General features: G+C 34.1%; 8 protein-coding genes, 1 long non-coding RNA gene and 3 pseudogenes across 13 annotated transcripts in view; 5 read left to right on the forward strand and 7 right to left on the reverse strand.

The window, feature by feature from the left end:
• Positions 1-15,182: 15,182 nt before the first annotated feature.
• Positions 15,183-16,601, reverse strand: LOC147404333 (putative acetyltransferase At3g50280; annotated as a pseudogene).
• A 19,740-nt stretch (positions 16,602-36,341) lies between these two features.
• Positions 36,342-39,693, forward strand: LOC147404334 (uncharacterized). Its single transcript, XR_015177734.1, has 3 exons — positions 36,342-38,420; positions 38,653-38,840; positions 38,939-39,693. It is a non-coding gene; the product is annotated as an uncharacterized LOC147404334 (long non-coding RNA).
• A 2,912-nt stretch (positions 39,694-42,605) lies between these two features.
• LOC147404335 (disease resistance protein RPM1-like) lies at positions 42,606-46,545 on the forward strand. The gene is made up of 3 exons (XM_086437840.1): positions 42,606-45,708; positions 45,898-46,099; positions 46,231-46,545. Exon 1 carries the CDS (start codon positions 42,859-42,861, stop codon positions 45,703-45,705), a length of 2,847 nt encoding a protein of 948 aa, XP_086293966.1. The 5' UTR covers positions 42,606-42,858; the 3' UTR covers positions 45,706-45,708; positions 45,898-46,099; positions 46,231-46,545.
• A 1,800-nt stretch (positions 46,546-48,345) lies between these two features.
• LOC147404336 (putative disease resistance RPP13-like protein 3) lies at positions 48,346-52,145 on the forward strand. Of its 2 annotated transcripts, none has more exons than XM_086440253.1 (2): positions 48,346-51,732; positions 51,858-52,145. In XM_086440253.1, the coding sequence occupies exon 1, from the start codon at positions 48,468-48,470 to the stop codon at positions 51,312-51,314; it is 2,847 nt and encodes a 948-aa protein (XP_086296379.1). In that variant the 5' UTR covers positions 48,346-48,467; the 3' UTR covers positions 51,315-51,732; positions 51,858-52,145. The 2 variants fall into 2 exon arrangements, with proteins under 2 accessions (XP_086296379.1, XP_086296380.1); XM_086440254.1 differs by lacking the exon at positions 51,858-52,145 and having other exon boundaries at positions 48,346-50,147; positions 50,674-50,890.
• Positions 52,146-55,541: 3,396 nt separating this feature from the next.
• Positions 55,542-56,889, reverse strand: LOC147404337 (glucuronoxylan 4-O-methyltransferase 1 pseudogene; annotated as a pseudogene).
• A 5,251-nt stretch (positions 56,890-62,140) lies between these two features.
• On the reverse strand, positions 62,141-77,933 carry LOC147404338 (MADS-box transcription factor 33-like). The gene is made up of 7 exons (XM_086437728.1): positions 77,645-77,933; positions 77,472-77,553; positions 74,587-74,648; positions 72,450-72,549; positions 72,091-72,132; positions 63,165-63,206; positions 62,141-62,423 (listed from the first exon to the last, which is right to left on the reverse strand). The coding sequence occupies exons 1-7, from the start codon at positions 77,824-77,826 to the stop codon at positions 62,328-62,330; spliced, it is 606 nt and encodes a 201-aa protein (XP_086293854.1). The 5' UTR covers positions 77,827-77,933; the 3' UTR covers positions 62,141-62,327.
• An 8,925-nt stretch (positions 77,934-86,858) lies between these two features.
• LOC147404339 (uncharacterized) lies at positions 86,859-93,862 on the forward strand. 2 transcript variants are annotated; one of them, XM_086440256.1, is made up of 3 exons: positions 86,859-87,012; positions 92,360-92,646; positions 93,532-93,862. In XM_086440256.1, exons 1-2 carry the CDS (start codon positions 86,937-86,939, stop codon positions 92,602-92,604), a joined length of 321 nt encoding a protein of 106 aa, XP_086296382.1. In that variant the 5' UTR covers positions 86,859-86,936; the 3' UTR covers positions 92,605-92,646; positions 93,532-93,862. The 2 variants fall into 2 exon arrangements, with proteins under 2 accessions (XP_086296382.1, XP_086296381.1); XM_086440255.1 differs by having other exon boundaries at positions 93,545-93,862.
• Positions 93,863-94,086: 224 nt separating this feature from the next.
• On the reverse strand, positions 94,087-95,361 carry LOC147404340 (protein PELOTA 1 pseudogene; annotated as a pseudogene).
• An 8,819-nt stretch (positions 95,362-104,180) lies between these two features.
• LOC147404341 (putative methylesterase 14, chloroplastic) lies at positions 104,181-109,580 on the forward strand. The gene is given in 6 exon segments (XM_086440257.1): positions 104,181-104,869; positions 106,376-106,589; positions 106,592-106,614; positions 106,827-106,970; positions 108,004-108,141; positions 108,834-109,580. Coding segments are annotated over 6 exon segments (1,056 nt in total). The 5' UTR covers positions 104,181-104,605; the 3' UTR covers positions 109,107-109,580.
• Positions 109,581-114,366: 4,786 nt separating this feature from the next.
• On the reverse strand, positions 114,367-127,403 carry LOC147404342 (regulator of nonsense transcripts UPF3-like). Of its 3 annotated transcripts, XM_086440262.1 has the most exons (13): positions 126,961-127,403; positions 126,478-126,584; positions 125,717-125,812; positions 125,493-125,591; positions 125,235-125,314; positions 123,722-123,835; positions 122,208-122,355; positions 117,664-117,737; positions 117,177-117,462; positions 116,742-117,062; positions 116,533-116,657; positions 116,372-116,424; positions 114,367-115,264 (listed from the first exon to the last, which is right to left on the reverse strand). In XM_086440262.1, exons 1-12 carry the CDS (start codon positions 127,098-127,100, stop codon positions 116,386-116,388), a joined length of 1,629 nt encoding a protein of 542 aa, XP_086296388.1. In that variant the 5' UTR covers positions 127,101-127,403; the 3' UTR covers positions 114,367-115,264; positions 116,372-116,385. The 3 variants fall into 3 exon arrangements, with proteins under 3 accessions (XP_086296388.1, XP_086296387.1, XP_086296386.1); XM_086440261.1 differs by having other exon boundaries at positions 114,367-115,160; positions 116,742-117,462; positions 126,961-127,402; XM_086440260.1 differs by having other exon boundaries at positions 116,742-117,462; positions 126,961-127,401.
• Positions 127,404-134,060: 6,657 nt separating this feature from the next.
• Positions 134,061-136,357, reverse strand: LOC147404343 (Rieske (2Fe-2S) domain-containing protein). Its single transcript, XM_086440263.1, has 3 exons — positions 135,808-136,357; positions 134,522-134,779; positions 134,061-134,412 (listed from the first exon to the last, which is right to left on the reverse strand). Exons 1-3 carry the CDS (start codon positions 136,243-136,245, stop codon positions 134,224-134,226), a joined length of 885 nt encoding a protein of 294 aa, XP_086296389.1. The 5' UTR covers positions 136,246-136,357; the 3' UTR covers positions 134,061-134,223.
• A 5,179-nt stretch (positions 136,358-141,536) lies between these two features.
• Positions 141,537-144,179, reverse strand: part of LOC147404344 (Nuclear transport factor 2 (NTF2) family protein) — a 13,129-nt gene continuing 10,486 nt past the window's right edge. The window contains exons 4-5 of the mRNA XM_086440264.1: positions 142,926-142,977; positions 141,537-141,762 (exon numbers count right to left, since the gene is read on the reverse strand). Coding sequence (XP_086296390.1) covers positions 141,697-141,762; positions 142,926-142,977 — 118 coding nt within the window. The 3' untranslated portion in view covers positions 141,537-141,696. The remainder of the gene's footprint in view (positions 141,763-142,925; positions 142,978-144,179) is intronic.

A 144,179-nucleotide genomic window follows, 5' to 3' on the forward strand; every position in this document is an offset into this window, starting at 1 on the left:
GTATTTCAGATGTTAATTAAGATTTAAAACTAAAGAAAAAAAATATCCACGAGATCGAGATCTACTTAGTCACCGAAATATTTTGTCGAATCATAAAAAAAAATTAGTTAGAAAAATCATTTTAATGTTGTAGGGATGCGTAAAATCCAACTACGAGGTAGAAACTTATAATTTCAAATTTGTAGTATAGTTTTCAATGAAATCTATTTTATTTTAATTTTGATAGTTAATTTCAATTTTATTACAATTTAAATTCAAAATTCATGCATTGAATTGTAGAATATATTTTTTATTATATTTTCTCTGATATCTTAATATTATAAAAAAAATAAATGAATTTGGGTAAATGTAATTAGAAAATAAATTTGTTTAATAAATTGATTTTTATAGTAATTTTTGTAAAGTGTTCATTTTAAAAACTGTTAAAACATCCAGTTTAGAAAGAATACTTTCATTTAGTGATAATTTATTAAAAATAATGAAATGTTTAAGTTTAAACTTGAAATTGAGAATGAAAATCTCGATTATTTAGAATTGAGAATGAGATTCTCGGTTGTATTTTGAGTACTTTGAAATGTAGCATGTGATGCAATTAGGATGGTAACCATGGGACAGTATACTTACATGTTTATTACTTTCGATATATTGTTGCATATGTATAATTCTATAATACAATAGGACATAGAAAAAAGTAAGAAACCAAGTACGTCTTGAAGGACAATATATAGAAATAAACAAAAGACATCCAACATCTAACAAAAGACCTATTATCGGGGCAAGCAGATCGTAGTAACAACAAACAGATGGTTCCTTAAGACATGATCTCTGAATTAAGGTCTGGCTCATAGTACAACTTTGGCTTCGGCTCTCAATACGACTTCTCCTCAACGAACTCCTCCACTAAAAAGGTGTCCTATATGGGAAAATCTGAAAGGTGAAAAAAATGGTATGAGCGACAAAAGTCGTCCAACACATATCGACTAACTCTAAGTTAGTCACCTAAGGGTGAGAAAATAATATAGTTTCTAAGTTTTGTATATTTCAAATACTGTGTGTGACATAAATTTTATTTATGAAAACCATGATGCATAAATCGAGAATTATATCTATATAAAGCATTGCAATGATAATCAATTGATTATAGTTCAGTTATAGTTATATAATGACATAATAAATATGCATATAACATTATATTATAATACATGAGGTAAGGGGTGTCTCTAGTGGGTCCAAGCTTGCGACTAATCTTCCGATCAAATCAGACTTGCCTAGTCGTGCAGAGTTCTACTATGTATCGATGTAGAATGGAACCGAGATCCCATTAATTTATTAATAAGGGATTCTGACATCATTGGCTTTTTAACATGGACCAGGCGTCTTTACCTATCCTGATTTTTCGGTCTGATGTGGTAACTGTTGGCTCTCATGGAGAACGTAGGGTTGTTCGCAATATGTCATCTTTTTCAATCCATGTTGCCGTTTGACAATAGGGTTAATATCTCAATTAAACCTAATGACAGTCAACCATTCGATGACTACAATCTAGGATGGATCCATGTCTAAATTTTGTGTGAATCTTGCGTCTAATGCTTATTAAGCGTACGTGCAATCTCAAATCCTTCTAGCAATTAACCTCAACCTCTTTACAATCAAAATTAAGGTTTATCAAAAAAAAATATAACCAATACTTCCCAAACTTCATTGGGAGTGACTATTTCTAAGGCGTCTCATACTATCAGTGAACAACTCAAATCCATCGACATCTTAGGTAATTTCCCATTTCCGAAAGAGCCAAGGAATTACATACAAGGTAGTTTTACAGTCCTTTTTCGACTCACCAATTATACTAAAATAATATATGTTTTATTTGCAAGAAATCCAGAAGAAATTGGCGAGATGTTAAATCATCAGTATAATAATTATTTTTATTTCGATTTGTTAAAAAGAAAAAACAAAACATTACAACTCTTTTCAAGGATACCTAAAAATTGTCTGTCAATTTTAATGTCGTGTTTTATCTTGATGTACTCATTGAATAACTTACCCATGATCATATACAATGTATTATCCATATCCAAAATTGATTATTCACCATATCACTCTTAAACTATACCACCGGGTATCCATGCGACGGGTATACATCACAACAGTCATCTATACATAGTTAGTAAATGCACATATTTATATCATAGATAACTTTGAAAGTTGAAGAAGTTTCTTTGTTTCCAAAATAGAAACATTTGATAAGAAAATGAGATATTTTTAAGTTATTAAATATGGTATCTCATAGTAAACATAAGAGATTTTTAAGTTATAAATTATAAATTTCTTATGGTAAATAGGAAATATTACTATGATTTACAAAATAGAACCTTTCATGGGTGAGATGAGATGATTCTAGATTATAAATCAATGTTATAAAATAAAACTTTTCTTTATAAAAATGAGGTATTTGTATGATATAAAACAAAAATATTTGAAAGCTTTCTAGGTAATAAAACACAAGTATTTCATGGTAAAATGATGTATATTTATATAGAAAATAGAATATTGGGAACTTTGTAGATAATAAAACATACACACTTCATATTAACATTTCATGTTAACAATGATGTACTTCCATATTATAAAATAGAAATATTACATGACTGACATAAGAATTTTCTATGTTATAAAATATAAATATTACATAACAATTATGAGAGGTAGGTTATAAGATTTCTAGTGATGTTATTTCTTCAAATAGTTATGTTCCTAGTGTCTAACAAGTTGGTGAAAACAATCCATAATTTAAAAGTATATAAAGATGAAACTTTCTTATCTAATGATTTATATCAAATAACCAAGTCATGCATAATTAAGCCAAGAAAATCATTCTACATATGACAAGTGAAATATAAAACACACTATCTTTCCCTCCTATGTCAAATAAGTTGAATGAAATAGATTTGAAAACTATTAGTTTTAAAATTAGCAATACAAGTATTTTAGAAACATGTCGGGTGGCCTACTTAAGGTGAGAAGATACATAAACTTCTCAAACTGCAAGCACAACTCGCAAAAACTCCATTCCTCGGTTTCGATTTCGTTACCTTGAGTTATTTTTGGACTAAAATACAAAAAACCTTCATTAAGTATGAATATCTATAGTTCATATTCTAGGTAAAGTTTTTTTTTATACTAATAGATCTTACCTAAGGTTGATTCTCTTAGAAAGTTGATGTTATAGTTTCTAAGTAAAAGGAGAACCTAATAAACAAGAATGATGTAGGAATAATAATTAGATAAAATAAATGAAAAACATAGAAGAATATGTAGTAGTGAGAAATCACTTACCTTAATAAATATTAAATGAAGACTTCTTTTCAGAAATTAAATTGGGTGACATAAGAAGGTTGTTGATTTTTCTTCAAGACTCCTTTAGAATTTCGTAATGGTGTTGAGAGAAGAGCTTTAGAAGAGTCATATATACTCGACTTGAGTTATGAATATTTGTAGAGATAATTGAGGGGGATAAGAAGTCTCAAGAGATGTTTAGGCAATGGGGAATGCATGAAGGAGTAGAGACATGGAGATTTACCTAATTTTTATATAATAGAGAAAACTATGAGTTGATGTGGAAATATAGAGCCATATAGACTAAGTAAATGGGGTCAAGTTATAAGAAGTGATTGCACAAAATCACATAGATTGGGTTGAGATTTAATCATGGGGGGAGATAAACTAACTAGGGTCAAGTTAGTTAACTATGATTAGTTAGAATTTTATCTTAATTAATAGGTGGTTGGGTTGGTTAATGTTTAAAGCAATCATAGTCAAGTTAAGTTCTAATTAGGAGTAATGCACGGGGGTTAACTAAACACTTGTCTCTTAGCTAAAGACACGGTGTTTTTGAGTGAAAATTTGATATGATAGCTATGGTGAGGTGGATAACAATGAGAGGGTCAAATTTTTTTTAAGTGACAAGTGTAGACACCCGAATTTGAGCGGGCCCTCGACGCAAAATACCTCCAAAAATCGAAAAATTGGAATGGGCCCCAAAGCCCAAACCTACAATAACCCAATCCATTTTCAACTAATAAATGTCCGAGGCCACTCACGTGGCCCCTGGACCCGCACACCTCACCACTCTCCTACATCCTTAAATTCAACCCAATACTATTCTACCTAAACCCAATCCATCATAAACCCAATCCATCCCAAAATCCAATCCATCATAAACCCAATCCATCATAAACCCAATCCAACCTAAGCCCAACTCATAACCTAAGCCCAATTCAATACCCAAACCCAATCCAACCTATCAATCTCATCAAACCAATCACCAACTTAATACAAAAAATGACACATGTCATCACACCCTTCCACCTCCCTTATCTAATCAACCAACTCCATCACTTCCCTCCAAAAATCAACTCAACCCATAACCCTACCCTAACCTAACCTATTCCCCATCCTCTCATCATCAACCACCAACATCATAACCCATACCCTACATACCCTAACCTATTCCCCATTCTCTAACACTATCAACCACCCACATCACAACCCATATCTATCCATCACTTTCCCTTAAAACACTCCCACAAAATCACCTCAACCCATACCTCCCACCATTACCCCCATACCCTTCTCTCTAATCAACCAACTACCATCACCAATCAACCAATCTCTTCATCTCTCCATTTGCCACATGTCATCATCCCTTCAATCCTCTCAAAATCAAACCAATCACTACCCATCCCCCCCAAATCAAACACCTTACCTCTTCAACCATCTCAACACTCCTTCTCCAAACAACTCTCTTACACCCCCCATTCCTCCCATCAACCATCACTCATCTCACCCCACCAAACACTCTACCCAAATGGATTTGGGTAAGATCCAAACTATTTGGGTTAAAACACAACTCATTTCCCTCATTACAAAACTACCCTTATTTTCCTCTCAAATTTCATACTCTTCTTCTTTCAAACCCATGCCATTATCCTTTATTCTAATTCCCCACCCTATTATACCCTTAAAATAACCTCCCAACCTCTATAAAAATCCCTCCATTCTCCCCTCACCACAACTAATGAAAATTTGACAAAAAAACTCTAAAAAATCACAACTCTCCTCAACTCTCGACTCTTACTCTACTCTCAACACCCAACTCTCAACTCATCTCACAACTCTCAACTCTCAACCTTCTCTCAAACAAATCAAGCAAAGGAAAAGAAGTCAAGGAAAGTCAAAGGAAGTCAAGGAAGGTCAAGGTGGGTTTGACAAAAGGAACACCCCCCTCAACTCCCCTCATCTACTCTCCCCTTCTTTACACATTCGCATACACCACCATTATTTAAATCACCAAAAGGCCCCTTCTTCAATAAGGATGCCCTCAATGATTTGGATCAATATCGAAAGCCCCTCACACTTGAGGGCATACATCGAATATTTTCGATTTTCTTTTCTTTTCTTTTTTACTTTGGAATACCGAATCCGAGGTTACCACCTATGGTGGATGGAGTAGGGTGCCTAACACCTTCCCTACTCCATAAATGGACCCCCTTACCTTGAATCAAAGGTTGGATCAAGCATGCTCTATCCATACGAGAGTCATAAAAAAAATGTCAAAATGACATGTTCTTTTAAAGAAATACAACTTCGGGTGACCATTCACACCCATCTCCGAAAATGAATGGTGGCGACTCCAAAACACCCCAAAGTGGAGGGATGTTTCAAAAACGTTGAAAATCCCATGTCCATAACAAGTGTAATTGAATGCATGGTAGGTGGGTTGGACACATGACAACCAGGTCTTACATGTAAAACCATGTGTAATAATTTACAACAATGATGTTGCTGATGTAAACAGTCAGTTTGAGGTGATTAGGGATATATTTTTCTATTGTATGTTACAACATGTAACATACAAGGTTACCCCTGATGGATGAGATTTCGGGTTGCTCTTCCGGACTTATTTTGAGTCTGATTTTGATTATCTTATAGTCAATTCTAATCTAATCGATGAGATAAATGAATGATATAGTTCAATCTCATTGATGATGCTCTGATCAATGATCTTTTTACAAGTAGTTATACGAATATCGAGGCATTGCCTCGAGGTCAATTTATGCGATCTTATAATCTATCTTGCTTGATTTCTCTATATCTTTCTATTGGTCATACCCGATCATATATGATTTTTGTTGTTATTATATGTATCTCGAGGTAATTCCTTGAGATTCATTTCAACTTCAATTTAGGTGATCTTATAATCCTTCCTAAGTAGTTTTATTTGTTTTTTTTTTAAAGGGATAATCATTGGTGTTATTTGTTCTCTTGATTAATTATTTGGTTAACCTTTAATCCGTATCTAATCCTAGTGTGTATCTTGAAGAATTATTGAAAGACATAGTTATGATTGTATAATTATTTCTTTTGAGACTAATAGTTGTATAACCAATTAAGTAACATGAAATAGTTAAATTACAAGTTTTTTCTTCGCTTGTCTCAATCGACGGGTCTCAACATGTTTTTCAAAAAAATTCTTGATAACTAAAATAAAAAATATGAAGTGATCTGACCTATCTAGATACATGTTGTTTGGGGTTATCACAGTCACTGATTCACATACACCTATCACGCATATTTTTTAATAATTTAAGTTTGAATCCAATAGATCTATGCCCATGATGCAGAAAATCTGATGGTTAGACATTACCAATCAAATTGTTTTTTAGTAAGCAAGTCCAACTAAGCTGATTTAATTTAAATATATAACTCTCCGGGTTTTGATGAACAAGAATGGCATTTGTTACATGTCTATTAAATTCATCCACAATGGTATTTTTCTTAGTTTTTACAATAAGAACTGTGTCGTGCATACACTCCTTTGGGCCCATTGCTCACCTAACTACAATTATAATTAATTCAACAAGTACTTGAAATGGATCTAAACCCATGTGGAGGAAATTTTTTCTTGAATTGAATGGGTAGAAATTATCAATCAAATTTATATTTTTTGGACAGAACCTATTAGATCGGTTTTGGATATACCATTTCTTAATCAAATAAAGCCTTGTTCCAAAATTATACTATATAGTTTGTTAAATATTTGAAGTTCATTTGTATTCTGTATGTATAATCAAATTTAATTGAACTAACTAATGAGTCAATTGGCCTTGTTAACTCGAAATGAGCTCAGTCGGAAATAAATTGCTAGACATGGCCTATCCTTAGTTGAACCACTATGGGACTATTTAGTTCAAGCGTTTGAGTAGAAAAGTCACCTCTTTTTTTTTTTTTTTTTCTGAGCAGGGTAATTCTGAGTCTAGTAGGTTGACTATGGTCCATTGGGCTTTGTTCAACCCAAGAGATAACCTTATCTATCATAACTAATCCATGAGTGTCACGTCTCATCTAACACCATGTCACGTGATACCATTTAAGCAACCACATTGTCGTGGAGAGATATATAAAGATTCGAAGTCAGAACATGAGGAGCATATTTAGTCCCTCCTTACCATCTCAGCTAACCCTTGGTAGGCGAAAAGTCACCTCTTCACATACCTACCCACCACTTGCATTTATGCATGATTTAACCTCAAATCTGATGGATCTAAGTCCATAATGCGGAAAATCAAAATAGTTAGAAATTACTGATCAAACTGCTTCATAGTTAGGTGCTGTTTGTTAAACTGAAAAAAATAAGTGCTGAAACTTATAAGCGCTGAATTTAAGTGTTGAAAAAGTTGTTTATTTAGATGCTGAATCATGTTTGTTACACATTGCTGAAATTGATAAATTGTCTTTGTTACCCTTACAATCATATTATACATTGTTTGCATGTTTCAAATGCTTATTTATTATCAAACACAATAAAATATATTATTTCTTATAAAATTAAAATATAATTTATTTTTAAATAATAAATAATACTCAAATCTTCAATTTATAAATAATAATTTCTATTTATAAAAGCCCACAAATTTCAAATTAAAAATAATAATGTCATACAAATCACCAAAATTTGAAATCAACTTTAAAAGAACTTAATTTTGGATGAATAATTTTCGATGAAAATGAAGGATGTGTAATTATAAAAGCACCCTATGAATTAATAAGGGCAACCCACACTATAGCCATTTTTTGTTTTGTTTTATATGGATTAAAGTTTTTGGAATGAGCAAATTTTTAGTGAGGATGGTTTATATGGTTTACAGATCATCCTCACCAAAAATCAGTTTATTTTGAAACTTCTAACTCGTTAAAAATAGTTATAAAAAAAAAAGGGACAATTTACGGTTCTTGAACTTGTTTTGATAGGGTTAGAAGTTTCAAGATGTGCTGATTTTTTGTGAGGATAATCTCCTCGTTGTAGAGATCATCATCACCAAAAATCAACTAATTCCAAAACTTTTAACCCATATAAGACAAAATAATTTAACTATGGTGTGGGTTTATTAATTTGTGGGGTGTTTATATACTTATCCATGGGATATAAGAGGTAATATCCTTTTAAGAATAAGAGCATACTTGTCCATGTTAAAAAAAACAAAATGCATACTTGTCCGTGTTGAAAAAATCAAAGTGCTTACCGCTTCAGCACTTTTTTTCAGCATCAAAATAGTGCTAAATTTTTTTCACTTATTTTAGCAATAAGCACGAGTAAACAAACGCGCTATTTTGACAAAAGTGCTGAATTTAAATTTTTTCAGCAATAAACGCTGAAAAATAGCGCAAACAAACACCGCCTTAGTCAGTTCAACTGAATGTCTCATGAGTCAATAAGACGCGTATTGACTAGTCAATAGGTGTGGCTAATTAAGCAAAAAACATAGGTCTAAATATCTTATCGTTTTTTTTATAAAACATCACTAATTTTGTTAACAGAAAATCCTGGTTCTAAACATCTCACTAGTCAATAGGCTTCCTAAGTTAAACAGACTAAAAGATTGAGACACAATTATTTCATGATAATTTAGATAATATCCCTTCAAGTCTTGATGAATATTTAAACTGCCCCTTATGTTCTCAAACTGAAGAGATACCCCTTAACCTGGATCTTTTCTGAGAGATTACTGTAAAATAATCTAAATGTCATCTTCTTAAATTTCTCAGAAATCAAAAAAGAAAATCACTTATTTGTCTTTAAAAAAAAAAAAACATTCTATAAAATAATGGTATTTAGGCCATCATTCTTCTTCTTGTTTTTTTAGATCGGATACTAGGCCACTTTCTAATGAGATTAGTAACTCGGTGCTTGTGGTCTGTAGTATCATCACTCGTGGACTTTACTACCCTAAAAACGGGCATTAAGAACGGCTAATCATGTCTAAAACGGCTTCACAACCGTCTCTTATCGTGGTATGGTTAATGATTTGAAACGAGTGAAAGTTGTTTCAAATTTTGGGATTTGGAACAGTTGAAAAATCGTTCCAAATACATTGCTGTAAAACGGCTAACAACCGTCTCATATGTATCTAGAAAATATTTATGGTTCAGGAACGGTTTTAAACAGTTCCTGTTTTGAAATTCTGAAAATAGAAAAAATTAAGAGAGAAAGTTAATTGAATGTGAAATGGAATCATCTCTATTGCCACAGTACGTGCAAACAAAAAAAGTGTATATCTCTAAGAAGTGGTCCCAAAGTCTTTATTAAAACAGAGATGCTCTTGTTATTGAGGTATGAAAGGAATTGCTCAAACACATCAGCTCTACTCTTTCTACCAATCTTAAGAGGGATGCTTGTCCACCAAGCTGGCATGAAACGGATAAGAATAAGAGTCTTTTATATCCATAAATAACTATAAAAAATAAGCCAATTTAGGCTATAAGTTCCCGTACATTGAAAAGGAAAGTAAGAAAGAAGATTTCATTTAATATGAAAGAAACAATAATCCAATTCAGGTAGAAATGAGATTTGAATGATCTAACTCTGGAGTACATGCAATTCTTTAGGACTGCTTAACTCAGGTGACTCAGTGGATTTGCCCACCTTTGTATTAACAACTTTATTCTATGCACTCGAAAATATAAGATCCAGGATTATTTCTCCTTGCACAATATGGAGGAAAAAATTAAGGTAGTATTTTAACTTTCCATTTTAATTAAATTTGTTATCAAGATTTTGATCGAGTCAAAAAACCTATTTTACTGAGTCAATTAATGGTTTAATGGCTAAATATTTGTCCATAATAAGGGTCTCACATGACCCAGTTATTAATTTTAAATAATTACTAATTTGTATGGAGGTAAAAGTGACAATTGTAATCTAATTATGATTATGGTTACTTTTTTTTTTTTTTTTTTTTGAGGGGGGATTATGGTTTTTCTATTTAAAGGGGACTAAGGCCATCGAAGGGAGGAGAGGAAGGAAGAGGAAAAAAAGGGGGAGAAATCATGAAACAAGAAGACTTATAGTAGATCGGTTCGTCGAGCCCTTTGATATAGGTATAACATGCTGAATCACGTAAAAAATCATATGTGTTCATTCTTTTTTATGCTTTTTCATTATTTGTATGATTTGTTTTGGTGCGATTTTGATAGAATTGTAGGTTTCAAGGTTTAACACAAAAAAGACATCTACAATTGACACTGTCTGTGAGATCGAATCAGGAACACTAAAGAAAATCACAATGATAAGATTGAATCAACTAACTTCTAGGGCTATCCCCAAAATCAACCCATCACACATTTGGGGGTGAATCGTTGATTATCATTTCAGATTTTATCATCGCAAGAAGATCAACAAAATCGGATCAATGAGTTAAGATTGCACATTCGGATCAATCAAGAATAACTCGAACCCTCAGTGTGGAATCTTCACACCAATTGCAAAGAAGTTCTACAGATCATGGAGATCGTCGAATACAAGAAGATACAATTTATTTTTAGGTTCGAGGTTCGTTTCCGTATTAATGGCAATGACAATGTAAGGGGTCAAAACAAATACAATATGTACAAAGGTTAACGTAAGGCTAATGATACTACCAAGGCTATTCTAAAATAACCTTGTGAAATGTATGACTTACAAAAAGGTAAAAAGTTTTAAAAAAAAAAAAAAACAATGCAACTAAGAGTAATGATATTGTCAGGGATCTCTTTTGATAAGACCAAATTAATTAATGGTATGACTAAGCTCATGTATATGAAGCCTACCAACAAATTTAGGGAAAATGATCGAAAATGCTTGTTTATTGAAAATATGTACCTAAAGATCCTTTCACAAAGAATATAGTCTCCCAACGATCCATTACAATATTATTTTACATAATCCTTGAACTACCCTTTTGACAACACCGTTAAAACTCGAAAAATGCTAAAATGACACAAAGCATTTACTGCAATTCTCACAAGTCTGACATGGGATGTGCACATGACCATAAATGTGTTTACTTGTGATATGAGTAAAAACTATCTATGGTTATGTATGCATGTCCACGTCAGAATTGTGAGAATCACAGTAAATCCTGTGTCACCCCAGCACGACTCTTAAAACTCTACAAACTGTGTGTTGATGCCCTTCCATGTTGGAGTGATTATTTGAGGTACCCATATATTTTAAAATTAATTAAAAATCCTTTGCTTATAGATTAAAGAAAAATGATCTCAAGGCAAAAGAGCCTGTAGTTTTTATTCCCAAAACTATTCATCTTACCTTCTTATGATGCAACGATGATAATGATGGGATGATCATCATCATCCAATCGATTTGGAATGTGTAGGTAGACCGATGAAAGGTCTAAAATAGTTAGACCACATCAAATCGTATCAACTTGAAAATCCAAAGTGGACTCAAATTAGTCAAATTGAATTATTTTAACATTTAAAATATATATTTTCTCTACAAAAAATATTATAGATAACCAAATAATAACTAGATCGAAATTTTGACCTTACTAAGTGCATTTTCGAGTTGACTCCGCAAGTTGATTCCACTGAGTTTGGGCCCAAATCACTACAAATTCTAATCACGTCGACTTGAAAAACCAAGTTCTACAGATCACTATCAACTCAATTGGATTTTGTAATGATTCGGCACCAAACTTAGTGGAATCAAAGTTCCGAGTTAACTTAGTTGAGTAAACTAAAAAAATGTACCAAGTAACTTCAAAAACTTAACTGAGTTATTTAGTTATATAAAATAATTTTTGTGGAGAATACAAAATATTTTTTATTTATTATAATTTTTTTAAAATTTTCATAATATTAATATAATTTTATTCAAAGTTTTCAAGTTATTTATATTTAATGGAGATTTGAGTCAAGTTTTATAACAAAAATAGTTAATAGATTTAATATACATTTAATAGATTCTAAATATTTTAGATCTTACATCGGTCTACGCACAAAAAATCAGTCCGATCAATCATCTATGAGAGTTAGATGACAAGTTTCGAGAAGAAAAAACAATGAATTTTGGTTCATTTATATAATTATTATTTAGTTTGTAATAGAAAAGACTAGGGTCAAGGGGCATGTCATCAATTTTATAAAAATACGATTTTCTTATAAGTTTAAATTGTAGTTGTAAAGATAGTTAAGGTATTTTAATTAAAAAATACTGTAAGAGGGTCTTTTTAGACTAACACGTTATGAATTATGTCCTTTATGAGTCTGAATTTTTTTTATCAAGGGACTTTTTAGTACACATTTTCAAGTAATAGGCCTTTACAGTAATTGTCCCATAAGTTTATCAGCCATGGTATTGCCAGGTCCACTCTACTATGGACACGATCTCATGTGAACAAATTTATGTAAGGCATCCATATTACCAGGTCCACTCTGATACAAATAAGATTTTGTGTGTCTCCCACGCTACTTCTTTGGGACTGCTTAATTCGGGTGACTCAGTTGATTCGCTGACCTTTGTATTAAAAATTTTATTTTATAGACTCGGAATTATTCGTTTCGAGATTATTGTTCCTTGCATGATGTGGAGGAATAATTAAGGTACTATTTTAACTTTCCATTCTAATTAAATTTGTTACTCAAGATTTTGATCGAGTCAAGCAACCTACCATACTGCGTCAATTAATGGTTCGGGGGGCTGAATCCATGCCCGTAATAAGGGTCACACATGACCCAATTGTTACTTGAATTAATACGGCATAAAAGTGACTTGGGGGCTAAGTACATGTCTGACTCAACTGAGACTAGTTTATTATGGGTTTGACCAAGTAAAACGATATAAATTGGGGGCTTAATGAAGTCTAAATAGGCAAATTAAATAGAAAATTGCCAATTCAATAAAAAATCTCTTACTACACTATAAAGTATATTTTTTTATTATCAAAAACTTGATTGAGTCATAAGATTCCACCGAATCAAGTTTATTGTTCACGATTTTGATTAAGTAATGTACCTTACCGAGTTAGTTAAATTGCTTGGGCATTTAATCACGCTGATCCAATTTGTTAGTTGAGTCAACTTTACAAATAAGGTTGGGGCTAATCTCGTGCCCAATTCAACCGAGTCTTGGAATCTGTTGAATGAAGAGGTTTGGTTCATTACTCAATTTCTAATCCATTGTGGTATATTCGAGGGAGGGGGGCTTAATTTTAAACTTGATGTATAAGTTAGAATTATTAATTATACTTGGGAGGCTCAATTTAAGCTTGAATTGTGATGTATAATTGTTAATTTCTATTTAAGGGCTTGGTCCAAGTATAGTTAGGGACTTGAGCTCGAGATTACATAAGAAAATATTTTCAATAGATTTTAATAAAAAATATATATATTTTTATTTAAATTTTCAATAAAGTATAAAGAATGTACTTGGTTTCTTTTTAATTTTATAAGGAAATATGATGAAATTCTATGATTCTATCTTATTAAAAGGATTTTCAATAAATCATGTTGACTTCTACTTGATCAAGTTTTTAGGTCGGTTCAACAATTTGAACCTTTCTCTCGAGGGTGAGTAGGAAAAAAGGCAAAGGAAAGAGTCAAACCGATTCGATGAACCAAATTTCACTCATCAATTCAATGAATCGAAAAGAAAAATGAAGGTTTGTTTAACAAATCGAGTTATATTTTTCAGTTCAATAAATCGAAAAGGCAAAGGTTAAGGTCTGTTCAACGAGCTGATCCTTTCTCTCATGGGGGAGAAAGAAAAAAATGTTAAAGGTTTCAACTCGGTTATTCTATTATTTATTTAAGTCTTGGATCATTTTGGGATCTAAGTTCGATTTGAGATTTTGGTCGGTTTGATTATTATTTATCTAAGTCTTGTTTCGCTCTGAGATTCAAACCTGACCTAAGACGTTAATTGATTCTTCTTTCATTTGTCAAAGTCTTGACTCTTTTAAGGAGCCAACGGCTAACTTGCAGAATAATTGATTTTATTATTGAAGCATCTACTTGTATGGGAGTTCAACCAAATGGAAGATCAGATTTGCACTAAATAGGAATGAAGATAAGTTTAAGAGCTCAGAAACCATACTAGTTTATAGATCAAATATGGTGCTCACTTAGGTCAGAAGGATTTTTTGAAGGCGAATATCGATATTTCAATTTCCACTATCGAGAGGAGGCTACTGTGAATGGATAAAAATTGACTTTCATCTAAACCATGGGGTAAAAGTGATGATTTTTCTATTTAAAGGGGCTAAGACCACTGTAAGGAGGAGAAAAAAAGCAAATGATAAAGAGGGGAGAACTCGTGTAATAAGGAGATTTATAGTAAATCGACACCCCAAGCCCGTGGATATGGACACAACATAACAAGTTATACGTGTTCTCTCTTTTCTATGTTTTTCCATTATTTGTATGATTTGTTTTGATGTGATCTTGATAAAATTGTAGATTTTGAGATTTATTATAAAAAAACACTGCTACACCCAATTAAGGGACATCATCATCAATTTTAAAATATATGAGTATTTTAAATATTCATCAAATTGAATTTGTGGGGGCACATGTTAAATGATTTTGTTCACCATTACGTGGTAAGACCGAGATTTCTTTAATTGTTTGGATCTTGGTAGTTATGGTTTTTTAATAAGAAAACATATGAAAAGATGTTGCTCGACAAATATTAAATAACCAAAACAATGCCATGTGACATTAACTGCGGTGCCAGATGGCTTGCTGGATCTTTGAAAATGAGGGCTGATTTTTGGGGAGGATGATCTTCTAATTAAATATTAAATAATCAAAACAATGCCATGTGACATTAAATGCGGTGCCAGATGGCTTGCTGGATCTTTGAAAATGACTGCATAACCAAAAACAAATGAAAATCACACAACTACTCAGAAGTTTGAACCAAAAACAAATTATTCTAAACATATCTCCTTACAGTAATACTCCTTCCATGAATTTATTAAAATTACTACTGCTACACACAACAATTGCATTATTGCATGCTAGGTCATACTTAGCTAAAATGTTGTGGGAGGAACTTTGGTGACAAATTCCATGAACTCTAGATCATCTCCTAAACCACTCAATGTCTCCTGTTTGAGGCTAGCTTCCACTTCTATACTCCCTTTGACCGCCCCGGGAAAAACTGTAAACTTCCCATCAGATTTGGTCCCAGCCCCACATCGGACCGCTACTGGTACTCCCCAACCGAAATCATTTCCATACACATTGAACCTCGGCGAGCTTCCTGTCACCAAGTTACAACCTTCACCATCACTATTGATGTTGTAGAAAACAGGCTTCTTCATCCAATTCTCTAGAAACCCACATGCTTCTGAATCAGTTTGAGAAACTATTGCTTGGTTCAATAGCTCTGCCACCCACCCGAGACCACCTTCAAGTAGCTGTCTAGCTGTAGCTTTTACTGTCTTTATCTGAATTACATTTCCAAAGTTCCAGAAGGAGCTGCTGTCCCCTGGTGGTTCATGGAGCACCCAATGAAGATACCGTCGATTAATTCTGTTATCTGAATTGCGAGTAGTGGTTGTGAGAGACCATCATGATTGGTGATTTCATTGAGAGGGAAAAAAGAATGGACGATAGGGGGGACGTCGAGTGGGTCGAGGATGTTGGACACAGTTATGTTTGCTTCAGCATGTATGAATTGTGCTCCTGCATTGTTGCAGTTGATGAAGAATGACGTCGAGGAAGGATCATCATTATCGTGTATTGTAAAAGATAAACGGCCTGCAAGGGGGATGAAGTGATTGAGAACACGTGAAAGAGAGGATTTTAGGAGGTCGATAATAGGTTGTATGGGTGGTGTGGGTTTGATGAAGAGAAGGCCCTTTTGATTGTATTGGAGTGGGAGCAAGGCTAGGTCCCATGGAGTCAATTCGCATCGTTGCAACAATTCTAATGGAGTTTGAGTTGACGATGGTCGAACCAAGCATGTCGAGATGTAGTGAACCTCTACTTCACTCATTGCTTCTCCTTCTTCTCTACATTTTCACACCCCCTCCCCCTTCTACCCCTTTTATAAGCAAGCGGCCGGGTTAGTAATTAGTAGGTGAAGATAGAAGCATGGTTTTAAATCTCGTCCAAGAACGAGACGAATAGACCAGGTGTCTCACATGTGCAAAATCTCGCGAGACAAACGAGATGATAGATATTTTGAAAATCTTGGTCGAATCTATAAAACTTGTTTGAGTCGACCGAGATTTTGCATATTTAAATTAATTTTTTTAAATGTAAGTTCTTGCTATCTAAATAAAATATAATTTTATTATTAAACATGTTCCAATCTACCTTATTTTATAACAAAATTATAATTATTTTCAAATAAATATATATATTATGAATAAATAATTATAATCCGAATTACATGGTTTATCTCATCTGAGATGAGTTGACTTGACCGAAACAACTCGGTCTCATCCATGAATGAGATGAGACGTCAAACCCAGTTTTGAAACCATGGGTGCTAGTAGGTTTTGAACCACATTGTGGTATAAGCACTCATGGACTTTAACCAACCTAGCAAGGTGGCACCTTCGGTCTCTTTGCCGCCTAATTCACTCTTTTCTTCCACAATTAAAATCAAACAGGAAAACTCTAGCTAGGGCTTCTGGGGATGTCATAGGGTGCCCAAATTGACCAATTACCCCACATAGTGTGCCCAACAGTAGTAAGGTGGCAGCTCTATTGTATAGTAGTCATGCTAATCTTAATTATTATTCATCAAACAACCATTGACTTTGTTTAGATGAAAGTTATTAACACCTCATCTACTTCACTATCAAGTTATATCTACATGTACACATGCACTTAGCCTTGCCTGGCGGCCTTCATATATTTTTTGAACACCAAATTATTTGAAATAATACTTGAACTCTTAGTAGGTACCCAGGATCATGGATCGAGTTTTATTTGGGTAAAACACTTAGTTGGACCAAATTACATACTTACTTTTAGTTTATCTTGATATAAACCAGGTCAATATTCTCTTTTAATAAAAAGTGTTCTACGTAGATTGATAAAAAATTTTGACAATTTATTTATAGTGAGATCCTACAAATGATCCATTTACGAAAATAGATAAATTTTCTAGAGATTCCGGCTTCAAGAATGTAATCTTCATTTAAAGATAATGGGAGATTTTGGTGGTTGGGAGAGAGTTGATTCAGCAAGAAGGCCGGGTTTAGGCAATATGGTATTTGTTGAAAAATTGTGGCTACAATGAAGTTCTATAGAGGGCCGCAAGAACAAATCTTGACTGAGAACCAAAAACTCAATTGAGTTTTGCATTTTCTACTCTTTCTGAATGGTAAATCATTTAATTTTTTTTATTCCAAGGAAGAATCTGCTCTCTAACCTCAAAAACAACTTCAATGTGATGTGTTTGTAGATAGTCCTAACTTTTTTCTGCTCTTATTCAAGATATGGAAGGAATTAACTGATCACATATTTGGGGAATGCTCAAAATTGGTTAAATATTCAGTTTTAGGAGTTCAATTGCAGCGCGGATAACTTACATCACATGCAATTCCAAAATCAATTAATTCTAGTCACTTAATTGATTCTGGGAAGTCAAAATAGGGTGTATCCCAAAGTAATATGTAATTGCATTATGCCATGATTCGTTTTTACTTTTATAACAAAATAAAGTAGAACTCAATTTAAATCCGAAAAATTAGGAGAGCAATAGTTAATCAGCTAGTTTAATGTCTCGGGATGCATGACGATTGATCTAGTTGTTACTTCTATTTTTAAGAGAGCAAGACATGCTCACCTTAACACCAAAGAGTTGGGGAGATGGCTGAGACCATGGCTCAAGAAGTGGAGGTCCTGAGTTCGAATTGCTAAATTTTTTTTTTTGGAACTGGGGTATTCGGGCCTCTTAGAGCACCCCGATTAATCCTCAGGGCACGTGCAATCCCTTATCCTAGTTACCCTTGGATTAGTTAGATGCTCTAAGAGGCTCGAATACCTCGATTATGGAAGAAAAAAAAAAGACTTGCTCACCTTAAGCGGATTGAATCAACAATGTTGACCAAATTTTTTTAAATGGTTAAAACATTAAACATGTATAAGAGTTATAAATACTAATCCATGGGATTATGGCTGGTAGTGGGTCAAATAATATCTGCTTATTCAACTCATCCCACCCGAGTTATTCGGGTATGGGTAATATTTATTGTAAGAACAAAAAATATTTGATCCTAGGGATTAGATAAAGGCAATATTTCGACCCGATCCAAACCCAATTATCCAAGCTATTCAAACATACAATGGGTCCAACCCATCTCCATTTGGTTCGGCTAAATGGGATCCGACCCATTCACCCTTGCTTATGAGGTGGTTCGGCCTCCATAAGAGCCGACCCCTTCAACCTTCCAACCATAAGGAGGTTTGATCTCTAAAGAGTCGACCCCTTCACTCCTGCAACTTTTCAACCATCAGGTGGTTTGGCCATCTTAGGAGCCGACCCCTTCAACCTTTTATCCACAAGGTGGTTCAACCTCCCTTCGGAGTTAATTTGTTCACTTATTATCATAAGGTAGTTCGGCCTCCCTTAGGAGTCAACTCCTTCATTCATTAATATAACACGGTTCAGCCTCTTGAAGGAGCCAACCCCTTCATTCATTAATATAACACGGTTCAGCTTCCTGAAGGAGCCAACCCCATATTAATTATCCACCCTTTAATATAATATATTCATAAGGATCAATCCCTTTAGAGAGTCAATCTCTTTATCAAATATTATTACTTACACTCTAACTTAGAACTATCCAAATAGTGTTAGAGGAAAAAATTATAATATTGTCAGAATAAACCTCAAGTACATAACACAATTGAGTCAACTCGAGAAACTGAATAACCATCGAGTTGAATTGACTATAGAGTAGAAGCCATTTCTCTTATCAGCTACGAAAGTCAAGAGAACGAAGCTTTAAGGCCATTATGGGCTTAGAGAATGGTGCTTTAAAGTTATTATGAGACAGGTGAGTGGGTTTTTTAAGTTCATAATGACATCATAGATCATTAATGATAGATATCATGGGAAAATGTTACATTATCTAAGTTAACAAGTCAATTTTATAAATAGGGAGACTTCTCCCACTTCAAATGAGTCACAACACTTTATAACTCTCTATCTCTAAACTTCGTCTCTTTGCTCTGTATTTTCTATCAAGCACTAACTTAATCATCGGAAGACTTTTGGCCAGCACCATACCGATGTCTTTTCAAGTGAGACCTATGGAGAAAACGATTGTAAAAACAAAGTTCAACTGGAGAAGAAGATCGGAAAAAAAAAATGAAAAGTCAACACAAAAATCAAGGATCAAAACATCATTAGTAATACAAATCTCGAGCAATGGGAGATTTGAAAAAAAATCTCTTACATTTATTTTATCCGATTAAGAATTCAGTTAAATTTATTCGTAATTATTTTATTCGAATTTTTTAGGATCAGATGATATGGATATGTGTCGCATCCGATTTGAATATCCATTTATCCGAATTTAATACAATAAATTCACAAAATATATGTATAACCCAAAATTAAGATTCTTTCACCATCTTCATGATGGGGTATATATATTTGACTTATATATCCATTTGAAATTGGGGTACAAGTTGGATATGGGTATACTTAAAAAAATTGGATAAATAGTTGGATATGGATATCCTTAGTAAAAGTGGAGGGTAAAAAATCGGATAGGCATAAGTATATATAGAGTTGGATGAGGATACAAATATATGCTTCATCTGACCCACACCCCACCCATTCCAGCCCTAAGTGGGATGTCCAACTCTTGTGAGTCCAACTTAATTTAGGTTTAGTTTCTAATTAGAAAATTGAGTAACTTAAATAAAGTTCTAGTTGAAATGTATAGCACTTTTCTCTATATATTTGTATGGACAGCTGGGGGAGAAGGTTGATGCCCTTTTCTATTTTATCACAATTTGAGAAATTGGGAGATTTATCTTGTGTAGAATGGCTACATAGCAAAATCTTGACACCAAGTTGAGAAGTGAATCGATCTTTGTAGCAATAAATACATTAATATGCTCCTTTAATTGAGCATCAACCAGATTGACAAGTCAAATCAACAATGAGGTAAAATGTCAAAAAGTTAAGTTAGGTTTATAGATTTGTGTTTATATTTGAAATAATTTTTATGTACAAACAAGTTCAATTGAATTATGTGATATCTATTGGTGTTTCAAAAAAATTAGACTAAAAATTATGTAAAACATAGAATTTCCTCCTAGCACCTAGACCATAAAACCAGATAGTGAATCAAGTCTTACCCATACCCCCACCCAACCAAAACCTAATGGGCATAACCAAAAAAACATTCCCAAATTGGGAAGAGTGATCCGATCTGATCCAAGGCTGCCACACAACTCAAGAGCATACCCATAATCAATTTGGTCCATGCCCAAATAAAGATTGTACCTATAGATCACATGCGGAAAGTCTCATCTTTTTTTAAAGAGGTTCTATTGCCACAGTTACTTTTGCTAATCATTCTTAGGTTTGCATGAGAGATAAATTTATGAAAGAATTGTCACCTTTAATTAATAGGATGGGGGTGTTATAGAAAGGACTTTTGGTTAGCAAGAAGTAGCACTCTCTTATCTAACATTAGATGGACTTGAGTATTGGATGATTTTTGGCAAGTACCACACCAATGCCCTAGTTTTGTAGGAGGAAGAAGTCACCATTAAAGCTACAATTCGAGGTGTAAGGAGTCTATCTAGAAAAAGACCTTTACAAGTGATATTTGGAAAATAAGGGAGAAGAGGAAAGATAACAAACTTAGAGGGGTATCATTGAAAAAGTGAGAGAAAATAAGATACAATATATAAAGTTGAAAGGGTATCCCTAGAAAAGAGAGATGAGAGAAAATGCACTAAAGTTGTAAGGGTATTCTTGAAAAAGAAGGGGAGAGAGAAGAAGAAATAAAAGTGAAAGTTGTCATTGAGATGCGCATGAGATTGAATCTGAACCTTTCTTTGTGAGGGGATAAACATTGGGAAGACAATTGTTGTGTTTTATTACATAGACTAGAGTTTGCCCTTGCCTAGGGCACAAGCTTTCTACTTTGGGGTTATAGAAGAAAAATAATAACGTTAGAGAGGTGTTATTGGAAAGGGGGGAGAAGAGAAAATACAATAAAGTCGCCAGGGGGGGGGAGGTTTATTATAAGAAAGAGAGGTAGAAGAGGAAATATAATAAAGTTGGAAGGGCATTCTTTAAAACAAAGAGAAGAGGAAAAACAACAGACTAGCTCCACACCTCCCATTACTAATTGCATGTCATCACTTAAATTTTTTTTCATTGCACTCAATTTGTATGATTGCACTCCTAAAGAAAAAAAAAATGTTGAAATTTCTTTTTTTACTTCTTTAACCATTTTAATTCACAATAAATATTTTTGAAAAAGGACTTAGACCATTTTTTTTGTCAGGTTCCTAAGGGGTCAAGATAAATTTTCAAAAAATAAAATCATTTTAACTCAATTAATTTTAGACACAAGATTTTAATGGTCATGGATTCTTGTTATATCCATCTCCATTACAAATGAGTAAGAGAAGAATGGGTAAAGAGTGCAGCTCACATGACATTGTGAGTCTAAGTACACTCCACATTAAAATCAAATCACATGCACTCATCAATTTTTAAAAGAAAGTTTTGAAAAAAACATCTTGCAATTGGTGCCAAAAAGAACACAAAGAGAATCGATAAAATGAACAAGCATGTTATCCGAATGAAGTGCTACTTGTATGTTATGAGATTAAAATAAAATAAAAACTAAAGTATATTTTTTAAGAACGGACTGCAACCTAGTCACTACTGGTTGTTAATAAAACAGGGACAATCAAACCAAGAACTGAATTGAAACAAAAACACAAATCACACAAAGAAACATAAAGATAGATCTATGGTACCTCTCAAATACCTCATAATCCACTGCACAACCTTCCAATGCTTCTTGCTTGGATTATTCATAAATCTACTCACAAATCCCATTGCTTGTGCAATGTATGGTCTGGTAAAGACCATGGCATACATAAGGCTACTAATTGCTGAAGCATATGGTATTTTTGACATGTATTCCCGTTCCTCATCTGTAGTCGCTTCTTGTCATCTTGAAAGCACAAAATGACTTGGTAGAGGAGTACTTACTACTTTAGCATGATCTATATTGAACCTCTTCAATACTCTTTCAATGTACTGTGCCTAAGACAACCACAATTTTTGTTCTTCTTATCTCTATTGATCTGCATATCAAGGATTTTTTTTGATAAATCCAAATCTTCATAGAAAATTCTTTCGAAAGTTGTTCTTTCAGCCTTGTTATTTCAGTCATATTTGATCTTGCAACAAGCATATCATCAACATACAAGAAAAGGATGATATAGGAGTCATCCAACTTCTTTAAATAACAATAATGATCAACATTACACATTGTATACCCATTACTAGATATAACATTTTCAAACATAATATACCACTATTATCTAGGTACCTATTTCAACTCATACAAACTCTTCCTCAGCTTACATAACAAATTTTCTTTTCTGGGTGCCTTATATTCCTGTGGTTGCTTCATGTAAATATCTTTATTCAAGTCACTATGAAGAGAAGTTATCTTCACATCTAGTTTCTTTAGATGTAAGTTTTATGCACAACAATATTCAAAATAGATCTAATGGTACATAACTTTACAATAAGAAAGAAAATCTAAGTATAATCGATACTTGCCTTTTATTGAAATCCTTTCACAACTAATCTAAACTTGTATCTTTTGGTTCCATTATGCTCTTTCTAAATCTTGTAAACCCACTTGTTATGCAAAGCCTTCATGTCCTTGGTTAGCTCAACCAAATTCCAACTTTGGTTTGTAGATAATAACTCCATCTCATCCTCCATTGCATGTTTCCATTGAACCTTTATTTCAACCTGTATAGCTCCATCACAACACTCTAGTTTACTAATGTCTGTCAAAAATAAATAACGTAAAGAAAAAAAATATCGACTTGGAGTCTTTCCTTGTGTAACTCTGGTAGATCTTTGAAGTTCAAGTACAAGAACTTGAGTAAGAGGATCTTGAGTTTCCTCACGTCTATTTTTATCTACCAACCTAAAGACATCCCTAGATGGTGCATCATCAAACTCAACATACACATCATCCTTGGAATTTGTAAGAGCATCTTTTCCTTCTACTTTCTTTATATACATTATATTTTCTTTAAATATGACATCCTTACTTCTAAAGATTTTTTAATCTTTTAAATTTCAAAATTGATAATCAAATTCATTAATGTCATGCCCAATCAAAACAAACTTGATCTAATTTGCTCCTTTCATTAGAGTCAATGTGAACATAAGAGCTGCAACCAAAAATTTTTAAATGAGATAAATTTACCTATTTTCCTGCCCAAACTTCTTTTGCCAGACCAAAGTTCAAAAGAACTGAAGGCCCTCTATTGATCAGGTATGCAATAGTGATCACGACATATGCCCAAAATGACTTAGGGAACTCAATATGTATCCTCATACTCCTGGCACGTTCTATAATGGTTCAGTTCATGTGTTTTGCATTACCTTTCTGTTGAGGCTTCTTAAGAATATGTTTTTGTTTTCATATCCCAATGTGTGTACACCAGTCTTCAAACTCATCACTGCAATACTCTCCACCAATAATTGACACCAAACACATCAATTTCAACCCAGTATCATTATCAACCAAGGCTTTCTACTTCTTGAACACACCAAATACATCAAACTTCTGTTTCAAAAAATAAATCTAAAACTTTTTTGTGCTATCATCAATGAAGGCAACAAAGTAACGAGAACCACAAAAAGAAAAAAAACTTTGGTTGGTCCCCACACATCAATGTGAACTAATTCCAATTTCTTTGATTTTGGAGTCCCTCCAATTTTTGAGAAACTCATTTTTTTTTTTTTTTTTCTAAAGATGTAGTCTTCAAAAAAGTCTAAATTCATTTCCTTTAGCCTAGATAATTTACCTTTGGAGTAAATTCATCCCTTTCTCACCCATTTGTCAAAGCCTATGAAGCCAAGTATTAACATCCATACTAGTAGAAGACATTGTTGTAGAACTTTAGGTCCTAGATGTAACATAAGGAGTCCCCTCTTTCTTGCCACGGGCTACCACCATAAACCTTTTGGTCATATTCCATGAATCAACTAAGAAAGTCATGAGTATCCCCAACTCTGTAAGTTGTCATACTAAAATTAAATTCCTCTTCAACTGTGAAACATGTCTCACGTTTTTCAACAGTAAAGACGTCTCACTCGACAGATTTAACTACATATCACCCTTACCAACAATACTGCAAGGCTTATTGTCTCTAAGATATGCTCTTTCAAAATCACCTTATACGTAATTTTGTAGAATATCTCTATGGAAAGTATCATGGAATGATGCTCCAGAATCTACTACCCATGTGTCATCATGTGTGGTAACATATAAGATCAAAGCATTGGAATCACTACCATCAGAAAGGTTAACAAATTATTTATCTCTGCATGTTTATTTGCAGTTTTGCAGTCCTTTTTGAAGTAGCCCTTCTTCTTATAATTCCAACAACTATTTTATTTTGTTTGTGGTGTTATGGACTTGCCCATTTCCGAACTTAATCGACTTTTACCTTGGTTTCCAATGATGGAGTTTCTTCATCTTTCCTCAATACTCAATGCGTTCCGTAAAGTATCAGCTTATCCCGAGGATTTTCTATCAGGTTCCTTGTTAAGATGATGCCAACAACATCATTAGACTTTAAGTTACCGGAATCAAAAGAATTGCTTACAACCATTACCAGAATAACCCAACTATCTGGTAATCCAAATAAAGTAAAAGGGTCATGATTTCATCTTCAAAGATAATCTTAACAGATTCCAACTATGTTGTGATTGTACTGAATTCGTTTAGATGCTCAACCAAATTGCCACCATCGACCATCTTCATGTTGAACAACCTTTTGATAAAGAAAACTTTATTTAAGGTGGAGGGTTTTTCGTATATCTTTGACAAAGCGACCATCAGGTTTCTTTTAGTCTTCTCCTTTAAGATATTGATAGCCACAAACGAAGCGAGAAATAATCAAATGGTACCCAAGACTTTCTGTTGAGAATCTGTCAGTCTTCATCTGTCATGTTAGTTGATTTCTTCATTTTTTTCTCTTAGAGGATTATAAAGATCCTTCTAATAAACAACATCCTTGATTTACATCTTCCACAGTTTGAAGTTCAAACCATTTAACTTCTTGATTCTTATTTTCTCTTTGGCCATTGCTCTCACTCAAATTAAATTTAGCTCTAATACTAGTTGTTAAGAAAATAGGGACAATCAAACAAATAACCGAATCGAAACAAAAATGTAAATCACACAAAGAAACAAAAAGATTTTACGTGGTTCCCTCAAGATTGAGGTACGTCCACGGATCACATCGACTCTACTATGAAGAGAAAACTTGCAATTACATATTACACCTTTTCACAAAAAACGAGAAATATAAATATCTCAGAAAACCTAACTGTGATTTACATAATTATAGTGAAATTACAAAAATACTCTTGGGAATGAGGTCCAAGATAAATACCCAAGCTCAACCGACATGAAGGCGTTGCTTGATTTATTAGTACATCATTGTTACCAGCACTATCAGGCTCCACCAATCACAACAGTGTGCAACTAGCTAGTCCCTAAAATTAAAAATGTCATTGAGATTAGTATGGATATTTATGTGGAGATAGAGGAAGTCGGTCCAATATAAATTTTTTCTTTTTTTCTTTATATGTGAGTGAGAGGGGAGGGGAGGGGAGGGGAGGGGTGTTAAGGGTAATGTAGTCATTTCGAAAGATACAGTTGTTAAGTGTACTGTACAAAGGTAGCTCACCTTTATCAGTCTATGTGCAACTTTATCATGTCCTCTCATCATAAAAGGACAATGTTGGGCGTATACCAAATTTAAGCACTATTTATATATTCTCTCCTGAAATTGAAATAATTCTTTTCAAACCTTATATTTTTATGGGTTTTGTTAACGTGTGCCACGAGGGCACAAGTTAAAGTGCAATAAATACACTTTGGAAATTGAATTTTGTACCAAGAATGCCCTTAAATTTATTTTTACCTAAATACCCTCACATTCCAATTTCGCAAGTGTATTTATTGCACTATAATATGTGCCTTAGCACATTTTAACAAAATCCTAATTTTAATTTCAGTGCAAATTTCATCTTTACAAAATTATTTACTTTTAAATAATAAGAATGCACATCATTTACATGAATTTGGGTATAAAAATAGAAAATATAATTATATTATGCAATTGTATTGGACACAAAATATCAACACCAATAAAATATTATTTTTAATGGTCATTAAAGTAATTTTTTAAGATAAAAGTGCCCCTCATTGTTAAGATTCACTTGTTATGCAAAAAACACTTAAGAGGATAATTAAGGGAAATTATCTCTATACGCCACCAATCTCTAAAGACCGTTCAATTTCTCTAGGCACCTCAAATATTTAACTATTTTGTTAAGAGCACTCCATCTTTTTTGATTGTATCAAAATCGGACATCTGACATGCTTGAATTTATATCAAAAGTGAACCCATGTCAAAAGTGCACATATGACACATATCATATCTCATTCTAATCCATTGTGTAAAGAAGAAAGATGCGAAGAAAAAGAAGAAAAAAAAATAGAGAGGGAGAAGGAGAGAGATCAGATGAGGAGGAGAAGAAGAAAAACAAAATAGAGAGAGAGAGAGAGAGAGAGAGAGAGAGAGGGAGAGAGGAGAGAGAGAAGGAAAGGAAAAAAAATTGAAAGGAAGAGGGAGATCGAATGAGGAGGAGAAAAAAAATGAAAGGAAGAGGGAGATTAGAGAAGAAGAAAAAAGAAAGAGTGGGAAGTAGTGTTTTTTTATTAGAATGATGCTCCAAAATTTATTACCTATGTCATCGTGTGTGGAAATATATAAGATCAAAGCATCAGAATCACTACCATCAGAAAGGTTAACAAATGTTTTACTTCCTTTGTTTTTGATCTCTATGGGTTTCTTTACATCTTTGTAGTTCTTTTTGAAATGGCCCTTCTTCTCGTAATTCTAGCAACCATCTCATTTTGTCTATGGTATTATGGATTTGCCCATTTTCAAACTTGATCAGCCTTTACCTTGGTTTCCCATGTTAGACTTCCTTCATCTTTCCTCAACACTCAATGCATTCCCTGAAGTATCAACTGATGTCGAGGATTTTCTACTAGGTTCCTAGTTTAAAATAAAGGCAACAACATCGTCAAACTTCAAGTTATCAGAAATCGGAAGAATTGCTTATAACTATTACCAAACTATCCCAACTATTTGGTAATCTAGATAAAGTAGAAGGGCCCTGATTTCATCTTCAAAGATAATACCAACAAATTTCAATTGTGTTGTGACTGTATTGAATATGTTCAAATGCTCAGCTAAGCTACCACCGTCGACTATCTTCATGTTGAACAACCTTTTGATAAAGAAAACTTTATTTAAGGTGGAGGGTTTTTCGTATATCTTTGACAAAGTGACCATCAGATCTCTTTTAGTCTTCTCCTTAAAGATATTGAAAGTCACAAACGAAGCAAGAGATTATCAAATGGTACCCAGGACTTTTTGTTGAGAATCTCTCAGTCTTCATCTATCATGTTCATCAATTACTTCATTTTTTTCTCTTAGAGGATGACAAAGATTCTTCTAATAAACAACACCCTCAATTTGCATCTTCCACAGTCCGAAGTTCGAACCATTTAATTTCTCGATTCTTACTTTCTCTTTGGCCATTGCTCCCACTAGACATAAATTTAGTTCTAGTACCACTTGTTAAGAAAACAAGAACAATCAAACCAATAACTGAATCGAAACAAAATGCAAATCACGCAAAGAAATAAAAAAAATTTACGTGGTTCCCTTAAGATTGAGGTATGTCCACGGATCACTAATAAAGTCCCACAAAGTCATTTTTGGGATCGTAATTACTCAAGGATTACCAGTACTTGATTGCTATTCTTCCCCAAATAAAAACAAATTATATAAAATTGCCAAATTATTGAAAGTTAAGAAAATTTCTATTGATTGCCGGTAAAAAGACTAAATTTGGAGACAAATAAAAATGGAAATAATTTTCATTACAATACTCGAGTCAAAATGGATCATCCACCAAAATCTCGGAGCAAAAATTCGCCACGTCACCCCGTCGCAGTGACCTTGTGGTGCACTGCGATAATCCTGGGAAGATTAGTTTCGAGATTCGTATTGAAACTTCTAGACCCTTTGGTTGTTGTAATGATAGATCTATCTCGGATCAACTAGAGCAAATTTGACCTGAAACCTGAAAGAAATTCTATAAATAGAAGAGTTGTCTCAAGGAAAGTGGGCCCTCTCCCTTCTTCCTAATTTTGCTCTGTATTTTCTATTTTGTGAGAGAGAGAGAGAGTTTTTTTAGAGTGAGAACTGAAATAACCCTTTATTTTCTTTTCTTCTTTATTTCTTCTTGTAACCTTAGTCTAGTTCTTAATTTATTTTCAAGCTATGTAATCAAAGAGCTTCAAGCAGATTTTTGGAATCAAAGAGCAACAAGAAACCTTCATTGTCTTCTCTACTTTGCTTTTTTTATTTTATCTTGTTGCTATTTATTCCTCGCGATGATCAGCTAGATTCTCCATAGAAATGTCAATGTAGCTGGAGCAAGTTTATCTTAATATTGTTGAATCAATTCTATTGTCCATGTTTTAATTGTGCTTTTGTGAAGACTCTTAAATTTGGGATTATTCGATTTATATCTATTGTTCTAACTTTGATGATTCATATTTAGATAAGATCAAGCTTAATAATACTCAGTGACAAGTTAGACAATTAAACCTGATAATCTCATCCTATTTAAGGATTCACATACTTTTGAATCACATCTATAATTTATAGATTTACCTTCTGATCCACGAGCAATGATTTGTTGCGTGGATTGAGATAACTATAGAACCGTCTAGATATTAAGATAACTTGCAATGGTGGATTTAATCTCTCTAACCTTTACTTTGTATTTTATTTCTTGTTTTAATTTCATTCGTTCTTAGCTATAATCTCTCCAAACTCTGTTTTAAATTGGTTATTAAAATTTGCATCGATTTTAAGTCAATAGAAGTTTCGAATTAATCGTTGTCCTTGTAGATTGAATTTTGCTCTTAAAAAATTTATTATTACTTGTTTATTTTTATATTTGCAATCGAACAATCACATCGATTCTACTAGGAAGAGAAAACTTGCAATTACATATTACACTTTTTCACCAAAAACGAGAAATATAAATATCGTGGGAAACCTAACTATGGTTTACATAATTATAGTGAAATTACAAAAATACTCTTAAGAATGAAGTCCAAGATAAATACCCAAGCTCAACCGACATGAAAACGTGGCTTGATTTACAATACGTCATTGTTACCAGTACTATCAAGTTCCACACACCACAACAGTGTGCAACTAGTTAGTCCCTGAAATTAAAAATGTCGTTGAAATTGGTATGGATATTTATGTGGAGATAAATGAAGCGGGTCCCATATAAATTTTTGATTATTTATATGTGAAAGGGGGGGGGGGGGGGGGGGGGGATTGGGGTTTTGTTTAAGGGTAGTGTAGTCAATTCGAAAGAGACAATCGTTAGGCTTTGCCTTTGTCAATGGCTGTCCATCTTTACTATGTCCCCTCATCATAAAGCAAGGACAATGTTGTGCGGATCCCAAATCTAAGCACTATTTTTACATATTCTCTGCAAAAATTGTAATAATTCTCTTCACCTTATATTTTTAATGGTCTTGTTAACGTGTGCCCTTAGGGCACTTGTTCAAGTGCAATAAATACACTTTGGAAATTGAATTTCATAACAAAAATGCCCATACATTTATATTTACCAAAATACCCTCACATTTCAATTTCCAAAGTGTATGTTGTGCACTTTAATGTGTGCCCTAAGGGCACATGTTAACAAAATCGTATTTTTAATTTCATTACAAATTTCATCTTTACAAAATTATTTACTTTTAAATGATAAGAATGCACATTATTTACATGAATTTGGGTATAAAAATACAAAAGATAATAATATTATGCAATGGTATTGGACACAAAATATCAATACCACTAAAATAATATTTTTAATGGCCATTAAAGTATTTTTGAAGATAAAAGTGCCCCTCATTGTTAAGATTCACTTGTTTTGCAGAAAAAACGTAAGAGGATGACTAAGGGAAATTTGTAATTACCCTTTCAACGAATTTTGAGATTTAAAGAAACGTGTTTATTTGAGAATATTGGAAGTAATCTTATGTTTTAAAATTAATGACATGCCCCTTGACCATGGTAATATCTTATATAACAACGAAAAAAGAAGATCTAAATATAAAAAATCATTGTTTTCTCTTCCAAAAACCTGTGATTTTTAACTCACATAGATGATGATGATGGTGGAGGTGTGTATGGTTATCATCAACATCATACTAATTAGATCTATGTATATTAGATTTATTAAACAATATAAATAATTAAAACATTATTTTAAAATTTAATTTAAATATTCATCGAATTGATTCAACTAAAAAATTAGTAAGTCTACTTAAATAAGTCAAATAAAATTATATTAAATTTATAAATATATTTTAATAAATATTTTGTTTTTCACAAAAATATTAATAATCAAATAAATTGGCGAAGTTTTTATTTGACTTGATATAATTTTTTTTACATTAAACCACTTTGTAAAGTTTTTAAAAGGATATTTCAAGTATTTTTCTTAAAAAAAATCCTCATAATATCTTTAGTAGTTGAATATTTGATTCAATGGGACTTAAATGGTCCATATTCTTTTCTTGGGGACTAATAGGTACATATTCTCAATAAAGAGTCCTTCACAGTCATCGTCCCAAAACAGTTTGAAGCAGGCTATTGGCCAATTTACAAACAATTATTTCGTTTCAATCAATCACATTTTCGAAGACAAGATATAACCTATGCCACATGGCATGGGTTTAATATAATCTTGAGATAATAAATCCTAACATTGAGATTTGCATTGATTGGTATTATATAAACGGTCCAAATGGGAGGAATATTTTACCCCTCTACAAGGTCTTATAAGTAATTTCTTGTAATTAGCTATGCTAGTTATAAAGATAGTGTTAATAGCAAAGTTTTAGATGCTTTAAATCTTATATAAGAATATGAACTACGCTAAATACTAGGGGTGCAACTTGGTCCGATTCAAACCGACAATCGAACAAAACCAATACTTTTGGGTGGTTTGTTTTGGAATAAGTTGCGGTTCAATTCCGAATTACGAAAATGGAGAGTCAATCAATTTGGTTCGATTCTCAAATCGAACTTGTATAAAACCGAATCAAATTCCATTGGAACCAAACCAACCCAAAGCGAATTAAAGTCGGTTTGGTTTGGTTCGGTTCGGTTCTACAGATTGCCAATAGTCTATAAATTGTAAGTAACATTTTTTAATAAAAAAACAAACATAAAATTGACCTCAAACTGTTCTAAACCGAACTAAATACCACGGTTTTTCTTGAAAAATTCTTGTATCTATTTTAGAAAAGAATATAACTTGGGGGCATTTTTAGGGGGAAAAAACTCATTTTTATTATTCTATTTATATATTAATTCATATGTAGGAAATATATATCTTTACACAATGGGTGTTTGGTTTTAAGGGTATATTTTAAAGCCTGATATTTTATGTCGCCCCCCACAGATGCCAACTTGACTCAACTGAGTCATCTCATCTTGAATAAATCAAATCATTTTAAGTTATTTATTAATATACCTCTAATGAAGAATGACTTATGAGAAAACACATGAGACCAACCGTTTAGATACGAAATCCTACAATTGACATTATGCGTATCTTGATAACATAAATCTAGGAGATACTTATCTTCAAGATAAATCTCAAACATGGGATTTTGTGTTTAAACAGTTGGGATCATGTATTTTTTTGATGAGTCAAAGGATCATGACTCATATTTTGTTTAAATATATGTATATACATTTTGTCTTTTGTCTGTTTTTTTTTTCTTTTGATGACAAGAGTGAAAGATCTGAAGGCTCGACTAGCATGAACAAGGAAAATAGCCTTAGAGCACCATATCTCACTCAAATCCCTCTGGTACATGTAATACGCCACAAACCACACATACCGAGTAAGCCAGGATAAATACCTGGGGATAGCAAAGAAAGGGGTTTAAACACAAAACCATTCCCTTTTTGGAAGGAGACCTTGATCACTACGACTCAGCACTTGTTGGTTCTTATATATCTATATATATATATATATATATATATATATATATATATATATATATATATATATATATATATATATATATATATATATATATATATATAGGGAGCGGTTCAACAGCCCCTTATGGTGCCCCATATGGTGCCACGCATTTTTTGTAAATTACTTTTGATGGAGTTACAAGTTTTGGAATAGGCTGATTTTTTGTGAGGATGATCTCTACAGTGAAGAGATCATCCTCACAAAAAATCAGCTCATTTTGAAACTTCTAACCCTAGTTTACAAGTTGAAGAATCATGGACCGTTCAATTTTTGTAAATCACTTTTGACGGGGTTAGAAGTGTTGGAATGAGCTGATTTTTGGTGAGAATGATCTCCTCATCATAGAGATCATCCTCACAAAAAATCAACTCATTCCAAAGCTTGTAACCCATGTTTTGAAAAATGCGTGCCACCATATGGGGCACCATAATGGGGCTGCTGAACTGCTCCCATATATATATATATATATAGGGAAATGTTCAGCACCCTAAGTTTTACCACACACTTTAACAAACGTTTTTTGTCCTACATGGGTTAGAAGTTTTGGAATGAGCTGATTTTTGGTGAGGATGATCTCTATGATTAGAAGATCATCCTCCCCAAAAATCAGCCCATTCCGAAATGTTTAGCCCCATGTTTACACGTTGAAAAATCGTGGACCGTCATTTTTTGTAAATCAATTTTGATGGGGTTAGAAGTTTTGGAATGAGCTGATTTTTGGTGAGGATGATCTCCTCACCATAGAGATCATCCTCACCAAAAATCAGCTCATTCCGAAACTTCTAACCCATGTAAGACAAAACGCGTTTGTTAAAGTGTGTGGTAAAACTAAGGGTGGCGAACGGGACCCATATATATATATAGGGAAATGTTCAGCACCCTAAGTTTTACCACACACTTTAACAAACGTTTTTTGTCCTACATGGGTTAGAAGTTTTGGAATGAGCTGATTTTTGGTGAGGATGATCTCTATGATTAGAAGATCATCCTCCCCAAAAATCAGCCCATTCCGAAATGTTTAACCCCATGTTTACACGTTGAAAAATCGTGGACCGTCCATTTTTTGTAAATCAATTTTGATGGGGTTAGAAGTTTTGGAATGAGCTGATTTTTGGTGAGGATGATCTCCTCACCATAGAGATCATCCTCACCAAAAATCAGCTCATTCCGAAACTTCTAACCCATGTAAGACAAAACGCGTTTGTTAAAGTGTGTGGTAAAACTAAGGGTGGCGAACGGGACCCATATATATATATTTATGTATGTGTGTGTATTATGACTTGGGTTTAAAACCCGTTATCATGTACTAGTTATTGATCATTAATCTCATTTTCCTAGTATAAAATACTATTTTAGAAAAATTAAATAATCTTTTATTAAAAAATTAATTATTTTACATAAAAAACAAAACAAAAAACCAGTTGACTCGTTCAAAATTTTGTTAATTTGGCCAATATTTTTAAAATATCGAACAAGCCATCCCGAATCTTGAACGATTCAATGTGACGGATGATTTACATTGTCTACTATCTTGTTGAATAGTCTCACGAACTGGGATGACTTACCCGGAAAAAAAAAAAAAAAGATAATTACATGCCAACACCCATAGAATTGATATCGTTTTAAAAAGTGTCTGAGGCTTATGGTTTGCCCAACTCATCTTAGTATCGTTCATGAGCAAGATGTCATAAATGAGATGTGCCTTTTTCTTCTTCTCATTATTTTGGTCCACAAATTTGAAGAAAAAAATAGTCTAGTCTAAGATATCATTCAAGTAATCTCGATATTGTTCATGGCAGATAGGATACCAAATTGAGGTTTAAATCATTGAGAAGTATCATTTGAAACAAATGCCAAGGCAATTACTATTTTATTATTTTTTCTAAAAAGTTTTACAATAGAGATATGTAGTTGATAAAGGTAGTTTTGTCATTGGGAGAGGGGTACTTGTTGGGTATGCCATAAAAGTGGATTATGCCTTTGTAAAAACTAGGTAATCACCTAAATGTGCAAGTTAATTGTATCCTCGCATCATGGAACATGGACAATGTTAATGCGAGCAATTTGGTCACTTAATATCAGTATTAGGTATTCCTTTACAAAGGTTATCATTAGGAGTGATAATGATTTATGACCTGTTGAGTCTTGTCAATCATGATGATCAAAGAAAATTGGATAAAAAGTAGGCATAATGACATGTAAATGATCATCCAAGAGAGGGTCTTAAGGGTCGATTGTCTTGAATTGAGTTTCAACAAACTTGGGTTTAGGAGGATAATTACTCATAATTCTAAAAAAATTTCTTTAAGCAACAAAAAAGATCTAAGTCCCTTGAATTTGATCAAATTACATTGAATCCTTAAAGGATGACCTTGAATCATGCACGAGAGAATGACCTCAATGGTTAATTCTCTTAAATTTGTTCTAAACAAATTAAGGATAGGATGGTAATTTCCTTTCAGGAGAACCAATGATCAATGATTCTTACACAATTACCTAAAATACCAAGGAGAAAAGATTAGTCATGAATTAATGCAAGGATAGAAAGGTAAATTTACCTTGTGCTCTCTTAAAAAAATGGTGGATTAACAAGAGTTTAGGTGCAAAATTCCCTTAAAACAAATCTGAAGCATTCATGAGAGAAAATCAAATCTCAACTGTCCAACTGATTGGTCCTTTCCCCAGGCAAGACCAAGCTAAAAATGTAAAAGGCTTTGGGTTACCAAAGGAACATAACCTGGGCTAGTTTTGGGCCTAAAAATGGGCAAGAAGAATTGGTCACCCACTAGGGTAGCCACACTTGGTCAAATTAAAGGTCTTTGGGATGAGCCATGCTTTGTGGGATTTTAAGAGCTCTCAGGCTTGGTTCGGACAAATTAGGGTATCTACACTACGAATATAGAAAATTCATAACGCTAATGCATCAAATCAGACTAATGTTTCAAATTAAATGAGAAGGTCACTTGGACACCCCTACCTTTCCAAACTATATGATACATCCAAGGGACTCTAAGCATTAATTTCTTTTTTTCCAAAATCTTATTTCTAAGATCTTGTGTCTTTATATATCAGTATAATATATCCTCATCTATGTAGTAAAGGAGAACAAATCTTGGGAAATTTTGTTCACAGATCATCTTCAAATTTCATCTATGTCCTTGTTACTTTTTTATTTTTTCCTTCAATGTGTCATCTCATCTCAACGTCTTTGCATGTTTTCAAACTAATTACATGCCCCCCTTCATGTTTTTTGTCTTTTGGGACACCTCCTAATTATATTCTCAAACAGATAACAAGCCCTTTGACCAGTCTTCTCTTGAAGATTACCCGAAAAGGACCTCAATGCCATATGGTCATCGTCAGGGGTGTCAATGAGCTGGTTCCGGTCCGGTTCCTAAGGAACTTAGGACCATAACCATTAATATTAGTCCGGTTCCAGTTCTTGTCAATTCTGGGTTCGGTTCCAAAATAAATAGAACTGGAACCGGAACCACCAAAAATCACGGGTACCCAAGAATCAAATGTGAAAAAAAGTATTTCAAATCATTATAATAAAAAATTTCCTTCCAAGAAAACTGAAAATGGCTGTAGAAGCTAGATTAAGAGAATTAATCTAGATTCCTTCCAAGAAAACTGGCTCTAGTTTGTGAGATTTGTGCTCTGTTTGAATCTAGATTCCTTCCAAGAAAACTGAAAATGGCTGTAGAAGCTTTAGTGAAGTCTGTTATCTCCAAATTGAAAGACTTGGCAATTGAAGAAGCTGTGGCAGAATGGCGAATCCAATGAGGAGGAATCGGCAACGACATTAAGTTCATCTGTGATGAACTTTCTACGATGAAGGCGGTCATAAGAGATGCAGAGAAGAGAAGAGTGAGAGAAGGGATGGTGAATCAGTAGGTGGCACAAGTGAGAGATGAAGCTTACAAAATTGAAGATGTTCTCGAGGAGTACCAATTTATGATGGAAAGTTCTCTCATCGACCTGGGAGAATCAACTGGTTGTCTAGATATCAAGTTTTGCATTACTTATGTGCTTACTTTCTTCAAGCAGATGGGAACTCGTCATCTATTTCATTCTCATATTGAAATTATCAGGAAGGAGGTTGATGATATCTCTATGAGAAGGCTACGATATGACTTTTGACAACTAGGCACTAGCCCAAGCGTCGAAGACGAAGACGATTATCACAGTGTGTCTAATCCTTTCGTTGAAGAAGATGATATCGTAGGAATTGACAGAGATGTGAACAAGTTACAAGAGTGGCTCCTAAAGAAAGAAAAGGCCAATCCACGAACAATAGTTTCAGTGGTTGGTATGGGAGGATCCAGAAAGACCACTATCATCAAGGAAGTTTATAAGGGCATATTGGGAAGGGAATTTGAATATAAGGCTTGGGTATGTGTGTCCCAAGACTTCCAAGTAAAGGTGATACTGAAACGCATCCTCCAAGAATTTCATGAAAATAGAAAGGAGGTGATTCCTAGTGACGTGGAGACGATGGCATCAAATAAGTTGTGCAAAACCATATACAACTATTTACAAAGTAAAAGGTATGTCCTCGTCCTTGATGATATTTGGGATGTTAATGCTTGGGAGGGAGTTAAATATGCGTTACCATGTGAAACTGGGGGAAAGGTAATAATCACAAGTTGCTTATTAGGTGTAGCTTCTCCGATAGGAGAGACTTGCTATGTTCACCAAGTCAAGCCATTACCCCATGAATTGGCTTGGAGTTTCTTTTGTAAAAGAGCATGCAAGAATGGATCTTGCTTGGATTGTTGTCCACATCATTTGAAGAAAATCGGAAAGGAAATGGTGAAAAGGTGTGGCGGATTGCCACTGGCAATTGACGTAATTGGTGGTCTCATGTTGAAGAAAGGCACAAATGAACTAGAATGGAATGATGTACTTGAAAATCTTGATTGGGAACTAAGTAATAATCAAGATCTTGAAAGGTTAAGTCGGGTCTTATTAACAAGTTACAATTATTTACCTCATGGTCTAATATATTGTTTCTTGTATTGTGGAATGTTTCCGGAAGATTATCAAATCAAGACTTCAAGATTGATTCGTCATCCTGTGTGGGGAAGGGCACTTACCACAATGGACATGCTCTTTGAAATTCCTACAGAAATGTGAATTATGTTATAACAAATTAACGAAAGACCCAGTTAGCAGCCTAGCACATCTACCCAATTTGGAGGTACTTACGCTTGATAAGGCTTACCTGGGTAGGCAGATTGTTTGGGGTGGCACTAGCAGCAATGAGCGACAATTAAATTTTCCAAAACTAAATTTTTTTTGGTATATGGAATCTGTATGAGCTGGAGGAGTTGAGTGAGATAGAGGTGGGGACGATGCCATGCTTACAAACACTTTTATATATGATTGCCCAAAGTTGAAGAAGCTTCCCCGTGGTTTTCAACATCTCAAATCCCTTCATGAATGGAGAATATTCAACATGTCGGAAGATTTCATCAAGAGGTTGCGCAACCATCATGAAGGTGAAATAGTAGAAGGAGAAGGAGAGGACCATTGGATGATCCAACACATTCCTATTGTATTAAATGTGCATTGGTCCAATGGAAAATTGCTCTCTCTAGAAAAAATGAAATTAATTGAAATCAAAAAATGACTGGTAAGTTTCTCTCTTCTCTATACTGGTAAAATAATTTATTAATATCTGAAGCTTTCGTTTTTGTTTTCCTTTCGAAGTGGCATTGCCTGTATACAGATCATTTGCTTGCTTTAAATCACCTTTATTTTTTTTTTACATCAATTATAGATATCACCTATTGCGGATTAAAAAAAATGAAGATTAATTTTGTTTTGTGCCTTTAATTAGTTTTTGTTGTAAATATTTTGTTTAGAAGCTTTCATGTGAAGATGCACTAAGGTCTGCAAAGCAAAGCAGTAAGTGAGAATGAGATCATAAACATGCTTCTGAGGATCTATCATAGCTTTCTCAAGGTGACAAGAGGAAAGAGGACATTAGATTGTCTAGAAATGTTTAGATGGATCATAAGAAGTCTGAGTGCTTAAACATAGTCTTGATCAGGTTGGTACCTTAAATTGTTGTTGAATTTTTTTAAGTATGATGTAATTGTGATCTCAAATGCTTTCCTTGTTTCTGTCTTTTTTCCTCCTAATCTACAGGGTGTTGGTGTCTCATATTCTGCAATCACTAAGGGATGCTACAACATATGTTTCATTTAGCCGTCTAGGGGAATACAATTGCCTTATTTATTTTCGAGATCTTTGTATAAGTGTGTGTAAAACAGAACCTTATGTTATACAAACTGATAATGAGTGTACAAAGTTCCATGGAGCCTTCTAGTAATTCTTGACTTATAACATGTATAGTTGACTCCATATGTAACTCTTTGGTGTGATGATACAATGTATAGTGGTGTTTTATTAGTTTTTATTTATGGGTAGATCCCACATTTGATAGATTAATTTGTTGAGCTATTCCAGAAAACTTACATGTGAAGGCAGATTGGTTGGGATGACACTGGTAGTGAGGGATGGTTAAGTTTTCCTAAACTTAAATACATAGATCATATGCCTCAGCTGAAGGAGTTTGTGTGCAAAAACAAATTTTGACGCTCATTTTCATACATATGTGACTTGAAAAGACCATTTAAAATCATCATATAACTATTAAGTTATATTTTAAAATCATGTTTATTTATTGTTCATCGTGTTGTGTATGTGAACACTCTTGTGAAATTCACTTAGTAATTTGACCAAACACCTATTGGGTATTTAACCAAACACTTTATATGCTATACCTTCCAAGACTTTGTTTAATAATGACAATAAAGGGTAACCCAACTAATAGTAGCAAATGTAAAGAAGATAAACAACCACAAAAAAAAAAAAGAGTAAGAACACAATACTCACAACATGAGATTTTATGTCGTTCACCCAAAGATTATGTCCACGGAGGTATGAGCGTTAGAGCTTGATTTTACTATGAAGAAAACGGACAAATCGATACAAGGACTCCCTTTATCACTTAGATTTACCTTCTTCCAGATCTCAATCTTTCCAAAACTCCCAACCTCTCCTCTCTTGGGTTTCTTTTTTTTTCTACTCTCTTCTTTAGAAGAGACTTAAAGACTTCTAAAAACAAAAGAACAAAATTCTTTTTAGAAGCATGACATAAGTGGTCACTTATATAAGTTACAAGCCCAACCCAAATTATCTTGGATCAACCCAAGAATACACACACTTGAACCGGGCCTAATTGATTTTTGAGCCATACTTCAACACATCGAACATTATACATAACATGCATAACTTGACCGAGTTTTCTATCTGATTGGGGAAGTTTCTCATGGCACTTTTCAATTGGAAACTGACACCTTCAACTGTTAGTAATTGACAGTCTAACATGGTTGGTACATCGCCATTCAACTTTATTTTTGAGTCATATTTCAGTTAAGATCTATCTTAATAAATTAAGCAATGAAATTGCATTTGGTGTTCCTCTTTTTCTGATATTTTGTTCTTCACTTAAATTACATGGTGTTGGTGTTCAGATTCTCTTTCTATGTGAATTTATGGTGGATAATTTGAGCTACTTTTCAGAAGCTTTTTTCTACACATTTTTCTTCTGTAATTTCAAGATTATTGTATAAATGTATGTTGGCTTATAACAGGATTTTTATTACACAAACTCATAATGTGGGAGCATCTCTATTATTTTAGAATTATAGCATACGTAGTCATCATCTCCTTTTGTAACTATTTCATTTGGAGGTACTGTGCATTAGTGCTTGATTTAATTTGTTTTTGGTTATGGAGATTTTCCATTTCTAGTTTGTACAATTTTTCATAAGAACTATGATTAGGCAATGGTTTTTTTATTCTGTTCAATTTTAATTTAAGATTTTTTTCCATTTCATAAGAAATCCAAGATTAGATTTATGTTATGAAAATGACATTAATGAAGAGGGCGTTATGATTATTTGTGACATTAGATCTATTTTCACATAAGAAAATCCTCTCTTTTGTTAGGAACTGTTAAAAAACGAAAAAGCAAAGATAAGAGAAATCAACCAAACACAAGTATATATGTGGTTCGGCTGTGTGCCTATGTCAAGTATATATGTGGTTCGGCTGTGTGCCTATGTCCATGGATCAGAACAAGAACAATCACTATTTTCTCTCAAGTTTTACAGGCCTAGAGATCTCTATTTATAAAGCCGGGAGTTGCAAAAACGCATTTATCTCCCCAATACAGAAACCCTCGAAAAATAGAAAACCTTTAAATTATTTCTCTTGTTTTGTCCTAGTTAATTCAAGGATATATCATTAGAAAGAAGACAATGATCTTCATCCCTCTTGTTTTTCTCAAGGCGCATGTTTATAAGGTCTTAACAATTTAGTGGAAGACCTAACATAGAGATACTGCAGCTAGGTATTTAGGTTTACTTGATTGGGATGCCATTATCAATGGGAGAAGACTAAGATCAAGAGATTCTGTAGGCACATCAAAATTTTCTTATAACACACCAATCCTTTGAAATTAGGTGGCTGTTTATAGGGAATTTTCCCAAAACGTGTGCAACTTATGTCCAAATTCCAGTTTTGGTACATTTTTCATTTTTATTCCCAAAACATGCATTTTGAGTGAATTCGTCACTTTTATAATCAGTGAATTTGCTGATATATCTATGAATTCGTAGGTATTAAAAGTGACGAACTCATGTGTTCGTAGGTTATAAATATGACGAATTCATGTTTTGGGAATTAAAAGGAACAGCGTACCAAACTCGGAATTTCGTCATATTCAGCACATGAAATGGAGATTTGCCAGTTTATATGTAGATTTTTGTGTTATAAGTAAAAGTTGGTGTATTAATAGAAGTTCTCTTAAGATTTCCAATCCTTCGCACAATTCTCTTCTTTTTCTACTTGAAGTGGAATTACTTCTATAAATATCAATTGGTGTTCTGTAAATCATCATTTTTTTGTTGATAATAAATATCAGCTATCTTAGATAAGAGAAGAGAGATTAATTTTATGAGTTGTGCTGGAGTAACATTGAAATTGACGACGTTTAGGACATTGGTGTGCACAGAACCATAGAAGCTTCTCACTTGTATCTCGATGAACAGCATCTATGGTTCTCTAGACACATCCATGTCAGCAATGTCTGAAACGATGTCAATTTCAATGCTACTTCAGCACTTTCCTAATTTTATTTAGAGTTGTGTTGGAGTAACATTGAAATTTACATCGATTCTAACATTCTTATGAGGTGAACGAGTGAAAAGCGTCTATGGTTATGTGTGCACCATCCCATCAGAATGTACAATCGATGCACATTTTTATGTTACTTCGGCATTATCATTTTATTTATGCTCTTAATTAGTTTTTGAGTAAAGCGGGTAAACCTCATCTTGCATAAGATTTTAATTATGAACTTAAATAAGCGCCATTAGTTAAGTTTGAAAACTCTTTTTTTCTAAAAAATCAAAAAGTTTTCCAAAACTACTCGCGAAAAACAACAATTATGTCTCTAAAAGAAAATACCCTCTGTTGAAAATGGATCTTTAGTCACTTAAAAAAAAAAATAATAATTCTTATTCTATCAACTCATAAACATTTTATCATTTGGAATAGTTTTGTAGTATATGGAATTTACCACTAAAATCATTACTTAAGCTATTCAAATTAACAACATTACCAAATTAATTTATTGCAAGTTTGCAAAAACTTGAAAGAAATTTATTTGTGAGCAAATTTTTAAAAATGAGGTCACTTGATTAGGAAACTTCAACAAGAAGAAGATAGTAATTAGATTAATTTTATAGAACAATTAGAATCACTCGGTGATGAGGCATATGTTTTTGTACCATTGAGAGATTAGGAATGAAGTAGGATTGAAGTAAGAATATATACTTATATCTTTTTCTTTTCTTTAATGAGGGTTTGTCCTTTGAAGGTTACTTTGCTGTGAAAACATGAAAGAATAAAGAATAAGAGATTGAAGAACATTAATGTATTGTAGCTGAGATTTGAGTTCTGTTTGAATCAATTCTTACATCCAAAAGAGAATTGAAATGGCAGAAGTTTTAGTATCATCTGTTACCTCTAAAATAACAGATTTGGTTATTGAAAAAATTGTCAAAGAATTCCTCCTCCAACGTGGAATTGGTGACGACATTAAGTTCATCCGTGATGAACTTTCGACCATGAAGGCCTTCCTTAAAGATGCAGAGAAGAGAAGAGTGAGAGAAGAAATGGTGAATCAGTGGGTGGTACAAGTGCAAAATGAAGCTTACAAAGTTGAAGATGTTCTTGAGGAATTCCTATTTCGAACGAAAAGTCCTCCAGAGTACTCGAGAAGACTAGCAGCTAGTAATTGTCTACATGTCAACTTCTGTAATTTCTCTATACATCGGTTCTTCAAGCAAATAGGAGCTCGCCGTCAATTTCATTCTCAGATTGAAATCATCAGGAAAGAGATCAATGATATTTCTAGAAGAAGCTTGCAATACAACCTTCGAGGAGAACAGGGAACTAATTCAAGCCTCGAAGAAGATGAAGAAACAAGAGGAGGAGATCACGGTGTGTCTGATCCTTTCGTTGAAGAAGATGATATCGTTGGGATTGATAAAGATGTGAAGAAGTTACGGAAATGGCTGCTACAGAAAGAAGAGGCGCATAAGCGATCAATAGTTTCAGTGGTTGGTATGGGTGGATCTGGAAAGACGACACTCGTGAAGAAAGTTTACAAGAGTGTATTGGGAGGGGAATTTGAATGTAATGCTTGGGTATCTGTGTCCCAAGATTTCCAGATAAAGGTGTTGCTGAAACGAATGATCCGAGAATATCATGAAAGTAGGAAGGAGGCAATTCCAAGTGACATGGAGACAATGGCACTGGACAAGTTGCGTGGAACAATGTACAGCTATTTGCAAACAAAGAGGTATGTCCTTGTCTTTGATGATATTTGGAATCTTAATGCTTGGGAAGGAGTAAAACATGCATTACCATGTGAAAGTGGCGGTAGGGTCATCTTCACGACCCGCATATCGGATGTAGCTTCTCCAATAGGAGAGATTTGCTATGTTCTCCAAGTTAAGCCATTATCCCATGAATTGGCTTGGAGTCTCTTTTGTAGAAAGGCATTTAAGAATGGTCATCTTTCGGGTTGTTGTCCGACGCACTTGAAAAACATTGGGGAGGAAATGGTTAAAAGGTGTGGTGGTTTGCCTCTTGCACTTGCTGTCATTGGTGGTCTAATGTCAAAAAAAGAAATGAATGAATTAGAATGGAATGACATACTTGAAAATCTCGATTGGGAACTGAGTAATAATCACGATCTTGAAAGGCTTAGTCGAGTGTTGTTAACAAGCTATAATAATTTACCTCATAATCTAAAATATTGTTTCTTGTATTGTGGAATGTTTCCGGAAGATTATCGAATTAAGACATCAAGATTGATCCGTTTATGGGTGGCCGAAGGTTTTATAGAGGATCATCCTCGGAAAACACCAGAGGAGGTTGCACATGGATACCTTGTTCAGCTCATTGGAAGGAACATGTTGCAAGCTGATAACAAGACTTTAAATATTGGTCTAGTAGCTTGTAGAATACACGACCTCATGCGTGACATTGCCATTCATGTAATTAAAAAGGAAGAATTTGGTGAAGTTTTCACAAAACAAAGTGATTCCAGAACTGTCGAGGGGCAACGTCGCGTAACAATTCTGAACAGTTCAGAAAACTTTCCATCGAACTCATTTGGTGTAAGAACCCGCTTCTTTCTAACATTTTCTATTGACAAGTTTTTGTCAATGACTCGGCTTCAAATGGTAATGAAGAGCATCAAATGGTTGCGGGTGTTGGATTTATCAGGATCAAACATCAAACATTTGCCAAGCAATGTGGTTCAGTTGATTCACTTGCGCTATTTAAGTGTGAGGGGAACACAGGTGAATGAATTACCAGCTTCATTACATAAGCTACAAAACTTACAGACTTTAGATGCTCGTGAAACAAAGGTGGAAAGCTCGCTAATGTATCCACAATTACGGCATCTTCTCTTTAGTTATAGGGGAAATGTTCATTTACGATTGTCCACATTAGGAAGCAGCTCAAGTAACTTGCAAACACTAGGTTGGGTGAACATCGATGAAAGCTCAATAAGTCAACTTTGTCACTTAACCCAGCTCCGGAAATTACTTGTCAAAGGAGTAGAAGAAGAACATTGCTTAAAGCTTTGTGCTGCCGTTGAGAAGATGCATCACCTTCGCACTTTGTCAATATGCAAAGAATATGGTAATGAGCAAATCCTTGATTTGGAAACCAATATGTCAGCAACTCCCCTCCATCTTGAGAAATTAAATTTAGAAGGGGCTATGAAGGAAGGACACCTACCGCAGTGGACATGTTCTCTAAAATGCCTAAGGAAATGTCTATTAGTAGGTAACAATTTAATGGAAGACCCAGTTAGCACCCTGGCACATCTACCCAATTTGGAGGTACTTATGCTAGGGAATGCGTACTTGGGAAGGCAAATTGGTTGGGGTGGCATTAGCAGCAATGAGGGACGATTAAATTTTCCAAAACTAAATTTTTTTGGTATAGATTCCTTGCTTGAGCTGGAGGAGTTGAGTGAGATAGAGGAGGGGATGATGCCATGCTTGCAATCACTTTGTATAATCAATTGCCCAAAGTTGAAAAAGCTTCCCAATGGCTTTCAACATCTCAAGTCCCTTCTTGAATTGAGAGTACAAGACATGCCTGAAGACTTCGTCAAATGGTTGCGCCACCATCGTGAAGGTGAAATAGTAGAAGGAGAAGGAGAGGACCGTTGGATGATCCAACACATTCCTTTGGTTTTAAATGTGCACTTTTCCGATGGAAAATTGGTCCTTCAGGATGCATTAATCCAAAATTGACTGGTAAGCTTCTCTAAAGTTTTTCTTTTTAATTGGTATTGCCTTTATAAATAGTAATTCCTAAGCTTTAATTCTCTCTTTTATTACCAATTATAAATATTAGCAATTCAGATAAAGAAAATAAGAGATTAAAATTCTATTTGTTCTGGCCTTAATTAAATAGTTTTTTTGTGGTAAATATTTTGTTGGAAGCTTTTCAAGAGAAGAAACTCTAGCTAAAGTTTGCAAAGCAAAGTAGTTAGTGAGAAATGAGAATGAGCTCATAAAGATGCTTCTGAGGATCTATCATAGCTTGCAAAAGGTGATAAGAGGAAACGGGACATTAAACAGTTTACAGAAATGATTGAATCATAAGAAGTCCAAAAGCCTATACATATATGGTTGTCTTAATCAGGTTGGTGTGTGCCTTAAATTATTATTGAATTTGTTTAAACATGACATAATTGTATATGTTCTCAAACACTTTCTGCCTTCTTTCCTATTAACCTACAGAGTGTTGATGTAACATATTCTCTATCCGTGCAGATGTTTTTTGGATTATACGTGCTGTGTTCTAATGTTCGAGAAATTTCCCTAAAAAGCTCCATTATCATTATTTTTCCTTATCATCAAGGGGTACTACCACAGGTTTTAAGCAAATATGATTGCCTTTTTTATTTTTGAGATCTTTGTGTAAGCGTGTGTATAAACAGAACCTTATGTTATAGATACTAATTAATAATATGTGTGCTCAGTTCCATGCATGTGAGCCTTCTAGTGCCTTATAGTTGGCTCCATGTGTAACTCTTTGGTGTGGTAATACTCTGGTATATGTATTGGTGCTTGATGAGTTTTTATTTTTGGGTTGGTCTCACATTTGATAGATCAATGGGTCAGTGGATTTGGATTCCACTCCTACACCATGTGAAGTGGATAAGAATTTCAATCTCTCTTTGATTTTTGGGAAATTTACCAAAATGTGATCAACTTTTGATGAAATTTCGGTTCTAGCTTACTGTTCATCTGAATTCCCAAAACGTGAAGACTGAGATCACAGGTTCGCTACTTTTAGCGAGATCGTCACTAAATAAACCAGTGGGATTGTCACTTTGGAGAAGAAAAAACAGCCAGATTGTCACTTCTTACTTCATTCACCCTCTGATTTTTTAATTTGATATAGAGGTGTTCTAAATTTCCCCTTTTTTTTTTCTTCTCCCGTTTTATACAAAAACAAAAAAGATGGATTCAGGTAAGAAGTTAAAAATGGCGACTTAATTGACCTTAGATTCTCCAAAGCTATGTTTCAAAAGTGAAGAAATAGATTCAGCATTGCTTGATGTGACTGGAAATCGACGAAAAATAAGACATTTGGTGGCATTGGATGCTTGTTTGCCCCTCTGCATACAAGCATTTTTGTTCCCAAAAATCATTTATAATGTTATCAAGTTCACGAAAAAAAAAAAAAAAGTTTTTGATCCGATTGCTCATCATTCACTAAAATGATTTGGTTATTCCTCTCTCCCCAAAGATAAAGAAAATTGTTACTATCTTGATCCTTTTCCCCCTTAAGGTCTAAGACTACAAACTGTCAAACAATAATCAGATTAAGGAAGGAATACAAACACATTAACAATTATTGTAGAATTGTTATTAATTTTAATGTTTGCTTCTTACCATTACATTGAAAGTTGACCCATTGATAATTTCAACAATTTTGTATTTATTATTTAAGCTAAATTTTTATATTTAATTATAGAATATCTTAATTGATGTTATGACTTGATCAACACTTACCTCTCTCTTAATTTAATACATATAATCGGCGTGGTTGAGATAATTAATTAATTTAAAATTTATTTTTTTCTCCAGCCTGCCAGCCCATACCTTCACGTGGTTGTGCCTATGTTGTATTTGACCAGAATGGGTCCATAAAGGTGTGGGTGAAGAAGAACATTATGTGCATCATGGGTTTGTTGGGTAGCGTTGAAAAAATATGCCAGTGATGCATCACATGAACATTTTGTGATTCCAATCATTCTGATTTAAGTGTGATGAGAAATACTTAAATCTAGGGTGCTTTAGGACAAGAGATTAAAAAAATTCTCAAATCAATGGTTAGAGATCTTTTCACCATGTAAGGCCAGCCAGTGGTGTCGTCAAACATGATTTCAAAACTCGTCCAAGACCGAGACGTATTGTCGAAGCCGTCTCGGTATCAGGCATGAATGAGACGGACGGACAAGTCAATTTTTCGAACGAGATTTAATACCTCACGTTCATTTTTTTAAATTTTTGGACGAGATGTCTCAAATGTATCGAAAAATTCATTCGAGACGACTCGGTATCTAGCATGGATGAGACGAGGCACGAAACTGAGTTTTAAAACCATGGAGTCAAATCATTTGTATTAAATTTGACTTGACTTTAGGTGCTAAAATTTGTTTCAACCAACATGTCCCCATTTAGATTCATATTTAATCTTTTTCAGAAAAAAAAAAATAGCTTAAAACGATGGAGCATCTGTTGGTGGTATCGCCCAAGGATCCTCATAATATAAAAATTACTAATATGATAGTGGCCGGCAATATTATTTTATTTAACGGCTAAGATCACTTAATGAGCCAGATTTTGGCACCATTGAAGGAAATAATGTATTTTTTGATCATTTTCCTTTGCTTGACAAAGGGAAGAACTAAGAGAGTGGTCTCAGCTGCATTGCAGAGCAAAGTATTGTAAAAGGGATTTGTTCTCCGTTTGAATCTACATACGAAGTCAACTGGAAAATGGCAGCAGAAGTTTTACTCTCAGTTGTTCTCACCAAATTAACAGACTTGGTTATCGAAAACATTGTTGCTGAATTTCGCAGCCAAGGAGAAGGAATTGGTGATGATATTAGGTTCATACGTGATGAACTCTGTACAATGAAGGCCTTTCTAAGGGATGCAGAGAAGAGAAGGGTGAGAGATGAGGTGGTGAATCAGTGGGTGGCACAAGTGAGAGATGAAGCCTACAAAGTTGAAGATGTTCTCGAGGAATTCCTATTTAGAATGACAAGTCCTTTGAAATACTCTGGAAGACTAACAGCTAGTAATTGTCTACACATCAAGTTTTGCTTCTTCAAGCAGATGGGAGCTCAAAAACAATTTCATTCTCAGATTGAAATCATCAGGAAGGAGATCGATGATATCTCTAGAAGAAGCCTGCAGTACAACCTTCAAGGAGCACAAGGAAGTAATTCAAGTATCGAAGAAGTTGAAGAAACAAGGGGGGGAGATCATGGCGTTTCTAATCCTTTTGTCGAAGAAGATGATATTCTTGGGATTGATAAAGATGTCACAAAGTTACGGGAGTGGTTGCTAAAAGAAAAAGAGGTGCATCGACGGTTAATAGTTTCTGTTGTTGGTATGGGTGGATCTGGGAAAACAACACTCGTGAAGAAAGTTTACAAGAGCATATTGGGAGGGGAGTTTGAATGTAACGCTTGGGTATCCGTGTCCCAAGATTTCCAAGTAAAGCTGTTGCTGAAAGGAATGGTCCGAGAATTTCATGAAAGTAGGAGTGAGGCAATTCCTAGTGATGTGGAGACAATGGCATTGGACAAGTTGCGTGAAACGATGTACAACTATTTGCAAGGGAAGAGGTATGTCCTCGTCCTTGATGATATTTGGGATGTTAATGCTTGGGAAGCTATTAAATATGCATTACCGCATGAAAGTGGTGGTAGGGTTATCTTCACAACCCGCATATTGGATGTAGCTTCTCCAATAGGAGAGACTTGCTATGTTCACCAAGTTGAGCCATTATCCTATGAGTTGGCTTGGAGTCTTTTCTGTAAGAAGGCATTTAAAAATGATGATCATTTGGGTCGTTGTCCGGGGCACTTGAAACAAATTGGAGAGGAAATGGTTAAAAGGTGCGTTGGTTTGCCTCTTGCAGTTGTTGTAATTGCAGGTCTCATGTCAAAAAAAGAAATGAATGAATTAGAATGGAATGGCATACTTGAGAATCTCGATTGGGAACTGAGTAATAATCACGATCTTGAAAGACTTAGTCGAGTGTTGTTAACAAGCTATAATTATTTACCCCATTACCTAAAATATTGTTTCTTGTATTGTGGAATGTTTCCCGAAGATTATCGAATCAAGACATCAAGATTGATCCGTTTGTGGGTGGCAGAAGGTTTTATAGAGGATCATCCTCGAAAAACACTGGAGGAGGTTGCACATGAGTACCTCATTCAGCTCATAGATAGGAGCATGTTGCAAGCTGTTAACGAGCCAATCACCATTGGTCTAGTAGGTTGTAGAATGCACGACCTCATGCGTGATATTGCCATTCACGTAATTAAGAAGGAACAATTTGGTAAGGTTTTCACAAAGCAAAGCAATTCCAGAATCATCGAGGGGCAACGTCGCATAACAATTCAGAGCAGTTCGTATAGCATTCCATCAAACGCATTTAGTGTAAAAACTCGCTCCTTTCTAACATTTTCTGATGACAATTTTTTGCCGTTGACTTTGTTTCAAATGGTATTCAAGAGCCTCAAATGGTTGCGGGTGCTAGATTTGTCGGGAACAAACATCGAACATTTGCCAAGTAAGGTGGTTCACTTGATTCACTTGCGCTATTTAAGTGTGAGGGGAACACTGGTGAATAAAATTCCTTCTTCATTGCGTAAGTTATACAACTTGCAAACTTTAGATGCTCGTGAAACAGAGGTGGAAAGCTCGCTAATGTATCCACAATTACGGCATCTTCTCTTTAGTTATGCAGGAAATGTTCATTTACGATTGTCTACATTGGGAAGCAGCTCAAGTAACTTGCAAACACTAGGTTGGGTTATTATCGATGAAAGCTCAATAAGTCAACTTCGTCACTTAACCCAGCTCCGGAAATTACTTCTCAAAGGAGTCCAAGAAGAATATTGTGTAAAGCTTTTTGCTGCCGTTGGAAAGATGCATAACCTTCGTATTTTGTCTTTATCAACAGGTCCAATCACTGCTCATGAGAAAATACTCGATTTGGAAACCAATATATCAGCAGCTCCCCTCCATCTTGAGAAATTAATTTTACAAGGGGCTATGAAGGAAGGGCACCTACCGCAGTGGACGTGTTCTCTAAAATGCCTAAGGAAATGTGTATTAATGCAGAACAATTTAATAGAAGACCCAGTTAGCACCCTGGCGCATCTACCGAATTTGGAGGTAATCATACTAGATGAGAATTCGTACTTGGGAAGGCAGGTTGGCTGGGGTGGCTCTAGCAATGAGGGACGATTAAATTTTCCAAAACTAAAATTTTTTGGTATAGGTCCCTTGCTTGGGCTGGAGGAGTTGAGTGAAATAGAGGAAGGGATGATGCCATGCTTGGAAACATTTGTTATGATAGATTGCCCAAAGTTGAAGAAGCTTCCTCGTGGCTTTCAACATCTCAAGTCCCTTCTTGAATTGAGAATAATGAACATGCCGGAAGACTTCATCAAAAGGTTGCACCCCCATCGTGAAGGTGAAATAGTAGAAGGAGAAGGAGAAGGAGAGGACCATTGGATGATCCAACACATTCCTTTCGTTTTAAATCAGCAATTGTCCAATGGAAAATTGGTAACTAAGGAAAACATCAACAAAAATTAATAGAATGCCAAAATGACTGGTAAGTTTCTCTCCAAGGTTTTTTCCCCTTTCTTTTTGAATTGACATTGCCTATATAAATATTAATTGCTAAGTTTTAAGTCTTTCTTTTGTCATCAATTATAAATATTAGCAATTCAGATAAAGAAAATAACAGATTAATTCTATTTGTGCCGGCCTTAATTAGTTTTTTTGTGGTAAATATTTTGTTGAAAGGTTTCAAGAGAAGAAACTCTAGCTAAAGTTTGCAAAGCATAGTATTGATTGAGAAATGAGAATGAAGTCATAAAGATCCTTCTGAGGATCTATCATAGATTTCAAAAGGTGATAAGAAGAAGAAAGGGGACATTGAACAGTTTACAGTTATGAATATTGGATCATAATAAAGTCCAAATGCCTAAACAGATATAGTCTTGATCAGGTTGGTGCCTTAAATTGTTGTTGAATTTGTTTAAAGATATGACATAATTGTGTTCTCAAATGCTTTCTGTCTTCTTTCCTAATAACCTACAGAGTGTTGATGTTACATATTCTCTATCTGTGCAGATGTTTTTTGGATTATACGTGCTGTGTTCCAACATTAGAGAAATTTCCCTAAAAAGCTCCATTATTATTAATTTTCCTAATCATCAAGGGATACTATATACCACAGGTTTTATTTTGGCATCAAAGCAAATATGATTGCCTTTTTTATTTTTGAGATCTTTGTGTGTGTGCATAACAGAACCTTATGTTATAGATACTAAAAATGTGTGTGCATAGTTCCATGGAGCCTTCTAGTAGCTCTCGATTTGTAGCGTATATATATAGTTAGCTCCATATGTAACTCTTTGGTGTGGTAATGCACTGTATATATATATATATATATATTGGTGCTTGATGAGTTTTTATTTGTGGGTTGATCTTACATTTGATGGATCAATAGGTCCATGGATTTGGATTCCACTACTACACCATGTGATGATTCTCCTACTTAAAGTACAATCATCAGGTTAAAGTACAGACTATATCTCGTAGGTTTAAAGTGACAATCTCGCTTGTTTCAAGTGACTATCTCGTAGGTTCGCTACTTTTAGCGAGATTGTCATTATATAAACCGGGGGGATTATCACTTTAAACCTGCGACATCTTCACTTGAAAAACCTGTGATCTCGCACGTTCATGTTTTGGAAGATTGTAATTTACCTTCTGATTTTATTTTGCCCTTCCAAAATAAGAGAAGCTTTAACAAAAGAGAAGAGAAGAGAAGAGAGAGAGAGAGATCTGACCAACTTAGATGCATGATTTTAGCATAAAACTGGTAATGCCACAAAAGGAGGAAATGATACATGGAAAAAAGAAAAAGGAAAAAAAGAGTGGTGCTGGGGTGTCACTGGATTTACTGAGATTCTCACAATTCTGACGTGGAGGTGCACACATAACCGTAGATGGTTTTTACTCGTAAATACCCCAGCATTAGTGTAAGTAAAAGTTTGTGTCACACTAGAAACTCACAAAAAGAATTGGTAAAGATGATAAGGGTTTTTTTCTTTCTTTTTCTTTTTCTTTTATTCTTTTACTATCAAGGCATAAGTAAAGGCTAAACAACGTTGGTTTCAAACATAGCCTTGCTTGGTATGCTGCAAAATCATTTGCAAATGCAAAAAAAAATTAGAAAATCAATTTTTTAGGGGTTTTTACCCTTCAACATCAAATTTTACTTTCTTCATCATTCAAATCTCAAGAACAAGATAGGATTTTTAGGGAGGTTGAAGATAATGGGTTTTGGTAATAACCCCCCTCCCACAAAAAAAAAAAACAAAAAAACTAAAACTAAAACTAAAAAAAGTTGTGTCGCCAATCTTTTTCCTATTTTTCTTTGAAATATTCTAAAATTTATTGCAATTAACCAAGTTGGACCCCCTACTGAATAATTATGAATCCGAACTTTGTTACTATGGTTTAAAATATAGTTTTAAAAGTTGTCGAGTCGACTTATAAGATTTTGAGATGACTTGTCCCCTATGGAGTCAATTTTGTAAATCATTGAGTTAGCTAACCCACTCATCAATTTGGCCAGACTATTTATAAATTTTTATGGATATAATAAAAAATAAGTATTATAATTTATTTAAAATATTAAAAACTGCTCAATCTGGAGAAGGTTGAGCTATGCAAGGACACTTGCATGGGAAGGTAGATTGGTTGGAATGGCACTTTCAGTGAGGGATGACACTTAACTTTTCCTAAACTTAGTTTTTTATACATAGATCATGTGCCTCAGCTGGAAGAGTTAAGTGAGAAGGTGTAATGCCAAGCCTACAATATCTCTTAATAGTTGAATGTACGAAATTGAAGAAACATCCATTTGGTTTTCAATGTCTCAAATCTCTTTATTGCTTGAGAATTACAAACATGCTTGAAAATTTCATCCAGAGTCCGGTCGTGAAGGTGACTGATGGGTAATTGGTTACTTGTGAAATCATCGACAAAAATAATTGAACCCCAAGTAATTTTCTCTATTCTATGTCGACAACCCTAATAAACTACCCTAAATATTGTTTGTCAAGTATGATTATGGTCCCAACCGAGCTCCTTCAAATACATTAGCACCGTGTCCTATCTAGTAACTGATTATGCTAAAGGAAAATGAATGAAGAAGTAAATTATTGCGGGCATGCGACATCAATGTATTTGAAGGAATTCGCTTGGTTTTTAACATCGCTCCTTAGGAGTAGAAAATCTGAATTCTTTCCAATCTCCTTCTTAGTTCATCCACCCTCCCATTTCTTATTTAATATTGAGGTGTCCTCATTTTCCCCTGTTTTTTCTTATAACAACTCGTTTTTTTAGAAGAATGTATGTTTAAATTGAGGCTTCAAGTGTATCAAAAATATAAAAATGATATGGATAATAGTTACAATAATATTTTAAGTGAAGATAAAATTCAAGGTTTCAAGCTTGAGAATGAAAGAGAGTGCATTTTGGTCATCTTATCAGTTTTTCATTAGAACTATTAGAAAATAAAATGAAAGAAATATAAAAGGATTTTTAAAAACTGAAGATTGGGGTGTTTATGTCTCTTAATGTTAGTCTCACATGGAGGACCAAGGTATTATAGATATCAATATGAAATGTTTACACCAATTTATGATTTTTCAAAGTTGTAGGTAAAACTAATTAGCTATTAGAGATTAATATGATTTTTTTTTTTTTTTTACTTTAATCTACTTCATGTTATTAAACTGAATTAAATGTCATGTCAATCATACCTAGGTTTTGAATATTTGAATTGGACCGAGAATTTATGTCGAGTTGGATTCGAAGTTCAGGTTGTGACAATTATTGTATGAAATATAACAATAAAATTGTATTACTAATTAAATTTTCTTAATAATAGGATTTAAAAAGGTTTTATTGGGCTTGGAATCATTAGATTGGAATAAAAAGTGTCCTTGATAAATGTTGATAGCAAGAGTCGATCATTTAAAATGTAAAACAATTAGTAATGATAGTATTAAGTGTATAGAGTTTTGATGGAAGATGTTGCACATAGGCAACGATAAGGTAAAAGTGGAGACTAACATGATTAAGGGTCTGTATACAAAGTAACAATGATATTTTGATTATGCTAGTAAGTGAGATCATCTTCAAAATGAGGAATAAAGAAGAGCTTAGAATTGAAAGGTATTGAATGAGTTCGAACAAAAATATTAGGTAGATTTATTTTTCTTTAATTTAATTATACAAATAAAAAAAATGATATATGGTAAACTTGTTTTAATTTTCTTTTTTAAAATATTTTTGGATAATATCATATGATCTCATGATTGATGCATTATGTTGTTGAGATCAATGTTATGTTTGATGAATGTTGAAGTTGATGTTTGGGGCAAGACTATGGTCCATGTGCAAAGGTATCTAATGAGAAATATAGGGCAGATGTCCTTGGGTGTAACCCTAAAATCCCTCGAGGAAGATCCCATGCTTTGCGATGGAGAGCCTGACTAAGCTAGTGTAAAAATCGATGACCAGAGCTCGACCAAGTTGGTGTGAAAATTGGTGATGAGAGGTGGACCAAGTTAATGTGAAAATCGATGATGATAACAACGTCAAGTTGGTGTGCAAATTGAACCATTGCATGTGGTATATCATATAATTACTTCATATTATTCTTTAGAATCATATGCATTTTATACAGTTGTTCATAATTATATACGATATTCATAGTGAAATTCATAATACTAAAAATAGAGAAACACCAAATTAAGAATTTAACACCAAGGTAAAAACATCCAATTTATGAAAAAATAATAATAAAAATAGAGCGGAAAATTTCAATAAAAAAAGGGGGAAAAAATAACAAACAGAGTACCCACCCAAATGCCTTCAAGTGGACGAAATCATGGGAAGAAACCCAAAAGTACCCTCACTCAGGACAATAAGGCTTACCCAAACTGGCCCTATGACTTGGAATAGTGAAGTGCCTTAACCTACCCTCTTGAGTCCTCATATACCCTTCACACAAAAAAGCCTTAGAAAACTTGTCCTCCACAACTCTATCCACATCATGCACAAACACATCAGTTTCCCCATCTTCTCTATTCCTTGCCATCATTCCAGCTGTATATATAGCACTCATCCTCCCTGGTGCATCTTCATGGTACCCTGTTGGTGCATCAACCATGATCAAATCCCACTTTGTCTCATACACCTCATTAGGTACACCCTTCAATGCAAGTGAACATTTGGAAAATCGAGGATCACCCACAACCCTACAATCCTCTCCCTTGCCAATCTTCATCAGATCTTCTGCTTGGTTTACCTTGCTATCATACACCACATGGTAAGATAATAACGTGGGGAACCTCTCACTGATTTGATCTATCCATGATTTGTCTTCCTCTAGAAAAACTGTACGGCCACCATGATTTAGAGTTCTCCACATGAGGCTATCATGACCAAGTCCAAAGACTAAGAAGTTGCATGGGGACTTATTTTCTAGGACTTGAGCTGTTACTGAGATTTCTTTGAGTGTTTGTTGTGGTGTGATGTCTGAAGTTGTGTAGTGGATGAGTGCTTGTGTGATGGAAGGTGGGATCTTAGTGCAAGTAGGTGTGGAGAGAGGCAGAGGTGGGCAAGCTGTTGATGATGTCGATGGTTCTTCCACGGGTGTTGATGCTTTTGATGACTGGCTTTGTGGGTTTTGTTGGGCAGATGATGAAAATGTTGATCTTAGGACCAAGAGGAGGAGACATGCAAGGAGGAAACAAAGAAGGAGAAGCTTAAGATTGAGAGGGTATTGGGTTTTTGACCTCATGGTTACAAATGGGGTTTGAAGGTTTGAGCTGTTTTTTGAGGTTATAACTTTGCTTGGGTTGAGAGAAGGAGAGAGAGAATTGGAGAAAAGTCAATAGTTTGGGTTTTGGTTTGATTGGTGTTGATGAGTTAAGGAAGATAGTGTTGGAGAGAAGTTTGGGGTTGAATTTTAGGTCATATTTTAGTAGTCTTATTGAAGAAAGTAGGGTAGCTTGAAGAGGAAGGAGAGTCTTGGAAGTATTCATTGCTTTGGTTGTTTTATTGGATTCTTGAAGTTGCAGCAAAGGAGCGGTTAGATAGTTGATGAAGACGACATGGGAGCTACTAGTGATTTTGGTGGAAGTGGTTAGGTACTATGTAGATGTAGATGTAGATGATAGTTTTGCTGTCTCCAGTGTACAGAAAATTTGACGTCTTTCCATATAAAATTGACATATGGATCCAAGTACAAGCCTACGATTAATCCAACAGCTAGGAATCACTTTTCATGCTGACTTGTAAGGTCCAGGTGTATGTGTGGCACACGTGTATGATGTTACTACCACTGATTGGTTCACTAGAATGCATCTGAGAAAATATTGAGATCATCTTGGTGGGACCCGTCAAAAGGTGGGTCCTGGGCTGGGACCATCTCTGATATCTTTTAGATCTACGTCAATGGTTTATTAAATAACTAAATAAATATCCCACTTTAAAAGTTGATAATTTGAACTTTAATCGATCATGATTCATGAGGATTCGTGGATAATTTTGTATGGATCAGGTGCAGGGCAGGTTTCCTTAGAACATGATAGTTGGCATGGTAGGTATGAATAACAAATCTTGACGTTTCAGGAACATCAACCAAAAGGAAAAAAGAATAATTGAGAGTTGCACTGATCCCAAGGCATACTGAGGATGAAACACCCTACACTCATCCAATTTATCTATGTATACTTTTTTTTATTTATAATTATAGTTATAATTTTTTAAGTGATATATATTTGTTATGGTATAATGATTGGAATGAAATGGATATATGAATTTTAATTATATAGGTATATTTTTACAAATGAATATTTTTCATAAGTTTAATTTTTTTTAAAAATTCTATCGAAATTATTTGAAAGAAATCTATATCGTAATTAAATTTTGAAGATCTTAAATCGGGAGCATAGACACAATAGGTGCCAACTAGTTTAGTTGGTAAAATCTTTTGGTGATGATATCATAGACTTGGGTTTAATTCTCGCGGGCACCAAGTTATTGAATTCATTGAAAACATGTTTGCCACCCGTAGAAAAAAAAAAAAAACAAAAAACAAAACAAAACAAGAGGTCTAATCTGATTATTAGTACGAACTCCAAAGTATATGTTATCTTTAAATCCATATGGCTGCACAAGAGAGAATTAAGTACTTAGAGAGGGACTGTGGCCCGCACACCAACTCTTCATGGTAGGACTGGGACTTAATTTAGCTTGCATTGAGAATTAAGGAGTTTAGACAAATGAGAATTGAGTGCATGGAAATGGACTGGGGCACAACAAAACTCTTCATGGGCAAGGTTATAGGCCATAATTTTGCTTACATTGAGCTGCCCATTGATAACCCTAGATCAAGCACATGTAAATTATTTTGAATCAAACAAAGGTGACTCCTTGGGAGCACAAAGGGTATCAATGGTTGAAATCAAAGACATTGATCAACAAATCCAAAGTTATGATACTTGCACTGATACCAAAAGACGATCAAGATCATGTTGTAGACACCCTGAACTTGTTTGGGCAGTCCTAAAGGCATTTTTAGGAGCTTACCATGACCCAAATTTCCAAAATAAAGAGTCGAGGAGCCGGCGAGAAAGTACGTATGTTTTACAATAAAACAAAGTATGAATGCCTTAAAAGGAGGATCAATTCCTTGGCGCTTGGAAACATGGTTGCATAGGATCAAAATTGTTCTCTCTTTGATAACTTGGGAGGTGCAGCATGGAGTCCAACTTTGAAGCAGGCAGCCCATTTCAAAATTTGAAGGAACCCTTCTTGACATATACAAGACACATGGCGTTTTGAATTTATTTCACCCCTTACAATTCTGCCAAAATTTGAAATACCTCCTTGGAAATGCCTCGTGTAGTCCAATGGAAAGGGTTTCTTCAAAATTTTGAAGCGGGCTGCCCGCTTCAAAGGATTTTCCTTCAGCATGCTTGGAGAGAGAAGAATGCCATAGCTGACGCCCTAGAAAATTTTGGCCTCCAAAGTTTGAATTCTGCTGTATTTCTTGATGTGTCTAGTCTTCCTCTAATAGTTTTGCTTCTGGGTAGACTCTCATGCAAGGACCAACACAATTTTTCACAATCGTGTCCAGCAATGGATCAACTCTACTAGTTTATGTTACATTTTTGGTCTCTACTGCCATGTGGCACTACTCCCACATGGTTTTCTTGATCACATTCACATGGATCCGTTTTATTGTAGACCAGAATCCCTTAATAATGATTGTTTAAGGTGTTTTTACACCTTAACCCTCCAAATAAACTCTTTTACCTTGTTGCAATTAAGTTTTCAACGGCTTAAAGCTAATGTTCCAAGTTTTTCTCTAGAGAAAATCGTAAGAGTCAATTACCATCTTGACCCCAATCAAATTGGATCGTGTGAGATGATAATTGACCATTAAGACCCTTTATTTAAAGACAATTCTCTACCCTTATCAAGGTAATTATTGAAATTCAAGTTCATCTCTAGTGTTTGAACGTTTTTGTCCCTCAAAAAATTCTCTCAAAAAGCTTAGAGATAATTACTCTCTTAACCTCAATTAATTAAAACACATGGGAGAGTAATTGACTCTTAAGCCCCCCACGTTTTGGATACTCTATACCATTTGTCAAGACTTTCCTTGAAATTATCTCTCTCTTCTCAATGGCATGGACACTCTTATCCTTCAAAGAATTTTCTAAAGACCTTGAGGAGCACTCTTAAACTTTGATCATCTTGATTGGTTTGACTAATTAATGTGTAATTTAACCATCAAGACCTCTTTAATGAAGGATAATCAAGGTCTACTACTTTAGAACTTTTACAATTAAATTGAACTTGTCATGTGTAGACCATTATATCCACATGGATTTAGAATTACTTATAAATAGAGAGACCTCTTAAGACTTGAGGAAATCAACTCCCTTGGCTCCAAAACACTATCGAATTCCTTTCTCAAGCTTTGTCAAGGCATCAAAATTTTGTCTAAGTACATTCTCAAGACCATTTGAAAGTTCAAGAATGAAAGAAAAGAGAAGAAGACCAAGGTAGGCCTTGTGTTTAGTTACTTTACTCTTCTATATATGCATCCCCTTTCCCACTTCTAGTCCCTTTTTCCCTTTTTTATATCAGAGCCTTAAATCACCAAGCCCCTACTCTTTGCTTGGAATTAAACCTCAATGTAAGGCCTAGGTGAAAGAAGAAGTAGGATCCTCTAGGAAAGTTTTAGAATATAATTCATGTAGATCCTTCTAGGTGCATTCATTTAGTGTAAGCATACTTAAATAGAAAAATTAGCCAAAGAGTATATCCTCATCATTAAGTGATCCCTACAATTGTAAGACCATAATAAGTTCCTAGTGAGCTTCTCATCCATAACATGATTACCCTATAATAAGTTCCTAGTGAGCTTCTCATCCATAACATGATTACCCTATAGTAAGGACCATCATCATGTTAAATCACATATAGTATCATATTCATCTTTAAGGGCAATGCATATGGGAAGGGAGCAAACCCACGTCATGAGTTTCCATGAGGTGATCCCCACCATAGTAAGTCTCTAATAAGCTCACCTTGCACAATAGACGCCCATGTAGGTTGGCATGCATACGCTTATATATATATATACATACTAAATTCACCTTGTGCATCATGTATATTTAAGAGTATGAACGGTAAAATCATACAAAGACTACTTCAATTCATGAAGTGGTTCTTCATGTGAAAAAGCTCATATCCGATGGCCCATGGTCATTGAATTTCACAAAATTCAATAGATCAAGACATCGAATGAAATTTTTTCTTTTTGATGGGCCGAAACCATCAAATTAATGTAGCATGGGAGAAATTTGATTGCTCTTAGTCGTCGAAAGAGCAATCAAATTTGAGGAATGTCAAAATTTCAATGGTCCTAGGCCGGCGAAATTTAGTTTCTAAAATTCGTGGGCCTTTGCCCTTCGAATTTTCCAGTTTTCACGTAGTGTTCCTTCACTTAATTACCAACATAAAATTCTCACTCAATTTTGGGTACATCAAACTTGTACGCATCTTCATAAAAACGGGGTTAAGAGTCAAAAGAGTACTACTCTCATGGATTGTTACACTCAACTCTAATCAAAAGTAAAAAATCCCAATTAGTGGGAACATTCCATTTACATCATCATACATTCACACACTTAGACTTCATACACCAATGCTTGTGTCATCATATATATATGTGTGTCTGTGTGTGTGTGTGTGTGTTTTTTTTTTTTTTTTGATGTGTAAGCTGGACTTGAACCCCACGACCTCAAAGTTGTTTTGCAATGTGTCAAATCAATTGAGCTATAGGTCTGAGCCCCTATCATATTACTAATCCAAAAAATGCCTTTTCAAAATAAGATAGAATTCTCATACATGATCAAGACTAGGTAACCATCACCTTGGTGGGAAGGATGGGGTGTCTTAACACCTTCCTCATCCTTCAACCGAACCTCCTCATCCATTCTCATGATTCTTATGATTAAACTAATTTGAAATCAGTTTAGAAAAATTATTTTTAGATGGCCATTCACACTTCAAATCTATGAATGGTGGTGACTCCAAAATCGATGTAGTGTGAAGGTTTTTCGAACGAAACATACCTACAATAGAGTTTGATGGAATCTCTCCTACGATAAAGAAGAGAAGAATCAACTATTCCAACTCTTTGTGTGTGTGTGTGTGTGTGTGAGAGAGAGAGAGAGGTAAACCAACAGGTTAGTGGTTAGTAATTATTAGGTGAAGGTGGGTTTCGTACCTAGGTCATGGTATCAAACAGTCATAGAATTAAACCAACTTAGCAAGCTGCCATAGTCATCACCTACTATATATAAACCACTATAATGCTAAAAACATTTTAGGATATCTCTGTTTACATCTATTTATAGAAAATTAAGAAATCAAAGTAACCTAAATGTAATAAACTCTGTCATGGAACACTTCTAATCAACTTATATAGTTCTAATTAATATATTTCCTATGAGAACAAACAATTTAAATAGATAAATCACAAACTACTTGAGCGGTATATATTCCTTGACTAAGGGCTTTTTTACAGTCCACAATTATCAGTTCTAGGACAAATGGTCCAAGCTCTAGACCACCAGAATTAGTGGATGACGCCTCGCACCAAGGAGATATGGAGTTGGGTAGTGTCAATGAACCCTCAAAATTGAGGATTTTCCAGGAAAAAAATTATCAAAATTTAGAGGCCAAGGCATCAATAATAATATAAAAGTGTTTCATACTTTCAAACATATATATGTTTAAACCACCATGACAATTCTTAAATAGGACATACATCATAACACTCTTCTACCAATGTTACATAAACCATAACAAACCCAATATAATCTGTCATTCTTGACCTATATATAAAACACAACCATAAGGAAATATGTCAACCAATATAATCTATTACAACAATCCTCTCACTTTACCATAATTAGTACTTAAATAAACTATTTAGAAGTTGAATATTCCATTGGGTATGGTTAGTGGGTGTGGAATTCCTATTATGTCTGGTGGAAAATCAAAAATCCTATTTTGCTCTTCTACTATCTGCACAAAATACAAAAACAAATTAAATATATAAGCCTAATTAAAGTGAACTGTTATATGGCCCAAGTTTGTGTTTATTGGCCCAAGAACGTTTATATATCATACCTGACCAAAATGCCCCATTTTCTTTTTAGTACTAATTATACTTTTTACACTTCTGAAACTACAGGCATTTTAGTCAAACAAAAACAAAAATTCTTGACCATATAAAATACGAGTCGTGCTACACTGCATTCAACGCTGGACTGAGCTGGACTGATGTCACAATGCACAAATAACCATTGATTTATTTTCTCAAGATACAAGTTAAAAAATCAATGGTTTTTTATGCACTGCCACATCGCAGTGTTGAACATTGTCCAACGAAGGCAGTCCAGCATTTTCCATAAACTACATATACAATCTTGGCCATAGCACCTCATTAATTACACAAGAAAATATATGGTGTTTACACAATGTGAAAAAATTCCAAATTTGATGATACTGGGCTGTCAAATTTCATAAAATTCGACAGATCAAATGGTCGAATTTTTCATTGTCAAATTTTATTTTTCGACCAGCTGAAACTGTCAAATTAATGAAGGATGGGAGAAATTCAACAGCTCTAAACTATCAAATTTGAGAACATCAAGAATTTTGACAGTCCTAGACCTTCAAAATTCAGTTTCTAAAATTCGTGGGTCTTTGCCTGTCAATTTTTCAGTTTTCTCGTAGTGTTATTGGGAGTTTTTCTATTGTTACCTTTCCTTGAAGATATTCATTCGCCATTTCTAGTATCCCCTCCTTTAAATAAAACAAATAATTCCATGTCTTAAAACTATATTTGACAAAACAAATACGGAAATAAAATAAAATTTTAAATTGGATTTATTTGATAGAAACACTTACTATGCGAATGGTATAATGCATCATTCATATGGGCCAACATCCCAGCAAAGGCAATATTTTCTAAACTTATGCAAAATTTGCTTAAACTTGATTATTTTAAAATGATTAAATAAATAAATTTTAATAATCTAAGAAGCCTTGCCTTCTCCAAAAATACTCTCACTCTCTGGCCTTGAAGAATAAGAAGACCTCAAGTTTTTAAAAAGCAACTAAAGTAGGAAAAGTAGAATAGTCTTAGAGTTTTTTTTAGGCTCTTCCCTTTTTAATCACCTCTTTTTCTTTTTCTTTTTCTTGTAATGTAGAAGCATTTGTGAGCAAACCACCCCTTAAATCTACCTATGCCATCTGGTAACCTTATTTGGGGATTGCCTTTAAATAAGTAACAGGAAGATGATGGAGGAAGGGTACCTTAGATTTAAAATTTCATTTTCTTCACTACTATTTGTAAATAAAAAGAGCAAGATCAACATATTAAGAATTTCTTCTAAGACACAAGCATCATTGTCATTGCCTAGATCAAGAATCCCACAATACTTGAGTATATTTGCATCGTGTAGTACAAATTTCAATAAGGAAAATTTAGGGTGTTGAGTGTATATTTTCCTCCATTCTCGGCTGTATCATGCCCAAGTTAAGTCTCGTGACCCTCTTATATTCATAGTGATAAAAAGTAAAAGAAACAACTCAAGAAAGTTGGAAAATGGCACACAATTTTCCTTGTGTGTTTACCATTGATTCAAAGAATATTTATAGAGGTTTCTGTGTTGGAATTTTAATGAAAATTATTTTTTTTTTGGATTTTTTTTAAATTAATTTTTTTTTTTTTGTAGTTCAATTAAATAGTAGTTTTTAAAAGAATTGAATTGTTATTGGCTAAGGACATTAGGGATCAAGTTGGAAATATGTTCTTGCAATGAAAGAAAATTTCATCGAATGAGTTCTCGTGATTTCCTAAATGGATTAGAGTTCTTACCTTCCTAGAGTTCCTTCCAATTTGGTGATGGGGTGGAATTGGAAAGGAAAACTCTTTAAAGAGGAAAGTAGTAGCCATCCCCTACTGTGTATGATCGTAAGAGAGAATCCTATTGTTTTGATCATACAAAAGAAAATGGTAAAACACCATTGTTTTGGCTTAAGGCATATTATAGTTCGAAGAAGGGAAATCGATCGTCGATTCGATAGAAGAGCAAGGGATCAGGATTCGTCATTATTTTGATTTGAATCTAGTTTTGTATCAATTTATAGAGCATCACAGGCTTATTGCTGGATTTTGTTCTTGTTGATCTTATTTCTCGAGTTTCATTGAAGGTACGTGATTTGAATTCATTAAGATTTCAGTTGATTGAATTGATTGTTAAGTGTGAAATATAAGATCACATCCCACAATTGGTATCAGAGTCAAATTGTAGCTCTTGCATTTAACTTTTGATTAAATTCTTAATGAAGATAAATGAGTTTTCATTTCACTATTAAATCCTTTTCAATTTCAATTTTGATATTGATTTCTTTGTAAAACCCATCAGGATTTTCGATTTTGTACCGTTGGTAATCGGAGATTAGATCATCAATCTCATCTCCATAGATTCCAGCCTCAACCACGGGACATTGAACCCATCATAACCTCATAGTGGTGTCAATTTCATCATGCTTTGTGTTTTCTTCTTAGAGAAGATGAAGTTGATGGACTTTGAGTTTCATTAAACTATTGGAGTGGGCCCCATTAAAATTTTGACTTTTTGCTATCATTTTGTTAAAGAATTAAATATTATTTTAATATTTATTTACTTACTAACTTCTTTAGTCATATGATGGCACAACATGATTGACTACATTTTGTTAAAGAATATTAAGTCGTTTACATTAAAGAATGCATTAATTTTGTTAAGAGGACCGTATGATCAAAACATTAAAGAATTTGTTTATTTATTTGATTGATATAAAATGCATATTTATACCCTTGGACTATAATTGAAGTCCAATTAAAGCCTATGAGTAGTCGATTCGAAGATCTTTTCAAGACCAATTGCTCTAAATGTGTTTCAAGTCCATTGAAACACAATTAGTTGCTGAATTTTTCTGAAATAACTAGAATCACATTTTTGGGATTAAGTGTTTTGGCGTATACACTTACACTCTATACTATCGATGAACTAAGTGTTAATAACTGAAGTAAGGCTTAGGAAATATTGAATGTGGGTGAGTACATCATATTTTTAAAGTACCAAGAACCTAGATACGTGTCTAGTCCAAATTGGATATTAGGTCTGATCTATAGGGGTCTAAGAAGATTAGTAAAGTGGTTGTTCGAGGGTTCATTGTTGAAGTAGAATCATGTTCTGTCTAAAGGTGTTTTACCTACAGAAGTTATGTTTTCCTTGAATTTTGAAATTCAATTCTCATTAAAATCTCGAAGTAGCACTGATTTGCATAAGATTACTAATTCTATCAAAATGCGATTTAGGTCAGTTTTGTGTAATTCGAGTGAAAAGAATAGTCACAAATGTTGTAGGGAGATAAAGATAACCCTTTTGCCTCAAGGTAGTGGAAGTATCTAAGTCAAATTGAAACATGAGTGACTAGGTCATTCATTTTTAACCAACACAGTCCTAGGAAACATGTAACATATCTAAATATATGTCCAAAGGTAATATTCGATGAGGCACCTTGTCCGCTCATACAGGGTGGAAAGTTTTAGCTCATAGTAAAACACCCTGATCAATTCGGATTAACCCCTAGTACAAATTGAAATAACAAAACAAAACTCTCTTAAAGTTAAAATTTGTGACATTAGTCATGGTTCCTTGTCAATACAATTATGAATGGACTTACTATTCAGAGGCATTTGACTTGAATAGAGCCCTTGATTGGCTCTAACTATTCGTAGTGGCGCATGAGTGTTGATATCACTCTAGGATGCATGGACTATGATTTTGTACTCACTGAGGACATGTTTAAGGTTCCAACTCCAACTTCTTCGGAATTAGAGAAAGCTCATTATGAAAAGTGGAAAAAAGCCAACAGGATGACCATGATAATTATACATGTATCCATTTCAAAATCGCTGCGTGGGAATATCGAAGTCACTAAGACAACTCGAGAGTTATTGGCTATCATCTATAAACAACTCGTCGCCAACAAGATGTTCCTTCAATACAATTATCTTTCCAGGTTGATGGCCTTAAAGTATGATGGTTCTATAAGTGTTAAGGAACACTTTTTGAGGATATCACATCTGGCAATTAGCCTTTGAGAAATTAATATTAATTTTGATGATACTATGCTAGTGCATATAGTAGTTATATCGCTACCTAACTCTTTTGAGACATTTAGAGTGAACTATAGTACATAAAAAATAAAATGGGATCTCCATCAGTTGACCACCTTGTATGTGATAGAGAAGGAATGTCTTAAGGGATTTAGAGCAGAGTTAGCTTATCTAGCTAAATCTTTTAAAAGTAAAAGGTCTTTCAAGAAAGAAGGAAAGAATGATCAAAGTTCAAGAAGCAAATGAAAGTTTGAGAAAGCATCAAGGAAAATGTCTGGGAAAATTAAAAATCTTGATTGTTGGTTTTGCAAGAAATAGGGTCATGACAAGCAGGATTGTTGCAAATATAAAGAACGGATAAAGAAAAACAAAGGTATTAATATCAGTTTAGTATTTTTTGAATCCAATCTGATAGATGTTCTAGCAAATTCTTGGTGGATTGACTCAGGTGCATTTGTACACATCACCCATTCTTTGTAGGGGTTCAACAGCCGGAGAAACCCCATACCAGAAGATAGGTTGTTCTTTAGGAACTCAGAAACATTGGAGGTCGAGGCCATGAGGACTTGCAACTTGATTTTAGACTCTGATTTTAATTTGATTTTAAAGGATGTTTTTTATATACCATCATTTAGACGGAATCTGATTTCTATTTCTAAACTTAATGTTTGTGGTTTTAGATTTTTGTTTAGAAATGCTAACTTGTCTATTTATTCTGATATGGATGTTATTGGTTGTTGAATGGGTAATATCAGATATCATTAGATAGTTCTTTTACTTCATCTCTATTATGTGTTTCTTCCATATCCAAGCATTCACATTCAATAGGGAATTCTTCCATATTGTGGCATAAAAGGTTATGCATATCTTGAAAAGAAGGTTAGATATGTTGGTCAAAGAAGGCATTCCACCCTCTTTCGATTTTTCATATTTTTTTATATCTATGGATTGCATCAAAGGCAAAATGCCCAAGAAGCAGAAGTTCAAGGTCACTAAAACCTCTGGGTTGTTAGATTTAATTCATATGGACATATGTGTGTCACCTACCCCTACTCGTGATGGTCAACGGTACTTTATTAGCTTCATAGATGATTTCTCTAAATATGTGTATGTTTATTTAATTCATCATAGGTCAAAAGCTCTAGATGTTTTTAAGGTATACTAGTTAAAAGTTGAGAAACAATTAGATCAAAAGATCAAAACAAATTGTTCAAATAAAATAGGAAAGTATTATGGGAAGATGACTCAAGATGGTGTCAACCATGGATCATTCATAAAGTATCTAAGAGAACAGGGGATCGTACCTCAATACACTACTCCAGGAACACCAAAACAAAATGGTGTTGTCGAAAGAAGGAATCATACTTATCAAGTTGCTTTTCAGAGCATGATGAGTCATTTAGATCTGCTAGAGTCTTTATAGGTTAAAACATTGAAGTTTATAGTACATATTCTAAATCAAATTTCGTGTAAAGTTGCACCAAAAATTTCATTCAAGATCTAGATTGGAAGGAAGCCTTCACTTCATTACATCCATTTTTGGGGATGTCCTGCAAAATTTAAGTTGTATAATCCAGAGATTAAGAAATTTGACCCCTAGGACCACATCATGTATCTTTATTGGTTATCCTAACAGGTCCAAGGGCTTTAGGTTTTATTGTCCATCTAGACCAATGGAGATTACTGAAACCAGTCATGCCAAATTTCTTGAGGATGTCCAGGATAGTGGGAGTTTGAAGCATTATAAGATTATTTCTCTAAGTCTATGAAGAGTACTCTTTTATTTACTCTCCCTGTGGGTTTTTTATACCTTCAAACTCTACCTTTTCCCCTCCTAGAGCTACAGATGAGATCATTGCAATTTAGGATATAGTCCATTCACCATTTGTTCCTATTAAGGAACTAGTTCATCCACAGACAATCCTTTCTATTTATAAACCTATCCCTTTGCGAAGATCTTCTAAAGAGCGCAGATCTGCAATTACAGTTGATTATAAAGTATATTTTCAAGAAGATGAATTGAGAAATCTAAATGTAGATGATCCTTTATCATTTATAGAATCCATGAAAAATAATGAATCTCAACACTAGCAAGAGGCCAAGAGAGAAGATTTGCAATCTATAGAAAGAAATCATGTATGAGAAGTTGCAGTTCTTCCAAAGAATCGTAAGGTTATTGACTGCAAGTCGATTTTTAAGATAAAGAGAGACTCAGAAGGAAAAAAAATTGAAAGGCTCAAGGCAAGGTTAGTTGCAAAAGGTTTCAAGCAGAAATCAAGTATTGATTTCTTAGAGATCGTCTTTCTCATCTCATCTAAGGATTCTCTAAGAATTATTCTTGCCATAGTCACTTATTATAATGTAGAACTACACTAGATGGATGTAAAGACAATCTTCCTTAATGGTAACTTTGATGACTCAGTCTAACGGATTAACAATTCAAGGCAATGAGCACATGGTGTGCAGTCTAAAGAAATTCATATATAGACTGAAACAAGCCTTTAGGCAGTAGTACCTAAAATTTGATCAAGTTGTTGTTAGGTATGGGTTCAAGGAAAATGTGGTGGATAAATGTATTTACCTCAAGGTCAGCAGGAGTAGATTTGTGATCTTTGTTTTTTATGTGGACGATATCTTACTTGTCAACAACGATATTCATTTATTTCATGATATGAAACATTTTTTATCGTCAAGTTTTGACATGAAGGACATGGGGAATGGCAAATATGTCTTGGGGATCAAAATTCATAAAGATCGTTCTGTTGGGTTACTGGGTTTGTTCTAGAAAGCTTATGTTGAAAAAGTTCTCAAGAGATTTCACATGTAGTCTTGTGTACCTGGTGAAACCCCAATGGTCAAATGTGACCATTTTAGTGAGAAACAATGCCCCAAGAACCAAATCGAAAGAGACCAGGTAGATTCAAAAGTATATGCTTCAACGGTTGGAAGTCTGATGTATGCAATGATTTGCATTCAATCAGATATCAGCTATGTTGTTGGCATGCTTGGTAGAATCAAAAAAATCTTAATATCGATCATTGGAAAGTAGTGAAAAATGTATTCAGGTACCTATAGAGGACAAAAGATTTTATGTTGGTTTGCAAGAGGTCAAGCGAGCTTAAAGTAATCGATTATTCAGACTCGGATTTTGCTGGATATTTCGATACTCAAAAGTCTACTTCTGGATATATTTTTACATGATTTGTTCCTGGCTTCTTGGTTTTTAGATCCTTTGTATATCTTCAACATAAGATTGGCTTGAGTGTGGAGCACAAACACCTTGTGGTTATGTGTAGTTGATGGACAGATTTTGGATTTTTGATATATTTTCAACAGTTCTCCCCTCTCCAACAGATTGGTCCTTTGGAGTAGTTGATTAGTTAACATGGTATTAGAGCACTAGGTTCGTATAGGTTACAGGTTCAATTCTTGTCACCCTTATGGGTGAGGGGAAGTGTTGAGAGTATATTGTCCTCCACTCTCAGGTATATCGTTCCCCACTTAAGCCTATGACCCTCTTATATTCATAGTTCTCCACTCTCCAACAGATTAGTCTTTTGTAGTAGTTGGTTGGTTAATATACCAAGCAGTTCCTTATGAGATCACCTTCTTCCTTCCTAGTGTCAAATCAATTTCTCAAGACATAGGTCTAAAATCAAGAATGGTTCTTGCATAGAACGTCATTTTTGCCTCCATCTACTTCCCCACACTAATCTAAGTTTTCCAAAAAAAATTGAAATGGCCAAATTCACTAAGTAGCCAGCAGCATGGTGGAGATAATGAGGTGTTTAACACCTTTCCCATTCTTCAACCGAGTCCCCTTACCAAATCTCTATGATTCGATCATCAAAGTCATTTTTCCTTGAAAAGTTCTTTAAAAAATTATAGTTTTGGGTGCCATTCACTACGTGAAAACTAGAAAATTTGATAGAAAATTTTGACGGGGCCAAGGCCCAAGAAATTTAGAAACTGAATATTGATAGTCTAGAACCATCAAAATTCTTGATGTTCCTAGATTTGACTGCTTAGAGCTGTCAAATTTCTCCCATCCGTCATTAATTTGACAGTTTTGACACATCGAAGAAAAAAAAAATTGACAACGAAAAATTCGATGCCAATTCGACCTCTTGGTCCATCGAATTTTATGAAATTTGATGGCCCAAGGCCGTCAAATTTGGGATTTTTTCACATTGTGATTCACACCCTAGAACAATGAATGGTGAATTTTAAGTGGTATGTGATTTTCCTAATTGAACCCCACATAACTACACAAACCCTTACCAAATTCCTTTCTCTTTAATGATTTATACGTGGCAAACAAACCTTGGAAAATATCTCGATCAGTTCTTAATTGGGTTCTTGAAATATTACACATATGATGGATGTTCCTTTCCGTCGTTGTATAGCAATGTTACTTGCTTCCACCATTTTCGATGTTTTTGCTAGGAGTAGGGTGTTGAAGATGACATGGTACAAACAACTTCTCCATATCCAATCCTTACTATAGAAGAAACCTTTACTCCCTGAAGTGCACCACCTATTCTCCGGTGTTAAAAAGTTGAAGAGATGTTGTTTCATGCTTGGTTGTTTTTAGTGGATCTAAATTTTCCACATATCCAATAGTCCAAGCCCTCTAGCCCAAATCCCATTTGTCTCACCTAGCCTAAATACTCCTTCCAGTCCCAAATTAATTCAAATATGGTTAGTACATTACCAATTCCAATTCCAATCCCAATCCCATTCACTCGACCTAACCTTCAATTCAAAGTCCAAGATATCCTTTTTGTGGTTAGAAGAGAGAGAGAGAGAACCTTCATTGCTTAAAGATATATATCCTAAAACTCTTCTTATCCGAAAGATCCTCTGGATCTCTCATAATCATTCTCATCATGGTCCATATGGGTCCATTCCCATTTTTAAGGCCTAGTAGAGGTAATTGCCAATGATTGAGCTCATGATGGAGTCAACATTGAACTCATTTTTCTGGACCTTTAAGAGGGAACATTTTCTAATTAAAATCCAAGCAGTTTCGATCTAGCCTAAACCAATCGAGACCCAATCAAGGTCCATTTGAGTTGGGCCATTTTCTCTTCATTCTCTATTACTCATTTGTATACATCATTTTTCTCGGGTGAACACTTTATTTTTTGCAAAACGTATTTCAATAGCCTAACTTGTTCAACAACAAGGACTTGGATATGTAGAATCTACATCTATGTCTGCGTTCTTGAAGTTAATTGATTTCAGAAAACTCATAATGATTATTGATAACCATGAGTGAGAGTGAGAGTGTTCTGGACCATTGTAGTTAGTTGTATTGTGCTACATCATATCAAATAGGATTAGATATGATTATCTAAAAGTTTGAGGTTAGATTGATAAAGCCCATCTCTAGAAGGATTTGTTTTCTATATAAACTTTATTCAGGTTCTATAATTATTATCCAAGAATAATCTAAATTTGTTATTTCACACACACATACACACAAACAAAGTAAAATAAATTTAAGCAAACCTTCTTCTTCAACAACTGAATCTCTTGAAGCATAATTTGCATCTGCGAGTGAAAACTTTTAATAATTAGAATAACTTATATGTCAAATTGAAACGAAAGTATAACTTCAGAATAGAATAGGTCATATAAAAGTGAATAGGAAAATGCTGAAGTGACTGCGTGGAACATTGCGTTTCACAATGTGTTGATGTGGAGATGCACACAGAACCATGGATGCTTTTCCTTGAGATACAAGTGAAAAAATCTATGGTATTGTGTGCACCTCCATGTTAGCACTACGTGAAACGCAGTGTCCTATGCAGTCACTCTAGCACGACTCAAATGAATAAGATAATACGAGTAAATAATGAACTATATACCTTAGTTGTGCGTACATGATATATCCAAATTTCAAGATGCTTTTCCAGTACACGTAATTCATCCAAAGAAATTGCTTCTGGTATGCCTCTAAACGTATACCTGAGAACATAATATATTAATAATATGCCAATTGCCATACCCCTACTAGTTAGGCCTATAGGTCTATATATATTGGCTAAATATGGGCTAAAAGTTTCGAAATATGATGATTTTTTGTGAGGATAATCATCCTCACAAAACATCAGCTCATTCTGAAACTTCTAACCCTAATTTATAAGTTGAAGAATCGTGGACCGTTATTTTTTACTATAAATTTGTAAACCACTTTTGATGGGATTAGAAAATGGGGTTAGAAGTATTCATAATGGGCTGATTTTTTGTGAGGGTGATCTCCTTACTATAGAGATCATCCTAAAAAAAAAAATTCAATCCATTCCAAAACTTTTAGTCACATAGGAAAAACTTAGACTATCGAACGTTGTCCATATATATATATATGTATGTGGGTCGGGTTGAAGAGCTAGAAACATAGCTAAAGTTGTAGACTGTTTTTTCCTATATGGGCTAAAAGTTTCGGAATGAGCTGATTTTTTTTTAGAACGATTTCTATGGTAGGAGATCATCTTGATAAAAAAATCAGCCCATTATGAAATTTCTTACCTCAGTGTACAAGTTTAAGAATCGTGGACTGTCAATTTTTACCATTAGTTTGTAAATCACTTTTCATAGGATTAGAAGTTCCGGAATGAGCTGATTTTTTATAAAGATGATCTCCCTTAACACCAAAGAGGATGGGCAGAGTCCAGTATTCTTAGAAGATAGAGGACTTTATATCTTGACCATAAAGTAACCTTACTTAAAATTGGACACCAACATATATATATATACCAAAACCTAGAGAATTTATCTAGAAACTAAATAAATCTAAAGTAAGAAAGTAATCCTTATCAAACAAGATAATCAGAGAAATTCATAATTAAATTTTTATTGAAACTAATCCTAAATAGATTCTTTCGAAAAAATCCTAATTCATACTAATTCTAGATAGATACCTTCACATCTAGATACAATAATATGATATGTTATGGAATGTATTTGTAAGGGTAAACTTACAGATCCTCATCCGAACATACAAGTGTCATCTGGTGAACACCCTAAAATTGCTAATGCAAATGGGAAACTCACTCGTCTAGTAGGTCGGAGGATGGGTGTGACATTTGAAAAAGTAAGCATATGCTCTGAGCAAACAATCTTGAAACAGTGGTATCCGCCAAGAGAGAATCGCTAACAAGGCACTATCTCAATAATCATAAAATTGATGAGACAAAACTAGATCCCTTCTAGGAAAACAACTCTCTAAATGGTTTAGACTGATAGGCAGAGCATGGGATCTTTATAAGATGGCCAGAGACGATGACAACTTACTTACTACTCCTTAATCAGCCATCCAAAGAGGAAAAAAAAAAAGGAAAATGTACGTAATTTTTTAACTCAACTTTTATTTTGTGATTGAAAATTGACTTCAACATTAGAGTGGAACTACGTATAGGCTACCCGCCAGAGTTAGAAGACCAAAGGAGACAACTAAAGACTAATAATCCATACTATGTATCATGATAAGCTGTTAAAAGAGATAATCTTCCTCGCAATGTTAAATGCCATTGTGCCATCCTTAATTACCTTAGTACGAAAAAAAAAAAAAAAAAAACATTATTTGCTAAAGAAACAAATATATAGGGCACGGCTTCAGTCCACTTTTTAGTTGGGTAAATCCATATATTTTTGGCGCACTTGTCCTAAACCTACAATCCATAGTCAGTTTATTTGTCATTTATAATCGTTGGATTTGAACAATTTTTTTACAAGGACTATGACCATATATAGGTACACAAGTTTTCAAGCCCATAATAAAAAAGAGTTGTGCTGGGGTGACACAAACATAGACATGAAGGTGACAAAATGATGTGGTGTTGTGCACGTTACCATAAATGCTTTTCAGCGAGATACAAGTAAAAAGCATCTACGGTTATGTAGGCACCACCACATCATTTTTGTCACCTTTGTGTCTCCTTTTATGTCATTCCAGCATTTTTCAATAAAAAAAAATCATTTTTTAAGTAAGAATTTAAGTTTTACCTGAGACCCTTTTCGAGTAGTTGCATCTCTTCTTTGAGAAAAGTTATCTCATTTTCTGACCCCTGCTCCAAAAAAATAAAAAAAAATTTACTAAATACAAAGTGAAGAAAAATGTTTTCTTTAACTCGAAAATTAAGTAGTAAATGCCAAATATTGAAAGATTTCTAACGTAGTGAGTCGATAAAACCCGCTAAGATAAGTAGTATTATTAAATCAGGCCTATGTTACCTGGGTAGTTGGTTCGTTTGGTTCAAATTCAGGTTAGCGGTTCATGGTTCGCCACTCTTGAACAAACCTAATTATTAAAGGTAGTTCGTGATGGATATTTAAATCACTTATGTTAATACCATAGAAGAAGACTCAGGTCAAGGAGGCATGTCATCAATTTTCAAACAAATGAGTAATATAGACCAAATCTTGAGATTTCTAAATAACTGTTATCTCTAATATTTGACCAAACCAAGGGGCATTTCTAAAAATCACCAAAAATAAGGATGTTCATTAGGTTTGTTGTTTTCGACGACTCCATTGCGAGTACTATCTGAACTTCCAACTTCATGGTTCGCTATTATATTAGTAAACTCGGTAACATAGAACCAAACAAAACAACAAGCAATGAAACTAAAGATAGATACAACACCTTGGTACTCTGATTTATTTAAGGGAAGAAGTTCGTTTAACCTACTTAAATTTGATCTATAAGAAGCATGATTTTTAAATTTTACAGGTCAAATTAAAATATAATGAGTCAAACCATCAAATTTGAATCTATCCTAACCATGTTTAAAAACTCAACTAATCAAACTCAATCAAGTTGAGTTAACTCAATTGAATTCAAGTATAAATGACCAATTGATTTGATTAATAATTACTTGATAAGTAAATTAGAAAATTGAATTCAAGTATAAATGACCAATTCATTTGATTAATAGTTACCTGAGTCAACTCCAAACTTGGCCGAGTTAAGATGTCTTACGTTTTATTTTGTTTTGTTTTTTTTTTTTTTTTTTTATTTAAAGAAGTATGGATATTTTTCTAAAATATTTTTTTAATAAATTTTCTATTTTTTGAAAAATATAAATGTTTCTTTCTATTTCTTCAATATTATATGGTATTATTAATTGAGAAAATAGTTTTTCGTGAGGTTTTCAAGTGATGGGGTTGCAGCTTGAGAGCCGACACGTGGCTTGTGGCTTTTGTTCAGGGTGTCACATCGTGTTTATATGTTTTTAGGGAGCATCAAAAAGTTTTTAATGCATGCATAGCATCAAGGAATTATCCTCAATTATTTTATTAATATCTTGAAAATTATTGTGTCCAAAGAACGGCTGAGATGGGGAGATCCCTAGGATTCTTGAAGACAGCGATCCCTAGGAAAACTGAAATTATCTTTCTGTCTCAGCTGTTTTTTGGTTAGATCCTTGAAAAGTCAAGACTTTTTTTATTTTTTTCAACCATGATCGGACCCTAGATCAACTCGGTTGGAGTAATTTACATATATTATAAATTAAAAAAATAAATATATGTACTTTTTACCTAAATTGCTTTGGGGCATGTTTAATTGCATGGAATTGGATTTCAACAAGTACGAGTTGCTTGTAAAAATGAGAATGGAAAAAAATGAATATTATGAGAAAATGAATTTCACCGTTTGATTGCACGTAGGGAAATATTAAAATGAGATTTAGATTTTAGTATGGTTTTAAAAGTTGTGGAATCAATTTCATACTCAATCAAGTCAACTCAATTCAATTGGACTTTTAATTGACACGACCCTAAAATTCAATCGAACTAACCACAACATGAAAAAAGCCCATATTTGACAGTCCAAGACTGCCAAATTTCATAAAATTTGACAGACCAAGGTGTTGAATTTTTCGTTATCGGAATTTTTTTTTTCATGGGTCGGAATCATCAAATTAATTGAGGATGGGTGAAATTTGACGTCTCTAAATCGTCAAATTTGGGGACATTAACAATTTCAGCGGTCTTGGACTGTCGAAATTCGATTACTAAAATTTATGGTTCGTGGCCCATCAGATTTTATCACAACTCTTTACAAGACAACTGAAGTTAAGCTTCATGCAAAAATAAAAAATAAAAAAAAAATCACTTAATCAAGTTGGCGAATCATCAAGTCAATTCGATTGAGTTAGCATGAGGTGAGACAAAAATTCATTTTCCCTCCCAGCGTGAAAAATCAAATACCTAAATAATATATTTTAATTTCTTGCCCATTTTTTCATAATTAAAAAATTAGAACTCACAAAATCAGCAATTCATCAATTAACTACATAAATATTTTTTCTCGTAAAAAAATCAATTCGAGATTTCACAGAATCTTATGGGATCAACCAATCACACAAACTGACATATATTACAAAAAAAAGCCACTGAAAATTCACTAAACTGACATGGATGTGTGTTCAGAACCATATATCTTTGGAAAATGTCGGAATGACACATGGTATTTACTGCGATTCTCACAAGTCTGACATGGGATGTAGACATAACCATAGATGTGTTTCCTTGTGATATGAGTAAAAATCATCTATGGTTATGTATGCATCTCGACGTCAGAATTGTGAGAATCACAATAAATCTTGTGTCACCCCAGCACGACTCTATATCTTTTTCCATGTGTATCTTAAAAAGAAAAAGATATGTGATTCTATGCACATGACATGTTAACGAGTGAATTTTGAATGATTTATTTCAAGTCAGTTTATTCTCAACTCTTTATAAAATTACTCAAGTTAAGTTTCTTGCAATTGATCTATCGAGATTCTGTAAAATGGATTGGCTGTCCTTTTTAAGAAATAAAAAATCTCTCATCAACTACTGATTTGGTCAGGTTTATAAAACATTCGGTGGAGAGTACATACCAGAAACTGGTTCGCTTCACTTTCTACACTTTCAGCTCCTCGAGATGACCTCATGTATCGCTCAACCAGTTCTTTCATCGTTCTTAAATAATTTACAACAAAACCAAAGTAAGAATATGAACTTTCATAGATAAGAGAGAGAGAGAGAGAGAGAGAGAGAGAGAGAGAGATACCCATTAGTAGAAAGTTCATAAAGCTTTCCATGGTTAGAGAAAATGATGATTCCAATATCAACATCACAAAGAACAGATAACTCTTTAGCCTTCTTGAGAAGACCTCCTCTTCTCTTACAAAAGGTGACTTGTCTGTGTACAGGATTCTCTATCTTCTTCATCTGCACCTTTCCTCTCACCATATTTTCTTTTTCTTGTTTTTTTCTTGCACACAACCTCCCACTAGTTTAAACTAGCTTCGAGGCTGTTGCATCACTCTTTCTCTGAAAGAGTATAAGTTAGCTCTTTCTCTCTGCAAGTTCTAATTAGACTTAAGAGGATGCTTATATATACATCCATTGTTTCACCTTTTTTTTTTTTTTTTAAAATTACTTCTTGTTGTTCTTCTTCTTATTCAAGTGGAATAAATTGGTGGGCCATCTTTTTCAAACCACTGGAATTTTCTTCATCTTATTATTATTACTCTTAACTTGGTGGGTGGGTGGGGATAGCCATGGGTCCTCTCAATGGATTCTGTTACTTTAAGGCCACTCTCCACCGGAATATATGGAGATTAGATCATGGGAAATGTTCAGCAACAAACATTTTGACAAAACATTTTTCAAAACATGGGTTAGAGGTTTTGAAATGGGCTGATTTTTGGTGAGGATGATCTCTATGGTGAGGAGATCATCATCACCAAAAATCAGCCCATTCCAAAACTTCTAACCCCATCAAAAATGGTTTACAAAAATGAATGGTCCACGAATTTTCAACTTGTAAACTGGGGTTAGAAATTTTGGAATGGGATGATTTTTGGTGAGAATGATCTCCTCACCGTGGAGATCATCCTCACCAAAAATCAGCCCATTCCAAAACCTCTAACCCATGTTTTGAAAAATGCTTTGCCAAAATGTTTGCCAAGAAAGAGTATGTTATCAATGGGATTGTTGATTTCTAGCCATCGTATCCATCTATCCCAACAAATGCTCAAATTGAGCTATTATAAAGGGAGAGGTCTTGAATTCAAACCTCATCTTTGGCCACCTACAAGGATTTGTCCTAGTTTACCTGGTATCATAGCAACCAAATCCTCTGACTAATTGAAAAAATCACGATTAATCATGATTTTTTTCTTTACCAATTTAATCATGATTTTTACCAATTTCATGATTAAATTACAAACGTTGCAATTAGATTCGATTAAAATGAAAGTGCAAATAAGGATGACATTGAATTTTGTATTATTATTATTATTTTGTTTAATAATATAAATCCTGAATGTGTTGTGGACTTGTGGTTTTGTAAGTGGATGCAAGGACGATATTTATATGAGGTTGATGATTTATTGTTGTTATTTAGTATGAGATTTAGTGTTATAATATGAGAACACCTCCTAGTATGAACAATTACACAGACACGAGCCTAGTTCATTTTCTTTCAGTTTTTTTTTTATATTTTCCTGATTTTATCAAAAATTTTCCTTGCTAATTTGTTACCGAATCCCAACTTGGTGACTATACCAAGTATGTGTGATTTGTGGAGTATTGAGGATGTGATTTGGGCAAGATATAATGCTCTAAGATGCCAGTTTGCCTCGCCTATACTAATTGAGCCTACCCCCTGTCATATAAAAAATTATCCATGAAAAATTCTTGGAAGAATTGATTGGAGTTGTGTTAATTTTGACGTGTAAGTCCATCAAGAGCAAGTTAATTATCTCTGGGAAGGTGATTTATCAATTCCTTTATCTACCTAAGGTTACGAGTTCAATACTTGCTAGTTAATAAGGGAATTAGCTCAACGGTAAAACTAACAATGGTGGTTTGCTCCCTTTGATCGTGTGTTTAAAATTGGGTGGCCTCCTAATTTATTTTACTACACATTGGAAAACTTTAATAGAGTCATAGCATGCAACCTCAGGGACTAATCCCATCACAAAGGGTGTGGGGATATCTTATGATATACAAAAATAACAACAACAAAAATCAGGATGCAGTATGATGTCCCGTTCCTATAGGATGGGAACAATGTCTACATAGAACTTTTTGGTTGGACATTAAAACATATTGGGCTCCTAACCAAGCTCTTTTATTCATTACACGCAGCCTCAGGTTTTTAATCTACAACCAAAATGTGTCACGTAGATATCGTACGTTGCTAGATCGCAACTAATAAAAAAAAGCATTGATATGTCAACTTCAAGTCAAGATCCACCTTCACCTATTAAGAACTGACTATTTATCTTGTTTGCCTACCAAAAGAAAAAACTATTTTTAAAAATTGTAAGCATAAATTCAGATTATCATTTTTAGCTCACATAACTTTAACAACTATTCTAGACAATTTTATATGGAATTCAAATCCCTAAATATACAAAAATGAATTATAGGATCTGTTTTTGGATTGTTAAATATGAACCAATAATACATTCATAGAATTTTAGGTCGTATGGATAACTACCTGGAAGTGTAGCCATTCCTGTGAGTAACGATTCCCCTTTGGTGAATAATCCTTGATTTCTAGACTCACCTTCTCCTTATTGATCTACTCTTCTGGATCGATTAAACTTCAATGATAGAATTATTGATCTCCACAAAGCTTCTTCTCAATGTCACGGTTAAATCACCTATACCTTTTATTTTGGAATGTCTTTTATCATATTATGGAAAACCAATAATAATAAAAACAAGAGGCCCACCCATTCTTTTATAGAGAGGAGTAGAGGGGGTACATCCTCTCTAAAGTATAAACCAACCCATTAAAGAGTCTAATCCCTTCATTTCCCAAATCAATTAGAACTCTCAATAAGTGCCTCATGTTATTGACAAACTTCTTTAAAACCCAAAATTAATAAAATGTCAAAATTGTGGATCAAGGCTTAAAGGCCATTACCTTACGTGACCTTCGGAAAATAACCTTCGGAAATACGTTTCAAGTATTTTCTTATTACGAGTCTACCATATACCTGACATGGACCCAAAACTTGGTTGACATGTTGCAATGCAACTTCGAAGTAATGGGATCAGTCCGGCTCGTCCATAAACATTAAAAAAAGATAATTAATTAATTAATTAATTAGGAACAAGGCTTTGATGATGATGAGATACATCAAGAGGTGGGACAAAAACAAGTGTACCACATGGCATTTTTTGATTGACCTGGAGCTAAACATATAAAATGGATTTTGGCATCAAAGAATTTATTCTACATTAGAGTTATGGTGGGGGTTTTAGTCTGCTAATTTAGTCATCTTGTAGTTGCTTTACATGTGAACGCCCATGTTTTGGTTGCCTTTTTCCAACTCTTCACACTTTGCTGTTTGTTTTTGTGAAAGAAAGATGGCCATTAGTATAGGCTATTGATGAACAGTTACTTTCAAGCTTTTAAAAACAAACATTTATTGAGTCAAATCACAGCGCATTACACAGACGTATTTTATTGGAGATTTGTTTGAGATTCTTTCTGGTCAATCTTCAAATAATGAACTGTGCTGAGGAGGGTTCAACATGTGCCACGTCGACATACGTGTGGAGGACTGACCAGTGGGATGCTTGTGCTTTCAGATATAAAGATTAGATTCCCATTTTTTTAAATATTTTTTATATAAAAAAATGAATAAATTAATAGATTCCTTGATATTTTTTATGTATTTAGTATTTTTTTTAATGTAGGTAGCCAGGTGAGATTTCATAACCTAGCTTATAAAGAAATAGTAGAATCCACACTGATTGTTTGCTCATACCCCAACACCATTTTGACATGTGGCACTAAAGAAATCTTAATTTTTAGATTTCAAATCTTACAAAGTGTTGTATAGATTTCAAGAAAAAAACTCATGGTCAATGAATAAAGAAAAAACATAAAATTTCGAACTTGATCAAATGTCTTGAAAATTGATGGTTACTGAGCAATTAAATTATAAATTAAAATTTAATCGTGAAAAATAATTTTTTTTCTTTTAAATTCATAGAATTTCATCCCCTACAATACTGTGGTATTGGATCATGTTTTTGAAAACCACAAGGTAATCTAATCAGGAAATTTTGGGCCTGTTTGGATACCAGGAGCAGAACTACTCTTCCAAAGAATAGGAGCTGAAATACTCTATGGAGGAGTTGGAAAAGTAATTCTGTGCAGAAAGGGCGTTTGGCAATCAACTCTGTGAAGTACTGGCAGAAGTACTTTTGTGCTGGAAGCCTGTTTGGGAACCATACTGACTTCTCATGACTTCTAGAAAAAAGACCAGAATACCCTTATATTATACCAGTTACTGTTTTTTATCTTTTAGTGTCATAATATGCCTTCAAACTATACTGTTTTTGATATTTTAACTATAAATATTAATATAATATAATATAATATTTTAAATATTAAATATTAATATAATATGTTTAAATCCATTATACTCAAAAATTTAAAAAAAATTTGACAGACTGTTTTTGACATAATATGACATAATATTAAAAAAAAAATTTGACAGACTGTCTTTTAGTGTCATAATATGCCTTCAAACTATACTTTTTTTGACATTTTAACTATAAATATTAATATAATATAATGTAATAAATATTAATATAATGTATTTAAATCCATTATACTCAAATTTAAAAAAAAAAAATTAACAGACTGTCTTTTAGTGTCATAATATGCCTTCAAACTATATTGTTTTTGATATTTTAACTATAAATATTAATATAATATAATATAATATAATATAATAAATATTAATATAATATAATATAATATTTTAAATATTAAATATTAATATAATGTGTTTAACTATAAATATTAATATAATATAATATAATATAATATTTTAAATATTAAATATTAATATAATGTGTTTAAATCCATTATACTCAAAATTAAATTTTTTTTTTTAATATTAATAAATGTTTCTTTCATTTGATTTAAGGGCAAATGAATTAGGAATATTTTCATAGAAAATTAATAAAGTTAAGGGTATTTTGGTAAAACGAACCGTTAGATTTTGACTCCCCGCAAGATGAGTTTTGAGAAATAGGTTTTCTCGACTTCTTCACAAAGAGTAATTTCTTGCTCTTGCGCGGAGTAACTTTTCGAAGGAGTTGTTCATCCAAACGACTTCTAACTCCCCGCAAGAGTCAGAAGTAGCCAAGGAGTCCTATCCAAACGCCTACTTTGTTTTTTTCACTGGGAGCAAAAGAGAGAAGTTCTCCTCTTATTGCTTATGTCATCAGCGCCACATGTCAAAAATGGTGATGGATTGTGAGCAAACAATCACTTGAAGAATCCATATGCCATGCATGTGAGTGAAAAATATAGAAAATAATAACAATTAAGATTATAATTCACATCTACAAAATGAACTGAATGAAAAATATAAAGAAAAAAAATAATAGAAAGGGTTAGGATTTTGAGCTCTTGCATCAAGCACATAAATTTATTCAATTCAAATCCACGAAACAAAATTGAACGAAAATATAAAAAAATATGTAAAAAGAAAAGGAGAGAAGATCATCCCACTTCTATTGTCCTCGGGCCAAGTCAATTTATTGCTTGTTTGAGAGAGAGCGAGGGTCGGGTCATGGGATAACCCATCATTGTTGACATCCCTAAGCATACTTCCAATGGTTGGGCAAGGTCGATACTTCAAAAAATTATGATCCAAGCCTAGTCCACCTCTTAATCAGAACGAGCTGCGATTGGGCCAATTTTCACGTCAAGGATACGTCTATTTGCTAAAGAGAACGGGGAACAAAATGAGTCGAGCAATAGAAAGAAATAAAGAAAATTGAGTAGATAGATAACCAGGCCGAGCTGCCCAACGGCCCCCAAAGGCAAGCTCATAGCCCGTCGAACTAAATTACCTTGCCCGAGCTTGGTCCATTTCGGGTCAGGCCAGTCTACGGACAAACCCAACCCAGTGACACCTTGTACTTCTCAAAAGTCACTTGCTATATTATGTGACTTGAAAGAAGCCCAAGGATTGTTGTTCCATCATGTAAGGGAGGTTATTGGCTGACCCAACATTAAGTTCAAGTTTTATGTGAAAGTATGACATAGAAATGATATATGAAAATGTGTAGAAAGTAACATATCTTTGTTAAAAGAATGTTCAAATCTTATTACAATAATCATAAAATTCTTTGAAGATGAAAATGGTATTCTCATGTACGAAAAGGTTGATATAACCCCTGATATATTGTTTTTTAAGTGCTTTCATGAATATTTGCAAATCTCTTTAATGGGCATTTATACAAGGGATTAACTTGACTGGTGACTTTCAAATTTCAATCAAGAATTAAGAATTTTCATTGATAATTCTAATAATTGAAAATAATCATTTTGGGATAATCATGGATTTTTTTTAGACGTTTGCCCAAAAAACAACGGGGTTTGGACTCATCTATTTTTTTTTTTTTTTTGCAACATCAAGAAATATTTAAAGAAAGTGGAAAAAATACCATAATAAGGAGTAGGATCCAGCCAGGTGTCTCGTTGTGGCATCCCATTTTATGCCACGTGGAATTTTTGGGACCCACTCACCGTATGGATATGTGGTCCATCCCTGGGTGAACCTACATACCAAAAATCATAGTTTTTGATAACTTGTATCCACTAGATCTAAGCTCTTGAAAAAAAGTTTGAATCCAACGGTTAGATATCATTATTATGACAATGGTATTATCAATGGATGCACATCACCAATCAAACTGATCTTTTGTGTGTAGATTCATCAAGGGATGAAATACATATCCATACGGTCAGTAAGTCGTCAAAGGAGTCATGTGGCATAAAATGGTGTGCCACCTGACCCTGGTTAGGAACGAGACACTGTTCTGGATCCCTACTCTAAAATAAAACGGAGGATCGAACAAGGTATTCCGTTCCTAGAATAAAGGTTAGGTGTCTATGTGGCATTTTTTTTGTGGAGTTTAAAATACCTAAGTTGTTAACCAAGCCATGCATGCAGTCCGATGTGTTTGGAATAATGGGTACTCATTTAATTGGGAATCGAACCAAAGTCGAAATTGATCAGACAATTCTATGTCCCTTTTTATTGAAATTGATTTGTATTGGGTCAATAGGTACCAAAACCATTTAAAGAGAAATAATATTTGATTATTATACTTTTCAAACATATTTTCATCTCTCATTTCAAATTTACAATCTCTTAATTCTAAAAGAAACTAGGAAGTTACTGGTCATTATTAATTTATAAGAAACCTATTCTATATTTTATTTTATTATAGTATACTGAGTCGGGCCTACATTCAAAATCCAAAACCGACCCTGGAACTAAATGGGCTTAGTCCAGCCCGGTAACTAAATGGACTTAATAATTAAATCCAAACCCAGACCATAGCGGGGCAGGCTAGATGAAGTCAAAACCCAGCCCATTGATAGTCCTACCACTGCTTAAAGTATAGTATATATACAGGGCTGTCAATGGGGCGGGCCTTGGTCTAGCCCATTGTGGATCAAGTTTAGGTAGTATTACAAGGCCCATTTTGCTATCCGGTGAGGCTTGGACATAGTTTATTTAATTTTTCTAGCCCATTATGGATCAAGTTTGGGTAGTATTAATTACATGGGCATCAAGGCATGATTTTGGGTATGAGGTGAACCTTGAATTTTCAATTTTTATTCTACATATTTTCTTAATTTTATTCTAGTTATTCTTAATTTAAACATTGTTATTACAATACTACAAATAGAATCGTTGAATCTTAGGAGGGATGCAAGTAGGCTTCAACATCGATCTCCTTCAAAAGCAAAATAATCTCCTTTAGGACATCGTGTTGGGAACGAGTCTCGATCCAAAATCTACAAGTCTTCATCGTCTAATTTAAATTGTATCTTCTAGATTTAATATTGTAAATTGGAAAAGTTTGCTCTTCATAGATATAATATTATCGGATTTATTGCTTATCAAATCAGAATTAATCTTGTTTAAATCAAATTTATAACACAAGCCATTAGTTTCTCCAACATTCAACAAACAACTCCTTGAGAATGAATGTCATTTGACTTTTATATACTTAATAATTAAGTCTATTAAGATCGAATTCCTAGAATGAGGTAAAGGAAAGAATTGATTGGACAAATCAAGAAACAATTTGTGGAATCTTCGAAATTTTTGGATAAGTAGCCTGGCCCAATGCAATAGTAAATTAGTGCTTTAAGAATTGAAAGCAAACCGTGGTAAATGATGTTGAATCTGCCTTTCAGCACTCTATAACTCATTTTTTTTTTTTATTATCTCTTTGTTACATCCCTATCCTATTTTTTAATCCTGCCTTTGCTATTCATAAATTTGGAGGTTGAAGAAGAAGGTAGAATCTTCAAATTGAAGAAGATGGATTGTAAATGAGATTTTCTGTAAATTTTAAATTGCTTTATCATAGAAACTTAGAGATTGAGAAAGTGACTGGTTTTAAAAAAGAAAAATCAATGGTTGGGTAGGCATGTCATAAGTTTCAAAACATAGGTGACATTTCCAATATTCTAAAAACAAAAAAAACAAAAAAGTGAAGGGGTGTTTAAATAATCAAAGAGTTGACTCGCGTCCTTTATTAAACCCCCCAAGTCTATCGGGTCATTGGTCCAATTTAAAATGGACAGATTTTTCAAAAATGGTGTTTTTCGAAGTATCGTGATAATTTGACTATTCCATGTGGCAAACTCAATTGACTACCTTGACATGACAAATTTGAAACCGTAGCTCTGATAGGATATATGATTGCACTTCCCTATAAAAAGTGTATCTTGAGGAAACAATCAATTACTAATGGCATTTTTTGTTTTAAGATAAAGTATTCAAATATAACATTCTTTTCTTACCTTATTATTTACACACACACACACAAAACAAAAAAAATAAAAATAAAAATAAAAATAAAAAGAAAGAAAAAAAAAAAAAAAAAGGAAGGAATTGAAAGAGGCAAATATGGCATTGCCATTAGAGATGCTCTAATCATTTTATCATCAATCTTTTCATTAGAAAAAAAAAAAAAAAAAAAACGTTTAAAAGCATTCGACCATACCCTTTTCACTTTTCTTCAAGTAAAATATTGCAGTACAATTTGGATTAATTTGCTCGCACCATGGAATCATAACTCATATCCGAAGGAAAATTCTAATCAGCAACGAACGGCTAAGATGAGAAAAATGTTCCTACAGATCTGTAAGGCAATCCCTAGATCTACTCATTGGACACCAAGTGTCTAACGTCGTTGGACCCTAGAAAAACCCTACACCTAACGCTCATTAAAGACACAGTGAGAGGAGAGAGAGAGAGAGAGAGAGAGAGAGAGAGAGGAGAGAGATGCCTGAAATCGCCATTCGGAGATCGTTGCGTTACCTCATCTTGGTCTCTTTGATTTCTCTGCAATTGATTTCTGGTTCGTTTCTCTATTCCTTAAATCACAGTAGAACTTACGTCTTAGATTATCTTAATTTCGTTTAGATCCTCATTAAAAATCTCCATTACTGCATTTGAATTCGACATTTTCTTTTTCTTTTTCTTTTTCTATGTGTAAATGTAATCTTCAAAAGTTTCAATCGAATTATCTAAAAAATATATTATGTGTTCTTTATGTGGAAATTTTCATATTTGGTTGATACATTTGAATTTTGCAGTTCTGTTTTGAATCAATTCTTGTTAGGGTTTCAATTGTCATCATATTTGGTTGATAATTGTGTCTATATGTTATTCAAATTGTTACCCTTAGATGCTATTCTTGTTATTGGCATTTTGTGCACATGCCCAAACCATCTTAAATGAAATTCTATTATTTTATCTCCTATCCGGTGGATTGGGATTAAGAAAATTTAAGTTTACAATTTATGGAGATTTGGGGATAATCATGATAGTTTGTGGAAAAAAAGACTAAATATTGTGTGAACCAATTAGATGATGATCATCAGGGTGAGTTTGATGTGGAGGTCCACTAGTCCTAGAATGGTGCAAGTGATGAGGATCAGTAGAATCCGGAGAGTCGTTTAGATTGTGTTAGGCAAATCTTATGTCACTGTGAGGATTCTAGAGTTCTAGTAGTTAAGTGTTCCTTGGCCCAACAAAAAGGAAATGATGGAAGCTATGAATAAAGAAAAGGGATTTTCAGTTTTTTTTCTAGATGGGTATGAGACTATTCTTGGTGTGAGACCAAGGTACCATCAAGTTTCTCTATCCACCTTTTTCTACACAGGTAAGGGTGTTTTCTTTTCTATTCTTATTTTTGTTTTCATTTATTTAAACCCATCAAATCTACTCATAAACACGAGTTGAACCAGTCCTAGTTGCAACCCTTAGATTCCATCAGTTTCCCCTCACCCTAAATCTAATCGTTGGATTTTTGCGTAAAACTCTAATATTTGGAGTTGTTGTTAACCGACCAACTACTCCAAAAGACCGATCTGTTAGAGAGGGAACTATCAGTATAAGAGGGTCACATGGCTTAAATTGGGGTATGACTCACCCGATAGTGGAGGAAAATATAACATAGGTTACATATGAAGAAAGTCACAGATATTCGTAGTAGGGTACTAGAGAAAGAGACGGAGTATTTGAGTTCTGCGGTGGAAGCCAAAAGGTTCTCGGTGAAAAAACTTTGGCGAAGAAATAAGTTCGTTGTTACAATGGGTGAAGTTAACAAAAGAGGTTCATTTTCCTTAGATTTGACTCAGGAAGAAGTGAAATAGTTACTAGTTTTTCTAAAAGAAGCATTGACCCTCCCTCTTGAGAAGTTGTTGTGGAGAAAGTCAAGGTTAGAGCTGGGCATTGGAATTGCTAAAAGGAGTTCAAACAAAAACGGTTCCTTTATACGTATATTGAATGTGCGGGATGGAAGGTTGCTAACTTTTTTTGTTCTAAGAGGAAAGAGGGATCTTGGATGGAAAAGTCTAGCAAAGGCTTTAACGGAAGTTGAAAAAGAGAAAAGATCAATGGGGCTACCGTTACCTTCTATGGGCTAAAACGCGAAAGGTAGTGTGTGGAAGGAATTGGGTGACCTGACTTTGAAGCAAAGTTGGCCGCAGTAGCTCAACTGAATAGAGAGGTTGAAGAGTCGAGTGTTTTGAAGGACAATGGCGGGATGATCATTGGAGTGGAAGAAAGGAAACCTTTTAAGGTTTCAGTGAACTCAATTGTACTTAAGGAAAAAGGTTTTGGAGAGCAGAAGCAGGCATTAATTTGCAAGGCCTCAAAGGTTCCTATTTGGTAAGAAGTTAAGGTTGCTCTTGAAGGCTTAACAAATTCAAAAGGTTGTCTAATTGAGATGGAAACAAAGAAGGGGGTTTTCTTGCCTTCCTGGCGGAGTCGAAAGAAATCCAAGGAGTTAGCTTTTAGGGGAAGTGGTGATCTGCAAATCTCAGGATTCCACCCAAGTCGTCAGGAAGCCTCAGATTTCGAAGATGAAATGTGGAGGTTGGAACTTAAGAGGGGGATGCTTGTGTGGCTAGTATTGCAAGTAATGAATATAGCAGTGAAGTGTGGGATTTGTGCAACCAAGAATCAGGATGTTACCTCTTTGATTTTGAAGGTAAATTTTGATGAGGGAGATGTGGAATTCCCTATTAGAGTAAATAACCCTCAGCTTGGGCTAGGAATTACTCATTCGTCGAATTCACAATAGCGGCAGGGAGAAATCAAGGGGTTGCAGGTGGAAGGTTTCCCTAATTTTGAAGGTGAAAGGGGCTAGACAAGGAAGCGAAAAGTCTGGTTTGAATTATCACAAACTAAGTATAATTATCAAGGGGTCCCTTTGAGTTTAATAATGTTTAAAATCATATCGTGGAATATTAGAGGCCTGGGGGATAAGGGAAAAAGGGCGTCAATCAAAGCAATTATAAGGTTAAATAATTCGGATTTGGTGGTGTTCCAAGAGTCAAAGCTACAGGTGTGTAATGAGCTGATCATAAAGGAATTGTGGGGCGGTAATGTTGGTTGGTGTTGTTTACCTTCAATAAGAGCCTTGGGTGATATCATTATTATGTGGCAGGAAAGCAAATTGAAGGTGGACGATAATTTGTTAGGGGCATTTTCGGCGTCAATCTTGTGTAAGTGTGGAAAGTGATTTTATTTGGGTGTTCACCGGAGTGTATGGTCCGACAAATCCTAGAAAATCTCAACAATTTGGGGAAGAATTGTGCGATGTGTTTGGGTACTGGGATAAGCCGTGGTGTTTAGGTGGAGATTTTAATATCGTAAGGTTTGCTCATGAAAAATTGGGAGGATCTTGGGTATCGAAGTGTATGAGGGATTGTGGGGTGTTTGTGAATCGGTTCTCTTTGGAAGTTTTGCCTCTTGAAGGGAGGTCTTTGACGTGGTCGAATAATCAAAGGGCCCTCAAAATGTCGAAACTTGGCAGATTTTTTTGTGTCGAGTGATTGGGCGGACCATTTTGGAAACCTATCTTAGTTTGTGCACCTAATCCAACTTCAAACCACATCCCTATTTTGCTGGAAGTTGGTTTGAGAAGAAATAGACCTAGACCCTTTAGATTCGAGAATATGTGGCTTTTTCTGGATGATTTATGTCAAAAGGTGGATGTTTGGTGGAAAGATTTTGCATTTGTGGGAAGCCCAAGACTTATTTTCAGGAAAAAAAACTCAAAGTTCTCAAGGAAAAAAATCAGGGTGTGGAATGTGGAGGAATATAGGAGAGTAGAGGAGAAGAAAAAGGCGATCCTTAAGGAGATTGATGTCCTCGATAAGAAAAAAGAAATCCAAAACCTTGAGAGGACTTTTTTGTTGCTTCCAAGCTATTTTTGGGTTAAGGATAAATCTACGAAAAACCAGGTTTTTTGGTGTAGGTCAAGTGCTAGAGATTTAGAGGTGGACCACGATGTTTGGTTGTGCTCAATGCCTCTTTCCATTTGTGTATCTAGGTCTACCTTTGGGGGTTGGCTCAAGGTGTAAAGAAGTTTGGGAACCTATAGTGGAAAAGGTGGGAAAGAGGTTAAGCTCGTGGAAAGCAAGGTACCTATTGAAAGGGGGGAAATCACACTGATTGAAAGTGCCCTAACGAGTATACTGGGTTATCAGCTCTCTTTTTTCCCAATTCCAAATAGTGGAAAATTAAGATTGGAAAGGTTGATTAAGGACTTTTGTGGTATGATAGGGATGGAAAAAAGACAATTTCATTTGGTTAAGTGGAAGGTGATTTGTTGTCCAAAAAAGAATGAGGGGTTAGGCATCAAAGATTTTAAGATGTTGAATGGGGTACTCTTGGGGAAATGGTTATGGAGGTTTGGAGAAGAAAGGTCAAGTTTGTGGAGAACTGTTATTAAGGCAAGATATTGGGAAAAGATACATAGTTGAGAGAGTAAAGAAGTGAAGTCCCCTTATGGGTGTAGTTTGTGGAAGGGAATCATGAGTGTGAACCCAAAGTTCAGGGAGTTGGTGGCTTTAAATGTGGGAGTGGGGATAGAATTCGATTCTAGGAGGATAGGTAGTGCAGTAGTTGTCCATTCTCCCTTCAATTCCCGAGACTTTATGTGCTTTCTTTGAAAAAAGGAAAATCCAATTACTGACTTTTTGAACAATATGAGAAAACCACTAATTGTATTCATTTTTTTATTTTCTGGTTTTTTGGGAGTGGGAGAAGGTGAGAAGAGATGGTGGGGCTTTCAAGTAGTGGGCCTTACAAGATTTTAAGATGTTGAATGGGGTACTCTTGGGGAAATGGTTATGGAGGTTTGGAGAAGAAAGGTCAAGTTTGTGGAGAACTGTTATCAAGGCAAGATATTGGGAAAAGATACATAGTTGAGAGAGTAAAGAAGTGAAGTCCCCTTACGGGTGTAGTTTGTGGAAGGGAATCATGAGTGTGAACCCAAAGTTCAGGGAGTTGGTGGCTTTTAAATGTGGGAGTGGGGATAGAATTCGATTCTAGGAGGATAGGTAGTGCAGTAGTTGTCCATTCTCCCTTCAATTCCCGAGACTTTATGTGCTTTCTTTGAAAAAGGAAAATCCAATTACTGACTTTTTGAACAATATGAGAAAACCACTAATTGTATTCATTTTTTTATTTTCTGGTTTTTTGGGAGTGGGAGAAGGTGAGAAGAGATGGTGGGGCTTTCAAGTAGTGGGCCTTACAAGCGGAAGTACAAATTCTAGAGGTTCTTCTACCTCGCATGCCACACCCACTTCCGGTTGGAAAATCTTCTATTTGTTTTTTTATGATGTTCCACTCCCAACATAGAGCCACTTTTTGGTGCTCCTATTAATAAAGGTCCGACTTGAAAAAATCTAAGAAAATATGGAGTGTTCTTGCTGAGTAGAATAACACTCAAGGCTCTTAATCTCAGGATTACAGCTCACTTTCTTTTGTGTTGCACTGCCCATGGACTCTTTATCTAAGTAGGAAGCATTTTGACTTTAGATTTGAAGGTAGTACCCCTCTTCTAGTTTCTCTTATCATCACAGCATACTATCACAATGTATGCAGGTGTGCCTGTGACCATGCGCCTGCACCGTATCTCCACACCATACCTGTGTATGAGTAAAATGTATGCATTATTATACCACAATTTTATGTATATGTGCATATAACTGCAAATATACATGTTTGCATGCTTTATTCATCGCACACGAATTTCTATCTTTCTGCTGATGAAGAAAAGATTAGGTTTCCACTTTTGGTAATTTACTTGTGTGGATCTGAATTTCAACTAATTGCTGTTTAATTATGTTAGATTTTCTTAATTCTTCCGTGTTGCAGTTTCCCAAACAATTTATCTCTTTTTTCAGGCTTGGCTGATGATCCATCAAGTTCAAAAGATGGGATGAAAGCTGAGAGCAAAGCTGGTTCAAGTAGTACTAGCGTTGGGTTCAGGGTGGTCTTCATTTGCCTTGGGGTTGTGGCAATTGTGATACTGTCTGTATTACTGTTCAAGATATGGCAGAAGAAGAAGAGAGAAGAACAACATGCTCGTCTTTTAAGGCTGTTTGAAGAGGATGACGAGCTTGAGCTCGAGCTTGGTCTTCGGGATTGAGACCTTTTTACCCATTCGTATATTGAGTGTAACTTAGTTGAGGTATGTGTCCTAACCATACTCAAACCCCTAATATTTATATGCAAAACTCATTCATCTCATGAGATCTAAAGTTTGTTATAAGATGAGAACATTCAACATACAAGAGCTTTCTGTTTACACCACTTTTGGCTAGTGAAACTTTTGTGCTTCACCGAACAACGTAACAAAGATGTTCATATTCCAAAAAACTCCCTAATATGATCGATGGCATTGGCTGGTTCGAAATTTCACATCCTCTTGAAATATCTTGGCTGAGATGTTTTGAATATGCTGGTATGAAGACCGAACGAGGGTCTGTTCCTCTGGTGTATAGTTGGGGACGGTTTTGCACATGCTGATACTGTTTTGGAGATTTTGAAGATGGTCAAATATTTATTCTTATGAAGAGCAAAAAAATTTGGAATCCCGATTTGTTTCTCGAACAGCAATAGAAAAACGAATTTCATTTAAACTAGACTTTTTGTGCCTGTTAGTATCCCATAAGAAAAAATGTGATTGCCAATCATTGTGGAAAAAATTGGCGTTTTTTTTTTAAATGATCAATAATTACCAATTTAGTCATTTTTTTTTTTTAAATTAACCATTTATTTTAAAATTATTTTTTTTTATAAAGCTGACTGTAATTTTTTTTTATGAGCAAAATGTTTTTTATATTTAATATTTTAAATATATGTTTGTATATTTTCTGTAATTAATAATTTTTTCAATTTTTTTTTTTTTTTTGAGACTTTCCAACTTTTATAAAAAATTTCTGAAGTTTTCCTTGCTTTACCATTCCCAAAACCTGACTTTGTCACTATGCTGCCAATCCCATTCCGAAAATCTTTGATAATTCAGTGGACATATTAGCTCAACCTGTAAAACATGAACTGATATACTTTGTAGTATGGAATTGTAGGTTCATCTTTATCACTTCCACAGACAATGAAGACTGAAAAAGGATGTGACCCAACTTAGCAAGGAAAGATTTGATGGTATATGCTTCAATGAAAGATTTGCCCCTCGTTGGTAGAATGGACATGATTTATGTAAAACCAACAGTTGGGTCGTCAAGTCTTTTTAGATGGTGGCATTGTCAGAAATTATTTGGCTATTTGTATCCACTTTGATTTTAATCTGTCGTAACCTGTGTGATCCAGGTTCTTTGTATTATTTAATGTACACTGTTTCATTATAGTTTCTATTTAGATGATGGAAAGAAAGAAGCCTTCTTGCATTGCTTGGATTGTCCATTGTTCCAGCCACCATTATAGAGTAGGATGATGAATGTTGTTGCTCGATTGTTTGAATTTTTTATGATTGAGTTGCTTTGATTGTTTGACATATTGGTGATTGATTTATTTGATGAGGAGGCCTTATTTTGATTTTTTTTTTTTTTTTTTTTTTGAGGCAAGTGGTTTTAGCAATAAGAATGAATGGCGTTTTTGGTTTCATCCAAAATAAATCAAACTAAACATCAAAACTTAAAATCATCTTAAAATGTATACTAAAACTATCAACAAAAACCTGAACTCACATCTCCATATCATCCAAATCCGGCAAAGGAAATCGAAGAATCGCTGCAATTCCTGTCATCTTCGCCAATTCTTCTCCAGATTCATTAGCCGAAGAAAAAACCTGCACATTACCTCCCAATTTCTTCACCGAATCAACCAAATTACTGTATTTTTTCCTTGTCGTTACATTCGAACTCCTAAACAGATCATCTATGATCAATAGTGTTTGAACAGCTTCTAATTCAAGTGCGGTTTCTACGCTCTTTGATCCATAACAAGCTCGATCCGAATTACTCAAAAGTGTGTCCATAAAATTCTTAAAAACCTGAGCATCTTCTCCTGATTTTGTATCTTTGATCAAATTCTTCACTGTTGGTGAATCCAATACCTCCTTCAAGCTCTGCTTATTCCCCGAATTTGCTCCCACGAGAATGAATCTCGACTTATTATCAATAATCGATCTCAATTGTAACCGATTCGCTTCTGAAATCATGTAAGAATGGAATTGATTCTTGATTGATCCAGGACTTGCAATTACCACACAACTTGTAAGACTGAGATCGACATTCTTCATGAAAGAATTCAAAATATCTCCAAAAAACTTATTCGATTCCCCTTTCTTTGTGTTTCCAGATCCAGCCTTCTGGTTCAGAGCGGAAGATGAACCTTCGATCTTCGCACAATGTGTATTAACGCCTTTACCGATCAAATACAGATTCGCTAACCCTTCTTGCATCAAAATCACAACTAATTCAGCTTCAACCGATTGATCTGAACCTGATCCTTGTTGTAACACATCTAAAGCTGAAGAATACCAGGTTTTCTTCTTTAATTCGAAGGATTGATGTAATTCAATTTCGATGGTGTGGAAAGCTCCGGAAATCATAGAAACATTTGTGGATGATGTGATTTTGCCACGAATTCGAAGGAGAGATCCTTGTTTATCGAATTCTGAACCAATTACCTTGATTTCTAGCTTTAATTTCACGCGTGTTGAAGATTTTCCAACTCCAGAGTTAATTTGAACTTTTCGAGTTGTATCGGATGAGACGTAATCACCTGGAGAGATTAGATTGTGAGCAATCCATAGATCGTCTGATTGTTCTGCAATTAAGGTGATTGTGCCTGGTCCATTGGGGACGAAATCCTTCTGAAGGAGTTTCATGGCGATTGGAATCACAGAGAAAGACGGTTTACGATGATTCTAATTTCGAACTTTTTTTTGGGTAAATTAATTACAGCCACTCTGCTTTGGCATAATTCCATTTTGACCTATTAATGTTTTGATAATTTCACTTACCTCCTCTTTCATAGTCGGACTCCAAGTGTGGGACTTCGATGACTCATTAGATTCGGACTAGAAAATAAATATTTGTGAAACCCTTTCCTTACTTAACATAAGTAAGATTTTTAAACTTACAGCAAGAAAAAACTCATATTATAAAAAAAAATTCAAAAACTAATTTCTTTTCAAGGCCAGAGGGACTCTAAATATTTTTAGGGTGATTTAGACAAACCCCACCACGTTTTGGTGATATTGTCCATATCCCAATTTATTTTCAAACTGATGACATGACCCCTTGACCCCTTGACCTTGGTCATTTCTAATAGATTAATAAAATAACTTAAATAACCTTAGTTTCATCGTCTAATCAAATCCTTAATTTTTCTCTCAAAAATATGTCATCTTCGACATAAGTCGAATGAGTAAAAAAAACATTCCTGCAAGATTGAAAGTGAGGCCGGTTTAGGTTGAAAGAAAGGGCATTTAAATAATTTTATATTAGCCTATAAGGGAAGACTGAGGTCAAAGGACATGATATCTCAAATGAATTGCGATCCAGTATGGTGTCTTGTTCCTATAGCAACGTTAGGTGTCTACGAGGCACATTTTTATTGGATTTAAAACACATCAAGGTGCGTGGATGACTAGGTTAAGAGCCTATGTGTTTTAAATTCTAACAAAAACATGTCATGTAAACACCTTACCATTATTATAAGAACGAAACCTTTCTAGATCTTAACTCAATTCAAATGTGTGTTTATTACCTATATTTTTAAAATAAAATAGAATAATAATTTTCTGGTGCCCTCATCACAAAATCATTGATCATTTGCATCGGGATACACATAGTTAGGGTGCTCTCATCACAAATCATTGCTCATTTGCCTCGGGATACGTATAGTCAGGGCATATGCCAGACTTGGGGGGGGAGGTTTTCAAATTATCATGACTCAATAAAATATTATTTTTATAGTTATTTTCTTACAACACCAAATATTACAAACGGTCGAGTTTCCCATCTGACTTGCAAAATTTTCGAGAGATTTTGAGTTGAAATTGGTTCAAATGGATTTCATTACCGATGAGTCCTTTTGAGATTCAAACGAGTCAAGTAAATTCGACCAAGTTTTGAGTTGACTCAATGAATTTTAAAACATGGCTATATTTCTCATGTGATGGGGGCATGGGTTGCTTTGAGTGCTAAAAATATGATTATTTGTTGGTCTAGTGAGATCAAATGGGATCCACAAAACCCAACTTATGGATCTAATATTGTAATAAATAAAATTATAAATAATAAAAGGCAAATGATCACATAGGAAAGCTAACCTCTGTCTCTAGCATAATATATTACTTTAAAAAAGTTACAAGTCAGATTTCCTTTTTACCAATAATGAAACTTTTCTACCCCTTTTGATTATTATTATTATTATTAACCTCTCCTTTTTTGTCTCTTGGTTTTACAATTTTTGTGTGTGCCTATATCCTTATTTGATGTGTGATATATAGTATAAATTTATATCCAATTATCAAATAGAACCGAGCTTGATCGAGCACTAATCTATCCCGATGCGGGTTACACCTTAATTCAGCCTTAAGACCCTGTTGGGCTTACGTTGACTAAACCTATAATAGATGCATCATATTATGATACATGAGGATACATTGTATCATTGTTAATGTATCTCATAATAAAAAGAAGGTTGAGGAGGTGATTGAGAATAAAATATTTAGTAATACCTATTAAGATATTTTAAATTAAGAATTATAGATTTAGATTGATTCTCAAGTTTCATAAAATATTCATTAATTTACATTTTTCGAAGTTGTCTAATGTTGCTTACCATAAAAATTAGGGGTTCAATCTCTATCTTAATTGAAAAAATGGTGAGAGATCATCCTCATAAAATACCAGCTTGTTCCAAAACTTTTAACCTATATAAGATGGTGGTTGTCTCATAGTGTAATATGGACAGAAGTACCCCACCCATCTATATGGATTGCATTTCCATGTTGCTCCCAAAAACACGATCCGATGCCACATGATTATACAGCATAAAATCATAACTTTGAAAAAAAAAAAAAATTTTAAAAAATTGTTTCATTGTTGGATTTCAATTTAAAATTTGAGCGTTCAACAACCGTCCATTTCGAATCCTTGGATCGGACCACATTTTTTTTTTTTTGTTTCTAATGATTTCAAACTAAACCATTAGTTATAAAGGGCATAGGTATCATTTGGACCAACGTGACAGACCATGGACTCAACTTTGAGCCTTGGTCCAAGCTATACATGATCTCTTGGTCCATAAAACATTTTCCCTACATATTTAGGATCAAGTTCCGATCACTCATCAGAAAAAACTAGGGGTGCAATTTGGTCCAGTTCAAATCGAGAACCAAGAAAAAACGTTAGCTTTGCGGTGGTTTAGTTCGGTTTGGAACAAGTTGCGTTTGGTTCCGTGTTAAGAAAATGGATAACCAATCAATTTGATTCAATTCACGAATCAAACTTGTAAAGAATGGAACCAAACCGAGAATTAATTACAGACTTTATTATGAATAAACTAATGGCTTTTTATTTATAGATTAAGACTTAATGATGAAATCTTATGTTTATTATATGTTTGTTTTTTCATTAAAAACATGTTACTTCTAATTTATAATTTATAGAATATTTACAATTCGTATCACTGAACCTAACAAAATCGACCTTAATTCAATTTGGTTCAATGGTTCTTATTCTAATTTTTATGTCAATTCGGTTTCAATTTGACCTCAAGCCAAACAAAATAACACTCTTAGAGAAAACACAAGATCTCAACCGTTTAAACATAAAATCCAATGGTTAAGATTCCTCTCCATCATAAACATTCTCAAGATGTGTTACATCGAGATACAAACAAATCCCAACCAATTGAAGTTCTACCCTATCTTTTGGGGCTCAAGAAGAAGACTAAACTTTAGGAAATCCAACTTGGAGGGCCCAAAAATTTATCAAAGCAAGACAAAAAATAGACTAACAAAGTAACACGTACACATGCCATTTTGAGGATGTGAGTGAGCTGTAGCATTCATAGATATTTGTCCAATTCTTCGACATCATGTGCTGTGGCATGATTGGTCCATGTCAAGTCCGTGCCTTAGTACCCCACCATGACATGTAACACGTGCCACGAACACAGGCCATTATCAAAATCAAAACTATTGAAAGGTCAATTTAACGTAGATAGTGTCATTAGCAGATATTTCGAAAGGAAATTTCATTTTAAAAAAGGATAGTTGTGATAAGATTGCCACGATTTTGGAGTATGACAACTTACTCACTCCTTACCTCACACATCACACATCACACATCACACACACAAGGAATTGTAAATATTTGTTTTTTTTTTTTTAATTGAGTGTCCGGGCAAATTTGCGCACATCACGACTAATCTCAGGGAGGACTACCACAGTAATCTACCGTCATGGTCCCCCAGTTAAATTATGAGAAAAACTCAAAAGAGAATTGAATCTGTGATGTGCGCCTAATACACATTTCACATGCTCGCCCTTACCACTTAAGCAATTCATGGGTGGGTAATTGTAAATATTAGTTCCACTCTCATCATAACCAAAATGACCTAATCACCTCCAAATTATAAAATGCAATTGTAATATAAAAATTTGGGAACTTCTACTACATATAAAATTGAAATTTTATTTTTTCAAATAATAAAAATGTGTCTCAAAATCAAACAATAAAATTCATAAAATAAAAAATTATCTAATTTCTCATAATAAAGATACTCCATCATATACTAATAAGATTGGAATACCTTCTTGACTTAGAGGAGGAGCAAACGATGATAGAATTCGAGACACTAAATTCACACATTATAGATGTGATGATATCCATTATTTATAGAGCAAATCATCAAACTAGTACATGAAAATTAAAAAATTACCAAAATGATAATTTACCATTTTCGTAAATATATTATTTTACCAAACTAGTAATTTTTGTAATTTTCATATCAAAAATATCCTTTTTAACTTTGTTTTATAAACAATATGCATATCCTCGTTTAAGTAAACATAGAAATATCATTGTTTTGTCATCTAAATTCTTCCACTGTGATGTCTTTTTTTTCTTTTGAAGCAAACTTCATTGTACTAACATCTCTATGATATTTTTATATGTTCACTTAAGCAGAGGATATGCATATTGTTTTATAAAACAAAGTTAAAAAGAGAATTTTTTGTATGAAAATTACAAAAAATACTGTTTATTTCAAATTTTACCGTGTTGGTAAAATAACTTATTAACTAAAAGCATAAAGTTCTGTTTTGATAATTAAATTAAATAATGCACCGTTTTGATAATTTTTCAATTTTCGGTGCACATTTTGACAAATTATCCTTATTTATATCTTTCTATCATTTTGTATTATGAGTTTCAACATTCTAGCATATTTTAATTGCAAGACATGTTTGATTCATATAATAAACTTAATTATTGGATTGGAGGCAATGTTGTTTAAATCTAACCCTTGTGACTTGGAGGTCCCGTCTACTCATCTTTATTATTAGGATTCCAGTAATTAGTGGGTTGTAAAGAAAAAAAAAATCGGTTCTTATAATCTTCAACACGGCCAACTAGTATGGAGATAGTGATTAGGATTGTCAATGGATCGAATTAAACTTGAAATCCGATTTGTTTTGAACTAAGAACTTTGATTTGGATTAATTGTGGGGGATTTTTCGGATTTCCCACTATCCTCAAGATCTATATTACTACTGAAGATTTTATTCTCGAATTATGTGTTGATTTTTCTCTTTCTTCGATCTTCTTCTTTGATTGAACTTTGACTTGACTTTCCAGTCATCTTCTCAGTTAGTCTCACCTGAAAAGGCACCGGTGTATGGGTTGGATCTATGGTGCTCGGACATTTCGGGTTTGGATCGGATTGTAATGTTGTCTTTTCTAATCCTAATGATCAAATATTTTTTGTTCCTACATTAATGATTTGGGATTCCGATAAGAAAAGATCTGATTTGATAATAAGTCTGATCGGTTCTAGATCAACCATGTCTTCACATAATTTTCGGCTAAATATATGAAGTTTGTTTATATTTTGTATATCAAATTGTATTTGATCTTATCCAGACACAATTTGATTTCTATTGGATCAAATGTGCATCCTACTATTAACATTCAATAAATAAAAATTGTTCTGACAAGGTTCGGACTTATTCTCCTTTTATAGATTCTGGATCCAATCCGATCCTTATTTGATTGATCCCAAATTAACCTTGATATAATCCCGATCCAATTCAATGAAAGTCTTTCCAAGTCGGGAGCTTTGTATTGTAATCAATGAAGACACTCAAATGATCCACAAAGGACTCCCGACATAATTTGTGGCACATGAAGCTTGTTTGAGTGTTGTTCTAGGTCGGGAGCTGTGTGTTCTAATCAATGAAGACACTCAAATGATCCACAAAGGACTCTTGACATAATTTGTGGCACATGAAGCTTGTTTGAGTGTTGTTCTTTTTAGTAGATGGTGTGAATGAGAGTGATAATTATTTATATAGTAAATGGCGAATCTATATTCTCATTTAGTAAATCATATATAACTCTACGCCATTCCTTATATAGAACATTTGGCCCACAATATTTTGTGTCTAAAACAGACACAAATTATCTCAGTAAAGGATGTAAATGCATCTAAAGCATACTTGAAGAAAAAAGAACCAATTTCATTTTCAAATTGCTACATAAGCAATTTGGAACTTCAAATCGCTATATAGTAATTTCAACACTAGTTTTGAGTGCATTTTGTAATTTTGTAATTTTCCTCTTCTCTCATGTACGCCTTTATACCTCTATAAATAAGGGGGTCCTGTAGAGCTAATTAAAGAGAGCACTTTTGGAGGCCATGCAACTGTTGTCACTTTGTATTTTGTTCCTTTTTGAAGAAAGCGAGTGTTAAATTCCAAGTGAGCTCTCCATATCTTTTGTTCCAGAATTAAATAAGTTTCTATTTTATTTTATTTATGCTATTTTCAATTATGCATGGCTGGTTTATGAGAAAAAAAGTCTCAGATCATATTAATCTCTATAGGTAATAAGATTACCTCACCTTCAAACTCAAATCTCGATGATGATCCCCACTGATTCTAATAAAAAGTCTTAAATTTGAGAGGTTTCCTAGATTAAAATCTTTCGACGATCAAATTAGCAAAAATAATTAAAAGATGAGTTAAAGAATGATTCAAAAGTCTTTTAGTTGTGTGATGTTTCCTATATTTATAGAAAAGAGATCTTTAATATCTATAGCTAACTTCTATAAAAAAAAAATCTTCCAATTGATCCTTATCTTTTAAAAATTAGGGTTTTTTTTATTGTAATCCTCTTCATTCCTTTTCAAATTATAACTCTTTCTTCCTTCTTATCCTCTTCATATTGATCTGGGAATATTATTGTGATTAGAATTCTAACCAGACATGAAACTCTTCCATTAAGATTTGCATCGATCCCTTACCTATTCAATAATATTCCCTAATTATTAAGGTCACTCAACTATTCTTATCCAAGTGGTTTAACGTTGCACTTGTCACTTTAACTAAAAATTTTTTTTAGACTCAGGGGAATTGGCACATGGGATCTTGGCTAGAATCACTCATCCATTGATTGAATGCCACTTAGGGTATGTTTGATTGCATGAAAAGTGATTTTTCATGGAATTTGAAATCCATAAAAAACTAGTGGTGGAAAATAGATAGGATTGGAAAATCAAACTCCATTGTTTGATTTTACTTGAAAAAAATCATAGGAAAAATATTTAATTAAGAAGAAGAAGAAAAAAAAGAAGGAGAGAGGAGAAAGAAGAGGAGATGAGTGGGAGAGGCTTGAGGGGGAGGGAGGAGGAGGAGGAGGAAGAAAAAGAAGAAGAAAAGAATGAGAAAATGAAAAAGAGAGGGGTGATCGATGTCGGAGATGGCGATGGTGCGACGACAACGATAATGGGCAGAATGAATGTGATGGTGGCTATGTAGGTCGTAATGATGGAGAAAAAAAAGATATGAAGTTAAGATTTTAATTTGCAATGGAAAATATGTGTGGGTTTCATTTTTCCACCTATAAAGGTGAAAAAAAATAAAATTTAGAATTTGTGGGACTCTTAGAGGAGGATGGAAAATCATTTTCCATGTAAAACTGAAATCAAACACAGAAAAAATGTCATTTTCCATGGAAAATGATTTTCCACCATATTTTCCTAGTGCAATCAAACATATCCTTAATCTTAATCTTTTTCACGTTTCTGTCAGACTCACTTTCTTAATGGATTGGTGGCCGCGTGGTTTCTTGCTATTGGTCCACATTATTTCTCATAATTATGCATCCACATTCTCATTGGGATCAAAGGAAATGTATCAAATCCAACCACCTTATCATAGATGAGTTAGATCTCAGATCTATATTTCCTACATGACGAACTAAGGGAGAACTCAAGCTCACTATACCTCCACCTGTCCCAAAAGTACCAAATCAAAGGTCACCTTCAAATGTCCCAAAAAATTCAAAATAATACGACTCAAATCTAGAATTTGTGAAGGTAAAACATCCTTATTCCACGTTTTGGTCAATATTTGAGATACTTATCACATGCCTTTTGACATCTTTTCTTTTGAAAGATTCTATTGTTGCACCAACTTTTACTAATAGCACACCAATTCATATGAAATACCTTCAATGAAATAGCACACATCTTTGGCGTGCTCTTAGAAGCTCTCTTTCTTTTTTATAAACTAATGAAAAATGACCTAACTACCATTCTCTTCAAGCTCTAGTTAAAACCCCTTGGATTTTTCTTCTTAAAACTAGTCATTTTGAAGCTCTTCAATCTATATAGTAAAATAGTCTTAATCCATCTAATCTCATCTTCATCCATCATTTTCAATCTCGCATTAACCCCTTGTAGAATATTGTTGCGCTAGAAATAAATGAGTCGTAAGGAAAACAACGATAAGAAATAGAAACCCGAAAGTGCACCGATCTACATGTTCAAGTTAGCGGTATTAGTTTGAGCACTAAATGGTAATAGTCGGAGAAGTGACACCATAGAACTATTCACTAGAGTTACGAATAATAAAAAGAGGTGCGCTATTTGCACCCACTTTATTGCTCGCCACACCCACTTTACTACTTTCATCCACTTTGAAGTGACTGAAAAACAGTAATTTTAATTTTACTTCTTTTCACCCGCCATCCCCTATCAAACATGATTCAGTCTCTCTTATATTTTTCTTTTTTTTCGAATCTATCTAAGTTTTCATTATAATTTCATCATACAAGAAGCAATACCCTTATAGCTTACAAAATAGATTAGTAATCAAGAAAACCTCAACTCATAATCTAGTAATTGTTAGAAAATCTCGATAACAAAAATAAAATCCAAACAAAACTTCATTCAATAGGTCAGGGCTGTATTTGTCAAGATTGATTTAGTAGGAACCTATCAAAATTCATAAAAAAGGATTGAATAGGTTTCTACCCTGTTTCAATTGGTAGATTCCCACCCCCACCGAGTCAAAATGTAAATTTTGAGTAGCTTTCAACCAAATAAAAATTTAGATTTTTTTTTTTTTAAGTAGGTGTGACGTGTAATTTCGCTATTTATTATAGAAAATAAATAACGATTAAGTGGTTGAGCAAGCAAAAGAGTGGGTGCAGATAGCGCGCCCCTAATAAAAAACAAACAAAACCAGCAAGGAAGATTCAAAGCATGAGCGTTGAAAATGAGAGCTTTAAATTCCGGTAGCACTATTAGATGGGATTTTTGGATTTCCTCTAGATTGACACCCTAGACTTCTTCACTGGAGTGGCAAAGAATGAAAAACAAGCGAAATCAGCATTAAAGAAGGGGGATGATTGAAAGCTCTAGCGTTGAAAATGAGAGCTTTTAATTACAGACTAATAGTCGCATTTTCAGTTGTAGTTTTGTTTAAAAAATCTTTTTAATTCTTCTTCAACCAAACCAAATCTCTCTCTCTCTCATTCATTCAAACACAGAGAAGAGAGAAAAAAATATATAAAATTCCAACTTTGTCCCCTCGTTGAAATTGTTTTGTTTCATACTTTTCTCCACCAAAATCTTGGGTTCTCTTGAATTCCATCTGTTCTACAATGGGTAATCGATTATGTTGCATTACGAAGAAGGATGGTAGAGATAATAGATCGAGAAGTAAGAGGAACAACACCACTACTGGAAGAACTTCGCAGCGAAAAATGTCAGTAGAAGAGGAGTTTCTACACAAGCAAGCGTTGTCAATGGCCATTCATCAGCACCAGCTGTCGCAGAGGTTTGATGGGTCGATGTCTCGTCGAATTGGGTCGACGAGTTCTCGAAGGCACGCTATCTCTGATCCCTTCTCCAATGGGAAGCAGCAGGTTTGTTAGTTGGAGATCGAACTGAATTTCCCCTCTTTAATATTCTTAAATTAATTTCCATTCGTTCCTTGCTTTGGTATCCTACTGTTATAGAAAATCATGAAAATTTGTATTAGTGGGGATGAAGAACAGTACAATTCAATGGGTTGATTTATTTTTATAGGGATATTGCGTCTTTGATTGTGATGTTAAGAAAAAAGGGGCAATCAAACAAAAAACAAACACAAATCATACAGAGAACACAAAGATTTTTTAAGTGAAGAGAAACTTGGAGTTACAGATTACACCCTTGTGCAGGAACCATAACCAGGGTCTTACTTAATACGAGTGAAATTACAAAAATACCCTTTGGGAAATACATACTAGTGAAATCGGGCAGGATGCGTGGCTTGATTAACAGTTCCTCCTTGTTGAACAATACCATCAGTCTCCACAAACCACAAGAAGTGAAATTCACAATCTTTTAGCATATAGGTCTAATTCTGTGTTTTATAATGAAACCTGAATCGAAAAATATGTGAGGTATAAAGGAAAGCTCTTTAAGCTATAATCTCAGGGGAGACCATCTGATTGGAAGAAGAAACACTACCCATTTGTAGGATCGAAGAGCTTTCGATTAAGCCTACTAGTAGTGGAGTGAACTGGTTGGTTCTATATGCTTAATTCTCTCTCTTGAAAACAAACTGCTTTAAGATCCAAATCTATTTTGGGGTCATAAGATTTCTGCAGGGTTGTTAGTCTAAGAAGAAACTGAGCCCTACTAACAAGTGAAAGGTTCTTTTTTTCAGCAGCACAATAAATAACTTGTAGACATATATATAGGACGTTTGATACCTGTGGTACCTATGAGCAGACATGCAAACAATATTATCAGCTTTTTGCTAGTTCAGCTGTCACTCATAATCTTTGGCTTGGAGTATTGAGAACGTTCTTAGAAGCTTTATTTCAGTTATATGCTTTTGTTAGTTGTGCTATATTCCCAGATCTTTAAACAAAGCAGCCCATCACAGAGTCTGTTTGAACATAATAATATTCAAAGGTGGTTATATTGAAAGATAATTATTGTCTATGGCTTAAGCCTATTGTTTCCTCTTGTAGGGTGAAGGAATTTGTTTTGATTATCTTTATAATAATAATAATAATAAGCTATGATAAACTATTCTTGTTAAATGGAAAAACCATCAACGACATGAAAGATGGGTGATGTGTGCAGTTATTTCCCACATTTCTTCTATAGTACTATTCAGCCATCAAGGAGCTCCGTGCCTTAATGGGTTTTGCTGCATCTACTCAAACTCTTTCTTGGCTTCTTCTGTCCTTGCTCCTAGTTTTTAAGTAGCAGATTTTATTAATCAGGCAAGCATATCAGTGTGACTTTGCGTCTTCATGGAAAATTATCTAGTACTTGTCAATATGAAATTTATGTGCAACATATTTACAGGACACGCTCAACTATTTTTTCCTTTCATTGGGTAAAGTAATACCTTGAAAAATTGGAAATCGCAGGAACCGGTTGTTTTGGAGAATATCAAAACAAAGAAATTTGTTCTAATTCATGGAGAAGGATTTGGAGCATGGTGTTGGTACAAGACAGTTGCTCTGTTGGAGGAAGCAGGTCTGCTTCCCACTGCCTTAGATCTTGTGGGATCCGGGATTGATCAGACGGATACAGATAGTGTAACAACATTAGCGGACTATGCAAAGCCCTTGATCGACTATCTACACAACTACCCGAGGAAGAAAAGGTAAAGTGTACACTGATTATGACCGTCCCATTTTTTTTATTTTTTTATTTTTGATGGGTAAGCTGGACTTGAACCCATAACCTCAAAGTTGCTTTGCAATGTGTCAAACCAACTGAGATATGGGTCTAAGCCCATGACTGTCCCATTGTTATTACAGGCACTCTAGCAATATCATTGTGGAGAATATCATGATGTGTGTAGTGCTCGTACAGGTTATTCTGGTTGGTCATAGTTGTGGAGGTGCAAGCATCTCATATGCTTTGGAGCATTACCCAAATAAGATATCAAAAGCAATTTTTATCTGTGCTACAATGGTGTCAGATGGCCAAAGACCTTTCGACATGTTTGCCGAAGAGGTTTGTTATCTATATTAATCACTCGATCAAGGTTTAGAAATCAGTTGATTGTTGTGTCAACCAGTATCGTAATGAGCAATGCATATGTCGTTTGGCGAAATTACAATGACCTGGCTAAGTTTTAGTGTGTCCACTATGTAGGACTATGTCAGCCCTGGTCAAATGTTTATGAAGAAAATAGTCAATAGTTGATTTGGATGAGTTCCAATATCAAAGCAGATCAATGCAAGTCACGTAAGTGACATGGTGTTTGGCTAGAGTTCGGCATCAACTGCGTAATTAAATCCATTAATATTAGCTGATTCAGCTAGCCTAGTTCGACTCAGTTGTGTCATTGAGACATTCCAAGTTGTGCTTGGTGCAGGACAGATCAGCCCATTCTAAGGTTTTATTAATGTATACAGAAATTGTGCTGATTGTTAATGGCCCTAACTTCGCATTATATCTTTGAAGGTATGTGGGACCTGGGTACGTTTTCAGGGTCTGGTGGTGAGAGCTGGCAGGCCCCCAAAGGGTTATGACTGGGTGTCCATAAACTGTTTGGAAGTATTTTCAGTAGTTCAAAACGCATTGGAAGCCCTAGGTGCTATATATATTTATCTTCTGGAAAACCCTAAAATTGTACTTTATTTTCATTACTCTTCATCAATAGAAACCAGTATCGCTGCCCGTGGCATAGGCAATATTGCTGAACCGCGTAAATTGTCTCTTGTGCAATTGAATCTTGTTTATTGTTTTTTCTCAAACATGTTGAGAGGACCCCAGCCAAAAATACCTATCCATTAGCCTAGTCCTATGGTTCTATAAACAACAAATAGACCCCCATAGCAGATGGTTTGAAAATAAAATTAAAATTCTTTATGTCTCAAGCAAGTCATGTTGGACTCTTAACAAATGTTCGACTGGCAAGCGGACCTTTGGTTTTTTGGCTTTTACATCAAATCCAATCATTTTATTTGATAACTGTATTTCTTTGAGGTTTTTTTTTTCCCCCCGATTAATATGTTCTCTTGCAATGCAAATGTATGTGCAGCTAGGAGGATCAGTTGAGATGTTTATGCAGGAATCACAATTTCTAGTATATGGCAATGGTAAAGACAAACCTCCTACAAGTATCATGTTTGAAAAACAGCATATGAAGGGCCTATATTTCAACCAGACTTCCTCTAAGGTATGGTCGAAACCTAACTTTTTATCTTAAGACTTCCCCTTTTTTGTGTCTGTTTTGAATGAATTTATGCACAAAATACCATATGTTAACTATTTGAAAACTCTATATCCCAAATATCATGTAAATAAAAAATAGGAATATAAATTAACAAAACAATTAATGGGCACAGAGGGCTTCTTGGGAGTATCTTCTTATTTTCTCTAATTCAAGCTTCTGACACATGCTAAATGCACATGAGATGCATGAATACATAAATAAGTCTTATTTAGTGACTTAATAGAATCAATTCAAAGCATGGCTCTATATGTTGAGAACCCAATTTGGTAGTTAGAATTTAGAATAAATTTTCAATTGTTACGATCAAGATCTGTTTGATTAGATGGAATTATTGGTTTGAATTGATTAGGATACCTTTGCTTTTATCACTTATTAGTGGGAAGCTCGTATAAATATGGGTTTAGGAATTTTGGTTAGGGAAAGACATATTTGAGAGAAATCCATAATGAGGTCCCCCTGACAAAGCAAGTTGTAAGTAGGTCGGCCACATCAAAGTGGTCATATAAATATTATGTTTTAATTTCTTTTTTCTAGTTATTATGTTTTTATTTTTATTTTTTCCTTTGTTTTCATGTAAGTGGTGTATCCTTGTTATAGCGCATAATGAATTTGACCAAGTATTCGATATATTCCAGGACATAGCTTTGGCCACAGTTTCCATGAGGCCCATCCCTCTGGGACCAATCATGGAGAAACTTTCACTTTCACCTGAGAATTATGGTACCTGTAGACGATTCTTCATTCAAACACTCGATGACCATGCACTCTCGCCAGATGTCCAAGAGAAGATTGTTAGGGAAAACCCTCCTGAAGGGGTCTACAAGATCAAAGGCAGTGATCACTGCCCATTCTTGTCAAAGCCACAATCACTCCACAAAATTTTTCTTGATATCGCACAAATCCCTTAGAAGAAATTATTGAAATTTGCAGTGGATTGTAATGCTAGAGCAGAAAAGATAAATGATTTTACATGGCTTCAGATGTTCCTAGGCCACAATGTTGTACAACAGATATGTTGGTTCATGTATATGGAGATGGAAAGCAGGGGAGGGGGGAGAGTGGGGACAAAAGATTAATTTGTGGTGAAGGGCAAATTGGTCATTAAAGTTTATGGGTTATGGGTATATGAGTCTTAGTCATTTTTCTTATTATCTCTGAGAGAGAATGAAAAAAGTCATTATTAGTCTCTTCTGGGGCCTTGGTTAAGTAGAAGGTAGAAACTAGAGCAAAAACAAGAAAAAGAAAGAAATTGTCTGATGTAAGATACTTGTACCAAATAAAGGTGTTGAGCTGTCACATCACCATCAATTGTCACTATCTGACTCACAGTGGGACCATATTTTGTTCAAATATCTTAATCTATTTTTAATTTTCAGAGCTGCTATTGGCATGTCAACTTTTACTTATTACACCTCATTTTATTAAATTATTTATCACACCTTAATTAAAGATTAAAACACACCATTTAAACATTACAAAAGTTTTGTTTGGTTCGGTTAAGTTATTATTTCACCTTGCAAAGTATTATAACTCATTCAAACAAATTTAGCAGTTGTCTACAATTAGGACTAAGCCCATATAAAATCTTGGATTTGTCAAAAAGAAATCTCAAAAGTTTTTACTAGGCCCAATGTTGACAAGGGCATATATCTCAAGGTGAGTGGGAGTTGGTTGTTGTTCTTGTACTCTGCATAAACGAATCCTATTGGTGGGTAATGATATCCTTCCGCTTCATGATTCAAAACATTTCATGTCAAAGAGCTTTGATATGAAGGATTTAGGAAATGCAGAATGGGTTTTGGGATTCAAGATCCATTAGGATTGCTCAATTTGGTCTATTGGGATTATCTCAGGAGACATACATCGAGAAGGTGCTTAAGAGATTTGGCATTCAAAATTGCGCGCCTTATGATACCCATTTGGTAAAAGAGGATATTTTCAATCAGAACCATTGCCCCAGAAATCAAATAGAGATGAATCAGGTAAATGCAAAAGAGTACACCTCTGTAGTTGGAAGTTTGATGTATATAATGATTTGCATTTGGCCAAACATCAGATAATTGGCATGCTCAACAGATATCAAAAAATCCTGGTTCAACTCACTAGTAGTAAAGAAAGTATTATGGTACTTACAGAGGACAAAAGACTTTATGTTAGTGTACAAGAGATCGAGCAAGCTTGAGGTCGTCGATTATTCCAACTTAGACTATGATGAATGTCATGATAGTCTCAAATCCACTTCAGGATTTGTGTTTATGCTTGCTCATGGATTGATCTCTTGGAGGAGCTCCAAATAATCAATCATGATCAATTCCACCATGCATACAAAAGTTATCGGTTGTTATGAAACGACTCGACGTACGATATGACTGAGGAATTTCATTTGGAGTTGAGGATTTTGGATACCATCCACAAGCCATTGGTCATTTTCTGCAACAATGAAGCTATAATCAAATTCATGAAGAACGAACGGATGACGAAAAGCAACAAGTACATTGAAATCAAGCATCTTCTTGTATGTGAAAAGGTTAAAGAGAGAATCATTGAGATCATTCATGTGGACACTAGCCTAATGATCGCATATCCTCTCACAAAAGGTCTTTCTCCTAAAGTCTTTAAGGAGCACGTGAGTCACATGTTTTGATTACTTTTATATTTTTTTCGTAAGCAATAAAAGTAATACAATGCTCATATTGTTATTTATTAGATATTTATTATTTTGTGCATATGCTACGAGGCTAAAGTTAGCCTGGGAATACGGTTTAATATTCATGAGGTATGCTTGGGTTAGATGTCTAAAAAGCACATTTATGAGCCTTCATCATGATAAGAGGGTGATATTTTTTCATATGACAAATATATCAGGATGACATACTATAAGTATGAAGTAAAGCAGATATGAGAATGCACAAATTGATTGCGTAAGGTGTGCGCATTACCCTTATATTAATCTATCATAATCACATAAAGTTAAATACTCGACACTATTAATGGTTCTAAATTTGAGACGATGGAACTGTCTTGATGTCATTAGGAGAACACTATGTACATTCATGATCCACAATCAGTGCCATTTTTGGGATTGGGTGAAAGTTAAAGTTAACCTTAATTATTTTAAGCAATGATTTTTCAAAGCAAAGAATGGTCACTCGACCTTACAAAGTTCAACCCATGTGTGTTGTTTTCTAAAACTTGCAAGTATATGTGTGGACCAAGCAGGAGATTGTTAGAACGTTTTCAAAATTAATCAGTTTTAATTAATATTTTATTTTAAGCATGCAATTTCTAAATTAACGGCATTACTGTCTTTTGAAAACTATTTTGGTTTGACACATAACGTTATTTTTTATTGAGTTGATTAATTACTTAACTTACTAACTAAGGTTGGAAATGGAGAACCGTCATGCAATCTAATTGTCTCCAATTCAAAATGTGGATCGTGGTTTTCCCATAACACCAGAGTAATAACCTATAAATTCTCCCATTTTATGATGAGCATAAGTATGGGGAATAAAGAAATCCTATAAATAGGTAGTTGTCCTCTCTCATAGGCAATGCAGTGAATTTTCATCTATTGAACTACCTAATAGAGATTGGGGTAGAGCTATCTATACGATTTTGCTCTTTCTGATTATTGTAGATTGGCGTTGGAGGCATCAAGAAGATTACCTCGTTGATTGTCGTATTATCATTCACAATTCAAAGGTATGTAGATTTAGTTTCGTTAATCGCATTAATTTGATTGGATCATGATGCCTAGATCCTAGTAATGTGGACTAAAAAATCCATCACACAAATGTCCCCAGTTTTGCGTTTAAACTTAATATAATTAGGATCATTTTGGTAAAAAAAAAATCAAGAAAATTGTAATCTCACAACCCTATAATCATAGTAAATTTTCAAAACTATAAAATATCCTTCTTACTATGTTATTTTCACAAACCCTTTAATCAGTATTTTAAATTACAACTAAACCCATTCATTCCATGTGCGTTAGCACACGCCACCTTCTAGTTTAATTAGTTAAACTATTCATTGTTCATCGATTTTTCAGTTTTTCACTTTATGTAAAAATCCTAATTGCAACTTGATATTTGATTACTAAAAAGTTATTTTAGATTTTTTGATAGTTAAGATTTTTGTATTTATTCAAAAATTCCTAAAACTAAAAAAAAAATTAGTAAATTTGCAAATTTTATTTATAATATTAGTTTTAATAGGTTTCTATGTTTATTTTATAATAATATTCAATATAAAACTAAAAGGTTTTATTTCTAGATCGTTTTAATATTTTATTTGTGCAAGAGAATCTAAGAATGAGTTGTCGAAAACGTGAAATATTTTAAATTTTTTAAAATAAATCCTTAGTGGAGAATGTTTTTCATGTTTGAACCATCGGTTTAAAAAAAAAATGATGATTCTTGATTGAATTAGATTACACCGTCAATTGGCAGCCTCTAATGTTTTGTTGTATGTAATTCACATTTTCATTTTTCACTTCGTACAACATCTTTACAATTATAATGCAATGCGAGAAAGCAAACCCCAAAATTTTCTTTCAAAAATGCCCTCACAATACATTTAAGTTTTACTAATTATTAGGGTTTTTCTGATTCAAATAAATAAAATTGTAAACACAGAGTCACGACCATAATGGCTAATTTGTTGAAATTACATATATTCACTATCTTTTTTATTTACTATAGTTAATTTATTAAAATTACAAAATTATTCTTTTTAATTTTTAATATTATAATAATGATATAAAGGTAGAAAATTCAAAATCGTCTAATTAACATTTTAAATTTCAAAAATACACTTGTAATATATTAAATCATAAACGCATTTAAATAGATTATCAATTTGAAATTTGAAAATTAATAAATAAAAATATCTTATCTAATAATACAAGTTTGCACTTGCCACCTGCTAGTTTTCCATTATTAACAGCTATTTTATTGAACACTAGCTTGGTAAATTACATTAACACCCTGTATGAATCAAACAAAATTTTCTTCCCTTAAAAAGAAAATTTTTTTATTCTAATTTGAGCCTTAAAAAGAAGGGCATATACCATGGTTTCAAAACTCAGTTTTGCGTCCCGTCTTGTGTATGGACGAGACCGAGTTAACTTTGATAAGTCAACTCATCCATTTAACTTGATTTATATTGATTGATTTACATATATTTAAATTAAAATAATAAAATAAGATACATTAGAATTCGTTTAATGATAAAATAATGTTTTATTTATATAATAGATATTTAATTATTTTAATCAAAATTTACAAAATCCCAGTTGACTCAGCCAAGTTCTACCGATTCAACTGAGATTTTCAAAATATCATCTGAAATATCTCGCAAAATGATGTGAATGTTGAGACACTGTGTACATCCGTATCGTTAAGTCATCTCAGTCACAGATGAGATTTAAAACCATTGTATATACTGTCACAATCTATTTTTTTTACCATACCAAACAGAAATTAACATTGATTTCTATAAAGAAGCACTCCTTTGACAATTAAAAGCGCAATCAATGCAGAAGGCCCTTTCCTGGTGTGCTATTTACATTTAGAGTTGATGAAAAGCATCTATGATTCCCATACACTTTCACATCAAGAAGTGCGATATGAGATTCCAACCTGAAGTCTCTTCAGCATTATTCTATAATTAATTCATTAATTAAGCAGTACTAAAAATGTCTGGTGACAAGGATTTTCAAAATAATAAAACTTATTTTCAAGAAATTATTTTTTAGCTATCCGTAAACGAGTACATGGGTGTTGTTAATTTCTTCAAGGTAAGATATGTGTCTATTTGACTCTAATCAAACATTTTTCTTTGAATCCTCCCACCATTGATCCCAGATTATATATAGTGGCTACAGTTTACAGGGCATTAACAAGTCAAAATGACCAATCATGACACAATTAACGTGAAGAATCATGATAACCTGACTCAAAAAATAATATACTCAACTGACGTGTGGCATGTGCACATAACCATAGATTTTTTTCCTAGAGATACATATTGAAAAAAAAACTATGGCTCTCTGCACTTTCTTCTTTTGAGTCATTTTATCACATATTATTCTAATGTAAAAAAATAAAGCACATCTAACACACAATATCAAAAACCCAGAGAGAGAGAGAGAGAGAGAGAACATGCTAGCAAACATGAACACCAAAATATACTGCAGCAGCAATACCTGGGAACAGGTTACATATATATCACCAATATCTCATCAATCTGTCGGTCACAGACACACCATAAGCACCTCCCAACAAAACTCAAATCACCAACTAATACTACTCTCCACTCATTCCGTTCCCTACTACTGCCACTTACGTCGACTCAGCAGCAGAATCAACACGCTGACCTGCCAATGAATCTTGCCCTCCCCCAATCTTCTTCACCACACATTCAAAATATCTCTTATTTACCTGGACTAGTAGTAACAAGTTGGCTCGCCTACCCACATATAACGACTTCTCAACCAAACAGATCCATCTGTATCTCATTAAAGGTTATATTTACATTTTAAAGCAAAAGAAGAAATCAAACTAAAACCAACATGCCTCTATACCGAGTTTGAGTCAATTGGTAGGATGGGTCAAACTGGGTTTCCCCCAACAAGAAACCCATGAGTTCCTACGTCTGTGTGGATCTCATTAAAGGAGCACCCCAATGAAAACCACCTTCTTGTATATGTAGATATATATATTATATATATTCTTTCTTTCTTGCTTAATCTTCATAGTCATCTCTGGCAGACCAAAGGATGGATAACTTCTTTAATCCACAAAATGTGCAACAATATCGGTATCTGGCATCAATAGGATCAAATGAAACCTTCCCTTCTAGGGTCCAAATGATTTCCCATGCTATAATTTGCTTACATCCGTCCATCTTTCTAGTAACAAGAGATGTCTGTCTGGCCTTTGGGACTCGAACCAAATCTGAACATTGAAGATACGAAAATCATGGCTTACTGTGTACTCCAACAAGGAAAAATAGAAGAGATTGTTCCAACTCCCAAATCAAGTTCCAACTCGTGACAAAGCTGAAACCAGGAAATCCAGTAATGCCAATGAGTGGGTAACAGTTGGAAGCTTTTTTTTTTTTTTTTTTTTTTTAAGTATAATATATTGAAAAGAGCAAAAACCAAATACACTCACAAAGAACAACAAAGAAAAGGAACAAACAACAGTTGGAAGCATATCATAAGAAAAAATATTGAAATTATAATAAAGGGAAAACATTCAAGGGTTCACATAGCAGAAACATACAAAATGGTTTTGTGGTATATTAGCAATAAAGACCATGAATTGCACGCACCTTGAAGTTAAAACACAGACTTGCAAGTTCCAGACATGGAACTCATGAGAATATTTTAAAGATAGCTCCCTTTCTACCAAATTGGATCTCTAATAATACTTCAATTAGATAAGAGGACATAGAGAATTAACACTAAAAAAAGTGACGACTTGAAACCATAGCTTAGGAATACAAATTATACACATCTAATTTTATTTATTATTTTTTTTTTTTTAAAGCAACAAAACTGTGGGGCTCTCTAGATTTTATAGACCTACAGAAACCCATTCAAAACTGAAATGATAACAGCATATTATAAACAAGTTAAAAAGCGGGTTACATTCATGAGATTAGTTGAAGGCCGTACCCTTTCACAAAAAAGTTCTGGAGTCTTCACAACCTGTTGTTTCAATAAAAGAACTTTGATAGGTGCTGGTTAAAAGAAGAAAATTTTCAAACAAATAAGAGTGGTCTCACGATAAATGTACATTTTGAGCTCCAAATCAATGCAACTCAGCATTTGTTATGGTTGGGAAGAGTCTAGAATTAACACAGAGATCATGGCCAACTGGGATAAGCCCAAACAACATGGGATCTGATTATTGTACTCTGAGCTATCATGTATGTGACAATACAAGTTCTCAAGTACTAGGTCAGTCAGAGAGAAGCCACTTAGGTAAAAAAACATCAAATGCATGTTCAACACTTATTCTTGGATGGGTAACATAGGTTAAAATTCTAATGTGAATGGTTCAATATAGTGACCATTCAAATCATATGCAAATCTAAAGATGCTATTTCCATTATCAGATGAGGGGAAAAAATTACAATTCACAAAGAATAAAGGGCATACCATTTTAATAAACATTAAGAACCAGAACCCGACTTCTGAACCCACACTTGCTTCTGCAGATGGCATTAGAGTGAAACATAGACTAATTAACACGAAATGTAGGGGTAAAGATGGAACATGGTACTATGGTAGATTAGAATGAAAATTAAACATTACTACACCTCATGGGAACCATAGCCAGTAGCACCACCTCTTTTGGAAGGCTTCCCCTCACTCAGATTGAGGGAACCATCAATATCCTTAACTCCATGTGCAGGTCCACGACGACCAACATGTCTATGAGAACCTAAACAAAATGTGGATATGTGAGTTACAGAACAGAAACTACGAGAATTTTGTTGAGTTCAAATAGACCATGTATAATACTAACCATTCTCCACAGAAGAACTACTACGTACACTTCCAAGGGTTTTAACTTCCCCACTCCTGATTGCATTGGGCAAGTCAAGTTTCATCTCTGCATTATTTAACATAAGATCATAAACACCACCACGCCCTAATCGAGAATTTTGAGCATCCAGGTTTCGAGGTTTTCCACCAGGGCAGGATGATTTATTACTAGATTCAGTGTCGTCCACTACATCATCCCCAAGTTTACTAATGGTCATGGCTTCCAAAGATTCTGGCATCAACTGTGTAGTAGCTAGAGTAGAAGAAAACGACATGGACTCATCACTTACATGCGATCCATCTGAACGACGAAGAGTCCAAACACCACGATCAGGTCTATCCTTATTTCTGGTACGTTTTTCTTGCTTCTCATTTATAGAACCAAAAGAATGCAGATCACTCCCAAAAACCTTACCCTCTAGAGCCCTTTTTGAATCACATTCCGAACTACATGCAACCTGTGAACGAATGTTGGTGGACCGAGGTGGTCGCTTGTCCTTATCTAAATTCAAGGTTGGGATTTGCTGCTCGGACTGGATCCCTGAAGATGATTGACCCTGGCGTGCTTCCTTGTTTGAAAGTATGGTCCTGATCATCCTTCCACTAGCCTCACCTCGCTGGTTATGCTTGGAAGTAGTTGAATTTGGTGAGTTTCTCACCGGAGATACTACATTCTGCTGTTGTGACACACCACTAGACGCCTGTGCAAGGCATTATGAAAAGCAGGTTTTAAAAATTGCATGTATTTGTAATGAAAAAATTCCAACTGTAATCAAGTTACATCTGGAATTAGCAAAAAACAAACCTTGTTCATGTATAACAAGATCATAACAAATAAGAAGAAAATATTGAACCTGAAGATGAGACAATTGAAAGGAGGACTTGGAAAATGAAAAGCTTACCTGAACAACTTCTCGCTCTTTCCCTTTCAGAAGCAAGACTTTCTTCTTTCCAGGATCAATGGCTCCAGAAGCTCCTGAAATAAATCTGTAAGTACTTGGGATGGCAAATTCACTAAACAAATATGTAGAACAGAGAAAATTACCTATTGAGAGAGAGAGAGAGAGAGAACTGTCCATGCCGATGGGCATGGCCGCATACATGCTTACAACCAACAGATATCTCAGTATATTTAGAGATTATGGATTGTTATTACTATTTTTAATTATTTCATAAGTGAATCTTTAGTCAAATTTCAAAGTATCAACAATAATGAAATTAACTGCAATATATGGCATTGATCTTTGTCCTTAAATCAATGACAACTTCTGCACATGTCAAAGATGTCTAATCCTTCAAAAAAGTTGCTTACACACTTTATTCAAGAAAGTCAAATATAAAAATTTGTTTTGTTATAATCTTAACGGGAAATTCAGTATGCCTTTAAATGTCTTCCACTGAATCCAAATTCAGTTGAAGATAAAATCAGTATGAAAGAGGTTAGACTTAAGGAAAATGGAAAGTCGACGAAAGAACAAATTTTGCTTGCCAAAAGAAGGAAAGTTCTGGGAATGTAAGGATACATATCTTTATTTTTCCTCCTTGGGGAAATAGTAAAGTAATTAACGCATTTAGTGCATATAAGACAAAAGTAAAACAAGCAGCAGTTTGGAAAGTATACGTGGAATAATATGCAAAATTTAGAATTAGCTATGTTTGAACTCTTCACCGCGTATACATGGATACAACCCTTCATGGGCATGGATGTTCCTCTTGGGATATCTCACCTGTGCTCTAAATAAATGGCACGCAGATATTATTGAGAACTGGATAAAAATTTAGTATGCTTCATCAATACAAGAAAATTCAGATGGAGAGAAGGCATGCAGAAAAAGGACTTCAATGGTTATGCAAGGCAAGGCTTTTGTAAATGTTGTGAGAGGGTGTACGGAGAAAAAGGGTTTGGAGAAAGATAGGGATGACCAATGTAATTCCTGAGTTTGAATGGGATATGATATTAGAAAAGCAAACTTATGATAATTGAATAGAAAACAATAGTTCAAAAAGAGAGTGCATTTTGGTGACTTTCAAGGGTGGACTAATGGGAGCTAGACCAACCTTTTGGTGCAAGAAACACTCAAACAGGAAAAGATCATAAGGTTATACCACGTAAAGTCAAGGCAGATAACAGAAACAAGGGGTTAAATGTTTGCATTAGCAGATGGAACAAAAAAAAAGGAGGGAGGATCTAAAGGTAACATTTTTATTTTATTTTGGGTGACCAGCCACCTTGGCTAGAATTCTTACCACAAATCATTTAATCATCCAGGGTTTTAGCGTGCCTAATGTTTCCCTTGCAAAGCTGGTGGTCAATCCATTAACCACTTGCCAATTCATTGCAATTTTATTCATAGTGACAAAGTCGGGATACAGGAATAATTCTGCAAAGTTGGGGAAAATCGAGAAAAATACAAAATATATACTATCATTCATGGATAATATAAACAATTAATATTTCATATATAATGCTAAAAAACTTTACAAACTTTCATATTAAATATAATATAACAAATTATTTATTAAATTTTTGCAAATAAGTCGGGATTAAATCACAAATTGAAAGAGTCGCGACTTCTTAAAAAAATCAGAGAATTTTGTCACTATGATTTTATTAGGGACATTAGGTTGTACTTTCTATCTGTGTTTCATACTCTTTGAGGGTTCCCTAATTCTGTTTTAGCATTGTTTCAAAAGTTTGGCAGATTAAGGCCTTCTCACATAGAGACAGGATTTTGTCTTCTCTAACTCCTCTTTGAGCAAGGGGCTTTCATCAGGGGAGGCAGATTTTGGATGGAGTTTTGATCGCAAACAAGTGTATTGATTCGAGAATAAAAGAGGGAAAAACAGGTCTGGTGAGGAAAATTGACTTGCAAAAGTCTTATTATCATGTGTGCTTGGACTTTTTGGAATACATGATGGGCAGGATGGGGATTGGAATGAGATGGATTGGGTGAGTAATGAAATGCGTTTCTACAGCTTCCTTCTCAATTTAGGTGAATGGGTGCCCAGCTAGCTCTTTAGGGGTTCCAGAGGTATAAGGTAGGGCCTATCAATGAATTCGTAGGATTTTTGGGGGAATGGGGATTGTAATTCTTTCTACTTCTTGAGGTATAATGACAGACCGAGAAGCTCGATAGAAGGAATCAGGGGAGAAATTTTGTGTTATATATGGTGATCTTTTCGGTACCCCCGTCTCCCCTCCTTTCCTTGATTGTTGCCGAGGCTTTAGGTAAGTTCTTTAACAGGGCAGTCAAAATTGGTAAATTGTTGGGGTTTAGGGTAAATAACCAGGATCACTTATCTCTCACCTTCAGTTTGCAGACAATACCTTAGTCTTTTTGGATCACTCGAGAGACCAAGTAATTGAGCACTCTTCACAATGTGATTTTTAGTATTTTGGGATTCTCGTTCCCCTACTTTATCTCATGTATTAGACAGGCCTCCTAGACCTCCCTATTTTTTCATTAATAAAATTATATCTATAAAGGATAAAATTATCTTTTATAAATGAATCGATAAAGGAAAGGAAAAGGATTTGCAACAAAAAAAAAAAAAGAGTAACATGGGACACATGGCCACTTGTGTTGAGTGATGTAGAGGAAGAATTCATTTGCTCTTCATTAACCAGGAGACAGCATAATAGAAAAAATAATCCAATAGGTAATCGGCAACAAAGAAATCCCAAGAGGATCCATTGGAATCATGAAGGGCATGAATGAAAGAACCATAATCGGAGTGAGAACTGGTTGAAAAAGAAATAGCTTCATAGTTGCAATGTGTTTGCAAAGGACCAGCCCTGAACATGTTTTACACTGATCATAAATGAATTAATTAGCATATTCAAGACAATGTTCTTGTGTATATTTCTTGATGAGAGAAGGGGAAAATCAAGCTGACTATGCATACAATTGAACTTACGAAAATCACATATTTTTAATCCTAAAATTGACATGTTTCACATGGCCAAAACCTCTAATGATCTAGAAGAAAAGATCAACAAGGCAAAGCATACAATTTTGCAACTTTTTTTTTGTCAACCATTTATCAAGATGTGCCTAGGCTATTAACTGTCCAAATTTGCATGTTCGATTTCGCCTCTGACACGAGTTATATCACAACTTTAAAATAACTCTAACCGAGAGAAGGCACATGGAGTGCAACTAGAGTAATGAAATTTAGATAAACAATGGATTTGTTGATATTGATGCCCAAGAGAGAACCTGAAGTGAACATTAATCGTGGTTCTGTGATTCAAAAGGAGAGATTAGGAGTATGTCTTCCATAGAAATAAAGTTGAGCAGTTGAATGGAGATATGTTTCAGGAGATGCTATTGAAACACATACTAGTCAAACTGTGGGGGAGGTTTTGTAATAAGACAATCATAATTCACTGAATAGACCATCATGACACAATATGTGCATAAGATGAGAGCTGTCCCAAATGAGGATGCTACGACGAATGAGTGGCAGAATCTGGAAAGACAATTAAAAAGAGCCATTCAAGAACACCTAGCAATAACGTCAACAGGTGATAGAACAAGAGTCAATTCAATTGGTCACCACATACAAAGTATGCCATTTATGAAACCTGAAAAAGAATAAGTTCATAGTTTGCATCAGGGATCAGACCCAATCATGTTTTATACTGGTTATAAATGAATTAATTACTCAGATTCAAGAGAAGGTCTAGTGTATGTTTCTTGATGAGACTAGAGAAGGGGCAAATCAAACTGACCATGAAGGGAAAAGATCTGTAAAGTTAGTTGAATCATAAATAAAAGTAAAAATATGAATTCAAGGCCATTCTCTAATGTAAACTGTCATTGGGAACTCATTTGTCTCACAACACTCATTCTCAAACTAGCAACTATTGACTTGTACATGTCCTCAATGATGTCAACAGATCTATTTGAAACTCATTTCTTTCTCAATGTCCACCAAATATGCTTTAGGCTGACAGTGTTGGCCCAAGCCCAGATAATGGAGGGTTAGATCAAGCTGGCAGCCTGCATAAAAATTTCATCATATCCTACCATGAATCATGATTTAACGTTTCATTACTCTACTAAAGAATCACCACAAAGAAATCAAACTTAAGATTCCTCAAAACGCAGAAAAGCGGTGCAGAAGCTCCTAGGTAGGTTTTAATCACCTTAGTGAGGAAACACATGAAAAATAATTCTTGTGAAAATTTTCTAAATAGCACGGGACCAAAAACGGAGAGAAAAAATTCACAAACTGAAACAATACAACATCAAACTTCAGCTTTGTCAAAATGTAACTTTAAAGTGTACGCTTGACAGCCAATAAGTAGGAAATGGGCAATTACTTTCATGCAAAGGATATTGGCATCACTTATTTGGATTCAACTATAAAGTCAAGTGTAACAAAAGAAAGTTTGTAACAATGCCACTGAATGGTTACGATCTCAGTTGTCGAACCATACCACTTTCATCTGCTACTTTTTCTGTTCCAGTTGTGGCAGCTACAGAAACAGACTTGTCTGAGAGCTGATGGTCTTCACGCCTTGGCACCAGAATGTAAGTTGATTTCTCCTTCGCACTAGGATTTTTTGCAGTCTCCCTTAAAACATACTGGTGATCAAACAGGGAAAATGTGTAAGCACCAACCCTATTCCATCACTTTAACTTTTATGATTAAGGAAAAATGTAAAACACAGGAAAGATTATAAAAGCATGAAAATTTGAGAAGTTCATAAATGATTTGCACTGGCTGTTATCTTGCCAAGAGGTTAGAATAAAAGAACCCATAATGAAGTGATCTATAATAGCAAAGTTCACTTCAAAATGTAGCCTCAATACTAGTTATTAACAAATATTTTTCATGCTCCAAGCCTTGGCTTCACCCTTGTACAGTGTTAACTAGACACATGGCATGGGTGTCAAGCTGTCAGACATGCCAATTTCTGAAAATTCAAATATAACAATATAGCCAAACAAAACATTAGAAAATAAAAGATCAGATGAATGCAATTCAAAAATTACTCTAGAGATCATGCTTACATGAGCACTGATTACTCCCTTAAAAATAAAGAAAGCATAATGTAAGAAGACAGAGAAATAAGTATACATAATGTGTGGTATGTGTGCTAGCTCAAAAATGAGGAAGTGGTTTTTGGCTCCAGGCCTGTTATTGAGTGTAGTTAGAACTTGATTCAATAAACAAAGTTGGGACTTGGAGGTTCAACTCCCTCAGATCAACATAGATACTCATGAACCAAAAGTAGTTTAAGGAAATAGTTGAACTCGTTGAAGACTTTGGGACAAACTTGGATTTATGTAGTAATTTCAATCATTTAGCACATGTCAGAGTGTAATTCAACAAGTACCAAAAGGGGGAAAAACAACATATACAAATTCCATGTAGACCTAGGTGAATGGACAAATTATTTTTTTTGATAGATGAGGGGAAAATGGGAAAAATTTTAATCAGTCGCAACAAAAAATCATCCAACAAGAAACGAGTGGACTTTCTTACAATACAGAGCTGACAATGCTTTGTTAGCTTTACTGGTGGAGCAAACTCCCAACAGCGGTGAAGTCTTAGGAATTAAACTAAAAAAACTATTACTCAATGTAACTTTCCTTCTATCAATTAATAGTCAATGTAACTTGGTGGATAAGAATTGGCAACATTTCCAAACATTCGACACACCTCTAGCAACAAGTGCAAGAAGGTGTATAGGAGGTGGATGGTAGGGATGCAAACCAGTTAAAATGATGGTTTTCATCTTAATAGGGAAACTGGTGATGTCTTTCTTACGGCACACGGCAATTGTAAATATCAGTCACCCCATTAGGAATTTGGCTGCATATGAACCAACATAATCCAAACCTTCGAAATACTAAATAAAAAGGGAAGCATTTACATTGCAGTCAATATAAGTTAACTAGTTTTGCTGCCTTGAACAAGCCAAGTATCTGAAAGAAAAAAATATACCATTGAAGTGGAAGCCCTTTTCTTCTCTGAACCCCGTTTCATGGAAGCTGATCTTGAATTGCCAGGTGAAGTTCCCACATGTCTTCTGCTAAGCTTCCCATTAGATGATGACCTCTGCCATAATTAATGAACTAAAATTCAGGACATACCCATGAAACAAGAAACATTTTCTTAAATTGATTATTCCCAATATGGTTGTAACGCATGTACTAGGTAGGGTTTCAAGACTCTCTTCTAAGGCTCCAGAAAATGCTACAACTAGTAAATTGTAAGATATGGTACCTTGAGTTTCCTTATGCTGTTTGGCAAATATAACAAAGGAAACAAGTTTCATATTCAATGTTGACTGAGTCCTCTCTTGAAGAATGGTTATGACTTAATGACACTCACCATGTTACGAATCATGATATTATATGTCTCTTTCCAACTCCATGATATGTTTAGATCACACATCTTAGCCTAAAAGAAATTGTAACAGTGTACCATATATAAGAGAATAAGGAGACCATGCTTCAGGATTTCTCGATGCTTATGGCATTCCTAAAGTTCTGACCCCACAAGCATAAGGAGGCTTTAAGCCACAAAAGAGAACATGGCTCAAGGGGTTATATAGCTCCCTTGTCTATAATTTTTTTTTCCACACAAGTGAAAGCTCCTTAAAAATGGTCAAAGTTTTGAAATTGTTTGTTTCCATAACCAAAATTATCAAAGAAGATACAATAAAAGTGACAAACAGAAAATAAGACAAAAGTTCATGTGAGTGAGTCACAAGAGTAGTGATGTATAGCGTCTTCAACGTTGAGAAATATGCTGTACATGAAAGAACTCTTTGCAAGACTTGTTCATGTCAATTATGAGTCTCTTGTATTGTTGGAGTAAAGTATTTAGAGAGATTAGAGGGTGCCTTTTGAGAATTTCATTAGGTGTGATAGATTTGTTGTATTGAATAGTTGTAGTGGCCTGGTTGTTGGGTCCTTGTTTTGGGTTGGAGATGGTCACTTCGACCTCCCTCCCCTTGTTTATATATATATAATATTTACTTGTCAGAAAAAGATGCTCCACACTAGGGTATTTAAAATCCGTTCTTGTCCTATATATTTATTCAAAATCGAGAATTTAACCTTTCAAATTCCAATCTTTGGAACTCCATAGTAGAATTTAACCTTTGAAATTTTGTCATCTTTGGAATTTCATAGTAGTTGAACAAAAAAAAAACACTTCAGAGAGTCAATAATGTGATGAACTTATCTTTTCCACAAGTGCCACGTTTAGGCATTTGACTTACAAATTATGAGAACTTAGCACAAATAAAGAAAAGTTATTCCTTGAAATGTATTAAGCATGATTACAACTCTGAGATTCAGTTGATATTATGCCCTTAACTGGTCACTGTTTTTATATAAAGTTTGATATTGAGTGAATCTAGAGAATCCACTTATGAACTACCACATTAGTTGACTGTCTACTCCTAAAAGTAAAAGCAACAAGAAAATAACAAGAACAATCCATGTACCTGAGATCCACCCTTGGCAGCTCTTTTCTGACGAATAAAATCCATTAAAGGTGTAACTATGGGAGCCTCTTTTGCAGCACCTAGAGAGCCAAAATTACAGAAATAGAAAAAATAGAAAAAAAGAAAGAAAAGAAGATTTTGCCATTAAAACCCCGCCACTTTAATTTGAAATATTTTATTGGTTGCTTTATTTTCCTGACAACATCATTGATTTACTAAACAGATGTGTGTACAGATTTTTCAAGTAGAAAAACTAACCAACTCGCTCCGCTTCTCTTTTTTCCAATTGTATCTCTGCACTAGGAAGATTCTCAACAGGTTTTGCAAGAAATTCGAGGAACTCCAGATACTCGGGATCTAGTTATTCGTCAAAAAACCGTTAGTGATTAAACAGAAAGTGCTAAAATATATGAAAGCATGCGCACTAAGACTACATTAAATCTTAGACTTCCAAAAAACAGATAATTAATGTTTTAGTATACCTTTAAATATGGTCCCTTCACGACCATCTTTTTTGGACCATGGCTTCGGAACACGTTGCGAGGGGGCATATTCTACGATGGTCTTAAATTGAGCACCTGAAAAATTAATAATAATAATAACAGCGATGCTTTTCAAAATTGTCGGTGTTTAAAAAACATCATTTTTTGTGATTTCTTTTCCACAATAAACGAGGACCCTAGTCCAATTCAAAGTGCTAGGCTTAACAACAGCCGTTCTAACAGCTCTGGGTCACACCCAGTTTTTTTTTTTTTTTTTAATGGGTAATGCCCAGTTGTGTTACGTATTAAGTTTTGGCATTTTTCCCTCCCTTTTTTTCTTTTTCTTTTTTTACTGTTTGTTGTATTTTTCTCTTTCCTCTTTTATGACTCCTCGCCCTCTTTTCAATAAATTTCTTCTGGTTATCAAAAAAAAAAACTAACACCCCTTAATGTAATGGTAATTAGTATCCTTTGCCTCCAATTATGACAACTGTAATTTCAAAATTTTACAACCATAACCAAACATTATAATATTATTGTGTTATTTTTTAAAGTAATGTGCATCGCACATCCAATTTAATATAAGATATTGAAAAAAAACCAAAAATATAGAAAGAATGCAGACCTTGACACTCATGAGGCCCAAGGTCCACCTTCTTGAGCCTCGTTGTTTTTGTTATATAAACCTTGGTCAAGTGCAGAACACCAGATAAATAAGAAAATTAAATACAAGAATTCTCAAAAGTTCAAAAATTAGTTACCCTTCTCGTTAACGAACACATGCCCATCAAAGAATTCAGCAAACTCTATAACATCCTCCAGCCTCTTGAAATCAATGTAGGCTCGTGAATATCTGTGATGCTTCTGACTGCATATATCATTTTAAAAAAGAATAAAATCACTACTAATAAGATTTGTCTAAAATGTTGTAAAAACCATGATTATTGATGCAAGAAATACAAAGTTGGCAATCTTAGAGAAGAAAAATGGAAATTAAAAAGAATAAATAAATTAACAAAAAGTGGGTTAAAATCATCAGATGGGCACAGCGGAACTGACAAAATAAAAACCCTAATGTACTTCTCATTTGACTCCAATCCGAGATAACAACCATTTCAAATCCCTAATGATACCATTTCGAACTAAAACAAAATTGATCACTCGATAATTCACGACAGAACAATAATCCAAACAACAAAAGCGAGATAATAAGGAAAAAACTACAAATTCAACAAAAAACAAACCTGTTCTTGCCAGGGCGAAACGAAACCCACTTGTAGCGACCAGCGAAGCGGCCATCGATTTGGTCCATCAACGCAGACTGAGAGAACGATGGAGGCAAGTGCCGAAGCACCACTTTGGTTCGATCGAATGGATCCTTCATGCGTGAAATTTCAATTCTCCACTACACCAGAAGAAGAAATCCCCAAATCGATCAATGGAGATTGAGAAGGAAAATGGTGAAATTTATGAAGATTGGACGTTTTGGATTTCTAATTAGATGCGAAACCAATCTCTGACGAAATTACAAATTCTCTTACTCGTGGATTTTGGGTAACTTTTCGTTGGGAGATTTTGCCCTAATTTTGGATTTTGGGGTTTGATTCCATATAGACATGCAGGAAGAAAATTATATAAATTTCGAGGGTAAGGTAAGAGAAATTTGAGTTCTCTTCTCTCTCACACTCTCCGTACGTATTGCGTACATATGGACATGTACATAAGTAGGCTAGACTATCACGTGCAAGACACGTGAATGGTCATCACTTGTATTTCTTCAACATTTCCATCATTTATTGAAAAAAAAAAAAATTTGTGTACTATGACTATCTTACAACCATAGGGGTAATTTTATAATGAGAATTGCTATTAGCACACCAATCTACATGTGAATAATTACTTATTGGATTGCGATCCAATCCAATTTATGAGATTTATGAGTATCTTGATAACACAAATCTTAAAGATATTTATCCCGAAGATAAATCTCAACCATTGGATTTTGTATTTAAAGGATTGGGATCATGTGTTTTTTTCATGAATCATTCTTAGGAGTCAATGTATCGTGACCATTAATTTCAAAAGGATTAGTGTGTTGTAAGTAAAAGTTGGTGTGGTAATAGAATTTCTTTTATAATATCTTTTGAATTATTTTATTGGGGAGATGATACAATTTCTTACATTTTAAATCGGTATACTTAATTTTAAAGAAATTAATGACTCGATGATTAATAAAAAATAAAGTCAAATATATGATATTATAACCTATAGACTTTACTAATTAACTTAGTTGAAACCTACAGGTAACAATTAATGCAAATTGAGTGTCTGAATTTGCAATATTGTTACGTTAATAATTTGCAATCAAATTATATTTATGTATTTGTTTCTTGATAATAAAATATATATATGTTGTTTGAATTTCTAATAATTTTGATATGGAAATAACGCAAATCGATTGTAATATCTTCTGAATTATTTTATGACGAAGAAATCAATTTTAGATTAATGAGCATTTGTTGTCTCCTCATAAGTTGACGTCTACTTTTGGATATACTTAGCGGGCAATAAAAGCTTAATACACATGTATCCACAATGATTACAAAATTGTTGAGTTAATAATTGAGAACAAAATGTATTTATTTATGTGTTTCTCATTAAAAATTGTTGGAATCTTCAATATATAAGTGTATGTTATTATTTTTTCAGAAAAAAATACTTTCCTTATAAGTTTTCCTCACTCACTAAGTTCAATGGTTGCATCTTATTGGCATCCATGTTACAATTTAACACGAATAGCGATGTAGATCACAAAATTTTAAAACCTTAAAAAAAATTTAAAAGAGAGTTTATCACCGTTGATTTAGGATGTGAAATTTCAGAGATCGGTGGTTGCCCATTTTCAAAGTATTGGATCAAACCAATATTTTTTTCAAATTTGATCTAGGTCATGAATTCTAGAGGCCTGAAGTGTTTGATTACCAAAATGGCAATCCTTGTGGGCCCAGCAACACTTCATACTAAGTTAGTCACGCTAGCCTAACTCTTTTTTATCACAATTTTTTTTTTTAAATAAGACTTATAATGATGATGATATCTTAGCAATGATGATTTTGATTGTGCATTATCAAATCAACCATATATGTCATAGTCATTGAATCTAAATTATATTCATGTTTAAGATTAAAAAAGACTGAGATTAGATTGATTTTCTTAATAATGGATTGATTACAATAATCCTAAGTGGGTTTATATAGAAAATGTAGAAAATCCTAAGAGATAGGAAAGTCCAAATCAGATCTAATTTTTATTTTCAAAGCTTTTATCTTATCTTAAAAGATGATTGGATGTATCACAATACACTTTATTACATTAGTTTATATAACGATTCTCTGACATCTCCCTTTGAAAGACACCTCCATCACAGAATCGTAGATCATTTAACTCGTGATACAAAGAATTATAAATCTTTTTCTGTGTATCCCAAGGAAAATGATCTACGGTTCTGTGATGGGGGCATCAGATTATCACGACTCTTAGTTTATACATAGTACTGCAGTACCCTCCCTCAAACTCACAATGATGAATGATTATTGTGGTTTGTTGAAATCATTTGCTTCTAAATGTAGAGTATCTGCTTGATGACCAATAATACATCCAAATGTATTTTTAGACAGTGAGGAGTAAATAGCTAACCATTAATGGGCATCAATTGGGCCATGAGTGGTTAAATCTAAGACTGAATATGTGGCCTCTGGGCCAAAATAAAAAAAAGCTCAACATTGACTCGACCATCAAAAAAATGGGCCTCGCGTGTGAGGGCTCAGCTTTGGCATCGTACGTTTTTTCTCATATTTGTGAGTTGGATCTGATTCAAAACATCTTAGGCTCTATACCCAATAGATCTATGAGAGTTGGAATCAGATCTAATCTTCATTTCTACAGATTTGATCTAATTAAAAAAGTTTGGATTTATCACAATACACTTTATTACATTGCTTCATATCTAATACTCTAACATAGATACTTTTGTATATTTAAATTAATCACTTATCTGTTGATTGTGGACTTCTATGAGATATCAATCGAAAATAATTTAGATTACCAAGAAGATCATCATAATTGATTTTTTTTTAAGTTAGAGGATTTGGCTATTTTTAATATATGATGATTATTATACGTAAAGATTAAGGTCTGTGACATTTTATTACGACAACACTATTATTATGAATATACTCCAAAGTTAGAAAATAATGGCTACGCATCATAAGTGACATTTTATTTAAAAGGAATATAAAACCACACAATTATTTTAAGGTTGGGTTATTTTGAAGAATTACTCTTCCTTTTGGTGAAAATGTTTTCAATTTATGACATTCCCCTTGAATTTAGTCTTTCAAAAGAGATTAAATATAATGACTGAAATGGCCTCATCTTTGCATTTTCCCTCCTACACATTTTGGTGAGATTCCTTGTTGACCCTTCAATTTGTTTTTTGTTATTTAGACACTCTTCTACGTTTTGGTGAATATTTGAGACACCCCTGTTTTTTTTTTTTTTTAATTGATGATGTGCCCTTTTTGTCCTTTATCTTCTTTTTTAGACTAAACTAAAAAAAAAAAATCCTCAAATTTTCTTTTTTAAACCACTCATCTTCAAGTTCTTCAATTTTTATAATAAATTCATTTTGATCTATTTTACCTCATCTTCAATCCATCTTGTGAAGTTCGCCTTAATATCTTTTAATAAACTTTTATTCAAAAATCGTATCATCTTCGATTTCAAAAATCCTATCTTGTTCTATAAGTTTGAAGGTCAAAGTAGATTAATCCTATGACTAGAAATTAAGGTAAAAACTTTTACCGAAGAGGTTGAAGATTATTGATTTTAAGAAGAGAAATCAAAGGGATTTAGAGGTTTCATGTTGAAGTTCAACAAGATTAATGAGGTAATTTGCATTAATTTATTAGAAAAGACCAAGGTCAAGGGGGAATGTTAGGGTATTGGTCAATTTTTGCAAATGGGTCATAGGTATAACCTATCTGGTAAGGTTGAAGACCTTGAATATGATTGGTTTCAAAGAAAAAAAATTCCAAGGTCCTTCATTAGAAGTGAAGAAAAAGGCATTAAGGTCAATTTTCATTAGTATAAGAGATAAATATAATCATGATTGGCTATAAATATAATCAATTTTGATAGAATATTTGACATGGGGTAGGCAAACTTTATGAAGTTGAGCAAAAATATTTAAAAGAAATTTAGAAAAAAAAAATGACATTTTTATTGTTTCTGTTTTATGTTAAAAGTGATTTTTAGTTCTATTTATATGATAAACTGTGCTATAAAAAAGACGAAAAATCTACTTCCTATTTTCCTAGCAATGAAAAATTGCGTCCCGACGATGTTATGATCAAGGTTATCCCTACATTGATCGAGCATCTAGATTTACATAAACCTGGTGAAATGTTGGGTAGAAGAAAGGAAAGGAAAGAAAAGGGAAATGCAGACATAAAATAGAGGCTCCCAAAGTTATCAGAGAGATTATCTTTCACCTTGCCCAGGGATCTTGATCTTTATGCAAAATGACTTCTCTAGAAATTTCAAATACTACTTTTCGAATTTGATTCGAAATTCTCATTGTTTTATCAGCTTTGTTTTTCACGTAAACAACCATGAGAATGGATCGTCCCTGAATGTTTTATACTAAATACAGGACCATTAACAGTAATCAACAATTCGAGGCATTTTTGGTCAACCAAGGTTCACCATGCCAAATAAAATGGACAAAGAGAAGAGAAACAAGCACATATGTGGCCACAATCCAAAAAAACTTATGCAGGTTAAAATATAATGCAAGGAAACAATCTTATAAAGAGAGAAGACATTCTGGTGTTCCCTCTCTAATACTACAACACCATATCCTATCTAAACATCAAATCTTCAAAAAGAAGCCCTTTCAACTCATTAAAATGCTCACACCAAAAGAAGAGGAAGCCAAAAACACTGATGATGATCTCCTGAAGGGAATGCTCCTGCCCATTGACACCCCGGCTGTTCCTCTCCTTCTAGATGCCCAATTTGATGGCAAATGGAACTAAAACCCATTGAATTCTTTTTAGCATTAGAGAGAACTAGCTAATAACAACTCTGACATGAGGAGAGAACTGACCTAGGAAAACACCAATTCATAAGGAAAAAAAGAAGTGAGAAATGGGACCACACTTAACGGGATCAGTCGCTATGAATAACCAGATGATTGACAGACTCGCCATTAGATTTATAAAAAGAGTGGAAATTGACATAGGTAACACCCCGGGCCATGATATTATCCATCATTACCATTTTTCCCAAAGCAATGGATCAAATGAAAAAAAATGATATCTTGATTGTAAAAAGCCCTTCTTGACTAATATCCCACACCCAACAATCCTCAATTGCAAGGAGAACGGGAGCATGGAAAATACGATTAGTAGGCTAGAAACCAATTCAACCTCCTTGCCATTAAAGGTTCTACGGAACTGAGGTCCCACAAGGGCTCATCCCTAATCCACCATTTCCATCTCATGAATCTACTGTTTGGAAAATTCTTCTTAGAAGAAATATGAACTAGAGCTGAATAAAGTTCTTTGAAGCTGAGAGACCACCAAGCGATCCTCCCAGAACGTACCCCTGTCCCTCTTCCAACCCTAAAGCTTGTAATATTACAAAACTCCCAAAGGACCATAAGTAGACCTTTGCATAGTCCACTACTAAAAGAAGAACAAGCACGCCACTCTCCAAACCAAACTTTTTCTCCTCATATGTAGCCTTAACAACCCTACTCCAAAGGTTATTATGTTCCAAGCCAAACCTCTATGACCATTTACCTAGCAAAGCTGACTTCATGATCCCGAGCTTACAAAACCCTGAGCCTCCTTGTTTTTTGAGCGAACTAATGAGATCCCACTTAACGAGGTGAAACTTAAATTTTTCCTTCATTATTATTCTATAAAAAGTAGTGAAACATCTTGTCAAGCTGCACTTCCACGCTCTTGGATAGATAGAAAAAAGATAGGAAGTAGACTGGATACATGCAAGGTTACTTTGAATTCCATGATCCAAGCTGCCTTCCAACTCTTCTCTATCAACTATCAAATCCCAAGTGTTTTGCAAACAGCCTTTAATGGTAATCAAAGATGGGAAGAAGAAACATGCCTACTTGACAACCCAAAAACAGACCCAACAATGAAGTTCAAATTAGGAATATTACCAACATGGAAACACCCTGTTCTTCTGGAAGTTGGTTGCCAGACTAAACACGTCCTGAAAACAATAAAGGAGGCCATTAAGGAACCTTAACTGCCCAAAAGACGCATCAAGAAACATCAGGATGTCATCCGCAAACTCTGAATGGAGATCATCAGACCTTGAGCTTCAACTACAAAACTGAAAGATCCCTATTAACCAAGACTCTGCGTATCATTCTCCCCAAATCTTTCACAATGTTATTAAATATAAAATAAAAAAAAAGTGGGTCTCCTTGTCTTATCTCTCTAGAGCTTTTAAAGAAACCGGTTGGACTCTTATTAACCATGATAGAGAAAGAAGGGGAATATACACATTTCACAGCCCAATGCATCCATTTAGACCCAAACCCCATGTGACCCATCACAGACCTCAAGAAATTCCAGTTAACGTGAACGTAAGCATTTTTCTAAATTGATCTTGCAAACCACCCCAAGACTCTCTCGACCTTACCCTCAAATCGATACATGCATTGGCAATCAAGACTCCATCCAAATTTTGTCTACTCATGATAAAGGCCCTTTGATGAGGACCTATCATTGCCAACATAACCAATTTAATCAATGCTGATAATAGCTAATCCAATCAACCTTGAATGAAATTGGTCCCAAGCTTCTTTGGCATCAACGCCAAGGAGGTGCTATTAGACCAATAGTCCCCAAACCCATTATCTTGAAAGTCTCTTACCACCAAAAACTTATCATCCATACTCGTTTCCCAACAATCCATATCTTAATTTTTTTTTTATCGATAAAGATAAATTTATTGAAAAGAGAAAAAACTAAGGGGGTCGAGAAGACCCACCCAAAACAAAGAGAAGAAAACAAAACAAAGATAGCACAACAAGACGAATCAACAAACTAGGCATGACCAACAAAATACTCCCGCAACAAAGAACACACCCTATCCCAACGCACAACAAAATCTTCAAAATCTTATTAATATAAGATTTGGCTAGTTACCATGTTTCATCAACATTTATGCTCCAAGTTTCCAGTATATAGCTCAGTCAGATAAATTAAATCAAATAATTGAAAAATACCAACAAGACACTGTTGGCTGATTTTAGAACCAAACTATCTTATGCAAAACCAAACAACCCATGTCTAGAGTTTGATAGATCAAATGTATACAATGTTCTTGTTTTCGTTTTCAAAATCAAGAAAGAAATTTACCTCTTTGTAGACCAGAGACACTTTGGCATTTGTAAAGAAATCTGATACCTACTTGAAAGCATTTGAAATAGAATAAAGAAAGTCCAAGAAGCCTATACCCTTGAGAAGACCTTTACCAGTCAAGAGCTCGATATCTAACAACAATAAGAAGCCAATTACGGCTGCCTTCCCATTTATCAATTCATTCTTCCCAGTGAAGCCAAACCCTCCTTCACCCTCATCAATTATCATTCTCACCTGAAACCCATCATCAGATTAACAAATATAAAATCGAACTTAGAAAATAACTGTTTCAAGAGTTTGAATGGTTTAACTAAAGAAATTGGCTGTAATTAACCCGGTGTACCTCATCCACATTGACATCAGATGCAGTCATACCAGGTTGAGCTTTCCCACTGAAGACGATCTCTGCAGACACATCAGATGAGACAACTCCTATGCTGATGTAAATGTTCTCTGCATCTGTTTTCACTGGATACACAAAGAATTTTCTCAAAGCGGGTGTCAGGACTCTGAGAACAGGGTTCTTTGGATACCATTCTTTGATAGCTCCAGTCCTAAGATCAAATGTACTATCTGTACTTGGACAAACTATACAGCCATCCTGAAAGAAAAATATCATTGACTTTTGCTTTATATCATTCCAAAGGGCATAAAAGACAGTTAATTTTACTTAAACGCACAAGCCACACATCTAGATGTGAGAATTGTGGAAAAAGTTTCATAATAACCATTATAACGGTTCACAGAAATACCACATATACCCAGCACTCTCTCTTTTGATGGGTAAGCTGGACTTGAACCCATGACCTTAAAGTTGTTTTCCAATGCATCAAACCAACTGAGCTATGGGTCTAGGCCTACTCATAACCAGCACTCTTGATGGGCATAATTTCTGTTTTAGAGGATATCTTTTCCGAAAATTGGGGCATATTTAGTATCTCTTCTATCTCATACATGTGAAGAAACATAAGAATTGATTCTCTTGGAAGTTGATTATAGTAACCCAATAGATTTATATTGATTACGAGGTGGTTTGAATAAGAACACTATTTAATTAATTTCAGATATTTTTTTATTTGTTATAATGCTGGATCCATCAGCAAACTAAGATAGATCATTCCTCTAGGAAGAATCAATTGAGGAATTCCATTATGTCCCTTCTAAAATCAAATCGTTCAATTTCGTTTGGCACCTCACAAGAATAAATGATACACAGATACAATACAGAATAGATCCCTTTCTGCTGTTCAAACTAAATAAAATGGCCTTCCCAATTCTCTCTCTCTCTCACACACACACACACAAAACATAGAATGTGTTGAACATTAATCTTTCAAAACCGATACTCAATGAGTCTTTCAATTATACTTCATTATCAATTATGGCTCAAAATAAATTTGAATCGTGAAATAGGATTCATCTTACCGACTCCAGTAATTGGTATAAAGTTTTTGATTTTGTCTATAAGAACAACAGACATGGTAGACATATTTTCATCTAATCAAGGAGTTTATTATCTATTTTGAAAGGCATTTAACAATGAAATGATAAACAATTCATGCATCTAAAACTATTCTACCATAAAACAACATCACAAAATCAAATAGAAAAAAAATTCTGCAATTAAACCTGAGTTAGCTTTGCATTTATCAATCCTTCAGTGTAAGCTCCTTCAGCTGGAGACCGATTCTCAATAGCAAAAACTTCATCTTTGTACCATAAAAGCAAAATCGTTTCTCCATCTTGAATGATAACCCGTCGTTCTCCTTTCGGTAACGCCGTCAATGGAACCACAGGCACCCAATTTCTCCCATCATCATTTCTACCCTCTCCACCACCATCTCCAGAAGACGGAGATTCTTCTGCAACAGAAACTTCCGTCGCTTTACAAACGATCTTCCTGGAATTTCTCTGAATCTTGCAAGAACTCGTTAATGAAATCGAAGAAGAGAAATTCTTCGAATTGATATAGCGGCGCAGTGAAGGTAACAATCTTTGGTGATGGTGTAGAGAGGGAGAGATTGGGAATAATCCAGCAGCGACTCTCGATGCTGTGGTTGTCGCCATGAAAATTGCGGAGAACGGAAGTGAAATTGGAAACCTAACTCTAGAAGGACGAGGAGAGAGAAAGAAAATAGAGTGGGGAGAGAGTGAAATTCCATGACCACAAGTTGTGGATAATGAAAGACTATGGCCCTTGCCTATGCAGCGTGTATTTATAGTTTTCGGTTGTATGGAAATGGGACTATGTGGACCTGGTTTTAAAACACAGGATCTAGGCTGGGCTACAACCTGGGGGAATGGCCCGAACTCAACCCGATTGATGGGCGAGCCTGGCCGAGTTATGAAAAAGATGAGTTAAGTCTGGATTAGAATATCTCATCCTGATTTCAATTTTGATTGAGCTCGGGTTGACAGTCCAAGCAACCCGGCTCAACTGCATCTGATGCTATATACTAATATATTAATAATTTTATATTAATAATATTTTTTTAATGTCTTGCTAGAGTAACATTAAAATGTACATCGTGTGAGACATTTCTGACGCTATCTCGATGAAAGCATATATGGTTCTGACACACATCCATGTCAGACATATGCCTCACGATGTACATTTCAATGTTACTTCAACATTATCAATGGTACTTTTTTATTATACCTTATCATTATAACTTGTGGACAATTATACAATATTAATGTGAATTTCGGTTTAGTATGATTTATTTTTTATGTTATATATATATATATATATATATATATATATATATATATATATATGGGGACGGTTCGAGGGACGTCTCACAAACCAGTTGAGAAACCCATGTGTGGGCGTCGTTGGATCTGGGGGAATCAATGGCCTAGATTACCTATTCGAGTCAATTGTGAGACAGCTGGGACGAAACGAAATATTTGAGGTATTTTCAAATACCTCCTTCCTTCTTTATTTTTTCTTTTTTTAACTTAAATAAAATCTCATTATCTCTCACTGTAATCCAACAAAATTGCTGGGACGAAACAAAATATGGGGTAAGGCATAGACGATGAAAATGACGATGTTGGTTATGTTCTTCCCTTCTAGAACTCAGCTCCTATTCAAAATGAAACAAAATCCATGAAGATATTTTCTTCTCCCTTATTTTTCTCTTACCCACTTTGAGCTTATCCATTCATGCCTAATGATCCATTTAGATTCTTCAATCCTGTATGGAATCCTAATATTTTTATCTCTTATAAAGAAAGGAAATTTAAATATTAAAAAAACAGTCGAAATTTGTTTTTAGGGAAAACTATTCTAAGTCTCAAAACATAGCCTAAATCCAGTTTTTACTCAAATCTCATCTTCAAAATTGGGCAGCAAGTGATCTGAACCAGGTATAAGACTCTCTCTCTCTCTCTCTTCTCTCTCTCTCTCTCTCTCTCTCTCTCTCTCTCTCTCGATTGATAGCTTCACTCTCATTGTTCTTCTTCTGGTTTCCATCAATTTTGAGAAAGCCAACTCTCGGCGACGGTCATCTAAATCAACGGATTTCATCATACGTCGACCTTCGTGATTGAAAGGATGGGCTTCACTCTTTGTTTTCAGCGAAGAGTGAGAGAAGAGAGTCCTCAGCCAACCATTTAAAAAAAAAGCTAAAATTGCAGAAAAACAATGGTGGGCGGTGAATGGAGGAAGTTTTCTGCAAATAAATCAATTCTTTTAAAAGATTTGAGGGAGTTTTTTGAAAATACATTAATTCTTTTAATAACAAAACACGTTTTCCAGCTGGCCGCACGTTTTATTTTTAAAAGAAATCCAAGCCGTCTAATGTCCCAATCCAACGACGCCGACACATGGGTTTCTCAGCTGATTTGTGAGACGTCCCTCGAACTGTCCCCTATATATATATTATATATATTTTAAGTATAAAATTTATTTACTAATCAAAATGAAATTTGGATTATTTAACGATCTCAACCTGACCAAACCTCCCAAGATTACCTAACTCAGATTAACCCGAACTCAACCTATTTTTAGAAAATCAAGATTAGATTGAACTTAGTCAGTGAACTTAAGTCCGATGGTCGAGTTGAGTTGAGCTCAGGTTGAGGGTTCTGCTACTTAAATTGAGTCTAGGCTTACCCTCCAACCTACCCAAGTTGCAGTCCTATTTAGGGCTAGATGGGTTGGGTAAAGTGTATATCCATATTTTATCAATACATTTGTATCCATTATATATATACTCATGCCCGAATTTATATCAAGGGAAGACTCAAGTTGGATATATATACTTCATGGTGAAGAGGATGTAAAAGCCCTACTTTGAATTATATGTATACCTTATCGTAAATTTCCCTTTTTAAACTTAAAATAAACTTTTATTTGAATAGGGTATAATGTGTGTTGAAGTACGATTCAAAATCAATTAGACATGGTCCAAATATATGTGTTTTTTGGTCGGTCCAAGGTAATTTGGGTTGGGTTTGTAACTTATGTAAATGACCCACTATGTGATGTTTCTAAAAGGGATTTTTGTTTTCTTTTGTTGTAAGAAGTCGAACTTCAAGTCTGTCTTTTCTAGAGAAGAGAGAAACTTCAAAAGAGGAGAGATTGGGAGATTTGGGAAGATTGAGATCTTGAAGAAGATGAAGCTATATCATAGAGGTGACTCCTTGTATCAATCTACCCCGTTTTCTTCATAATGAAATCAAGCTCCAACTCTTATGCCTCCATGGACGTAAATTTTGGGTGAATCACGTAAAATCTTGTATTGTAGGTATTGTGTTCTTATTCTTTCTTTATATATTTGTTTATCTTCTTTGTATTTGTTACTATTAGTTTGGTTATCCTTCATTGTCATTATCAAACAAGATCTTGAAAGGTGTGACATATAATGTGTTTGGTGAAATACTCAATAGGTATTTGATCAAATTACTAAGTGAACTTCACAAAGAAGTTCACATATATCACCATGTGTATTCGTATCTAACCCTTAAAATGTTTGGATAAAATAATTGTGGGTAATTTTACCTGAATTCTTTTTCTGGTAAAATAAATGTATCTGTAACATAATAACTAAAGTCAGTTGAGTTGGGTAAGCGAATGTTTAAACTTTGGACAAGTCAAACCATTTAAATTTGCTTACAACTATTTATCCACACTAGGGGGCTAAAAACTTGGAAAAAAAATCGGTTAATAAACAAGTAGCTTTTTCTCTTTCGAATTCTCTGACAAAATCTCCTAAAAATACATTTTCATCTCTCAACCCTAAACTTAGTAAAATTCCTCCTTGGTTTGATCATCGAATGTTCTCAGGAGAGGTTTTTTTTTTTTTTTTTTTAAGAGAATTTGAATGAGAAGAAATTACTTGATTGCTAACCAATTTGGTTCCAATTTTTAATCCTCACAAATACATGTTCACATTTAAACAATTGTACACTTTTATTATTATAAGAAAATTCATAGATGCTCCAAAAGGGGCAGAAGGAACTGTCCCCTCAAAACTTTTTTGGGTGATTCTAGACATTCTTGTATTTCAATTAATTACACACACACATAGACACACACTCTTGAATTTTTTAAGATGATATTGTCTCATAGATTAATTGGAAATGACTTAAGTATCCTTTCGTTCAAGCCTTTCAATTGTACCATTAACTATAATTTATCCCCATTATGCCACTACAAGAAAATTCTAACTTCATCCATGTGCTCAATCACAAAAATTTATATAAATTAGAGAATCGTGATAATCTAACTTCCCCATGTGGCAACTCTCCTGACATGAGAAGTTAAGAAAGCATAGATTTGTATGTATTTGGATACAAAACTACACTTTCCCATAAAAAAGTGTATCCTGAGGGGATCATGTATCCCAAGATGTATAGATCTACGATTCTTGAACTTGTCACGTCAGAAAGTCAATCTGACTACCCCACATGGCAACTCTCCTGACGTAAGAAGTTCAGAAAGCACAGATTTGTACGTATTGGGATACAAAACTACACTTCCCCATAAAAAAGGTGTATCCTGAGGGGATCATGTATCCCAAGACGTATAGATCTAAGATTCTCGAACTTGTCACATCAAGGAGTCGATTGAGTGCACCACATGGGGTAGTCAAATTATCATAACTCTAAATTAAAATCATTAAAAGTTAAATATTTTATATAAAAAATAAATGGATTTGTCTAAGTTTGCATAAACTTGACAGATATTTAAAAAAATATCAAATGAGTCATCTCAAATATAGAACGAGTATTGATCAATGATTCATATTGTTCATATTGCATGATTCCGAGATCAAAATAACTCAAGCAAGTTTTTAAACCACATACTATTGAGTGTTTATCAAAAAACCAATCTAAGTATTTGCAAAAATTATTGAACATTTATGATAATGATCATATAATATATTTCATAATTATATGTTTTTACCAAACAAGTTTATATACATTATAGTTTCACATTTGCTATTTGATTATTTAGTCTTCTTGTGAACCTACATTCAACTCAAATTGTCAGTACAGCTACCGCAGACCAGATTAACCATTTTTGTAAAATAAAATAAAATAAATGTTATTGAATCGGGTATAAAACCATTTTTATAAATATTAAAAAACATGACTGATTCAGTAATTCAACAAAATACAATACTGTTTTTGTAATTTCCTCTTAAACTATTTTTATTGCATTAAAAATGTAAGTTTAACTCTTTTTTTTCTCTGTAAGTTTGAGTTACAAACAACAAAATACTCTGAAGAATATTCATCTAAGCCAAGAACCCATTTGTCTGTCAGGTTAAAATTTAGGGTATTTTAGAAACACCTCTTATAAAATTGATGATATTAGATTTACCCCCTTGCAAAATGCAAGATTAGGCTTATCCCCCTTAATCTTAAGTCAACATTGCGATTTCTTACAATTTACAAGTGAAATCTTGATTTTTTATCTTTCAAAATGCTCTTTAGATACTTAAATTACTAAATCAAAATTTGAAAAATATCAAATTTTCACTGTTAAAACATGAAAAAACAACATTAACTTACAGTCACAGGGGTAAACCTAATTTCACCAATTTTACAGGGTGGGTGTTTCTAAATTACTCTAATTTTTTTTTATACATACTATACGTGACGTTTAAAATCTCATCTCGAGGCAATGTCCCAGTCGAGAAAAACTGAATCAGTCTCAAACTACTATTCCAAAACAATCTAATACATTCATGGTTTTTGAAGTCTTTGCTTCATTCCAATCTCTACCAAAACAAGAATGTATCGGCGAAATACTTCAAGACCTTACACATCTTTAGACCCCAGATGACTTCTAGCAGAGATCACAAACCATTGTACTTGCAATTTTAATGACTTTTTCTAAAGAGTGGATGAAGTTATAGCTCAACTACCATTACAAAGAGAAATATGATTCGTATAGAGACCGTAATCTACCATATAATTACACAACTTGAGATGACATATTTTTTTTTTCTGAAAAAAGTTGCTAATTACAGTTTACAATGTATTGGCTGAATTGTAGCCATTTTATCTGAACTGCTCGGCGAGCTTTGGAAACCGTTGTAGCAACCAAGTCACTCCTTTGATAGCAACCTGTATGTTCATGCATAAAATGAATTGAAGTATAAAAAATTTATAAATAAAATTAATAGAAGAAATATTAAGAAAAAAAAGGTTAGAAAACTGAAGCATTCAATTGTGTGCGCTAATCACTGTTAAACAACAAAAATTTACAAAATAAACACCAAATATTTATTTAAGTTTCTTTTATTGCTTTAACTAGAACATCTGCCTTTAAAATAAAGGGTAAGTTTTTTAGGTTGCTTTTGCCAAATGAAAGTTTGGAAGTTTTGATGGGAACTGATATTTCAAATCTCCCTTTTGTTTTTAGCTTGAGAGCTGCTATTGGCACACCAAATTTTACTTATTACACCCCAATTAAAAATAAAGAAAATATGTGAATGGTTGGGAATAAGTAAAAGTTGGGGTGCCAATAGAAGCTCTCTCGCTTTCTTTCTTTTTGCTAGATTTCTATCATTTGGGTTTAGGATTTTATGTGAGACTAATCATAATTGTAAACAACTACTGAGGACAATTAGGAAACAATAGATTTGCTGACACCATTAAACAAGCCCTATTGTATGCTACAATATAGAGGTAATTGTAAGAACAGGAAGGCAAACCATAACACAGCTGGTACCAGCAGAGTAGGAAGGAAATTGTGTTGTCTCCTTCATTGATATAGCAATTTAGGTATTTGAAGAGTATTTTTATTTTTTACAAGAAAAAAAATCAAAATTTCACCATTAAATCATCAAGAAAACGCAACTTTGACTTACTGTCAAGGGGGTAAACCTAATACCACCAATTTAACAGGGGGGTGTTTCTAAAATGCCTTTAAGACTTTATGGGTGCTAGCTTAGGGGATTTTTTTTTTTTGTTTTGCCTAGGCAGGCGAGTGTTAGTGGTCAGCGTGAAAGAAGAGTTCAATAGTTTTTTATCCCACGTCATGGTATCAAAACTCCACAAACTTTACCAACTTAGCTATTGCTTTTAACTGATACTCTTATGTAACCATTGGCAGATACTACACTGGTGCTCGGTGGCAAAGAAGACGGTCAAGATTGGATGCAAATCATCAGAGATCTCGAGGTGTCATTGTTAACGGGTAAATCACTCCACAGCAATAGCTATTCATGCACATGTATGTGTATATGTCGTATAAATTTCATGAAACTAAGTATTGATGGACATACCAGAGCCGTCTCCCCAGGCTTGATAAAAGGTTCCACGCTGTCTCGCCCATAACTGCTTTTGATAATTAAGATTAGTATGTTATTACCATTTATTCATCAAAACTACCATTACAGCAGCATTAAGTAACTAATGCAACATAACGAAGTAATTCATGATTCTTAATTTGTCACAAAAAACTCGTGTTATGAGTATGGACGTAGCTACAACCTTTATTGATTCAAGACATGGCTCTAGACAGAATTGTAGAGAGGAACAAGATTCAGCCGAAACCAAATTTTCAGGACAAGGCTTTGAAGATGATGACAAATTTCTCTTTAAAAGGAAAATGAAAATTATTTCGTTAAGATTACAAAGCATAAAATGGTCTTGTAATCAGCTGTATTAGAAAATAAATGCAAGCTAAATCTTCAATATGGCAGGATTGGGTTGGGTCCATAAATTAGCTGCTAAAAGTTATGGGGAAACTCCAATAGGAAGCTAAACATATGGATTTTGTCCTAAGGTTTTGATTTGATAGGGATGTATTGGACCACAAAGGGTGGAGCTAATGTTGTTTTACTTTCTTAACCATTTTTCCAAAAATATATTGGCAAAAATAGCTCTCTTAGACAAAACCTAGGCCTATGTTTTGGGATCGATTGGTGCCAAGACTGAAGAAAAGAATCAGAAATAATTACATGAAAGAGAATCTAGGAGCCCTTGAATAAATCTGTTTTTTTAAATGGCAGTTTGAGATTGTTTAGCCATATGAGAAGATATTTATTAATGAAGTAAGAAAGCATTTAAACTACTAGGCATTAACATAGGACATAGCCTCAGATAGAATAGAATGGTGGAACAGGATTCATGTAGCCAGCCCCGAATAAATTAAACAAGATTGGCATTATGAGTTTTGACCATGAAAGCTGAACAAATGACGATAACATGAAGATTTTGCTTTCAACTTTTAGAAATACTCTTTACCATCAGATTACAATTGTGAGGTTATTTGCACTATCATAGACTAGATCCTCACGAATTACAAGTTTTATTTCTATATCTAAGATTTCATTGTTTTGTGTATCAAAATGGCATTAGAAGTTCCCCTATAGGGTTACTGAAGTCGTTGTAAGAGTTGGATTAAGGTATGTTTTGACAAACAAATGAAATCTAGGGCCCGTGTGGATGCAAGAGTCAGAAGTACTTAGAACATAAATGCTGCCTGAAGTGCTGTCTGAAGTAGCTGGATAAATGTTATGCGTTTGGATGCAGGT

This window comes from Akebia trifoliata, chromosome 4 (genome assembly GCF_017979445.1).
Source record: "Akebia trifoliata isolate Shusen 1 chromosome 4, ASM1797944v1, whole genome shotgun sequence".
NCBI classification, from domain to species: domain Eukaryota; kingdom Viridiplantae; phylum Streptophyta; class Magnoliopsida; order Ranunculales; family Lardizabalaceae; genus Akebia; species Akebia trifoliata.

Coding starts and splice junctions, on each gene's coding strand:
- LOC147404335 (XM_086437840.1), top strand. CDS start 42,859: ATGGCAGAAGTTTTAGTATCATCTGTTACCTCTAAAATAACAGATTTG.
- LOC147404336 (XM_086440253.1), top strand. CDS start 48,468: ATGGCAGCAGAAGTTTTACTCTCAGTTGTTCTCACCAAATTAACAGAC.
- LOC147404338 (XM_086437728.1), bottom strand. CDS start 77,826: ATGGTGAGAGGAAAGGTGCAGATGAAGAAGATAGAGAATCCTGTACAC. Junction 72,550..74,586: donor CTACTCGAAAAGGGTCTCAG/GTAAAACTTAAA, acceptor TTATGTTCTCAG/GTATACGTTTAGAGGCATAC. Junction 62,424..63,164: donor ATGAATATCTTCAAGGAAAG/GTAACAATAGAA, acceptor TATTTTGTGCAG/ATAGTAGAAGAGCAAAATAG.
- LOC147404339 (XM_086440256.1), top strand. CDS start 86,937: ATGCCTGAAATCGCCATTCGGAGATCGTTGCGTTACCTCATCTTGGTC. Junction 87,013..92,359: donor TTCTCTGCAATTGATTTCTG/GTTCGTTTCTCT, acceptor CTCTTTTTTCAG/GCTTGGCTGATGATCCATCA.
- LOC147404342 (XM_086440261.1), bottom strand. CDS start 127,100: ATGAAGGATCCATTCGATCGAACCAAAGTGGTGCTTCGGCACTTGCCT. Junction 117,738..122,207: donor AAAAGTAGCAGATGAAAGTG/GTATGGTTCGAC, acceptor GATTTATTTCAG/GAGCTTCTGGAGCCATTGAT. Junction 116,658..116,741: donor TAGTTCTTCTGTGGAGAATG/GTTAGTATTATA, acceptor CATTTTGTTTAG/GTTCTCATAGACATGTTGGT.
- LOC147404343 (XM_086440263.1), bottom strand. CDS start 136,245: ATGGCGACAACCACAGCATCGAGAGTCGCTGCTGGATTATTCCCAATC. Junction 134,780..135,807: donor TAAATGCAAAGCTAACTCAG/GTTTAATTGCAG, acceptor TTTTTCTTTCAG/GATGGCTGTATAGTTTGTCC. Junction 134,413..134,521: donor CTGATGTCAATGTGGATGAG/GTACACCGGGTT, acceptor GATGGGTTTCAG/GTGAGAATGATAATTGATGA.